Below are 144,179 nucleotides of genomic sequence, written 5' to 3'. Positions count from 1 at the left end.
ATGTGTCAAGGCAAATTGCTATGAAGAGAGTTCAAGCCAATTAATCAATGTCGCCTTTATTTTTAAGGGAAATAAATGTTGGTAAGTAAATATCTATTATAACTGCTTTGTAAACTGATCGAAATATAGCATATAGCCTATTATGTTCTATACGCATAATTTGCCTTGATTCTTCCCTACAAAAAGGTTTATAATAAACTAGCAATCTATCCATCGCGATTCGCCTGTGTTATTCCGTAAAAGAAAACTATGTAATGCAAACTTTTGGAGGGTATTTTTGTAAAGTAACAGTTTTCCAGCATTCACCATGTTTTAAAAGCATAGGTCTGTACTTTAAACTACGAAATATCTTGCTTTTCTGGAATATGATTTTCACTTTCTTAAACTGGTTTTAATTATCAGAGTAGTTCTAATCAAAGTAATTCAGTATTTAAAAACGTAGAGGTCTTCGTCTGCTACAAACTCGATATTCACAAAATACTTATTAATCCAAGCTGAAATTGGCGCGCTTTAAGTTTTAAGTGCTTTTGAAATACATGGTATGAGTCAACCAGAATGCTCCAAAAAGTGGTTTTGAGTCTTAATTGCTTTCAACTTTATTCAAGGGAATCTCCCGTTTTGCCGCCCGGGGTGGCCGTGCGGTTCTAGGCGCTTCAGTCTGGAACCGCGTGACCGCTACGGTCACAAGTTCAAATCCTGCCTCGGGCATGGATGACTGTGATGTCCTTAAGTTAGTTAGGTTTAAATAGTTCTAAGTTCTAGGGGACTGATGTCCACAGATGTTAAGTCCCATAGTGCTCAGAGCCATTTGAATCTCCCGTTTGACCCCCTTGTAACGTAAACCCTACCTACTAAGTCGTCCCCCCAATAAATTAGTACTGGAACTTTTCGTCTGGTGAGGGTGTTGTTGTTGTCGTTGTGGTGGTGGTAGTCTTCAGTCCTGAGACTGGTTTGACGCAGCTCTCTGTGCTACTCTACCTTGTGCAAGCCTCTTCATCTCCGAACAACTACTGCAAATTACATCCTTCTGAATTTGCTTAGGGTATTCATCTCTTGGTCTTCCTGTAAGTTTTTCGCTCTACGCTTCCCTCCAGTACTAAATTGGCGATCCCTTGATGCCTCAGAACGTGTCCTACCTACCGATCCCTTCTTCTTGTCAAGTTATGCCACAAATTCCTCTCTTCCTAATTCTATTCAGTACCTCCTTATTAGGTACATGATCTACCCATCTAATCTTGAGCATACTTCTGTAGCACCACATTTCGAAAGCTTCTATTCTCTTCCTGTCTAAACTGTTTATCGTCCATGTTTCACTTTCATACATGGCTACACTTCTTACAAATACTTTCAGTAAAGACGTCCTTACGCTTAAATCTATACTCTCAATGTTAACAACTTTCCTTGCTATAACCAGTCTACATTTTATATCCTTTTTACTCCGACCATTATCAGTTACTTTGCTCCCCAAATAACGAAACTCATTTACTACTTTAAGTGTCTCACTTCATAATCTAATTCCCCCAGCATCACCTGATTTAGTTCGACTACATTCCATTATCCTCGTTTTCCTTTCAAGACACTGTCCATTTCGTTCAACTGCTCTTATGTCCTTTGTTGTCTCTCACACAATTACAATGTCAGCGGCTAACCTCAAATTTTTTATTTCTTCACCTTGTACTTTAATTCCTAATCCAAATTTTTCTTTAGTTTCCTTTACTGCTTCCTCAATATACAGATTGAATAACATCAGGAATAGGCTACAACCCTGTCTCACTCCCTTCTCAACCACTGCTTCCCTTTCATGTAACTCGACTCTTATGACTGCCATCTGGTTTCTGTACCAACATTAAATAGCTTTTCGCTCCCCTTATTTTACCCCTGCCACCTTCAGAATTTGAAAGAGAGTATTCCAGTCAACATTGTCAAAAGTTTTCTCTAAGTCTACAAATGCTGGAAATGTAAGTTTGTCTTTCCTTAACCTATCTTCTAAAATAAGTCGTATTGTCAGTATTGCCTCGTGTGTTCCAACATTTCTATGGAATCCAATACTTCTTCCACGTTTCTCCTTTCCCTTCCTTGCTTAGGACGGGTTAAGCATCTAAATTCTTGATATTCGTGGAGTTGGTTTTCTTTTCTCCAAAGGTCTCTCTAATTTTCCTGTAGGCAGTATCTTTCTTACCCCTAGTGATACATGCTTCTACATCCTTATTTTTGTCCTCTAGCCATCCCTGCTTAACCATTTTGTCCTTCCTGTCGATCTCATTTTTGAGACGTTTGAATGCCTTCTCGCCTGCTTCATTTACTGCATTTTTATATTTTCTCCTTTCATCAATTAAATTCAATATCTCTTCTGTTACCAAGGATTTATACTAGTCTTCTTCTTTTTACCTACTTGATCCCCTGCTGTCTTCACTATTCGTTCCCTAATACTCTCTCTGAAACTCTCTACAACCTCTGGTTCTTTCAGTTTATCGAGGTCCTATCTCCTTAAATTCCTACTTTTTTAAGTTTCTTCACTTTCAATCTACAGTTCATAACCAATAAATTGTGATCAAAGTCAATCTCCAGTTTTAATCTACGGTTCATAACCAATAGATTATGGTCAGAATCCACACCTGCCCCTGGAAATGTCTTACAATTTAAAATCTGGTTCCTAAATCTCTGTCTTACCATTGCATAATCTATCTGAAACCTTCCAGTGGCTCCAGGCCTCTTCACCATATACAACCTAATTTCATTAGTCTTAAACCAAGTGTTAGCTATGATTAAGTTATGCTCTGTGAAAAATTCTACCAGGCGGCTTCCCCTTTCATTCCTTATCCCTAGTCCATATTCACCTACTAGGCTTACTTTTCCTTCTCTTCCTTTTCCTACAATCGCAATTCGGTCCCCCAGGACTACTAAATTTTCGTTACCGTTAACTATATGAATAATTTATTTTATTCCCATTATACATTTCTTCAATCCCTTCATCATCTGCGGAGCTAGTTGGAATATAAACTTGTACTACTGTGGTAGGCGTGGGCTACGTGTCTGTCTTGGCTACAACAATACGTTCACTATGCTGTCCGTGGTAGCTTATCCGCGTTCCTACTTTTTTATTCATTATAAAACCCACTCCTGCATTACCGTTATTTGATTTTGTATTTATAAAACTGTATTCACCTGACCAGAAGGCTTGTTGCTCCTGCCACCGAACTTCACTAATTCCTGCTATATCTAACTTTAACCTATCAATTTCCCCTTTTAAATTTTCTAACCTACCTGCCCGATTAAGGGATCTGACATTCCACACTCCTGTCCGCAAAACTCCAGTTTTGTTTCTCCCGATGACGACGTCCTACTGAGTAGTTCCTGCCCGGAGATCCGAATGGGGGACTATTTTACCTCCAGAATATTTTACCCAAGAGGATGGCATCATCATTTACCCATACGGTAAAGCTGCATGCCCTGGGGAAAAATTACGTCTGTAGTTTCCCCTTGCTTTCAGCCGTTCACAGTACGAGCACAGCAAGGCCGTTTTGGTTGATGTTACAAGGCTAGATCAGTCAATCATTCAGACTGTTGCCCCTGCAACTACCGAAAAGGCTGCTGCACCTCTTTAAAAACCACACGTTTGTCTGGCCTCTCAACCTGGTGAGGTTGCAAGCGTGTAATAATGTGAAGACGGAAAATGTAGAATGGTAATTTCAGCTCATCCATAGGTAAAGCATTTGGTGGGCCTAAATGTAACGGTAGGATAGCGAGGTAGTACAGTCACTTACAAAATACGTGTAGCGGTATAGCATAATGTGTAACCTAGTATAATATTAATCACATACATGTGGTTTCCTTATTAGCTCGGACTGTTTTGGATAGCGAAGATAGACAAAACAGAGCGGCAGGAATGGTCACAGGCTTGTTCGAATGGCGAAAGGGTAAAACAAATCCAGAATTATCTTAACTGATGAGTAGTAGTACAGGGGCGGGTGTCAGGACACTTTTGATATCAAATTGATATGCAAAGTAATTAAATTGATCAATTAATAACCCCCGCTCCCACCCGCCCCCGCCCCCGACCAAGCCCATCCCCGCCCCCACCCCCGTCACATGTCACATGTTTTCTCAGCTGCACGTGTGCTCCAGCCCCCTCCTCCCCCCTCCCCCCACCCCATCCCCCAACCTACCCTATTGGCTGGAATTACTAATTTTGAATTTTGGCGGGAATTTAGAATTTTTGTGGAAATTTCTATGTCCCAGGGCTGTACTGACATCCCACCCTAACCCCCACACGAGCATTGGCGGGAAATTAAAATTAGAGGTTCCCTTGCCAGGACTCGAACCCTGGTCCTCCTGGGTGGGAAACATAAATGCACCCCCCCCCCCCCCCCAACACATTTAAAGCACCAAAGGCGTTTGGCGTTACTGGGAAATTAAAAATGGCTGTGCCCTTTCCGGGATTCGAACCCTGATTCGACTGGTTGGAAAGCCCAAGTGCACCCCAAACCCATGGAAACTGTCTAGATGCGGGAGAGGAAGGTTAGGTTGGTGTACTTTATTTATTTTGGTTGGGAAACTGACGCAAAGATCGATCCTAATTACATAACTGATCACAAAGATCGGGCCTAATTACACAATTATATACATATTGCTACACAAGGATGGCATAAAATCGCAATACAACTTAAAAACTGACGATACCATACAAACGGTGTTATTCTGCTGGGAAAAATATCGCAATACCACTCGAAACTAGCGACAGACACACTCAAACTCTACTCTACACCTACAGGCTGAGGTGTAAGGTACTATTTTTATTCTTTTTGACAGGAAATACATTCAACTGACGAGGTGCTAGTGTTGGATAGAGAGGAGTTTAAAAAGTTCATTACCTGTAAGCATACACTATCTGTCATTTTTTGACGTCAGAGTTCGCTACAGATGTCTGCTCAAAAACAACCTACAGCCCAGGTAATAAAAACCAATACATGCTACGACAACTGATGGAAAAACGTGTCTCACAGTTCTAATTACTCTTAAAAATTGCTGTGAAAAAAACAGCACTCATAATGAACGAGTCATAATGCACCTCACGCATTGGGGAAAATTTTTGTCATGAAAGACTGAAGAGGAGGTGGTAGTTGAACGTGCGTTCTCCTCAATAGGCGTCCACAAACTTCGCCAAAATCGAGGCCCCCTTCCTCCCTCCCTCCATCCACCTACGGACGGGGACATGCTCCTTCAAACACCCAGCTGCTCTGCCGACCGCCTCGCGGCGCGGGTAGGTTGATGTCCGCCCTTTGCTGACACCTTCTGCGGTAACTGGCCAAACTCGGCTTTCCACCATCTGGCCACCATCTTAAGGCGGCGGTCCTAGAAAGCACAAAAGGAAAATTAAGTAGGATGCTCCAGATGGTTATTTACAAAGTCGCGCCCTTTGTTGTTTTTCTGACGACCCGCGTAAGGCGGCAGACTCCAACAGGCCCTCGCGATATGTGGCATGCCTTTGATGTGGCGCCCCTTAGCACAAAAGGGAAATTTACAGGCATAACCCCACCCATCCGGAGAACGGTCCAGATCAACACTGTTCTTTCCACCATCTGGCCGCCGCCTTAAGGCGACATTCCTATGTCAACACAGTAGCGTGTATAGTCAACTAAACAATAGGAGATCAAAGGACGGCCGCCTCAAGTGCAACTTGTTCGTCTAAAATATACCGACAGAGACTCCACACGCTGGCCCCCGCACAGAGTGCGGCTGTGCTGTGTCCAGCAACCACCACAACAGACACGCCACCCGTCCACCTCGCCCTCAGCAGCCCATCGTTCGGCGATGGAACGGTCCAGATCAACACTGTTCTTTCCACCATCTGGCCGCCGCCTTAAAGCGACACTCCTATGTCAACACAGTAGCGTGTATAGTCAACTAAACAATAGGAGATCATCAACGCATGTATAATCAAGCATCTATTTAAAAAAGCAGAACACAATTGCGACCATAATAAATGTCTTCTTTCCTCGAAAATAAGTAAAGTCCATTTTCTATTAGTTTTATGAGCAAATTCGGTATCGTTTTTACGTTCAACAGCAGTCGCATCTTATTATTTTCTTACGGCCAGCGAAGTGTACTGCCACCGATCACAAAAGATCAGCAGCGACATGCTAACCCTGCGTAATATCAGGAAAATAAAAACTTCGACTATTTTGATGCGAGAACTACCGATCACCGCAGATTGTCCTCGTTATTTCGAAATCATCATCAGAGTAAAGAAAAAGCGTGAATTTAAACTCCAAAGGAAAAAATCTATATTAAGTGATTTCTTCCAGCATGTTGAACAAATGACAAGACCTAACAGCGTCTCTCGCATTCAGTGTCTGCAAATAAACTCTCATGCACGTATGTACTACAAACATTTCAGACAATCTTTCACGCCATTGGTACATATGTCGGAAAAAAACACGTTCATTTAACGTTTGACAACAAGATCAGATGTTATATGATACTAGCGTTAACGAAACAAACCGTGAGAGCCTATCTTGCCCTGTGTAGGTAGGAGATTGATTTTCGTTAAAAATATCGCTGCAACGAAAAAAAAAGAGACACTTGTCAAGAATCATTCCGTGGTTCCCTAGCCATCTCTTCCACCCGCCAGACGGCACGTCATTGATATCAATTTGATAGGCTAATTCATTAAATTGATCATGAGAGTCACTTTGTATGGCGAGAAATCTTTTTATTTCAGCAGTCGGATTACACTCGCCAAGTAGGACAACTGGGAGTCCATGGAGGGAACAAGATGTTGTTTTTGAGGAACACTGTTGAGAAATGACACCCGAAGCTGACCACAGAGGGATTCTACAACCCACAAGATTTATTTCGCATAAGGAACGCGTTATTAAAAAAAAACACGATCATAATGCCTGTTGTTGTTGTTGTTGTTGTGGTCTTCAGTACAGAGACCGGTTTGATGCAGCTCTCCATGCTACTCTATCCTGTGCAAGCTTCTTCATCTCCCAGTACCTACTGCAACCTACATCCTTCTGAATCTGCCTAGTGTATTCATCTCTTGGTCTCCCTCTACGATTTTTGCCCTCCACACTGCCCTCCAATACTAAATTGGTGATCCCTTGATGCCTCAGAACATGTCCCACCAACCGATCCCTTCTTCTGGTCAAGTTGTGCCACAAACTTCTCTTCTCCCCAACCCTGTTCAACACTTCCTCATTAGTTATGTGATCTACCCATCTAATCTTCAGTATTCTTCTGTAGCACCACATATCGAAAGCTTCTATTCTCTTCTTGTCCAAACTATTTATCGTCCACGTTTCACTTCCATACATGGCTACACTCCATACAAATACTTTCAGAAATGACTTCCTGACACTTCAATCTATACTCGATGTTAACAAATTTCTCTTCTTCAGAAACGCTTTCCTTGCCATTTCCAGTCTACATTTTATATCCTCTCTACTTCGACCATCATCAGTTATTTTGCTCCCCAAATAGCAAAACTCCTTTAAAACTTTAAGTGTCTCATTTCCTAATGTAATTCCCTCAGCATCACCCGACTTAATTCGACTACATTCCATTATCCTCGTTTTGCTTTTGTTGATGGTCTTCTTATATCCTCCTTTCAAGACACTGTCCATTCCATTCAGCTGCTCTTTCGAGTCTTTTGCTGTCTTTGACAGAATTACAATGTCATCGGCGAACCTCAAAGTTTTTATTTCTTCTCCCTGGATTTTAATACCTACTCCGAATTTTTCTTTTGTTTCCTTTACCGCTTGCTCAATATACAGATTGAATAACATCGGGGAGAGGCTACAACACTGTCTTACTCCCTTCCCAACCACTGCTTCCCTTTCATGTCCCTCGACTCTTATAACTGCCATCTGGTTTCTGTACAAATTGTAAATAGCCTTTCGCTCCCTGTATTTTACCCCTGCCACCTTCAGAATTTGAAACAGAGTATTCCAGTCAACATTGTCAAAAGCTTTCTCTAAGTTTACAAATGCTAGGAACGTAGGTTTGCCTTTCCTTAATCTTTCCTCTAAGATAAGTCGTAAGGTCAGTATTGCCTCACGTGTTCCAGTATTTCTACGGAATCCAAACTGATCTTCCCCGAGGTCGGCTTCTACTAGTTTTTCCATTCGTCTGTAAAGAATTCGTGTTAGTATTTTGCAGCTGTGACTTATTAAACTGATAGTTCGGTAATTTTCACATCTGTCAACACCTGCTTTCTTTGGGATTGGAATTATTATATTCTTCTTGAAGTCTGAGGGTATTTCGCCTGTCTCATACATCTTGCTCACCAGATGGTAGAGTTTTGTCAGGACTGGCTCTCCCAAAGCTGTCAGTAGTTCTAATGGAATGTTGTCTACTCCTGGGGCCTTGTTTCGACTCAGGTCTTTCAGTGCTCTGTCAAACGCTTCACGCAACATCGTATCTCCCATTTCATCTTCATCTACATCCTCTTCCATTTCCATAATATTGTCCACAAGTACATCAATCTTGTATAGACCCTCTATATACTCCTTCCACCTTTCTGCTTTCCCTTCTTTGCTTAGAACTGGGTTTCCATCTGAGCTCTTGATGTTCATACAAGTGGTTCTCTTATCTCCAAAGGTCTCTTTAATTTTCCTGTAGGCAGTATCTATCTTTCCCCTAGTGAGATAACCCTCGACATCCTTACATTTGTCCTCTAGCCATCCCTGCTTAGCCATTTTGCATTTCCTGTCGATCTCATTTTTGAGACGTTTGTATTCCTTTTTGCCTGCTTCATTTACTGCATTTTTATATTTTCTCCTTTCATCAATTAAATTCAATATTTCTTCTGTTACCCAAGGATTTCTACTAGCCCTCGTCTTTTTACCTACTTGATCCTCTGCTGCCTTCCCTACTTCATCCCTCAGAGCTACCCATTCTTCTTCTACTGTATTTCATTCCCCCATTCCTGTCAATTGTTCCCTTATGCTCTCCCTGAAACTCTGTACAACCTCTGGTTTTTTCAGTTTGTCCAGGTCCCATCTCCTTAAATTCCCACCTTTTTGCAGTTTCTTCAGTTTTAATCTACAGGTCATAACCAATAGATTGTGGTCAGAGTCCTCATCTGCCCCTGGAAATGTCTTACAATTTAAAACCTGGTTCCTAAATCTCTGTCTTACCATTATATAATCTATCTGATACCTTTTAGTATCTCCAGGATTCTACAACCTTCTTTCATGGTTCTTAAACCAAATGTTAGCTATGACTAAGTTGTGCTCTGTGCAAAATTCTACTTGGCGGCTTCCTCTTTCATTTCTTTGCCCCAATCCATATTCACCTACTACGTTTCCTTCTCTCCCTTTTCCTACACTCGAATTCCAGTCACCCATGACTATTAAATTTTCGTCTCCCTTCACTACCTGAATAATTTCTTTTATTTCATCATACATTTCTTCAATTTCTTCGTCATCTGCAGAGCTAGTTGGCATATAAACTTGTACTACTATAGTAGGTGTGGGCTTCGTATCTATCTTGGCCACAATAATGCGTTCACTATGCTGTTTGTAGTAGCTTACCCGCATTCCTATATTCCTATTCATTATTAAACCTACTCCTGCATTACCCCTATTTGATTTTGTGTTTATAACCCTGTATTCACCTAACCAAAAGTTTTGTTCCTCCTGCCACCGAACTTCACTAATTCCCACTCCGATCCATAGAACGCCAGTTTTCTTTCTCCTGATAACGACATCCTCTTGAGTAGTCCCCGCCCGGAGATCCGAATGGGGGACTATTTTACCTCCGGAATATTTTACCCAAGAGGATGCCATCATCATTTAATCATACAGTAAAGTTGGATGCCCTCGGGAAAAATTACGGCCTTAGTTTCCCCTTGCTTTCAGCCGTTCGCAGTACTAACACAGCAAGGCCGTTTTGGTTATTGTTACAAGGCCAGATCAGTCAATCATCCAGACTGTTGCCCTTGCAACTACTGAAAAGGCTGCTGCCCCTCTTCAGGAACCACACGTTTGTCTGGCCTCTCAACAGATACCCCTCCGTTGTGGTTGTACCTACGGTACGGCTATCTGTATCGCTGAGGCACGCAAGCCACCCCACCAACGGCAAGGTCCATGGTTCAGAGGGGGGATCATAATGCCTATGTTACCATAACCCTAGTCCACCCCCGGTAGTTGAGTGGTCAGCGCGACGGAATATCAATCCTAAGGGCCTAGGTTCGATTCTCGGCTGGTTCGGAGATTTTCTCCCCTCAGGCACTGGGTGTTTTGTTGTTCTAATCATCATCATTTCATCCCCATCGACGCGCAAGTCACCGAAGTGGCGTCAAATCGAAAGACTTGGATCCGTCGAACGGTCTAACCGACGGGAGGCCCTCGTCGCAAGACATTTATTTACCATTACCCTGCATAAAAAGCGGTGTTGAGTCTACAGGTACACACGGTTGCTGATAGTGTTATGCTTTCAGGCAAAAATGCAATCCGCACTTTGGAATCAAGTCTATCCATTCAACGAAACTTTTGCATTGGATCCTGTAGAGACATCTTTTACATATTACAGCCACTGGTGAATCATATTTGTGCCGCTCTTGTATCTCGAAACGAGTCACCTTTTTTTTCGAACCTATCTGCTAAGAATCCCTTACACAAAGAAATCCAGTGCTGTTTTTAGACAGTCCCTCTGCATCTTCTAACTGCTCCTAACTCGCTGCCCCCCCCCCCCCCCTCCCTGCAGCTTAGTCCATGTGATAGTCCCAATTTAAGTCTGACCTGTACGGACGCTGGAGAGCGCTATATCTAAGACCTTCTGTATCCTGTGGGGAAACAGGACGAGCTGAGTTAATGCGCCAGGAGAGCGTTTTGATCACTCGGTGGAAATGGGAACATGGTGTCATAGCTCCGCCAACGTGTACAGTGTGTAAGGCCAGCGCCAAACGAAGCTTCCCCCTGCAACACGAGGTAGTATAAGAGATAGTATGAGCAGTTAAAGTGGTGCCCGCATCTCGTGGTCGTGCGGTAGCGTTCTTGCTTCCCACGCCCGGGTTCGCGGGTTCGATTCCCGGCGGGGTCAGTGATTTTCTCCGCCTCGTGATGGCTGGGTGTTGTGTGATGTCGTTAGGTTTAAGTAGTTCTAAGTTCAAGGGGACTGATGACCATTGCTGTTAAGTTCCATAGTGCTCAGATCCATTTGAACCATTTACAGTGGTGTTGCTTTTTGGGAAAATTCAGAAGACTACACATCAAAATGGTTCAAATGGCTCTAAGCACTATGGGAGTTAATACCTGAGGTCATCAATCCCGTAGAACTTAGAACTACTTAAACCTACCTAACATAAGGACATCACACACATCCATGCCCGAGGCAGGATTCGAATTGCGACCGTAGCGGTCGCGCGGTTCCTGACTGAAGCGCCTAGAACTGTTCGGCCTCACCGGCCGGCACTACACATCATACATGGCATGGAGGAAGGACAAAGATTTTGCGACACATCTCAAAACTACATACAGGTAGTCCGAAGGAAATTTGTGCCTCTCAGGATGCATTCTTGTCTATCACCCAGACATATGTGGCGATCCTATTAAATATACAGGTACTGGTTCATTGGAGCAGGTGGTTCGTGATCGAAGTCACTTCCACAGACCTGTGTAAAGTTTCATTAACTGTACTGTAGGATGAGCATATCCAATAGACTATCAATCACACAAGAGGATTCCTATGTTGCTCCTTCATAAGCAGTTAAATACATTGTTTTTTTTTTTCGCTTGCAACACATCAAATCAGTGTACACTGCCATACATTTTGTTTTTTCCTACCACGCCAGCTGCTGCTAAACCGACATTAACACATTTCAATCCTCTGGCTCACACAGAATACTGAACATCGCATGGCATAAACTATACAGCAACCACACCACAGGCTGGTAGAAATAAAACACAGACACAATGTTTCTCATTGACAAAAATATGGAACCAATGCAACATATGTAAACTGGAAGAGTTTGCGGTATTGTAGAGCGCTTCCAACAGCTATTCGAAGGTGATTGATTACCTGTACAGTTAATCTCATCTTCCCATCAAAAGGATAGCGGATGTCTCAGTGCTCCGTTTCGAAAAGCAATGTTCCTTCATTTTGCAGTCATGTACATGATTACTGTTCTGGTTACTGTTCCGGTGTTGACCATCACTGGAATGTGCTGTTCACAACTCGCATGAGGTAGCACAAATAAAGAGAGGTACTGTTATCTTATTGATGAAAAAAAATAAAAAAATACAAATCGAAACATGTGTAGGGTATCACAGCATATGAAAATAGGACGAGTCTGTAGCAATGACGACCGCTTCCAAACAACTGTATTAAGGTGATGACCTCTACATTTAATCCCATGTTCCACAGCGGCAAGTAGCAGATATCCAATGTTCTGTCAAGGTTTCCTCCGTCTCAACTGCAGTGGTATCAGTCTATTATTATGCAGTTGTCAACAGCTTACCCAGTGGATGGTCAGGACTGGAAAGATGTGATAGATATGGAACGATGTACTATAATACACACCGCAGTTGATAGTGAGATCATTTTCAGCAATTTTATCCAGAGGTCAGAGAAAGCAATATCCACCACATTCTGCAACCTGTGTAGAAACAGAGTGAGGTGAGTTAATGCTATAGGAGCGTGTTTTGACCACTCGGTGGATGGTTCAAATGGCTCTGAGCACTATGGGACTCAACTGCTGTGGTCATTAGTCCCCTAGAACTTAGAACTACTTAAACCTAACTAACCTAAGGACATCACACACATCCATGCCCGAGGCAGGATTCGAACCTGCGACCGTAGCAGTCGCACGGTTCCGGACTGCGCGCCCAGAACCGCGAGACCACCGCGGCCGGCCCACTCGGTGGAAGTGGGAACATGTTGTCGTAGCTCCGCCACCAGTATACTGTGTATAAGGACAACGTCAAATGAAGCCTGCTCCTGCAACACAACAAGAGTACGAACAGTTACGGTGGTGTTCCTTTCTGAGAAAATCAGGAAGACTCAACATTGAAGCAGATCCACCTCCCTCAGGATCCATTCACGTCTATCACCCAAACATTCTATCATCGTTATTCTGTACCATCCAGCAGAGAAAAGTTATGAACTATAAAAGCTCCATTAATTCCATCCGATAGATTTTTACCGCATCATTCTCTTCCAATATATCGAAAACGAATACCGTCTACATGCCAGCATCAAGCATATGAGGCGATCCTATTAAATATACAGGTACTTATCCATTGGAGCAGGTGGCCAGTGATCGATGTCGCTTGCATAGATTGGTGTAAAGTTTCATCACCTTTACTGTACGAGAACCTTCTCCCACATGTTATCAGTCGCAGGAGGGGGACCCTGTTTCGTTGTTTGATACACCGCTTTTTCTGCTGTAACACGCTTTGTACACTGCCACACATTTTTTTTCGCCACGACTTCGAAGTCTGTGTCAGGTTCTAAACTGACATCAACACGTTTGGTCCATTGACTCCCTACGGGAAACTAGACATCGCACGGTGTAAATCACATTATGTGGTAATCAACAGCTTACCTGGACTGTTGGGATGGAAAAGACACCGTCGGTGTACTGTAATAATAAGCAACATAGTTGATAGTGCGATCAATTTGAGCAATTTTATCGTTATCACAATACCGACCAGTGACACAGCAGCATGCTCACCAATTTCTGTATCATCGCTAAATAGCTCCTCCACTACTTTGCGAGTACCATCGTGAATGTAAGTAGATGATTGTCCAGTATGTTCATTCATTGTTAATTCTCGAACATATACACCAAAGTATACCAGAAAGTGACCTACATATCTCCGACACTTCGATAATAGTGCTTAATGTACAATATTTCTCAATGTGGATGGGAGTCACAGGGCATTCTAGCATTCTTAGGATAAAGTTAGAGACCGAAAGATCTCGTCGCATTGTCTTTGACCAACGCTCCCTGCAGCTGATCAGAAGTAGAGCAATGCATTCCACATTTCGTGTAGGAATAGTGCGAACTGAGGCTGTCCCGCACCCATCCAAGAGTACAAGATTTCTCCAGATGCTCGAATGTCGAGGAGGTTAGCACCCCTTATCGGTGTACAGTAGATATAAAACTGTTGTGATGATATAACAAACGGTTAAGAAGAAGAAACGGGTAGTTTTTATCCATGATGGCGCTCCAGTCGGATGGAGTTTGCTGCGTTTTACTTAAATCAAGTGCACTAGCAGTTCTAAAGTATTGCACTAGTGTCTGGTGTCATTACCAAAAAAGTATTGGTAAGGGAGAATATAAACACTTGCACTCCTAAGGTTACAATGTTCGGCACTTAAAACACGCTATATTGTTAGATCGTTGCAGTTTCTGAACTATTAGTCGTTTGAAATGCAACCCTGTTACTATCACGATGAAAGAAATATACCGGGTGATCAAAAAGTCAGAATAAATTTGAAAACTGCATAAACCACGGAATAATGTAGATAGAGAGGTACAAATTGACACACATGCTTGGAATGACATGGGGTTTTATTAGAACCAAAAAAATACAAAAGTTCAAAAAATGTCCGACAGATGGCGCTTCATCTGATCAGAATAGCAATAATTAGCATAAAAAAGTAAGACAAATCAAAGATGATGTTTTTACAGGAGATGCTCAATATGTCCACCATCATTCCTCAACAATAGCTGTAGTCGAGGAATAAAGTTGTGAACAGCACTGTAAAGCATGTCCGGAGTTATGGTGAGGCATTGGCGTCGGATTTTGTCTTTCAGCATCCCGAGAGATGTTGGTCGATCACGATACACTGGCAGAAGTAAAGCTGTGAGGACAGGACATGAATAGTGCTTCGGTAGCTCAGATGGTAGAGAACTTGCCTGCCAAAGGCAAAGGTCCCGAGTTCGAGTCTCGGTCCGGCACACAGTTTTAATCTTCCAGGAAGTTTCATATCAGCGCACACTCCGCTGCAGAGTGAAAATCTCATTCTGGAAGCATGGTTTCTGTTCGCAACACTTTGGAAAGACGAACAACACTGAACATTCACTTGAACACTGCACTAAAAAATTGGCAAATATGACATACCACAGCCGAGAGCGGGTGGGGGGAAACTGGACAGATGAGAGGAAAATCGAAGGGGGGGAGGGGAGAAAGGAGCCGATGGAGGATGAGGACCCATAAGAGGGGTGGGGGGTGCTGGGCAGATGCGACAGGGAGTGGGGAAGACAGAGGAGTGGAATACTAAAGGATTTGGGAGGGGGAAGAAGGGAGGTAGGGAGAGGTTTTTGTGGGGAGAAAACAGGACAGAAGAGGGGGGAATAGGGACCCCAGGGAAAGGTCATAGGGAAGGAGGGAGGGTGAGGATCAGAGTTGATAGGAGGGATAAATGGAGGGAGAGAGGGCATCATACGGGAGGGGGAGTTGATGGAAGCCACCTTGGGAAAGGAGATGAAGGGTGTAGATATGGAGGGTAGGGGGGACACAGTGAAGGCGTGGCAGGGGGTGGGAACGGAAGAGGAGAGGAGCAACCAGAGGGTGAGGGAGATCAAGGCCGCGGGAGGGATTTTCACTCTCATTACAGCTCCTTTTATACATGATTGTCATGTGCAGTCACTGACGTTTTGCTGTCCAGCGCCACCTGTCGGACATTTTGTGAACTTTGTTTTTTTACGGTTCCAGTAAAACCCTGTGTCATTCCAAGCATGTGTGTCAATTTTTACCTATCTATCTACATTATTCTTTGGTTTATTAAGTTTTCAAATTTATACTGACTTTTTGATCACCCCGTATTTCCAGCACATTATATATATTCTCCTTGCAAGTTTCTCTACGATAAACTATGGCGATAAACCTTAAAACGAAAAACCACTTCCTTAAAACATAGATTCCTTGTGACATACAATATAGCTTTCCAGGGATGTATAGCCCCCACTATTCACATCTGATCACGGTTCGGAAATTATACTATGCTCGCATCAGTCCTGTATACAATGATCGTTAGTAACAGGGAATGCCTCTTACAAAGAAAGGGACAAACGCATAGCAGCGGTGTTTGACACGTTAAATTACACATCATGCCACCACTAACTCCGTATACAGGACATCTGCCATGCAGATGTATATGTGGGGATTGTAGTGCCTCACAAACACCTGTCGCAAACTTAGAATCACAATAGTTATGAAACTGAAGACTAGATTACCCAAGATGCGGCAGAGAGATGGAGTGCCTTGCATAAACTTTCGTTCGTATAGAGGAATGTGTCTAAACAGGATGGAAGTCTTCTGATGACCGAGAGGTTTGCTGTTAATGATCGCACATAGACAGTGCTCTAAGTCATACACAGGCAATACAAATGTCATCTTTCGTGGAAAGAGGACATTTATTAAGATCGCAAATGTGTTTTGCTTTTCTAAATAGATGCTTGATTATAGATGCGTTGATGTCAAATACAATTGTTCTCCATCGCCGAATAGCGGGCTGCTGTGGGCGAGGGGGAGGGGTGGCGTGTCTGCTGTGGTGATCACCAGACACAGCCGCTCTCTGTCCAGGGGCTGGCGTGTGGGGCTCTGTCGCTATATTTTAGACAAACAAGCTGCATTTGAGGTGGCCGTCCTTTTATCTCCTATTGTTTAGTTGACTATACACGCTACTGTGTCGGCATAGGAGCGTCGCCTTAAGGTGGCGGCCAGATGGTGGAAGGCATTAGTGCTGATCTGCACCATTCTCTGGATGGGCGGGGTTATGCCTGTAAATTTCCTTTTTGTGCTAAGGGGCGCCACATGAAAGGCATTCCGCATATCGCGAAGGCTTGTTGGGGGTCTGCAGTCGTACGTGGGTCTCCATAAAAATAGCAAAAGTGCGTGACTTTTGAAATAGCCATCTGTATATGACTGAATTATAGCTTTTTGTTGTCAAATGTTTTTGAATGTGTTTTTTTTTTTTTCGACAAGTGTGCCAATGGCGTGAAAGATTGTCTGAAATGTTTGTAATACACACATGCATGAGAGTTTATATGCAGAAAATGAACGCGAGAGACGCTCACAGGTTGCGTAATTTGAGAACCAGGCTGGAAGAATTTCCTTAATACAGATTTTTTTTCTTTGGAGTTTAAATTCTCGCTTTTTCGTTACTCCGATGACGGTTTCAAATAACGAAGATATTCTGCGGTGATCGGTAGTTCTCACATCAGAATAGTCAAAAGTTTGTTTTCTTGATTTTACGCAAGGTGAGCATGTCTCTGCTGATCATTTGTGATTGGTGGCGGTACACTTCTCTGGACATCACAAAATAATGAGATGCAGTGGAACATAAAAACTATAGCTATTTTGCACATAAAACTAAAAGACAATGGACATTACCTAGGAAAGAGGACATTTATTATGGTCACGAATGTGATTCGCTGTTTCTAATAGATGCTTGATTATAGCTGCATTGACATGAAATACGATTGTCCTCCATCGCTGAACGGGAGGCTGCTGCGGTCGAGGGAGGCAGGGGGCGTGTCTGTTTTGGTGGTAGCCAGACACAGCCGCTCTCCACTCTCTATCCGGGGGACGCCGTGTGGGGCTTTGTTGCTACATTTTAGATGAACAAGTTGCACTTTAAGTGGCAGTCCTTTTATCTCCTATTGTTTAGTTGTCTATACGCACTAATGTGTTGGTATAGGACCGTCGCCTTAGGACGGCGGCCAGCTGGTGGAAAGCTGAGTGCTGATCTGGGCCGGCCGCTGTGGTCGAGCAGTTCTAGGCGCTTCAGTCCGGCGCCGCGCCGCTGCCACAGTCGCAGGTTCGAATCCTGCCTCGGGCATGGATGTGTGTGATGACAGTTTAGCTACATTTAAGTAGTTCTAAGTCTAGGGGACTGATGACCTCAGCTGTCAAGCCCCACAGTGCTTAGAGCCATATGAATCATTTTTTGCAGACCTGGACCGTCCTCCAGATGGCCTGCGTTATGCTACTTAATTTCCCTTTTGTGTTGTCTAGGACCGCCGCCTTAAGGTGGCGGCCACATGGTGGAAAGTCAAGTGCCGCCAGTGACTGCAGAGGGTGGCAGCGAAGGGCGGACAGCGGCCTGCCTGCGCCGCGAGGCGGTTGGCAGACCAGCTGGCCATTTGAAGGAGTATGTGTCCCCCCGCCCCCCTATAGATGGATGGAAGGAGGGAGGGGTGGAGGGAGGGAGGAAGGGGACCTTGATTTTCGGCAGTATGTGGACGCCTTTGGTGCTTCAATTGTGATAGGGGTGCGCACTTAGGCTTTCTGCCCAGGAGGACCAGGGTTTGAGTCCTGAAAACGAAACTGCCAATTTTAATTTCCCACCAATTCCCGGGTGGGGGCGGTTTGGGATGTCAGCACAGCCCTGGGACAAAGAAATTCCCACCAAAGTCGAAGTTCCCGCCAATAGTATAGGTTGGTGGGAGGGGGAGGGGGAGGAGGGGTCTGGGGCACACATGCAGTTGAGAAAACATGTGACATGTTGTGGGGGCTGGGGTGGGTGGGCGTGGTCGGTGACGGGGGCGAGGGTGATTAATTGTTAAATTTAATTAATTTTCATATCAATTTGATATCAAAAGTGTCCAGATACCCCCACTATACCACTACTATTCTGACATCTATACATATTATAAATTGAAGTCCCCCACTGTGTTTCTCTAATGATGATGATGATGATGATGATGATTGGTTTGTGAGGCATTCAACTGCACGGTCATCAGCGCCCATGGAAAGTCCCAAGTGTTACTTAGTCCAATCGAACCACTGTCACGAATAATTATGATGGTGATGAAATGATGAGGACAACACAAACACCCAGTCCCCGGGCAGAGAAAATCCCCAACCCGTCCGGGAATCGAACCCGGGACGCGTTTTTCTGTATCTGTGTGAAGGCTAATCTCAGGAACTACTGTTGGGACTTTGATACAGTTTTCTCTAATAAATAGTGATCCACGAGGAAGGTATGTGTACATTATTTATTATGGCTACGCAAGACAAGTCGTATGGCCGGAGATACAAACTGCTACCCGTGCGAAGTTGGAGTGGACCGCTAGTGCTGTACGCAAAGTGGTCAGAAACAGTCTGAAGAGCTTGCAAGAGTGTTGCAGGGAAGGTTGTGATGAGAAATAAGTGTTTAGAAAAAAATTTATACGTTACATCGTTTCAGAGTTAATTAGCCTTGAAGTTATCCAGTCAGGCCGTCGCGCACGCGAATTCAAACTACCAGCCAGATACAGTTTGTGTTGTTGTTCCCATAGTGTAGATGATAGCGCACGAGTCTGCTCAGCCTTTGGCTCCGGTTCGATGCATAATACAGCCCTGTGACGAATTTTTGTATCGCTCTCTTGTTCATGTATAGAAAACCAAACGAAGAAGACGTTTGGCGACACCGTCTCTGGCGGACTGCTTGTATTTGCGAGCGCATCTTTCTGACCGGCTAACTTCTTTGCTAGTTAACTCAGAATTCTTTCCTTAACAATACTCCTGGAAATTGAAATAAGAACACCGTGAATTCATTGTCCCAGGAAGGGGAAACTTTATTGACACATTCCTGGGGTCAGATACATCACATGATCACACTGACAGAACCACAGGCACATAGACACAGGCAACAGAGCATGCACAATGTCGGCACTAGTACAGTGTATATCCACCTTTCGCAGCAATGCAGGCTGCTATTCTCCCATGGAGACGTTCGTAGAGATGCTGGATGTAGTTCTGTGGAACGGCTTGCCATGCCATTTCCACCTGGCGCCTCAGTTGAACCAGCGTTCGTGCTGGACGTGCAGACCGCGTGAGACGACGCTTCATCCAGACCCAAACATGCTCAATGGGGGACAGATCCGGAGATCTTGCTGGCCAAGGTAGTTGACTTACAGCTTCTAGAGCACGTTGGGTGGCACGGGATACATGCGGACGTGCATTGTCCTGTTGGAACAGCAAGTTCCCTTACCGGTCTAGGAATGGTAGAACGATGGGTTCGATGACGGTTTGGATGTACCGAGCACTATTCAGTGTCGCCTCGACGATCACCAGAGGTGTACGGCCAGTGTAGGAGATCGCTCCCCACACCATGATGCCGGGTGTTGGCCCTGTGTGCCTCGGTCGTATGCAGTCCTGATTGTGGCGCTCACCTGCACGGCGCCAAACACGCATACGACCATCATTGGCACCAAGGCAGAAGCGACTCTCATCGCTGAAGACGACACGTCTCTATTCGTCCGTCCATTCACGCCTGTCGCGACACCACTGGAGACGGGCTGCACGATGTTGGGGCGTGAGCGAAAGACGGCCTAACGGTGTGCGGGACCGTAGCCCAGCTTCATGGAGACGATTGCGAATGGTCCTCGCCGATACACCAGGAGCCACAGTGTCCCTAATTTGCTGGGAAGTGGCGGTGCGGTTCCCTACGGCACTGCGTAGGATCCTACGGTCTTGGCGTGCATCCGTGCATCCGGTCCCAGGTCGACGGGCACGTGCACCTTCCGCCGACCACTGGCGACAACATCGATAAACTGTGGTGACCTCACGTCCCACGTGTTGAGCAATTCGGCGGTACGTCCACCCGGCCTCCCGCATGCCCACTATACGCCCACGCTCAAAGTCCGTCAGCTGCACATACGGTTCACGCCCACGCTGTCGCGGCATTCTACCAGTGTTAAAGACTGCGATGGAGCTCCGTATGCCACGGCAAACTGGCTGACACTGACGGCGGCGGTGCACAAATGCTGCGCAGCTAGCGCCATTCGACGGCCAACAGCGCGGTTCCTGGTGTGTCCGCTGTGCCGTGCGTGTGATCATTGCTTGTACAGCCCTCTCGCAGTGTCCGGAGCAAGTATGGTGGGTTTGACACACCGGTGTCAATGTGTTCTTTTTTCCATCTCCAGGAGTGTATTATCTCCCAGCACGACTTACCCTGTGACATCCTCTTACAAGCTTTCTAAACCGTTTCTCAACACAACAACTCAAGGCGAGAACTACGAATTTGCTTCCTCTTCCCACATCTGTTCCGTAGATACCGTGAATACAATGTTAAATCGGCAGCAGCTCGCTGAGAGACGTACAAGCTATAATTTCTCCAGCGCGTCGTCTGTCAATGATAGGGAAATTACATATCGCGGTATAAAACGTACTCTCAGCCACACATATTGCAGTGATTCGCAGAACATAGACGTGGAACTAACAAAGATATGTTAGAGTTTTTTGTGTTCTCGGCATCGCGATCATTAGAGACTTCAGTTGGAGGACGAAGAGGAAGTAGTCAGTCGCGACCTTTCCCAAAAGTACCACCAAGACGTTCATTTGAAGCGACTTAGGAAAATCACGTAAAACGTAAACCTGGATGGTCGCACAGCAAGATGAACCTCCTCACTGTGGAATCCAAATCGAGAGTTTTCACTATCGACTGCCTCACTACTCGGTCAAAATGCTGGTAAGTTTTCGCTGTGACGCACAGATCTGTCAACTGCCTCAATCTAGAGAAATGTAAATCTGTTCATTTCATAAAACATGTCTTGGCTGTCGATAAAAATATTATGGTTATATCAAAATATAAAATGTAGATATATATATAAAATGTAGACTGGCAATGGCAAGGAAAGCGTTTCTGAAGAAGAGAAATTTGTTAACATCGAATATAGATTTATGTATCAGGAAGTCGTTTCTGAAAGTATTTGTTTGGAGTGTAGCCATGTATGGAAGTGCAACATGGACGATTACTAGTTTGGACAAGAAGAGAATAGAAGCTTTCGAAATGTGGTGCTACAGAAGAATGCTGAAGATTAAATGGTTAGATCACATAACTAATGAGGAAGTATTGAATAGGATTGGGGAGAAGAGAAGTTTGTGGCACAACTTGACTAGAAGAAGGGATCGGTTGGTAGGACATGTTTTGAGGCATCAAGGGATCACAAATTTAGCATTGGAGGGCAGCGTGGAGGGTAAAAATCGTAGAGGGAGACCGAGAGATGAGTACACTAAGCAGATTCAGAAGGATTTAGGTTGCAGTAGGTACTGGGAGATGAAGCAGCTTGCACAGGATAGAGTAGCATGGAGAGCTGCATCAAACCAGTCTCAGGACTGAAGACAACAACAACAACAACATATCAAAACGATTATTAACAACGATTCAGTCATGGATAAACGTCGCGAGCTGCCCTTCATTGACAATTTACTGGAATACTACAGATGATCTGTGAAAAAAGTACTTGTAATAGAATTTTACAAACTTTTATTGGCGTAGTGCTCTAGCCGTCAATCGTGTGCGGGCAATAACTGTGGGAAAACGAGGGACAGAGAAATGGAGCACAAATGTACCCAGATTCGTTCAATCGGAAGGAAACTCTGATTCTGGAAAAAAACATGGCTTGGCAGACACTTAAAAAGATACCTAATATATATCAAAACTAGTTTTCGTGGAGGAATGGCTTAAATGGCTCTGAGCACTATGGGACTTAACAGCTATGGTCATCAGTCCCCTAGAACTTAGAACTACTTAAACCTATCTAACCTAAGGACAGCACACAACACCCAGTCATCACGAGGCAGAGAAAATCTCTGACCCCGCCGGGAACATGGAGGAATCTAGAGATTAATTAGCATCTCAGACATGTATTCTGTAGCGACTGAATATAAACCCTACTACAACAGGTCATACAGAAGGATATTTATTAGCAGTCATTCAGTCTAAGATCCTTTCACAAATCAAACGAAATGAAGTCTTAATAAATGGTAAAATGGAAAAGTGACTTCTTGCATACAAATTACAGTAATTTGGAAAATATAAATCAAGTAATACAAATCTGACGATATTAAATTGCACATTGTTATAATATCTCGATACATGAAACTTCCCTCCTCAACCATTCACTATATACAGAGACAGAATACTTGAAGCGCACCACTTCCATGTTTAATTACTAGAGTAATTAGCTTCTCAGTGCATCAGCAAAGTTGAGCAGTTCGTTTCTGTTTTTTTTCTGATACAGTTACACCTTCACTTCTATAACGAGGAATAATCTGCAGCCTCTGTGTACAGCGAGAGAGTGTCCTCGAATGGTTCAATTGGGTCTAAGAACTATGGGACTTAACATCTGAGATCATCAGTCCCCTACACTTAGAACTAGCTAACCTAAGGACATCACACACAGCCATGCCCGGGGCAGGATTCGAATCTGAAGCAGCGTGGTTCCAGGATGAAGCGCCTAGAAACGCTCGGCCACAGCAGCCGGCAGTGTCCTCGTCTTGGCATATAAACTTAATCCCGCCCGAACAGGTCATGAAGGCCCAATGGCACCGACCGGCCGCCCTGTCATCCTCAGCCCAGAGGCGCCAATGGATGCGGATACGGAAAGGCATGTGGTCAGCACACCGCTCTCCCAGCCGTATGTCAGTTTACGAGGCTGGAGCCGCTACTTCTCAATCAAGTAGCTCCTCAGTTTGCCTTACAAGGGTTGAGTGCACCCCGCTTGCCAAGAGCGCTTGGTAAACCGGATGTCATCTCGGCATATATCATACTTTTTTGAAGATATTGTCTGTAGGGAAGTTCTCTTTAACAACAGCAATGTGAAGCTGCGTTGTGAAAATATATGACATCAAATAGTCAGTAATAATAATGATGTACTTAATTCCATTCAAATTGTCATACAAGTTTTATGTCTCAATGTTTTCGGTTAATATTGCAAATATAGTAACAAATGGACCTGCCCTCTTTGAGAATGTCGAAGTTGAAACTGTAATCAATGACCATGAGGCAGTTGTAGTAATAGTGATTACCAAAGGAAAAAGGACAGCTAAAACAAGTAAACTAATTTACATGTTCACCGGATAGGTAAAAAGGTAGTAGCGCCTTATCTAAATAAGGAACTTGAAATACTTAGCCCTAGGCAGGAGTAAGAAGAGGAACTGTTGCTGAACTTCAGCAGAATACCTGACCAAGCATTGGCTGCATATACACAGCATCTGTGGAGAAACAGCGCATATTGCACAAATGTAAAACAAAGCATAGGCCTATAGATAGATACTTAATGAAAAGCGTTTGGCCGTGAAAAGGGGCTACTTGAAGCCTTCAACAACAGTAGTACAATTTGATTGGGAGACCTCTCACAAAACCCAAAGAAATTCTTGTCACATGTAAAGACTGTCAATGGCGCTAAAATTAGTGTGCACACACTCATGATAACACAGGAGCTGAAATTGAGGGCAGCGAGGCAACTGCAGTAATGCTGCACTCCGTTTTCGAATTTTCCTTTACAGAGGAAAATCCAGGAGTGGTGCCTCGGTTTAATTCCCTTGCCGCTGCAAAGATGAGTGCTACCATTAGCACTGAGAAGCTGCAAAAATGGCTAAATTTGAACATCATTCCAGGGCCCGATGGAATCCCCTGTCAGATCGTATGCACAATTTGAGGCGAGTTAGCTCCTCCTTTCCCTATAATATGACGGTACTGTAGATTCTTCGAACAAACAACTGTGCCCAGTAGTTGGAAGAAAACACAGGTCACATCCCTGCACAAGAAGGGTAGCAGAAGTGGCCTCCAAAATTACCGTCTAATACGTTTCACATCCATTTCTTTTAGAATCTTAGAACCCATTCCGAGAACAAACGCCTCAAGATATCTCGAAGATAATTACCCCTCCGTGCCAAGCAGCATGGATTCCGAAATAATTTTGTTTTTCTCATGACATCCTGAAAAACATGGAACAAGCATGTCAGGTAGGGGAAACACTTCTTGGCTTTTAAAATGCCTAAGACGAAATTAGTGACTGGACTGAGGATCTCCTAATAGAGAGAACGTAGCATCTCATCTTGTACGGAGAGTCATAGTCATATGTATCACTAACATAGGATATGCCCTGGGAAGTGTGTTGGGACCCCTTACTGTTCGTGTTGGATATTAACCACCTGGCAGACATCAACTGCAACCACAGATTCTTCGCAAATGATGCAGTTATCTATAATGAAATACTGTATGAAACTGAAATAAAACTGTACAACTATCAGTAAGCCCTTAATAAGATTCCCGAGTGAAGTAAGGACTGGCAAATTGCTTTATATGTTCGGAAATGTAAAATTCTGCATTTGCATTTGCACTTTACAATGAGATATAACTGTAATTAGTCAACTCGTACAAATACCTTGATGCAACAGTTTGTAGAGATTCGAAATGAAATGATCGCATAGGCACAGTGCTACATGAACCAGGTGGAAGAGTTCTGTTCGTTGGTAAAATGAACACTGTTGCGGAAGCAATGAAACACGCATCCCAAATTTAAAAGAACGCAAAAAATCTCAAAGACTGGAGACGTTTTAATGAAGCTCGAAATTTAGCGCGGATTTCAATTTAAGAAGCTTTTAAAAGTTTCCACAACAAAACTCAATCTCGAAACCTGGTAGAAAATCCAAAGTTATTCTGGTGATATGTAAAGTACACAAGCGGCAAGGCACAATCGATTCTTACACTGGGCGACAGCAATGGTAATGTTACAGATGACAGTGCAACTAAAGCGGAGTTACTAAACACAGTTTTCAGAAATTCCTTCATCAAAGTAAAGAAGTGAATATTCCAAAAATGAGAATCGAGAACAGCTGCCAACACGAGTAACTTAGTAGTAGATATCCTCAGTATAGCGAAGCAGCTTAAATCGCTTAATAAAGACAAGGCCTTCGGTCCAGACTGTATGCCAATTGTGTTTCTTTCAGAGTATGTTGACACAATAAAATCAAATGGTTCAGAGCACTATGGGACTCAACTGCTGTGGTCATCAGTCCCCTAGAACTTAGAACTACTTAAACCTAACTAACCTAAGGACATCACACACATCCATGCCCGAGGCAGGATTCGAACCTGCGACCATAGCAGTCGCACGGTTCTGGACTGCGTGCCTAGAACCGCGAGACCACCGCGGCCGGCTGTTGACACACTAGCTCCATACTTAGCAATCATATATAACCGCTCGCTTGACGGAAGATTCGTACCTAAAAGATTGAGAAGTTGCACAGGTCACACAAATACCCAAGAAAGAAATTAGGAGTAATCCGCTGAATTACAGACTCATCTCACAAACGTCGGTTTACAGTAGGGTTTTGGAACATACCCTATTGTGTTCCAATATTATGAACTTCTTTCACTGGGCGACAGCAATGGTAATGTTACAGATGACAGTGCAACTAAAGCGGAGTTACTAAACACAGTTTTCAGAAATTTCTTCACCAAAGTAAAGAAGTAAATACTCCAAAAATGCGAATCGAGAACAGCTGCCAACACGAGTAACTTAGTAGTGGATATCCTCAGTATAGGCAGTACAGTTTCAGAAAATATCGTTCTTGTGAAACTCAACTAGCTCTTTATTCACACCAAGTACTGAGTGCTGTCGATAAGGGATCTGAAACTGATTCCATATCTCGAGATTTCCAGAAGGCTTTCACCACCGTACCTCACAAGCGACTTCTAAACAGTTCGCGTGCTCATGGAGTGTCGTCTAGTTGTGCAACTGGATTCGTGATTTCTTGTCCGACAGATCATAGTTCGTAGTCATTGTTCGTAGTAACTGACAGAAAGTCATCGAGTAAAACAGAAGTGACATCTGTCGTTCCCCCACGAGGAGTTATACGCTTTCGCTGTACCTAACCTATATAAATGCTTTAGGAGACAATCTGAGCAGCCCTCTTAGATTGTTTACAGATGAGCTGTCATTTATCGTTTCGAAAAGTCATCAGACGAGTAAAACCAATTGCAAAATGATTCAGACAAAATGTTAGTATGGCGCGAAAAGTGGTAATTGGTTCTAAATAATCAAAAGTGTGAAGTCATGCACATGTGTACTAAAAGGAATCCGTTATATTTCGATTAGACGATAAATCACACAAATCCTAAGGGTGTGAATTCAGTTATATACTTCAGGATTGCAATTACTTAAGGATTACAGTTACGAATAACTTAAACTGGAACGACCACAAAGAATGTTGTGGCGGAAGCTAGTCGAAGAATGCGATTTATTGGCAGAACACTTGGAAGATGCAACAGGTCTGCTACAGAGACGGTCTACAATAAGCTCGTCCGTCCTCTTCTGGAGTATTGCTGAGCAATGTGGGATCCTCATCAGATGGGACTGACGGAGGATATCGGAAATGTGAAAAAAATTTCAGCTCGTTTTGTATTACAGCGAAAGAGGGGAGAGAGTGTCACGGATATGACAAGCGAGTTCGTGTGGCAACATTAAAACAAAGGCGTTTTTCTCTGTGACGAGATCTTTTCACAAAATTTCGATCATCAAGTTTTTCCTCCAAATGTGAAAACATTTTGTTACTCCCCATCTACATAGAGAGAAGTGATCACTGTAATAAAACGAGCGAACCCAGCATTGCTTCGCAATTGCTAAATATGTAGGGTATTGAGTATAAGTCCTGCTCTCCTTCTCCCCCCCCCCCCCCCATCTCTCTCTCTCTCTCTCTCTCTCTCTCTCTCTCTCTCTCTCTCTCTCTCTCTCACTCTCTCTCTCTCTCGAGTTCCTCCTCTCCACTCTCTCTGCTTATCTTCTCCTTTTCCCCACTCTCTCTGTCCATCAGTTTCTCCTCCCCCCCTCCCCCCCATCTTTCTGTCCATCTCTTCCTTCCCCTCTCTACAGGGTGTCCGAAAAGTCCCTGATTACATAAATTGATAACTCAGGCTAGAAGTAAGATACAAATATGAAACTGGTGTCTAATTGTTAACAAACTATCAAAGTTTTTTTCACACATCAGTAAACTTCCACATGAGTTATAGAGTGCACCAAGGCAGTCCAAACGTGAATGTTTGGTGCGCGCTAATGCACGATCGAATTATCGGGCCATTCTTCTTCGCTGAGGCTACCATCACATCTGCAGTGTATCTGGACATGTTGCAACTGTATGCTGTTACTCAGCTGCTTCAGTATCACCCTGTCTTGTTTCAGCAAGACGGTGCACTGTGTCAGTGGGGTTTGAACCTTTCCTGGGCGATGGATTGGTCGTGATGGGCCAACGGTTTGGCCTCCACGCTCTCCTGACATATCCCCATTGGACTTCTTTTTATGGGGTTATGTCAAGGACGAGGTCTACCGAACACGTGTACCAGATCTTGAAACCCTGTGGCAACGGATAACCACAGTCACTGAATCTATCCCTCCAGTGATGTTGGCTAATGTGTGGACGGAAATTGAATATTGCCTAGATGTGTTACATGCTACCAAGGGTGCTCGTGTGGAAGTTCACTGATGTGTGAAGAAAACTTGGATAGTTCGAAAACAATTAGACACCAGTTTCATATTTGTATCTTACTTCTGGCCTGAGTTATCAATTTATGTAATCAGGGAAAGACTTTTCGGACATCCTGTATATCCACCTGCCTTCTCTGTCCATTTCCTCTTCCCCTCTCTCGCTGATCTTGAGACAGCTGTGCGTATAATTTTTGTTTTAAATTATATATAAATACAAGGAAAAAGAATATATACGGGAGAAACAATTTGTCCAATGGTTTAGATACCCTGCTATCGTACCTAAAACTCGCTGCGAGAAAGAAAACGAAACTACACAGTTTCGCAGCACTGCATAACACAGCATTTTGTTTCTCAAAGTCAGTTTTAAGAGAAAACTTGTACATTGTTGTTTAAAAAAATTGTACCCTACGTCCGTCTGTATCTTTTTAAGAGTATCATATAAACATTTGAAGTAAGTCAGAAAAGAACTTTCCGAGATTTTTGCTAATAACTGTTCCCATCCGTCCATCTGTTTATTAGAATATCGGGTAAAATCTGAAGTAAATCTGTCAAGAAATTTTCGAAATTTTTGCTAACATTGTTTCCTCTTTATGTGTTATTATTCATATATTTATATGCCATATATATTAAAAAATTTGTAGCATATCTCCGTTCGAACGTTTATTGGAGCATCTTGTAAAATTTTAGTAAATCGGTCAAGAAGTTTTCGACATTCTTGGTAACAACGTTATGTTTGTATAGTAGTATAGCAATAGATAGAAATCAGAGCTCACGAGGAAAGATTTAAGCGTTCGTTTTTCCCGCGCGCTGTTCGAGAATGGTACAGTAGAGGAATGGCTTGAAGGTGGTTAGATGAAACCTCTCCCATGTACTTCATTTTGAACTGTAGAGAAGTCATGTAGATGTAGATTCAAGTTCGTTTCACTGAGGTGCGAGCGTCACGGCGATGCTAAGAAAACCTGAAATGGCATATGCTTGAAGTAGATGCCAACCATCCCGTGAAAGCCTGTTTACGAAATGTAAAGAAACAGCATATCGTAAAAGACCCCCCCCCCCCCCAAGACTAATTGAAACGCGTACACAGACGAAAAGAAATCAGTTTTCTCGCGCTCCGTTCGCGAATAGAAAGGCAAGAGGCCCTGACAAATGATGCACTGCTAGGTGCAGACGTAGGTTGTTCCAAATTTACGGTATTCATCACTGGTATTAAGACAAAGACGTACTCCCATCAAACGAATTCATAATGAGTAATAACTACGAAGCGCTCTGAGAAATTAAACTGTTTCGTATAGCTTTCAATTAACTAAATGCGGATACTTACAGTCTGTCGCGGTAGTGAGGTGGAAATTAAAAGTTGAAAATTCATGTGCGTGGGTAATTTCACATCTGCAGCCTACGAACAGAAATGATGGCTTTTTTCCTACTAGCATAAAACTCTGTAAACAGTTAAAGTATGTCATTGAAAACAGTTGATTTTGTTGTAGTGGTGGCTATAGCGTTAATGAGTTCCTGATTGTTGTATTAACCACAGAACTAAGTCTTTTGTAAGTGCTGTGTTACATTTAAATGACAATAAGAAAAAAGTTCTCAGCGATGAAATCTTAGCACCGTCCAGTATTAATTCATCCGACCATCCCATTTCTATCACGATTTTTGACCTATGAGACCATCGTTTCGCGGTAACTTGCCATGAAAACCTCAAAACCAGTTGAACAGCAACTGGGGCCAGAGGAAAGAATTCAGAGCGTTGCAATCGAGCAGCGTACACCATCTGGCGGCTGCAAGGAAACTAAACGCCCGCAGCTGTCACGAGAGGGCGACCGCTTCCAGATTGACAGCTATGCGCTGTCCGCTGCACCATGTCAGCTGTTCGGTTGAGAATGTTTCTTATCGTCGTTTAGAAGTAACACAGCAGTTACAAAAGACTTTGGTTCTGTGATTGATACAACACTCGGGAGCCCATTAACACCATAGTTACCATAGCCACCATCACAGCAGAATCAACTGTTTTTAACGTTTAAACTTTTGTTCTTCGTTAAATGTTATTTTTAGCACCTTGTTTTAAGTAAACCTGTCTGGTTACGAGCAGCTATACTGCAGCTATTGACACTCACGAATCCCCCGCAATCCGGTAATAAAATCAGACCTTATTACGAAATCATATACGCATTGTCAGTGCTAGCAGCAGGCCTAAGCCTTTTGATTTCTAATTGTGCGTCGTCAAACTTCTGTTGCATTGTTTTCTTCTCAGTGTAATTTCTAGTTATTTCGTAAATATTCTTACAAACTGTTTAATCAAGCGTTCGTATATTGCAACTTCGAGCTCACATTACGAAAGTAAAATACTGGTTATCCACCACGCTTAATTTTCGATTTACATAACGCTCCTTTACACTTCTCACACTATATCACACCTAGCAGGTAAAATGGAGCAATCAACGCGAATTTGTCGCCAATCTAACTTCAGCGACAGCTGCGCCTTCTTCATATCTTTTTCCATATACTTTGGAAAGTTAAATGTTGTTGGTGTTAAGATATTATATTTAACTTTCATGTTTCTTAATGCTGCGGATAACTTACTTCACATATTATTATCAATATTGCAAAAACCAGGACTAAAGCTAAATCTTGAAATTCTGTAAAATTCGTGTCGTGGTGTATATAAAGCTCTTTCCATTACATAACTCCATTTGTACAACTAAACAGGCGACACGTTATCTGTTACTGTGAAATAAATCAAATCTAGTCCTCACTGGCAAAGATTACAACAGTCGGTAAATAATGTTGCGTAAGTCAACTGTTGAGACTCTCTGACAATATCTCTGCTGCAGCAACTGACAGAGCCAGTTACCAACGTGGGGGTCATACAGAGCAGACGTGAAGGGCACAAGTCATGGCGACCTCTGCTAAAGCTGAAGATGAAGCAGTTACTAATTTTAGGACGTATTTGAGGATACCATCAGTGCAACCAAATATAAATTACGGTAAGAAAATATACTAGTATCGTGTCGTAAAAATCGATTTCTAATAATGCGAAATACCATGATTACGCTAAAGTAATAAATTATTACTAATCTTAATGAAATATAGTTGAAGTCCTACAGGTTCTGTTAGAATTCTGGACATTCATTGGATTCTGATATAACAATAGGAGAGTTTTCTGCTTGACGAATGTGCGCAGAGGATTTAGAGATCTGGACCAGGAGTGCGCCGAGGTTGGCAGCCTTGCAAGTGGGTAAGGGGGAACTTAAAACAGTAAAGGAAGTTGTGATTGTTCTGACCTTCGGGAGTCATACAACCGATCAGTGGCACCGGATCTATTAATTCTCGCCCCTGCTACACCACACGGCTCGTAAAGTCCTTGTTAAGATTTGACGTCCAAGCAAAGTCAACATGGATAATGCAGCGTTTGTGTGTGCTCGTATTGTGCGAAAGGACAGAGGGCCACGGCACTGTGTGCTGTTATGCATAAAACCTTAATATATCACAGGATTTGTTTCCACACTATTGGAAAAAATTAATTTTTCCTCCAGGTTTCGCCGCTGTATTACATGCTCTTGCTACCTACGCTGACTGTAATGTCTGTACATGTTTATAGCAGTGGTAGCGACTTCGTACCTTCCTCTATTCCCTAACCCTACATTCCCCGAAAACCATCGTGATAAAATCTGATTCAATACACTGGGCATGCAGCACCATGTAAATTCCAATAGTGGTACAAATATAGATAGTACAGACCTTGAAATGACCTATTTAAACTTTGACGAGAAAATTTAATCCGGTACCGGTAGTGACAGATATAATGCGATTTTGTCATATGATGACGTGATTGGAGACCGTGGCTGTTATTTGAAGACAAGTGTTGATGGTGTTGAGACAGCAACCAGCCACAAATCGTAATGGTTCGAAAACGGTAACGGTACGTTTTGAATGAAGGAACTTACAATAAATTTGTGGCTGGTTGCTGTCTCAACACTATCAAGATATTAATAAGCTTTCCACGACCTACACTTTAGCAACAAGCCAATAACTAAGTATTAAACACAGAAGAAGTCACAAAGTTTTTAATCCGACCTGTAGTTACTGAAATAGACATGAAATGCTACTCGTTTTTGTGAAAAAATAAGCCGGTCGATGTGGCCGAGAGGTTCTAGGGGCTTCAGTCTGGAACCGCACGACCACTACGGTCACAGGTTCGAATCCTGCCTTGGGCTGGATGTATGTGATGTTCTTAGGTTAGTTAGGTTTAAGTAGTTCTAAGTTATAGGGGGCCGATGACCTCAGATGTTAAGTCCCATAGTGCCCAGAGCCATTTGAACCATTTTTGAAAAAATAAGTGTCCTGTCATGTTCTCAAATATTCATAAGCTGTTATCCTTAACCGTATAATTTCACAGTAAGACAACTTTCGATTCAATAGTAGTTCTTAAGTCATTGCCGGTAAGTTACTTGACGCGATCGAGGAGTGTAGGAGGACAAAATCCTATACAAGCAAGTGCACTTTAGTTCTCACTAATCATGAACGTTTTCGCGGGACATAGGCGGTGAAATTATTGCATTTCTTTATGGATCTCCTGCTAACGAGACTGTACCAATAAAACTAGTTCGTTTAAAGTATTTCAGCCTAATACCAGGAGGGAAGGCGACGTGATTTTCGGGGAACACTTTTGAGAAAGTATAGGGAACTGGCATTTGAAGCTGACTGCAGAAATATTCTGTTGTCTCAAACATACATTTCGCTTAAGAATCACGAATACAAAGAAATCAGGGCTCGTGCAAAGGCATACAGATAGTTGTTTTTCCCTCACTCTGTCTGCAACTGGAACGGGAAAGGGAAGTGCTAGTAGTGGTACAACGTAGGCCGGCCGGAGTGGCCGTGCGGTTCTAGGCGCTACAGTCTGGAGCCGAGCGACCGCTACAGTCGCAGGTTCGAATCCTGCCTCGGGCATGGATGTGTGTGATGTCCTTAGGTTAGTTAGGTTTAATTAGTTCTAAGTTCTAGGTGACTGATGACCTCAGAAGTTAAGTCACATAGTGCTCAGAACCATTTGGTACAACGTACGCTCCGCCAGGCACCGTACAGTGGCTTGCGGAATGTGTATGCAGTTGTAGATGGTAGTTGTTTTAAATAAATGCTTTGCTAGAGCAGTATGGAAAGCTCAGTGGTCTCTGAAGTGAATCATGCAGAGTATCTCTCGGTGATGAGCGTGTTTAGTCGCAAAAACACGTTAAGTTCCCCGTATGTCACGTAACAAAGAGAACAATTATTGTGAGTTCTGCGGAGGTCAATACGTAATACAGGTACAATATAAAACTATAAAAGCTGTTCATCTGGTTATTCTACCTTCTCATTTAATCGTTTTTTATCACACTTCTCCCTGTAGAGCCGAAAACGAACAAGGGGACAGCTAAACAGTGACTGCTTTGTTCATTAACCGAAAAGATCGCAGTTCTGCGGTGTATCCCCTAAATAACATCATGCGAAAAGTTGCTGCTACTACTACAACAGCAGTTCCATCTCCCATGGTTGTTCAAGTGAGCTGGAGGTCACTACCTCACAATTATTGAGGTTGAACTGTCTCCTATCCTCTGCCACCTTCACCATCTTCACCAGGAGAGATCTGGAAAGTCGTCGATTCAAGGTGTGTTCTCATGTCAGTGCTTTTCTTGACAGGATCCTACTAGAGACAGTATATTCTTGCCATTCCTGCCACTTCAAGAGAGCTTACATAAATCCAGACCTATGGTACAATTTCGCATTAGGCAATGTAGAAACCAAAAAGAATTTGACGGTATGTATTTAAGCTACAATAGCTCTTTCAGGCTTAAATTTGGTTCTAGAAAAAAGTTATTAGCTGGCAATAGAAGTGTAGAAAGAGGCTCACTTCCAAGTGAAGTTTCTTGACACAAAGCCATTCTGACGTGTGTCAATGTTACTATGACTGCTTCTTCGTCACGTAAGTATCTCAATCTTCCATAAAGTAAATAATCCTGTAAAATATATTTTCATATTAATCTTAGCAATTCGGTTGTTACCAAGCTTGTTTCCTCCACTGAACGCGCTTTGCGTGACCGTAGACTGATTGCATATATGCAGGTGTCTTTCGTCACCATCTTAGACTTTTTCATTTTTTACAGCAAAAGCTAACAGAGCTGGGTTCAAATTGATCAGTATTGAAGGGCACACGAAACAAAGTATTCTATAAAATTTCACAGGATCTTCATGTATCCAGATCTAACTAGGCCTTTTTATTCAGAAACGAAAATTTCTGAGATGCAAAGAAAGTACAAAGCCCCGACTATTGGTCTACTTATTGCTCACAAGGTTCGGAGACGGTACCGGTATTATAGACGAAAGTAAGGAGGGTTTTATTAAATGAGATAGACCGTAGCACTAGAAGTAGTGGGAAAAAAGTGTTCAGCCTAGTAAGCAACATTAGACTGGTTGACCAAAGTAAGGAAGATATAAGAAGTAGGTTGCCAAAGGAGAAGCTAACTACCCTCAAAAAAAGATGCCTAACAGGACAAAACATTGACAAGAGTTGAGGAAGAAGTTTGAGTGGATACCTTTGAGCACAGCATTATATAGAAATAAAACATGAACTGTCGGAAAACAGCAAGTATTTGATATGTGGGGCTATAGAACAACATTAAAAATTAATCGGACAGGGAATAGTACGAAATGAAAAGATGAAAAATTTACTTCGGCATTCGGGAACAGTTATACTGACCCTGATAGGGGCCATAGAGATTGAGGATGGTTAGAAGGGCGGATAAGAATCAGAATGCGCAGAACAGCGTTCCAGAATGTTCTTGAACACTAAAAGGTTAAACGAGGCAGGCAGAAAGAAAATACAAAAAAATTGCTCTGAGCACTATGGGACTCAACATCTTAGGTCATAAGTCCCCTAGAACTTAGAACTACTTAAAGCTAACTAACTTAAGGACATCACACACACCCATGCCAGAGACAGGATTCGAACCTGCGACCGTAGCAGTCCCGCGGTTCCGGACTGCAGCGCCAGAACCGCCCGGCCACCGCGGCCGGCAAGAAAAGATAGCATCAAACAATTTAATACCGCAAACTGTCCTGAAAACAAAGCAGTGTTACTAGTGCTCTTTATGCTAATGTCAACAACCTTGAATCGCTCTCAGGTGGCAAGATGACACAGCACATGGAGTCCACAGACAGTTCTACGTTCAGGTAGTTGGAAAAGTGCACAGCCGAAGTTCAAAACTCAATAAGAGCCATAATTGGTATTGACTTATGGACTCGCTTTTAGGCTGCTTTTTCTTAGCAAACATTAAAATGTGCTGGCTTACAGCAAAATACACGTTAATGGCTCAAATTGCTCTGAGCACTATGGGACTTAACTTCTGAGGTCATCAGTCCCCTAGAACTTAGAACTACTCACACCTAACTAACCTAAGAACATCACACACATCCATGCCCGAGGCAGGATTCGAGCCTGCGACCGTAGCGGTCGCGCGGTTCCAGCTGTAGCGCCTAGAACCGCTCGGTCACCTCAATCGGCTTATAAGTTAATCCTCACAAGTGATGTATGTTAGCTTCTTAGTGGCTGGCGTTACAAAAATATTGTTAAAAATCGGACATTTAAACAATAGATTCTTAAAGTTGTAGCATTGAATCACTATTTATTTCAGCCACTGAAAATTACCGTTTGAGATCTTAACTAACACAAATTTTCTGCACAGGCATATTTTCTGAAATCAGACTGTTGCCAAGATAATTATGTTCTGACGTATAGCCATAATTATACTTCATCAGCAATAAATGTCATTTGAAAAACACACATGAATTGGTTATAGCTATAATATTGCAATAAATACACACATCAAAAAAGTAATGCATCACCTCGGTTCCGAGAGTTACGGAAACTGTACAGAAAATTTAAAGAGAGATCAACATAAACATCATTTCCGCTCTTTGTATTGCTCACGAAAACCACACATTGATTTTACATTTTGTACCACCGTACAGCGATATCATCAGAGGTGATGGTCTAGATTGTTGTACGCACCAGAACCTGTAATACCCATTAGCACGTCCTCTTGCATTGATGCATGCCTGTTTTCATCGTATCATACTATCCACAAGTTCTTCAAGGCACTGTTGGTCCAGATTGTCCCACTCCTCAACGGCGATTCGGCGTAGATACCTCAGAGTGGTTGGTGGGTCATGTCGTCCATAAACAGCCCTTTTTAGTCCATCCCAGGCATGTTCAATAGGGTTCATGCCTGAAGAAAATACTGGTCACTCTAGTCGACCGATGTCGTTATCCTGAAGGTCATTCACAAGATATGCACGATGGGGCACGAATCGTCGTCCATGAAGACGAATGCCTCTCCAATATGCTGCCGATATGGTTGCACTATCGGCCGGAGGATGGCATTCACATATCGTACAGCCATTACGGTACTTTCCATGACCGCCAGTGGCGTATGTCGGCCCCATATAATGCCACCCCAAAACAGCAGAGGCCAGCCATAGTGGCCGAGTGGTTCTAGGCGCTTCAGTCTGGAACCCCGCGACCGCTACGGTCGCAGGTTCGAATCCTGCCTCGGGCATGGATGTGTGTGATGTCCTTAGGTTAGTTAGGTTTAAGTAGTTCTAAGTTCTAGGGGACTGGTGACCTCAGATGTTAAGTCCCCATAGTGCTCAGAGCCATCTGAACCATTTTTTTGAAAACAGGGAACCTCCACCTTGCTGTACTCGCTCGACAGTGTGTCTAAGGCGTTCAGCCTGACCAGGTTGCCTCCAAACACGTCTTCGACGATTGTATGCTGAGGTAGTATGCGACACTCATCGGTGAAGATAACGTGATGCCAATCCTCAGCGGTCCATTCGGCACCTGTACCGCGGTGCATGGTGTCGTGGTTGCAAAGATGGACCTCGCCATGGACGTGGGGAGTGAAGTTGCGCATCATGCAGCCTATTGCGCACAATTTGAGTCGTAACACGACGCCCAGTGGCTGCACAAAGATCATTATTCAACACGATGGCGTTGCTGTCAGGATTCCTCTGAGCCATGATCCATAGGTAGCGGGCATCCACTGCAGTAGTAGCCCTTGGGCGGTCTGATCGAGGCATTTCATCGACAGTTTCTGTCTCTCTGTATCTCCTCCATATCCGAACAAGAACGCTTTGGTTCACTCCGAGACGGCTGGACACTTCCCTTGTTGAGAGCCCTTTGTGGCACAAAGTGACTGCGGACGCTATCGAACCGCGGTTTTGACCGTCTAGGCATGGATGAACTGCAGACAACACGAGCGGTGTACCTCCTTCCTGGTGGAATGACTGTAACTGATCGGCTGTCGGATCCTCTCCGTCTAATAGGCGCTGCTCATGCATGGTTGTTTACATCTTTGGGCGGGTTCAATGACATCTCTGAACAGTCAAAGGGATTGTGTCTGTGATACAATACCCACAGTCAACGTCTATCTTTAGAAGTTCTGGGAACTGGGGTGATGCAAAACTTGTGTGTAAATATTATAGCAAGTTGTCCCAATTTGTCCAGTCGAAGGGCAAATGATGGTGAGAAAGAATATCATTAAAGCATTTTGGTGCGTAAGATTCTTGGATTTAGCGCAGGATGTTTGCCTAATATCGTTTGTATCACACGCCTTCTCACAGGGTAGTACTGTTTGTAACATCACCCACCCCCTGGTGTCCTGCAAAGGGCTCAGAGCATGGGAGTCCAGCTTACCAATCCGTTGACAAGACTGCGGCTAAAACATAACTTTACTAAAGACGAAGACGAAGATGAGTATGCGTAGAAACGTCACAGTGCCGTAAAAAGTATCGCATATACGATATTCTAACCATGTGCACGTTACGATATGAACATCATAGGGTACAGTGTGAATCATAGTCGTCTCTTACGCACCGGGTGGAACAGCGTCTTGAATTTGCTGTATGGCGTACGGTCTGGGAAACTTTTATATCATAGGCACAAAGTTCTTTGGCAACAGTGGCGATAGCATTTTGTGGAGACGTTATTATTCTTAGACAGGTTAAAGTACAAATCGTATGTCCAAACTGGCCACTTTCGGGCTTAGACAATGCGTCGCGTTTCTTTCTTACCTATTATGGATAAGATTTAATCTAGCTCCAGTTGCTACAGACTTCTTAAATCCTGGTACTATGGAATGCTAAAAATTAAGTGGACATAGAGAATTACGAAACGAAGTGGTACTATACAATGTTGAGGTGGAAACAGCTCCGTCCGAAACAGCCTCGGAAGACCCAACGGCACCGACTGACCGCCATGTCATCATCAGACAGCTGTCACGGGACGCGGGTATGGAGGGGCATGTGGTCAGCACATCACTCTCCTAGCCGTTGTCAGTTGTGACTGGAGCCGCTGCTTCTCGTTTAAGTCGGTGGTGAGAAAATAAAGGTAATGGAAAACTATCCAAGGGAGGGTTAGTGCACCATCTGCTCCGGTGTTCAGGAAAAATTAAAAGTTCATTGGGAGTAGTAGCAATACGGGAAATTGGAAAATCAGAATACACACAATAGGGAACAGATGATGTAACAGCTAGCAGAAATGAAAAGGATGAGGAGAAACAACAAAATGGCTATAAACTGAGGGAAACCTGACGACTTAATAACAAAAAAATTCCTTGTAAGGTAACTGGACACACCGTAGGCCTTTGAAAGTTTGCAGCTTCACGAACATATAACATTTCTCTCATCGTGTATCAAAATTTATTACGCAGGACGGCAGCAAAATCTAGATTTGTTTATTCTGTGTTACATAAGAAAGCTCAGGTTAAAAATTATTCTCGAAAACGGATGCCGGACAGAGTTATTGGAAGAAGCTGAAAGAAGTGTAGTCCACCAGCACAGGAGGCAGCTTACAGAACCGTCGTTTGACCAATACCTGAATATTCTTCATCAGCCTGGGATCCGTTCAAAATAGGATTAGTAGAGGAAATAGACAAGACACAAAGAAGCACGTTTCGCTACATGCGCTACATGTCCATTTAGTAAGTACAGAAGTGTCACGGGATGCTCAGCCAACTCCAGTGGCAAACGCTGCAAAAGAGGCTTTCTGCACGATGGTATGCTTCACTGCTGAAGTTCAGAGCTTTCTAGAAGAGACAACCTATACCTTGTTAGCTCCGACGTACATCTTGCGAAAAGAACATCAAGGTAAAATTAGAGTGTCGAGCTGACAAGGAGGCTTACCAGCAAACGTTCTTTCCGCGAAGCATTCGCGGGCCGAACATGAATGAAAGGGGAAGTTTTTAAATGAAATCATTCCGCTTTAGGCTGTTAAAACATTTATTGCTATTGCAGTTTCAACACGTTGTCATTGTGCGATGTAGTAACCCACAAAATAACACAAAGCTGTAATATGCTGTGTAAGAGCAGTTGCATATGCGGTGGTGTTAATTGACCTGCTGTTCCATATACTATAAACATTAGGAAGCTGGTGAAACCGTTTCGTGTAACATAGGGTAGTAAATGGATCACAAAAGCGGCAAAGATGAATACTCCATATACCACGCCTGATACACAAAACTTTATATAATTAATTCACCAGCTTTCGAACGTGTATGGTATATGGAACAGCAGATAAATTCTTACCGCCACATCTGCAACTGCTCTTACACAGCATGATAAAGCTTTGTATTAGTTAGTGGGTTAAAACATCCAACAATCTTGAAAATGATCACGTGTCAAATTTGCTATCGCAGTAAATAACGTTTTAACAGCCTAAAGCGGAATGATTTTTATTTAAAAATTTCACGAAGGCTGTCGAGCCAACCGTGATCAAAAAGGAGGAAATGATAATGGTACACAAAGTACTTTCCGCCACAGACTGCAGCGTGGCTTGCGGAGCATAGCTGCTGATGGTACATTTAGTTTCTAAACGGACGCTACCTATTGCATTTTTTCGTACAAATTTCTCGTGAGTGTGCACTGATTTTCAGGCAGTTCACATGATATCTTCATTTCAGTTATCTACATGTGCGTCTACCTCTACATGAATAATCCGCTCGGTAGTAGATAGGGCTTGGCGGGCACTAGGAGTACTTTTACTCGTTAGTTGGCGCTCTCGCTTCAGTTCCACTCGCACGGATATCTCTTATCTTGTTGTTCCTGTCCTCTCACGAGGTATGTGAAGGGGGAGAGGAACCTTTATACGGTTTTGTGTAGGATAGTGCTGCAGTAACTTTTCTGAACAATGTTTCGCGAAATGAACGTAGTCTTTCTTCCAAATGTACTTGCGTAAGATCCCAGAGCATCACTGTAAGACTGATACTTTCTGAATAGGCTGGTTACAAATTTAGCAACATGCCTCTCTGAATGTCTATCCTGCCCTAATAGGGATCCAAACACTCAAGCGGTACTAAAGAATACACGGTACTAGAGTAATGTGCTTCACGACGATGGTGTTGACAAAAATTTGGCCTGGTGCAAGTCTTTCGATTTGACGTCACATCGGCAACTTGGGTGTTCCCAACCTACCTCATACTGGGAAATGGTGCCTACAGTTCAACAAGGAATGAGAGCCACGCGTCGTTCCTCGTGAATCGTCACATCACTGGGAAATGAAGTCCAGGTTAAAGACAGACTGAAATATTCCGTGATCCGACTAGGATTGGATTCTGCAAACTTCGGTTTCCAGGCGATTGCTTTACTACCAGAACACCAGGTCTGACAATCCATATTTACGACCTACTAGCTGCACTGGCATGCGTCGCAATGCCACGGAAAGAAAAAAAGAAGTGTTTTGTTTTACAATCTGTATATTGAAATGCTTTTGAATACACAGTTTGTTTGGCTTTTTCGTTTGGTGCGTACACAAACAAATCATACGGTTTCCCGACGCCTGAACGAGCCGCATAGTGTCTCGCACGTTTGACAGAAAATACTACAAATACCGGGTTCGTCTAGACAACGTAAAACTATTTTATCTGTGGTTAACCATTACATGCTACACGAGCATAAAATATAAAACATCTTTTGTTTGCGCAAAATCAACGATATTATAACAATAGTACTGTTATAAGTATTTTATTGAGGTCCCTTCACGTATGACGTGCTTGAATTGAGTACGCGGGTGGACTAATACAAAAATAGATTTATAAAACACGTTCGTATTAGAATGAAACGTTATCAAAATTTCAAATCAGTCGGTCACAAACTTTGTGATTTTCTATTAAGAACAAAAGAATAGAAACTGTAAATCTTCCTAATTCAAAATCTCGGAAAGTTCTTGATTGATTGATTTGAAATTTTTATACTATGTTGCATTTGAATACGCCCCTGGTTTTATACAATTTTTAAAGGCATTTTCGAAATGAGTTGCGAATAGTTTTAGTAGTAAAGCAGTAACAAAACGTCATGCATGACGCGGCAGATTCTCACACATCCCTGTTGTGACGCCAAATCTCCTGAACTATTTGCCCTACAGCGATGTACATTTGCCAGCACATTTAGTAATATATGTGGATAATGTATGCAAAATACGTCGCGAAGAGAGTTAGTAGTAACAAGTAATACATTAAAACGTCATGCCTGATTCGGCAGCTTTAGGGCATGTACAGGAAAATGTAGTAAGAGATAAACTCTTTCGCGTTCATCATTTTGTTGGGGGTGTCAGCGAGAAAAACTTCCGTAAAAGGTTTGAAATGATAAATTATGTAATGTTTGTTGCCATTCGAAAAGTGCTCTCATTCTCAAACAGTGGAAGCATAAACCGGAGTATTTTCGCACGGTGGCATCTCATTGTTTATAATGTAACATCTCCTGATCTGTGTGTCGTACTTTTTTCTGGGGGCGGGGCGACTAGGAACCTTCGCTCTTCACAGGTGTACGGGGAACAACTCACTGAGGTTTCATCGCCGTCAGATGAATGGTTTAGAAACGCTTAGAGGACAAATATACAAAGAAACATTCATTTTTATTTGTAGAGACTGAATTTTTCCTCGCAATAAGAAGCATTTTCTTACACTTAGCCTCATTTAAGGAATTTTGCCATTCATTATACACAGTGGGTAGTCTACTTACATTGATGTGAATTTCCCTACAGATACGCATGACGATACCTTTCAGCACATATCGGAGTCGTCAATCACTGCCTTAATGTGTGTTGATCACTTTGCGTGATGAGCTATTTGCTTTGAAAACTTTTCTTTCTGATAAAAATTTACCAACCAGGACGACTACAAGGTTTTATCAGTCAGTGAATCATTTATCCTTAGATTTTCCGCATGGAATTCATTCAACTATAGACACGTCCGCAGCTCGTGGTCTTGCAGTTCCGTTCTCGCTTCCCGCGCAAGGGGTCCCGGGTTCGATTCCCGCCGGGGTTAGGAATTTTCTCTGCCTCGAGATGACTGGGTGTTGTGTGGCTTTCATCATCGTTTCATCCTCATTCACTCGCAAGTCGCCGAACCGCCCGGCGAGGGGTCTCCCGACCACCAATGTCATACGCTCATTGCTTTTAACCACAGAGTCCGCCTGCTTAGCAGGGTGGTAACGTGCTTGCCTTCCATGCAGCGGGCCCGGGTTAGATTCCCGGCCGGGTTGGAGAGTTTCTCTGCTCGTGGACTGGGTGTTGTGTTGCCTTCCTCATCATTTCATCCTCATCGCCGGCAAGCAAGTCGCCTAATGTGGCGTCGATTGAAATAAGACTTGCACTTGGCGGCCGAACTTCCCCGGATGGGGCCTCCCGGCCAACAATGCCATACGCTCATTTCACTTAATTAACTACAGACATAGTCTATTACTCTAGTATGGTTGGTAATAGACCTCTGATGCATTCAAAAGCTTAAATTCCTGCTGCAGCTATGTGTTTTACATTGTAAATCGAATAAAGGAGGCCTAGGGTCTAACGTACCGTCGACGTCGTCGTTAGAGACGGACCACAAGCTCTGATTAATAGGTGTGCTTTCCTTCCCCGTACATAACTGGAGCTGCCGTTGACCGCAGTTTTTATTTATGAACTATACTTGCATTACTATTTTCCATCAGCTGAGTTAACCTGATGTACTATTCCTGAATGTGTCCGCAAACAGTTCCATTCCTACTGAGGAACAAGAGAACACCGGTGGTTCATTTGCGAGCACTGCAGTTTTACGCACAGGTCAGTCGTTTACAAAGCTTTACTCCTCATTGTTATAACAGCTAGGATATATTCATGAAGGGTTTCACTTTATGTAAAAAAAACTACATCCGACTCTCAATCCTGCCTGGCGTAATTTTTAAATCACCTAAAAAATTTTGTTCTTCAACAATCTTAGATTGTTATATTTAACGAAACTATATGTAATAAATATTCAACTGTAGCGACACTCGGTCGTAATTTTAATCAAAATATTTTTCTTCGCTTGGATAATTAATCATAAATAGGGTGCCAAACAAATGATTTTAAAATGTTTAAAGTCAGACTATCTAAAGAATATGTTAGAGAATTCCTTTTGTGTGCATGCAGTTCGCGTCTTTATTGTGGCATGCGCTTTATTTTAAGTGTGTTCGGATTTTCCCATAAGGAACCGTCATTGCGAGTCGTTTTCAGCTTAAAGGACATGATGTGATGTATTTGCCGCAGGTTTGCTTCTGACGACTGCTTTGCTTCAGTGGAGTCTGGTCACAGTGTCTTGCCCTACGCAGCTGGACGTCGATTTTAATTTATTAAAGTTAACGACGTTTCAATCTAACCGTTGTCCATCACTGCAAAGTGACTTGTGCCCAGCTGAATTCTTCAAAGATATAAGGGGCGATCAAAAAGATTCCGTTTGAGAACATTGCTACAGCATATATGCAACGTAGCGCGACTCCTACGCGGGTATATAAATCTACATCAATACTCCGCAAGCCACCTGACAGTGTGTGGCGGAGGGTACTTTGAGTACCTCTATCGGTTCTCCCTTCTATTCCAGTCTCGTATTGTTCATGGAAAGAAAGATTGTCGGTATGCCTCTGTGTGGGCTCTAATCTCTCTGATTTTATCCTCATAGTCTCTTCGCGAGATATGCGTAGGAGGGAGCAATATACTGCTTGACTCGTCGGTGAAGGTATGTTCTCGAAATTTCAACAAAAGCTCGTACCGAGCTACTGAGCGTCTCTCCTGCAGAGTCTTGCACTGGAGTTTATTTATCATCTCCGTAACGCTTTCGCGATTACTAAATGATCCTGTAACGAAGCGCGCTGCTCTCCGTTGGATCTTCTTTATCTCTTCTATCAACCCTATCTGGTACGGATCCCACACTGGTGAGCAATATTCAAGCAGTGGGCGAACAAGTGTACTGTAACCTACTTCCTTTTTTTCGGCTTGCATTTCCTTAGGATTCTTCCAATGAATCTGTCTGGCATCTGCTTTACCGACGATCAACTTTATATGATCATTCCATTTTAAATCACTCCTAATGCGTACTTCCAGATAATTTATGGAATTAACTGCTTCCAGTTGCTGACCTGCTATATTGTAGCTAAATGATAAAGGATCTTTCTTTCTATGTATTCGCAGCACATTACACTTGTCTACATTGAGATTCAATTGCCATTCCATGCACCATGCGTCAATTCATTGCAGATCCTCCTGCATTTCAGTAAAATTTTCCATTGTTACAACCTGTCGATACACTACAGCCTCAGTGAACTTCCGATGTTATCCACAAGGCCATTTATGTATATCGTGAATAGCAACGGTCCTACGACACTCCCTTGCGGCACACCCGAAATCTCTCTTACTTCGGAAGACTTCTCTCCATTGAGAAAGACATACCTGCGTTCTGTTTTCTAGTGACTCTTCAGTGCAATCACACAATTGGTCTGATAGTCCATTTGCTCTTACTTTGGTCATTAAACGACTGTGGGGAACTGTATCGAACGCCTTGCGGAAGTCAAGAAACACGGCATCTAAGCTGAGAACCCGCGTCTATGGCCCTGTGAGTCTCGTACACGGATAGCGCGAGCTGGGTTTCACACGATCGTCTTTTTCGAAACCCATGCTGATTCCTACGGAGTATATTTCTAGTCTCCAGAAAAGTCATTATACTCGAAGATAATGCGTGTTCCAAAATTCTACAACTGATCGACGTTAGAGATATAAGTCTATAGTTCTGCTTATCTGTTCGACGTCCCTTCTTGCAACGACACGTAGACAAGGGAGTAGTGTGTTTTTCCTACGTGCGTCCAGTAAATGCGGAAACGTGAACTCTGGCAAAGTTACCACCAAATGCCTCCAAAAAAAGAATAACGAGCTGTTATTCTTTTCTTGGCTGCTGAAGGATAAACACTGGTAGAAATCCATCGGAGAATGGGGCAGCATGTCTGTCGAAAACCATCATTTTGGAATGGTGCTACTGCTTCACGATAACGCACGTCGCCATATCGCAAATGTCGTAACTCAGATGTTACGCCAACTCAAGAGGAACACACTCGAGCACCTGACTTACAGTCCTGATCTCTCCCCAGAAGAATATCACGTCTTCGGTCCCTTAAAATGGCCTTGAAGGGTCGACGATTCCTGTTGGACGAGGACGTGCGGCAGGCAGTTACGGACTTCTTCACGCAGCAGGACACGGCGTTTTACCAAACGGGTATCTTCAGCTTGGTGGGACGATTGCCTCAATACTCACGGCGATTTTTCCTGACTGGCATGCGGATTCTGGACTGTACGGCCTTCGAACAGAAACATTTTGATCGCCCCTTATACACTACTGGCCATTAAAATTGCTACACAACGAAGATGACGTGCTACAGACGCGAAATTTAACCGACAGGAAGAAGATGCTGTGATATGAAAATGATTAGCTTTTCAGAGCATTCACACAAGGTTGGAGCCGGTGGCGAAACCTACAACGTGCTGACATGAGGAAAGTTTCCAACCGATTTCTCATACACAAACAGCAGTTGACCGTCGTTGCCTGGTGAAACGTTGTTGTGATGCCTCGTGTAAGGAGGAGAAATACGTACCATCACGTTTCCCACTTTGATAAAGGTCGGATTGTAGCCTATCGACTTTGCGGTTTATCGTATCGTGAGATTGCTGCTCGCGTTGGTCGAGATCCAATGACTGTTAGCAGAATATGGAATCGGTGGGTTCAGGAGGGTAATACGGAACGCCGTGCCGGATCCCAACGGCCTCGTATCACTAGCAGTCGAGATGACAGGCATCTTATCCGCATGGCTGTAACGGATCGTGCAGCCACGTCTCGATCCCTGAGTCAACAGATGGGGACGTTTGCAAGACAACAACAATCTGCACGAACAGTTCGACGACGTTTGCAGCAGCATGGACTATCAACTCGGAGACCATGGCTGCGGTTACCCTTGACGCTGCATCACAGACAGGAGCGCCTGCGATGGTGTACTCAACGACGAACCTGGGTGCACGAATGGCAAAACGTCATTTTTTTCGGATGAATCCAGGTTCTGTTTACAGCATCATAATGGTCGCATCCGTGTTTGGCGACATCGAGATGAACGCACATTGGAAGCGTGAAATCGTCATCGCCAAACTGGCGTATCACCCGGCGTGATGGTATGGGGTGCCATTGGTTACACGTCTCGGTCACCTCTTGTTCGCATTGACGGCACTTTGAACACTGGAAGTTACATTTCAGATGTGTTACGACCCGTGGCTCTATCCTTCATTCGATACCTGCGAAACCCTATATTTCGGCAGGATAATGCACGACCGCGTGTTGCAGGTCCTGTACGGGCCTTTCTGGATACAGAAAATGTTCGATTGCTGCCCTGGCCAGCACATTCTCCAGATCTCTCACCAATTGAAAACGTCTGGTCAATGGTGGCCGAGCAACTGGCTCGTCACAATACGCCAGTCACTACTCTTGATGAACTGTGATATTGTGTTGAAGCTGCATGGGCAGCTGTGTCTTTACACGCCATGCAAGCTCTGTTGGACACAATGCCCAGGCGTATCAAGGCCATTATTAAGGCCAGAGGTGGTTGTTCTGGGTACTGATTTCTCAGGATCTATGAACCCAAATTGCGTGAAAATATAATCACATGTCAGTTCTAGTATAATATATTTGTCCAATAAATACCCGTTTATGATCTGCATTTCTTCTTGGTGTAGCAATTTTAATGACCAGTAGTGTATATTCTTGTTCTTACGTTCAAAATAAATGTATAACGATACACGAAAACCAGTTGTGAAAACAGCAACACCAATGAGGACACATGAGATGAAACGAGCTTTATATGGCGGGTTTTAAATAGTCCGACGAGCTGCCACAGACCCTCTGTATATGGTGCCATCGAATCAGAGGCTGGATATGTTCCTGGTGGTTATTAGTCCACGCGATTTGCGCGAGATCACTGAGAATTAGAAATGATTGCCGTAGGAACATGCTGAAAAAGTTGCCGGTCAATCGTATTCCAGATATGTGCGAAGTGTGACTTTGCTACTTATCGTTTCCAGGAGTCAGTATAAAACCTTTTCAGTTTCAATATAAAGATAGATGCGAGATGGAATTGTGGTGTTTAGTCGTATTTGTCAGTAATAAACATTAATTTAAGTTACATCTTGGAAGTCGTTGTTCAGAAGTAAAGTGGTTACCTATTACATCATTCCGACGGACATTTAAGAGAGCCACAGTCCCCTACTCAGATACTCGGACACTAATCATCATTGGAACGATATGGAAATTGTGCATTTCTATCGCGGGGAAGGGTCTAGAGGAGATCTTTTACGAAATATCAACTGCGTACCTATTTCGATTACGTGGCTTAGGGGTATTCTCAGTGTAATGTCTTTGCCATGGATAAGTATGGAATACAAAGCAGAGAGAGAGCAAAAGAGAGAGAGAGCAGCCCAGCATCGGCACACACCCTTTTCTTTTCGTGTAGCGTCAAGGGTTCCACCGGGCTAAACATTCCCTTCCAATGGAAGCATGACTATCACAAATGATGCAGATGCACTTCTCCACAACGGGCTGCTGAGAGATACGAAATTCAGCCTCAGACAGTCGCGCAAGACGTGGGCAGTAACTTGGTAACATCATCTCTCCTCTCCTCTCCTCTCCTCTCCTCTCCTCTCCTTGCAATCAAATGTTGTGCTGTAAAGTTCTTTCGGAGGATTCGAGCAGGGCCCCTTCTGGTCCAGTGTAACCATATTAGAGCGTGTTAGCGTCCTCGGATACCTGCTTCAGTTTCGTTTTTCAGATCTGTATGTCTCCAAGCGAAAACATTATTTTAACGTATTTAAGGTGTTTAGATTTCTAGCAACGTATGGTGGTCATTTCGTGTTAATTTCTGCAAAGGCACTTCAAGTGGCGATAATAACTTAGCACTTTGTCAGTAATGTGCAGCTCTACATAATGACGTCTGCAGCGGCTGTTACCTCTCGAGATGTTTCCTCAAAAACCGGTGAGCCCATATTTCCATAACCGCGACCTGTATTTATATTTGCATTGTACTGCACGCAACTCTTGTCCTTTCTCAGTTAGTGGGTTGTTACACATTTGCAAATTGTTTCTCGAACGTCCTGTTCACGACATGTTTTATTGGACCTTCAGGTAGATAAATCTAATGACAGTAATTCTGATAATTAAAGGAGAGGTTTTGCTTGTAACATTATAGATGTCTAAAGGAGCAATGTGTCGAGCAGATGTAATTAGACAGCAGAAAGCGTAGCGAACCACTTTTCGAACCCGTATGACCGGAAGTGCTGATATGTTGAGTCTTGACCCAGATATTTTGTACCACCAGTACGAATAATTATCGTCCTGTGCTTACCATACACATACAAAGAAGGCATATGAGAGAAGTGATAGATACGAACACTAAGATAGGCTAATGTGAGATCTAAAAAGTCATATTCCAGAGAATTAAATTAGATATGGATGACTAATGAAGAAGCACACGTATTCTTGGCAACAAGGTCAGATAAATCGGTTATAGAACTGTTTTGTACCCATACTGTTTTAATTATTTAACATGGAAATACGCATTCCAGTGGTTGGCCTACACATAAATAGAGAGTAGAGAAGTTACAAATATGTAAATGCTAAGACAGAATGGTGCCATCTGGAGCATTAATGTTAATATGGCTGAATTGTGAGGAAGTATGTACACTCCAGGCAATCAGGACTGATAATAGGTTATAAAACTATGCACTGTATGCATATAGTTTTAATTATTTAACGTGGAATTCGATTGCACGAACAACGATACTGACAGTTGTTTTGTAGACTAAACGGTAGTTAGTGGTGTAGTGTTCGGCTGATATGTGCCCTCGATCAATTTCCAGTGGTTTCCTTGGAAGGAGGGGAGTATGTGGGGAAGGTGGGTGACCTTGAATTTAAATAGCACTATTGTATAATCTGTCACAAGAAGTCCTTATCTGTGACCTTGAGATAAGATAGTTATTTGGGCCAGAACGCCCACTGATATCCTATTACTTATCACTTACAGCGTTATATCACTGGAAGTGTGAGTTGCTTATCCACCTTGGCCCAGGGCTTCAGTTGGTACAGCTAACCTACTGTCCTCCATTCCAAGAATCTCCAACAATTTCTTAAGTTGGGAATATGGCTGACCAGAACTCTCAAAGTGATGAAATTAAAGGACTGCCCTTGAGACGTGCAGTTTTGAAAATGATTTTTTACGTTAATGAGTGATGGGGATTTTAGAAAACTGAAGGAAGCACTATAAAACACGGTGACATTAAATGGAGAAAACGTTAGGAGGCGCCTTTAGAGCTGATTAAAATTAACTTCGAGGACCTTTTTCAAATACATGACTTTTTTTCTCAAAAAACTTGCAGCTGTAGGTTTAGCAAAGGTTAAACTACATTGCATGAAAAAAAAACATTGACTTTGGCATGTACACATTAAACATTTCTAAATTGCAGACGTAAAAGTTCCGTCGATGGATTATGAGAGCGCTTTTGTCAGTAGGAAAGTTCCTTTATATAGCTCCTTCTTGTAGGTGAAAAATTGCGATCCATAAGAAGTAAAAAGCTGCTATTCCAATGCATTTGACACATGGAAGAGCTCTCTATATTCAGTCTTGCATGACAGCCACTAACAACATTACTGGGAACTGATAAACGAGGCAAATGGTAGAAGTTAGTAGAATTGACAGGGCTAAGATGTAACATCTACAGTGCTGGGAAACGGGCAGAACCGTTCTGACACGACAACTGAATACCTTCCAGGTTCTACAGCAGAATGTGGTAGGCAGCCTTCCAGCTTGCCTTGCCCCAAGTTACTGTGCCGTATTGGAAATGTGACATAACATTCCTTCCAACTTTAGATGATGTGGTCCACCGGATCGAGGACCGGCATTGCTTCTGCAAATCACTTGACATGATATTTTACATCTTTACATTTATGGTCATTTATCGTTCCAACTGCTTTATACTAATTAACTCCCCTTTACAAAGTTCGATGACTGGTGTCCGTAACGGCTATTTAGTTACTAAGGGTGAGTCACTTGGTTGGTATATGGCGTACAGGGAGTTCAAGAGGGTGGGCGGCCTTCCGCCAGTAGACTGTACAAACAAGACGCAAATGTAAGATGGTACTCGTGGTTGACGCCCATCAACATAATTTATGGTGGTAATTACTGCGATATTGTTGCACATGCCGGCCGTTGTGGCCGAGCGGTTCTAGGCGCTTCAGTCCGGAACTGCTGTGCTGCTACGGTTGCAGATTCGAATCCTGCCTCGGGCGTGGATGTGTGTGATATCCTTAGGTTGTATTGTATTGTATTGTATTGTATGTTAACCGGGGACCTAGAAACGACGGAGAGGCTCGGTCCCCGCCACAGCAGCAGTGGTCCACAACCCCACGACTACCGCAGTCCACTTAGCCCCTCCGCCACCTCACACCGAACCCTGGGTTATTGTGCGGTTCGGCCCGCGGTGGACCCCCCAGGGAACGTCTCACACCAGACGAGTGTAACCCCTATGTTTGCGTGGTAAAGTAATGGTGGTGTACGCGTACGTGGCGAACTTGTTTGGGCGGAATAAGGGGAACCAGCCCGCATTCGCCGAGGAAGATGGAAAACCGCCTAAAAACTATCCACAGACTGGCCGGTTCACCGGACCTCGACACAAATCCGCCGGGCGGATTCGTGCCGGGACCAGGCGCTCCTTCCCGCCCGGAAAGCTGTGCGTTAGACCGCACGGCCAACCGGGCGGGCTGTCCTTAGGTTAGTTAGGTTTAAGTAGTTTTCAGTCTAGGGGACTGATGACCTCAGATGTTAAGTCCCATAGTGCTCAGAGCCATTTGAACCATTTTTTGTTGTACATGCCTGCAGCGTCTACTCCGTGCTAATACAACACATTTTGACATTTAAGTAGGATGTGATGTGTGGTTCTATTCATAAAGGTCAGATTTTGGGAGGGTAGTATGTCCAAGGGTTTGCCAGGCAGGTAGGGTAACGGGTATCATATTTTCAAAAAAATGGTTCAAACAGCTCTGAGCACTATGGGACTAAACTTCTGAGGTCATCAGGGCCCCTAGAACTTACAACTACTTCAACCTAACTAACCTAAAGACATCACACACATCCATGTCAGACGCAGGATTCGAACCTGCGACCGTAGCGGTCGCGCGGTTCCAGACTGAAGCGCCTAGAACCGCTCGGCCAAAGCGGCCATCTCGTATGTTGAGAATCGTAGCCCTTTCATAGATGCTGGGTGCTGGCTCTGAAATGTCACACACCGTCAGTGGCGTAGGTTAGCGACACGCAAGTCACCGATATTACGTCAAAGTTATAAATATTCCTACCATTCAGCAAGCAACCTTACGTCGCCCATGCTCGCAACAATTCACAGTAACCACCACTGGACCGTATATATATATATATATATATATATATATATATATATATATATATATATATATATATATATATATATTATACCCAATGTGGATCCGCTTTCTGGAAATAGGATTGCGATGTTAGGCCGTCCTCTGGGCATCCTTTTTCTCATGATTCTGCTAGGAATAATTCTACTTCGTAAGCCCCTGTGGTTGTCTGGATTACTTCAGACAGACATTACACAACCATTCAACTATGTCTCTAAAATACTGCGCAGATTACAATATGTCCTTCCTATGAGTATGGACAATTGTTTGAAACAAACGTCGTTTCAGGTATACTGCGAAACAAAATAGATCTCTGGCTCACTGCACTATCAACACAAATAGATAATATTTCAATCAGAAAAAATACAACTGTTCCTAAATACTGGCTAAATCATCTGTCAGTCAGCAGTGACTCCCATTTATCTTACCAAAATGTTAACTTACAACAATAGTTAATTACGTTTGTGGATATTACACTTCCACACAGGTGCAACAATCTACTATTTCTACCACTTCTTGCTATAGTTTACTTTCCCCGCTTGAGTGGACGCCCATGGTTAACACCCTTTACATCTAAAAACAAACTACAGGTGACAATTGAGCCATGTCGTTTATTCATTATAAGTAACAATGCCCATACTAACCGGGCACAAACCAGGATATGTTCTTTTATAAATTCACTGGAAACACGCTCAAATCATCGCCTGAGCCTGTCATAAACTGCATTCGAAAACCAGAATTGGAAATCTGTTTGGAAACAAATTGACTCACTCTTGTATAATATTTAAAGGTAGAAAGGTTAGAGACGGTCTACCACAAGGGCTGTGTAGCGCCAAGCCCAGACATAGTGTACTTCAGGTCATCACTGCGGCGGTCCATGCCTTGTTGCATGTTGCGCCGACAAAGTTTCAGCTCTGGTAGTAGGCTGCAGAGTTCGGTGTGGTAACACAGTTCGTTACCTTGCCGGAACGGAGGTTAAGACATGGCAACTCTTCACTTTCCGGCTCCTACAGTGGAACGTGGTAGCCAGCCTTCCGGCTTGCCAGGACGGAAGTTACAGATGCTGATTTGGAAAGGCAGTGGCGTACAACTGGCGGAAAGCTAAACATTTGCTTAATACAGTACTTAGTCATATCTCTCAAAAGAGAAGTTAATCGTCATCGAAGTGCAAAAGTTGAGCTTCACTAGAGTGATCAAAACACAGCGAAATGGGACAACTCATCGCAAAGATCTGGACAGCGTTATCACTGTGGCTTTTGGTATTGGACTACTACAGTATGGGTACGCCTAAAATGATTCAAAATGTTCACATGTTGTCTTTGTCAAGGGAATATATTGTTCCATTCCACTGTTCAGCTAAAAAAAGTATTGTTTCATATGTTTAAGTATATTCTTTGTAGTATTGTCGGAAAATTTCGAAATATTTGGAGAACAAATATAAGGTAGCAAGACTATTGTAATAATGAGCCACACTGAAAGCATTTTGGCGCTAAATAATATAGACACACTCACACAGGTAGAGAAATTTAACTTTAACGCCGTCGACAGACAATGTATTGTGTCTAACTTTTTTCATCTTTTCGTTTCAGATGAGTGTGTCAAATTTCTTAAGCAACAAGCTGAGAGCATTGGTTTGGATTTCAAAGTGTATTCAGTAACTGCAGGCAAACCGATCGTCGTGCTAACATGGGAAGGAAAAAAACCATCAGCATCTTCTATCCTGTTGAATTCTCATATGGATGTAGTTCCGGTGTTTCCGGTAAGTTTTCTGTCATCGCTAATTATACAAATCTCTTGTTTTAATTTTCTTACAGTTATAGTTTAGGTTGGTTTCTCGTTCCAAAAGTTGTTACATAACCGTGGATCAAGTTTAAAAAGTTTATTGACCTCCAACCTAAAATACAAATTAAACGAAATTTTTGTTTCTGCTGCAGGTACGTTGTTCCACAACATCTTCGTTTTGTAATTGGTGTAATTTCTATATTTCTTTTTTTATAACTTGTCTTCCAATATTTCCAGGCCAGAAATGTAAATCATATCACCTGTGAGATTGTCCGACACAAAAAATTAGTATATGAAGTTTTCATGTAAATTAGCCATATCGAACAGATGTGAAGTAAGGAGGCCTGACCCCACACCAAGACCATGGGAACGACACCCTAGCTGCCTGGCAAGTCATTTGAATGTGGTGTCACCACTTAAGGCATGTGCTGTATGTGGCGTTTGTATAAACCCTTTCCCAGATAAGTAGAATGACCTTACAAACATTCCTCTGCGGCATGCCTGTAGCACATTTGAGAGAGCCGCCTCAGTTTGCTTTATCATTCTTAGTCTCCAGTTTTTTCCTCGGAGGGTTGTTGCATGGATAGCGAGTGGCAAGCTATGTACTTGCCGAAACTTCCTGGAAGATTAAAATTGTGTGTCGAACTGAGACTCGAATTCGGGACTTTTGCCTTTCGTGGGCAAGTGCTCTACCAACTGAGCTACCCAAGCACGACACACGACTCGTCCTCACAGGTTTACTTCCGCCAATACCTCGTGTCCTACAACCTACGTATGTACGTGCCATTATAACCATTTTTGTTGCACTACTGGTACGAACGTCCTGATAATGGAGTCTCTAAAATGTTTCCCGTTAATGCTGATACGGTTAAAAACCACAATGAATTCCTTCACAACAATGAATACTGTGCGCGGATACCGAATTTATTATGAAATTACACTACACGAGACATTCAGGACGACATGTCGGCGCCTATCTCCGTTGAGAACTTCGCTTGATTAATTTAATATTTCCTTCAACAAGTTCTCGTTTTTTTTACCTCAAAAGACTGATTTTATATAATCACTATTATCGGACTGCTTTAGAACATCTGATTCACTTACCAATTTATATAGCCGAAAAGTTAACAATGTTTTCTATAGCTTCTCGTAATGCAGTATTTATTCTGACACCCTCGTATGTTTTATTTATGATTGTCTTGAATCGCTGAAGGAACACAGCATGGGAGAGTCATGTTCGCGGCCAACATGCTTGGATGTTACGAGGCTTTTATCGACTGTGTGCATTTTATCAACTAGATTTTTAACAAAATGTGTATACATGGGGAATGCGTTTTATACTATGACTTCATGTAATTTAACATGTCAATTTTGTAACCAGTTCATAAGGTACTTGAAATTTTGTACATTTTATACACACATCAAAAATTGTTCTGCATCACCCAGGTTCCCAGATCTCTGGAAGCTAGACGTTAACTGTGGATCAGAGATTCCAGTAAACCCGCCCTAAGATGTAAACAACCATGCATGAGCAGCGCCTATTAGTTCCAGTCGCTCCACCAGGAAGGAGGTCAACGGCTTGTGTTGTCTGTAGTTCATCCATGCCTAGACGGTCATTACCGTGGTTCGATCACGTCCGCATTGTTACTTTGTACTAGGAAGGGCTTTCAACAAGGGAAGAGTCCAGGCGTCTCGGAGTGAATCAAAGCGATGTTCTTCAGATATGGAGTAGATACAGAGAGACAGGAACTGTCGATGACATGCCGCTCAGGCCGCCGAAGGGTTACTACTTCAGTGGATGACCGCTACCTACGGATTATGGCTCGGAGGAACCCTGGCAGCAACGCTTTTTGTGTAACCACAGGACGTCGTGTTACGACTCAAACTGTGCGCAATAGGCTGCATGATGCGTAACTTCACTTCCGACGTCCATAGCGAGGTCCATCTTTGCAACCACGATACCATGCAGCTCGGTACAGATGAGCCCAACAACATGCCGAATGGACCGCCCAGGCAGGATTGGCATCACGTTCTCTTCACCTATGAGTTTCGCATATGCCTTCAACCAGACAATCGTGGGCTACGTGTTTGGAGGCAACCCGTGCATGCTGAACGCCTTAGATACACTGTCCACAAAGTGCAGCAAGGTGGAAGTTCCCTGCTGTTTTGGGGTGGCATTATGTGCGGCCGACGTACGGTGCTGGTGGTCATGGAAGGCGCCGTAACGTTTGTACGATACGTGAATGCCATCCTCCGATCGATAGTGCAACCATATCGCCAGCATATTGGACAGGCATCATTTGCCCAGCATGTTGTCCAGACATCAACCCTTTCGAACATGCCTAGGATAGATTGAAAAGGGCTGTTTAAGGACGACGTGAGCCACCGACCACTCTGAGGGATCTACGCCGAGTTACCGTTGAGGAGTGGGACAATCTGGACCAACAGTACCTTGATGAACTTGTGGGTAGTATGGTGGTAAAACATGTAATGTGTCGTTTTCATGAGCAGTAATAAGGACGGAAATGATGTTTATGTTGATCTCTATTCCAATTTTCTGTACAGCTTCCGGAACTCTCGGAACCGAGGTGATGCAAAACTTTTTTTGATGTGTGTATAATCCGTGAAATTAATTGCAGTCTACCTCCACCCACCCCCCTCCACTTGTTATCTTTGTTTTCCCCTAATCTCGGATGATGTCAGCATAAGACTCGTGAAACAGGTCATCTCATGTTTCTATCAAGGAGTTTAGTGCACCGGCTAAGAATGGCGACTGCCATGTTGGCGGTATGGCACTAAGTCCTGCCTGTGTACTTTTTAAATTTTATCGTACGCTGCATCATTGAATTGTATGTCATGCAAAATTAATAAAACAGTCATTTCCGTCGTAGTAATTCCATTAATAACTCAGTCGTTATAGCACACCTTCTTGAAACGTTTTTCGTTAGTGGTTCGTGTTAAAATTCCAGGACGGTTTGCATGAAGGGCAACAGAGCGGGGCGTAGAACATCGTCGACGTACCTCTGTGCTATAAGGGTGCCGCAGATGTCAACGAAATTGCACCGCAGACTTTCGCTCCTGGTTGTCGGGCCGTAAGGCGGGCGACAACCAGGTTCGTATCCCACCACTATCCGGAGCATCTCGCTGCTCATCGGGGCTCAGTTCGAAGCGAAACTCATACATGAAGACAATTGTATCCCGTCAATGAGAATCCAGGCCGAATGTGTGTGACGCCACTGCAGACGGGTGTTAGTGTACAGAGATTAATGGTAGTCGACGCAAGCCCCGCCGTGAGCTCAGCCCCTTCCCTGTGAGCCGTCTATAAATAGTCCTTGTGAGCGCCGAAGCATCAGTTGCACGTCGGTCGTTGATAATGATGAATCTGAGGCTCTGAGCGCCACTCTGACGATTTTTCGGTTCTCACGTTCCTTTGTGTCTCTAGGTAGACCGCTTCCTTCTTGACGCTGTGTTCAGCCATGGTTCACCCATTCCTGCCAACATCGTCGAACAGTGGCATCGTTTCTATTCAAATGTCGAGCGATTCACCTATTATTCCAACTGGCTTCTTCGAGCCCAACTACACACCCTCTCCCAAATGCTGACTCCTGTGTATATTGTTCACGCGCTTCTCTGCGAGGCTTAGTCATTGTCCAACTGAAGACATGGAATGAAAATCGAACAGACTTTGCCGTGGAATCGACATGTCCCCTGTTTATTAACCTTGTCCGCTGCGCGGTAATATTGCGCTGCAGCGTCACACCTTCATCCATCGACCGCCGAAGTTTACAATTTTGCATTTTCTTTCGGTACCTGTAAGATTGTCTATTAGTGACCAATTTGCACAACTCCTTCGCGGTACGTCGTTTTCTTTCTTTCTTAGTGTATATTACATTGCAGAAATTAGTTTTTGTCCTGTTCTTTCTCATAGTGTAAACCAAGGTATATACAGTGCTGGAATAATCTGTGCAGTTTTGCGTATGGAAGGTTATGTTCGAAATGGTGTCGAATTGTTACGCTATATTAATTTCATAACAGTATGGAAGTAAACCATTTTCCAAGTCCCTTTTTTCACATGGTGTGTTATTTCTTACCACTGGTAGAGATATTGACAAGTAATTCGTAAAGTAGTAACAAATGTTTTGGTATGACAGATTCGGGCTTTTCACTATCACTCATCAATCATCGGTGCCCGGGCTGCCTTTGATGGAGGCAATGTATGTGTGAGGCCTGAGTCCTGTAGAAAAGGAAGCTGGCAGTAGCTGTTACCGGTCGCGGTCCTCATTGCCGCGTTGAGAGTGCCTTTGCAAGGAGGACAGTATCTTGCCGGCTGTTGTGGCCGAGCGGTTCTAGGCACTTCAATCTGGAACCGCGTGACCGCTACGGTCACAGGTTCGAATCCTACCTCGGGCATGGATGTGTGTGATGTCCTTAGGTTAGTTAGGTTTAAGTACTTCTAAGTCTAGGGAACTGATGACCTCGGATGTTAAGTCCCATACTGCTCAGAGCCATTTAACAGTATCTTCCTTTGGAGTAGTTGACAGCAACACATATCGCTGCACGCTCTGTATTGTTGCCTGGGGTAATTACAATCCAGACTGGGATTGCTTGTGCTGTATCAAACTCATCCATTTTTTACAAATCAAATGGCTCTGAGCACTATGGGACTTAACATCTCAGGTCATCAGACCCCTAGAACTTAGAACTACTTAAACCTAACTAACCTACGGACATCACACACATCCATGCACGAGGCAGGATTCGAACCTACGACCGTCGCGCGGTTCCAGACTGAAGCGCCTAGGACCGCTCGGCTACTCTGGCCGGCCATTTTTTACATTTAAAGCATCTAATTTGCAGGCTACTTTTGTACTTCATTTTTTTATGTTTGCTGTGCCATGTGTGCTCTATGCTTTGACAAAGTTTAATCGTCTTTGATAATTGCCATCGAGTGAACTGCGGCATTGTTAGGACACAACTCATATTCGGAAGGGCGGTTTTTCAAATCCCGTCCGGCGATCCAGATGTAGGTTTTTCGCGATTTTCGTAAATTGCTTAAAATGAATACCCGGATCGTTTTGTTGCAAAGGCGAGGCCGAATTCCTTCGCCATTCTTCCCCGATTGGAGCTTGTGTTCAGTCTCATGATCTTCCTGCCTACGATAAACTTCTTTCTGAATATCATCATTTTTCTCCCTAACTTATGCAGAACCCACACAGCACTATTTAGGAAATAAGTGTGATTCACACCCCCACAATCCTTACTGTACTAGTGAAATTGTTAGACTCCTGAGTCACAAGCAAAGCGAATACAAAGATTTTTTGGTATCTGTCTCCGTTCAGAGTTATTTTCTTTGTCACTCAGAAATATCCAGTCTCCTACAGCACATAAATGGTAGAGGTCATCGGCCCCTAAGCCTACACACTACTTAATCTAACTTTAACCAACTTACACTATGAACAACACACGCACCCGTGCCCGAGGGAGGACTCGAATCTCCGACGGGGGGAGCCGCACGGACCGTGACAAGGCGCCCCAGCCCGCGCGGCTTAATCCAGAAGATTATTATACAATTATCATGTTATTGCTAAACGTCTATCCTCCTTTAAGGTTGTTAGATGCATTACAATGAGGAATAAAAATGTCATTACGAAGCTGTGTAAAGTGGAGTGAACAGCAAATATTTTCACTTGGGTTGGCACCGCAACCGCATCATATTAATGAAATATTGTCACTGTACGTCTGTTTACTGCATGATACTCAATTTATTCCATTATCTATTTCAGATTGCAGTGGAATAAATTCAATTCCTTACCACCTCAGTCACCTGCAAAAAATGTTATTTCATATGAACGACAAATAAATCGCAAGGAAGTAGAATAAATCATTTCCGTGTGTTTGAAGAATTCTGGGAGTTCTTTCATCTGTAATTGAGAACACATACCAAGGCATCGCTGGCATTTTACTACACCTTGAATATATCGCGTCACATCGTAGGTGAAATGGCGGAGGCCATCGAAATGTGTAGCTGCAGGAGCACGACCTATTCTGTCAGGTAGTAAGATGAAGTGCTACGGTGTTACTGAAGCGAAACATGCATGGAAAACAACAAACAAGGTATGTTTCGAGATGGGATGTGTGATATATGATGATGTTTAAGATCAGAGTCTGAGTGAACCGGTTCTTCTGGCTCCGCCATGGAAAAAATGCTCGTATCGGAGCACACGGTAGTAAGAGTATGTAAACGGAGCATAAAAGGACGGGGATCACCCTAGCGAACATAGGGGCTGCGAATGGAAAATTCCACTGAGCTAAGCAACTTTGTCAAAGGACAGATTATTATTACGCAAAGCCTATGAACTAGTATCTCGAAAACGGCGTAGCTGGTCGAATATTCTCGTGCTACTGTCGTGGGCTTCTACGGAAAGGGGTAGGATACTGAAACTACCACTACGCGCTGAATGGTTCACAGAACATGGTGTTAGGAAACTTGTCTTCTCTGTAAAGCAGGATAAACAGTGATCTGTGGTATCTCTGCCGAAAGAGCACAATGCTGGTGCACGCACAAGTGTTTCGGAGCACACTGTTCATTACGTGTTCACATGTTGATCCAGTGACATCGTCAGCTAAGATTGCATTGGGCACGGGGCCATTGGGATTTGTGCGTAAACATCAAATGCCACATACTCCCACAAACCTACCAACAAACTGTCGGACCCCTGATGTACAGAATCGTTGATATATTTCGTTCCAAAGAGGGGCAAAAAGCTATTAAGCAGGGAACACACTGTTGTGTCTCATCAGTGTATATACAAAAGGAACCAACGGATTTGCTCCATTAGCCTAAGCTGGGGGAAGTGTGTAATATTCAAACTTTGACACTACACTGTAGGATTGGTACAGTAAGAAGATCCTTCTGTTGGGTATACAATTAGTCCCTATACGGCAAGTCGTAAAAGAGAGAGTGAGAGGAAGAGAGGGAGATATATACGTGCGTATCATACACCCTGCCTCTCGAAAAATATCTCTCTCCTTCATCTGTTACCACAGATGACGTGTGACTGATCTCGTTTGTACTAAGATTGTAGTACACGCGAGGCACCAATTTGCTTCCACCGCTCAGAGTGGAATGCGTAAGTTCTAATAAATGTTCACCAACCTGCAATCTTCTACAGTTGTCGTCCCCTGCGCAGAAAACATCTCGTAGGCCGTTAATCCGTTATCTTGAAGCTGTAAGAAACTCTTAACAAGGAACTGTTATTTTAGAAATAATTAAATTCCCAATGAGTTTGTTTATACGGGATGCCACTCGCTTTTTATTGACAGAACACGAGAAACTGCACAATTATATTCCACTTTAGAACCACAAATAATTTCAGTTCTTCAACAAACTGATGAACTACGTATTTCCGTAATTACAGCTGTCAAATATACAAACTACACATAGCAAATTAAGTCTCAACAGCAGACGACATGTTTGACCTCCAACACTGCCGAACAAGCTCTGTTTTTACAAACCGTGGATTACTAACAAAATCTTAACTGACTCTGGCGCTGCAGACATGTCTGTCTCAGAACTGCCGAAGCAGCTATCATCTTATAGCCGAACCACTTCGACCGCCATCCAAGTTAGGCGCGATCCGAAGATCACCGAAGTGCTTCGTCTGCCTTTTCGTTTAGCATTTTTATATTGTTCTGATGGTTATTAATACTTGTAAAATAATGGAATGATAGCACTCTGTGGAGAGATGCCTTAATTTGAAATTATAGTAAATACGCTGTTTAGTTTGTCTGGTATTAAAAACAGACGATGATCATTTTGGCGCGCAACATCCGAATGCAGCAACCAATCAAGGAGAAGGACCACAATATAGGCGGTCTTTCTCACGATGCTCGTACCAACAAACCATCAGTCATCGGTACCTCACACCACAGTACGTCACCTTGCCACAGCTGCCTTCTCAACTGCTCTAAGAACAGCTTCTTGTACCTGAATATGACAGCTGTAAAGCCATAAATACTACACATCCCCCTTCTTCTGAGATTTTCAAAAATTGGGATGGTCTCGCAGACAACAGTCAAGTTTGGAAATAAACAAATTTTTACTCAAATTGTATAATTTTTTCAGTTACATCTCAGGAGCCATACAATTCCACTATACTTGTAATTTGTTATTGTTTTTCAGAATGAGACTATATATTTTTTTATTTTCAGATTATTGATCAACTTATATAATCATAGACTTAGTTATTTTGTGATTAGAAAAAGTAATTGTTACCCTCAATAATCATTAATCTTTAGTAACATTTTCTATACTAATTACATTATCTTTTCAACAGTTAAGGCCTTTAAACTAGCATTATTCTACACCTTTATGTTGCTGATAGTATAGTCTCTTTCTTTTTTAACTTAGTCTATCGTTTCTTCTAGAATACTATATAGAAGTCCGCTGTCTCCTGGGCAATTTTCAATGAATCATAAATTTTACATTGCTGTTAAGCTACTATCGGCGCATTTCCGTCCATCGAATTCAACAAAATATTTCTCGTGAAAAATTTACATTGTTATTCACCTTTAGCACATTGCCAGTCTTTAAAGTGAGCAACTATAAGTTATACTGCTACACGGTTGCTTTCGGCGTATTGCCGTCCTTCCAATTTGATGAAACAGTCTTTACACTTTACACTTCTTCACTATTACGTCGGCACCATGCCATTCTGCAGTTATTTATATGAATGCGTCATGAAGACTTCCACTTTACAGGGTTATAAACAAAATAAGCACAACACCTATACATTTCACAAACACATGGAGACGGAAGAACTTTACACTCACACCTTTTACCAGAACATACTCAAGCAGACCGCAACAGCAACCCATTTTGATGATACGGTTGTCCGTGATGGGGTCTAGCGTTGTGAAACTCCAGACTTTTCAAAGTGGTACTGAATTCAACAACTGTCAGTCTACTCTTCCATCTCCAATCCCACATAGATCTCCAGTACAATTCCATGAAACAATAAAAAATGGCTTAAATGAGTTTCCTAATAATTTTAAACAAATTATAAATAAACTTGTTTTCATGCATTATTACAATATAAATACATAATGTTTTGTTTAGATTTAGTGTGTTTATAAACAAAGCCAATGTTTACGGCGTACTACGACAGTGATTCACCCATGTTTTTGTTTTGGTCACAGCTGTAGCTACATACAGCTGGGGCGTTGCCCTTCGCATTCTTTGAGCTCTGTGCTTGCTCACACCATCTGTTACTTCGGTAATGACTCCGTTCCCTAATGAGTCACGCCGTTAGCCGGAGTCACCTCCAATGCTCTTTGCTTTTTAAATGTTATTTACGGAGGCTCACAATTGCGATTCATAGACCCATCGAGGAAACGTTTCAGGATCTTGCTTCAAACATAATGCACACACATTCATTTACCAAATCGTTGCTTTCATTCCACAGAATAAGGTATCATACCTTCTACATCTGTGTATCATGGTTGCTACAAAAAGCACTAGTGGGATTCAATTCATGTAATGTCAATGTATCTACTGACTTTCACATACGGACGTTGTGTGACTTTGTAATAGTAGGGGCTAATTATCTTATTCTTAATTTAACCTTTACTCCGCATTCTTTTCATATTTAAAACCAGTGTGTGTTTTTACTCTCTGTACTTCATATTACATGGCCTTTTGTTTAAACCTTATTCTCTACGTTCGTATCTTATATGAGATTTCCATGTCGGTGTTGTGTCAAATGTCGACAATATACCTACTCCCTTGTACTTCTTAAAATAGTTGGCAGGAACCACTTCACCTATAAATACTACTCAATGGCCGACTTACAGGTCACCTTTTGCCTTTTCTCCCTCACTCATCAAAGATTGGCCGACTTTCATGTCACCCAATAATCATACTTCTCCTTTCTCTAACTATGTAAATAATTGGCCGACTTTTCTGTAGCCAAAAAACAATACTTCTCCTTTCTCTCTCTACGTGAATAATTGGCTGACTTTCGTCGTCTAATAACGATAACTCTCCATATACCACATACCTCTTTGCCAGGACTATTCCTCGCGTATCAGTGGATCATAATTCATTGCGGCAGAAACCACTTCGTCGTTTCAATTCATACTAAAGAGTAACGATATGTCTATTTTAACACATTCTGAACATCATCTCCAGACAGCGTTTAGTTATATCCATTATTTTTGTCACCAGAGTTTCTGCTATTGTACAGTGTCATATTCACTTACCTGGTTTAGCTTCATCCTCTTCTTCTACAGCTTTATTTCATCTGTGTTATATATAATAGCCTCGTCTTGACTCTCTATTCTTCAAGTATTTTTAAACATTAAGTTTTCTTTATCGTTGTTGTAAATATTGAAAGATTGTTTCACCACATAATTTATATTACGTTTTTGTTATGTGCATTAATATGGTACTGGTGTCGTGTTGTAACTATATACTGTGTTCTCTTGTTGGTGTATCTGTAATCCTATACTTCCGATTTGTGGCCTGTTCACATATGTGCCAACTAGTTTGTTTTTTCACCCATGCTATGCAGATATTTATTCTGCTGGGTTGATTTTTACTGTCATAGCTTGTTTCTTTGTTGTCGCATTCAGTACGAGAAAATTTGTTCATGTTAACCTTGATAGTTAAGAACGTTAAAGAAGACACATAATAGTTCTGAATGAAAGAAGGGGAAGAACTAACAGCAGGAAAATAAAATGAAGCACGTTGTCAGTGAACTCGGGCACCTGGTATTAATCAGTTACCTAGAAATAAAAAGAACGTTATTGCCCCCTGAAGTTAGTATTCATAATATTTTTTTCATTTCGCTGCCTGAGATTTAATCTAATAATTGTTGTGGCGGTATTTCCGTGGTAGAATGAGGCACTTAATTCACAACTTTCTCAAATTCAAACACGTAATCTATCCCCATATGATGCTCTGTAGAACCAAACTGATAGTTTTCTCTCCCATAGACAAATGCAGTATACACTTGACCATTTTTTGCTAGTGACCTCTGACAGACGCTGGTTGTCAAGTCCATGTTTATTGATATCTTGAAGCCATTGAACTTCGGTACGTGAACTTCTAGTACCTTACTCCTATCCATTTGTGGTATAATGACTTTTTCACTATCAGACCTTCTGTCCACAAATACTTCACCTCTTGCTGTGTTTTGTGTGCTATAAGAGCAGTCTTGATGAAGAGTTCTTGAACAAATTCTTTATATGTTTTACTTGTGTTGCTGGTCCTTGTTCCCCATGATTTTGCTTCTCCTCATAACCTCTTGTAGCTCAGGAAATACTTTGTGTTCTACTTCTCTCAGTTTACTCTGAATCGCATGTGTTGCCCTTACAAGAGGATTCTACATGTGAAATGTTACAACTAAGTATTTCCTGGTCATATTTCATACTCTGCAAATTACTCGTAATACCTTTGCTTCGCTCTGATCTTACATTACTAATGTCATTAATTGTTGTTTGTGTTATCCAATTTGGATTCTGCAAATCCTCGTTTAGCTTTTCGACTACATGGTCAATCTTTTGATGTATTATTAACTTACAGACTTCTTCTTTGCCCCATTCTTTTGTTTCACAGTCTCTATTCTTGCTACATCTGCTTTAGCTCCAAGATTTGTATCATTTTGTTCGAAAGCATCAACCTTTGCGATAATCTGAGCTATTCCTACCTTGGCTTCTTGAAATCCCTTACCTGTTTTCTCTAGTGTTTTTCTTAATTCCTCTTTGCTTTCTTTGTGATTACTTAATTCTTTCTCTATTTAACGGTGCTGTACAATGACTTAATGTAAATAACTCAGTGATTGGTTCATTAGGTATGTCAACGTCAGTCATTTTATCTGGCATTGTCATTCCAATGAATCGTTTCGTTTTGACTGGGTACTAGAAATCCTGAGTTTACATTATCATTGTTTGCCACTAAAACAACATTTCCACTGCCCTCATTATTAGTTAACTCTAAATTTTCAGTAAAATCATTCATGACTACTTTAGAATTCTCAATGTGATTATTGAATATGGTGTTTTTCTGTTTCGGATTCATCACCAAAGTTTGAATTTACATTTTTACTTTGGTTATTTCTGACTACATTCGATATATCACTAAACCATATCTGACTTCACTACCTTTTATTTGTATCTGTCCCACCAGCTCGTCACCACTACTGCGAGATTGAACTACTACTCTACTTCTCAGAGCGTATCTTATTTCCCTTTCCCCAGACACCCCAATAGTAATGTTACAATTACAAATCTTAGACTGCTATATGCAAGCCCAACACTTACTCTATATTTCTTCCTCGACGTACTGCAGCTGATTCTCGTAGGTGTGGGCTGCACCGCCGGTTGAAACTCCGCTGGCATGGTATGCGGAAGCTGACACCAAACGTGCCCTGTAACTGTGTAGGCCGCTGCTTGCATCTTGCTCTACAAGTTGCACCGTCTCGTAGCATGAAGAACCGTGAAGTGATGGTTAATAACGCAATCTCATGGACCGCGCACACAACGTTAAATTTCATTCTCATTCCACTTCCGTACTTCCCATTCCTGATTTATACCGATACTACAATCACGGTAGCAAAATATTTGATTTTCCAGCATCAGATATTATAGTGGAACTAAAGCTCAAAAACAGTTCAAAAGTAGCCCAAAGCCTATTTATCACGGTTTTCACGAAGTTCACTGGTCCTTCACAGTTCACACTTATCACAGTCATTACACAGTTCGCTGTTCGATTACACTTCACAGTTCTCACTAGTAAAATGTAGCCTCGTAATTCCAAAGCAATAGGACTTCAACGATTATGCCAGGTACGGCAAATGAAAAAAGAGAGAGTGAGGGAGGGAGGGAGGGAGAGAGAGAGAGAGAGAGAGAGAGAGAGAGAGAGAGAGAGAGACATGTACGTGCGTGTCAGAAACCCTTCTACTAGAAAAATATCTCTCCTTCGTGCCTCCTCTGTGCCACCACAGTTGACGTGTCACTGATCTCGTTTGTACTAAGATTGTAGTACACGCGAGATGCCTATTTGCTTCCACCGCTCTGAGTGGAATGCATAAGCTCTACTAAATGTTCACCAACCTGCAATCTTGTACAGTTGTCGTCCCCTGCGCAGAAAACAGCACGTAGGTCGGTAATCCGTTATCTTGAAGCTGTAAGAAACTCTTAGCGAGGAACTGTTATTTTAGAAATAATTAAATTTCCAATCAGTTTGTTTATACGGGATGCCACTCGCTTTTTATTGGCAGAACACGAGAAACTGCACAATTCGATTCCACTTTAGAGTACCAAATAATTTCTATTCTTCAACAAACTGATGAACTACGTATTTCCGTAATGACAGCTCTCACATTTCCAAACTAGACACTGCAAATTAAGTTTCAAGTGATACCGCAGCAGACGACATGTCTGTCCTCCGACACTGCCGAACCAGCCCTCATCTTACAGCCGAACCACTTCGCCCGCGATCCGAAGATCACCGAAGTGCTTCGTCTGTCTTTTCGTTTAGCATTTTTATATTGTTGTGATGGTTATTAATACTTTATAATAATAGAATGATTTCACATTGTTGAGAGATGCTTTAATATGGAATGTACGTAAATATGCTATTTAGTTTGTCTAATATTAACAACAGAAGTTTATCATTTTGGCGCGCAACGTCCTAATGCGGCAACCAATCGCGGAGAAGGACCGCAATTTAGGCGGTTGCAACAATGGAAAATTGTACTGAAATGCAGGAGGATCTGCAGCGAATTGACGCATGGTGCACGGAATGGCAATTGAATCTCAATGTAGACAAGTGTAATGTGATGCGAATACATAGAAAGATAGGTCCCTTATCATTTAGCTACAAAATAGCAGGTCAGCAACTGGAAGCAGTTAATTCCATAAGTTATCTGGGAGTACGCATTAGGAGTGATTTAAAATGGAATGATCATATAAAGTTGATCGTCGGTAAAGCAGATGCCAGACTGAGATTCATTGGAAGAATCCTAAGGAAATGCAATCCGACAACAAAGGAAGTAGGTTACAGTACGCTTGTTCGCCCAATGCTTGAATACTGCTCAGCAGTGTGGGATCCGCATCAGGTAGGGTTGATAAAGGAAATAGAGAAGCTCCAACGGAGAGCAGCGCGCTTCGTTACAGGATCATTTAGTAATTGCGAAAGCGTTACGGAGATGATAGATAAACTCCAATGGAAGACTCTGCAGGAGAGACGCTCAGTAGCTCGGTACGGGCTTTTGTTAAAGTTTCGAGAACATACCTTCACCGAAGAGTCAAGCAGTATATTGCTCCCTCCTACGTATATCTCGCGAATAGACCATGAGGATAAAATCAGAGAGATTATAGCCCACACAGAAGCATACCGACAATCCTTCTTTCCACGTACAATACGAGACTGGAATAGAAGGGAGAACCGATAGAGGTACTCAGGGTACCCTCCGCCACACACCGTCAGGTGGCTTGCGGAGTATGGATGTAGATGTAGATGTAGATGTAGGTCTTTCTCACGATACCCGTACCGAACAAACCATCTGTCATCGGTACCTCACACCACAGTACGTCGCCTTACCACAGATGCCTTTTAAACTGCTCTAAGAAGAGCTTCTTACAGCTGAATATGACGGCTGTAAAACCAGAAATATTACACCTAGCACAAGGGCCTTCCAAACACTTGAGCCTACCATTCTATATCCAATAGAACCCGAGGTATGAGCGCCGGAAAAATCCCGTTTTTATGCTCTGTGTTCTGGAACATATTAGGCAGCGTACGCTGTCGCATGCGTACCGATATACGGGCCATAAAAATGGTGCTAAGCACTATGGGACTTAACTTCTGAGGTCATCAGTCCCCTAGAACTTAGAACTTCTTAAACCTAACTAACCTAAGGACATCACACACATCCATGTCCGAGGCAGGATTCCAACCTGCGACCGTAGCGGTCGCGCGGTTCCAGACTGTAGCGCCTAGAACCGCTCGGCCGCACCGGCCGGCACGGGCCATAAGGTCAGCGCATGAAATATTTGAGTAGTAAGGCGTTATCACACAGACAATTACAGCTCCACTCACAAATAAACAAGGAAAGGGCGTGAGTAATAACAGGGTGCATTCTCACCATGGCTCGCACAGTATACACTGATGGAAAAAATCGCAACACCAAGGAGTAGTTTTGCGACATAAACGAAATTTTTTAGGAGTGTTTCTAGATCTGAAAGATGAAGTCTCTTAAAATTTCGCGCCAGTTGCACAAGTGGCGCTAGTAGCGCCACTGTGAGGTTGCAAATCGGGTTTGCTTTAAATAAACGCTGTAACGATCGTGAGCGTTAGTTATTTTGGACGTGGTGGGTTGATAGTCAATAATGCCTAAAAGGCGACAAAGACGCCAGTATCAACACATCGAGTTTGAACGATGTCCTGTAATAGGGCTACGAGATACTGGATATTCGTTCTGGATGCTGAAGGACGTGGCAGGAATATAGCCACTGCACATGACTGCTGGCAGCGGTGGTCACGAGAATGCACGGTGGCAGGAAGACCAGGCTCTACGGCCATGTGGCACTGCCAAGAGAGAAGATTATCGCGTTCGGCTTATGGATCTGGCGCATCTTACTGCAGTAGCAGTCGGAACAGCAGTTGGCACCACAGTGACGCAGCGAACTGTCACAAACCGGTTACTAGGAGAACAGCTCCGAGCCAGGCGCCTTGTAGCGTGCGCTCTACTGACCACAAACCTCCACCATTTCTGACTTCAATGGTGTCAAGCAAGAGCTCACTGGAGGGCAGGTTGGAGGTCTGTTGTGTTTTCAGATGAAATCTGGTTCTACCTCGGTGCCAGTTAAGGCCGTGTGCTGGTTAGGACAAGGACAGTTGAGGCCCTGTGACCTATCTGCCTGCGCACTAGACACACTGGACCTTCATCTCGAAGTATGGTCTGTGGTGCGATTTCATATGACAGCATGAGCACTCACGTGGTTATCCCACCCTGACTGCAAAATTTTACGCCAATCTGGTGATTCGACCTGTTGTGCTGCTATCTTGAACAGCATTCCAGGAGGTGTTTATCCAACACAATAACGCTCTCCCAAACACAGCTGTTGTAGCCCAAGATGCTCTACAGAGTGTCGATATGTTGCCTTGACCTGCTCGATCACCAGACCTGTATGTATGGGACATCATAGGACGATCGCTCCAGCGTCATCCACAACCAGCATTAATCGTCCCTGTGTTGAAGGAGCATGTGCAACAGGCATGAAACTCCATCCTACAAACTGACATCAGACACCAGTAAAACAAAATGCATGAATGTTTGCATACTTGCGTTCAACATTCTGGCGGTTACAACGGTTATTAATGTACCAGCATTTCACATTTGCAATGGCATATCTAACGCTTACTTTAACCTGTATCTTGCAATTTTATTCACTAACATGTTACCTAGACGAATGTACTCCCAGAATTTTATAATTTTTTTGTGTTGAAATTTTTATTCTCTCAGTGCACATAGGCTCTGTGCAAATGGCATGCTTGAGTAACCTTGATCTGTTGCCTTGTGCCGTGTCCTACGTTTTCTACATACAGAAATTTCCTGGCTCACCTAATCCACAGGTTGGGTTCGATGACTACCCACTACCTAGCAATTACCGGAGACTGCAGACTACACTGAGAGAAAATCGCGTGTCGTACCAACAGCAGATACAGATTTGCACATAAATTAAAGGGTTCTTAGTGAGCAAACTGGTGATGCATATCACTGGACTCAAATTTGAGAGCAATAGGGCACAAGTCGTTATCTGACCATCTAGATTTAGGTTTTCTCTAGATGCCATCAGTTTATTAACGTCAACACAAAAATCGTGTCAGAGCTAATGCTCCATCTGTTATTGCTTAGTCATCTATTATGTATTGAGCTCTAAACTTCCCTCTTTTAAACTTTCCTTTAAGGAACGCTTGGATTAGACATTTCATGCTCCTAGAAAGCGGCTACCTGAAGACAGGAAGAGGTAGGTAGCGAATTTGAGGAGAGTACGTAAGTACACTACTGGCCATTAAAATTGCTACACCAAGAAGAAATGCAGATCATAAACGGGTAATCATTGGACAAATATATTATACTGACATGTGATTACAATTTCACGCAATTTGGGTACATAGATCCTGAGAAATCAGTACCCAGAACAACCACCTGTGGCCTTAATAACGGCCTTGATACGCCTGGGCATTGAGTCCAACAGAGCTTGGATGGCGTGTAAAGACACAGCTGTGCATGCACCTTCAACACGATATCACAGTTCATCAAGAGTAGTGACTGGCGTATTGTGACGAGCCAGTTGCTCGGCCACCATTGACCAGACGTTTTCAATTGGTGAGAGATCTGGTGAATGTGCTGGCCAGGGCAGCAGTCGAGCATTTTCTGTATCCACAAAGGCCTGTACAGGACGTGCAGCATGCGATCGTGCATTGTCCTCCTGAAATGTAGGGTTTCGCAGGGATCGAATGAAGGGTAGAGCCACGGGTCGTAACACATCTGAAATGTGACGTCCACTGTTCAAAGTGCCGTCACCGAGATGTGTAACCAATGGCACCCCATACCATCACGCCGGGTGATAAGCCCGTATGGCGATGACGAATACACGCTTCCAATGAGTGTTCACCGCGATGTCGCCAAACACGGATGCTACCATCATGATGCTGTAAACACAACCTGGATTCATCCGAAAAAATGACGTTTTGCCATTCGTGCACCCAGGTTCTGAGTACACCATCGCAGGCGCTCCTGTCTGTGATGCAGCGTCAAGGGTAACCGCATCCATGGTCTCGGAGCTGATAGTCCATGCTGCTGCAAACGTCGTCGAACTGTTCGTGCAAATGGTTGCTGTCTTGCAAACGTCCCCATCTGTTGACTCAGGGATCGAGACGTGGCTGCACGATCCGTTACAGCCATGCGGATAAGATGCCTGTCATCTCGACTGCTAGTGATACGAGGCCGTCGGGATCCAGCACGGCGTTCCGTATTACACTCATGTACCCACCGATTCCATATTCTGCTAACAGTAATTGGCTCTCGACCAACGCGAGCAGCAGTGTCGCGATACGATAAACCGCAATCGCGATAGGCTACAATCCGACCTTTATCAAAGTGGGAAACGTGATGGTACGCATTTCTCCTTCTTACACGAGGCATCACAACCACGTTTCACCAGGCAAAGCCTGTCAACTGCTGTTTGTGTATGAGAAATCGGTTGGAAACTTTCCACATGTCAGCACGTTGTAGGTGTTGCCACCGGCGCCAACCATGTGTGAATGCTCTGAAAAGTTGATCATTTGCATATCACAGCATCTTCTTCCTGTCGGTTAATTTTCGCGTCTGTAGCACGTCATCTTCGTGGTGTAGCAATTTTAATGGCCAGTAGTGTAGTAATATAGATAGCTCAGTGTCTGCCTGTGCCACTTGCCTCAAGTTGTATCATCTCACGCCATTACGCTCGTACTCACTTTCATAATGTACCACAAAATAAAAACAACGAAATATACTAACTGTTTCTTCACCACAATAACTTGGGTACGCATCAGATTGTTAAAAGACGGTAGAGTATCAGTACACGTCGGGCCATAATATTTGTTATTGTGTTTACTTTGTAATGTACATCTGTAGTTAAATTCAGTGTTGAAATTAGAACTTGTTGAGACAGCCATTATGAAGAACATATCTTGAGCAAAATAGGACGGCACTGCGGTTTTGCAGAAATCAGCACGCAGCTTCGGAACTACTGTAGTGGCCGTTGCCAGGACAATGTTACTTTCAAGATTTCGGCTGCGTCTGCTGAAGACGTTGCTTCCAAATAAGACTATATTGATACCTCGCTGGAACCGTTTCTAAGCAGGTTCTCAGGGGATTCGGTAAGTTGAATGGTAGTAGCCAAAGGTCGGCTGTCACTAGTGTTCGAATCTATAATCTGGTCTATACTTCCTGTTTTTTTTAAAAAAATATTGTGGATGCTTATTTTGTTTCTTTAATTGATACAGAAATTATCAGGGTGAAGAAGTAGATTATAAACGGAACAATATTTAGTAACAAGGATAACAGTGGAAAGCCGGCCGCGGTGGTCTCGCGGTTCTAGGCGCGCAGTCCGGAACCGTGCGACTGCTACGGTCGCAGGTTCGAATCCTGCCTCGGGCATGGATGTGTGTGATGTCCTTAGGTTAGTTAGGTTTAAGTAGTTCTAAGTTCTAGGGGACTGATGACCACAGCAGTTGAGTCCTATAGTGCTCAGAGCCATTTGAACAGTGGAAATTGCCGCAAGTAATAAACTTGGCAGAGCACAATCTTCAGCAATAATCACGAGTGTTAAGTTAGATTTAGACATGAATTTTTCGTACCTGAACTTGCTCAGTTCAATTACCAGGGTGGGATGCGAATAAAAGTTAGTGTGGGGAACCAATTGTTATTACTGAGTGGTGTCGCACATTTCGTTGAACACAGATCTCGCGCAGACCACGAAGTGCGACGTCTCTAACGACTTATTTCAGCTTTCTGTGGAAGCGCTGCCTTGTTTTGACTCCAAAAATTCCCCGCTTATGATAGAAACGTCTCCTGCGAGACTGACTGAGGTACTGCAGCATTTGAGACACTGCACTCATCTTCGGCAGGCGTGTTCCCAATTTAGTTGTTCCGTGCTTTTCAGTTACCACATTACGATGATGCTGGGACTGTTTATTTGTAAAAGTCACCAGAGATTTCTTGTAGCAGTCTTCAATTAGACCTCGTCGTTTGACGGATGGTTGCTTTGAAAGGGCGCCACCGACTTCCTTCCACATCCTTCCCTAAGTCCGACAGGACAGATGACCTCACTGTTTGGTGCCCTTACCCGAATCAGTCACTCAACCATCCAACAACCTAATGGTTAATAGAGACTGTGGGACAATTAGCTATTTCCTTCTGATTTTTCCTGCGGAAGACTACTGTCAGTAATCTAATTAATCGTTTCCCCTACATATTCCGCACCAATGCAGAAGACAGAGCAGTGACGTCGGTTGCAGTTCGAGATGCGTGTCCAAATAATGTGTTCAATCAGCAGACGAGGAACTAATCAGTTCCCTGGGCCTTGCAGGAAAAGGAAAGCAAACGATAAGTTAAGGAACTTAAGTGGCGTTATTGCCACAACGTCATCCCAGTACAGGCAACGCCGTTCTCCAGCTATATGGAATTCGTGTTCCACAAATTATCATCCGACTGGCAATGTAAGGTATTCACTCAGTTTGATCAGAACGTTTCCAGGTTCAGCCTCAGCCACGAGAACAAAATCTGTAGTTCGTACGTGGTCGAATCCAGGAATAGGACATGTTCTGAGGCATCAAGGGATCACCAAATTAGTATTGGAGGGCAGCGTGGAGGGTAAAAATCGTAGAGGGAGACCAAGAGATGAATTTTATGAAACTATTCAGATCTTTTTTCAAACTGTACAGAGAATTATTTTATGCTTGAACTAGACATTTCTTATGTTTCGATTTAGCATTAATTCATAGCTCTAGTGCTTCATAAGGTTCTGAAGTACAATACGAGGACTGAATAGTTTTCATTTCAAGCGATATGTGTACACTAGATTTTGTGATTCAGGTAAAGCATTCATATTATGAGCATTGGAAAATATCCACGTACGGTCACTTACAGAATACACTGCATCTGAGTCCAGTGACTCGATACGATGCACGTACCTTATTGTAGATAGATTTTGCAGCAAGAAGATTCCAGACGTAGCACTGGACATGCTCTGGGTGATATCAGGCTGTGTATTCGATGGTATAAACTGCTGGCATAAGATATCAATGCCATAGAAAGTATTTAGGGAGTTCGAATTCGGTAAGATTCCAGGAGCCCGTAACTTAATGTTTCGTCAGAAGTTTCACAGAAGTTATGTTGTGCCAGAGTAAATTTTCAACTTTGTTATTGAGAAATGGAATCGTCAGGGATACACTAAACCCATTCATCACTGTGGCAGGTCTAACAAGGTAACTAATCGTGACCAATGAACTCTATACAAGCTGTGCAAACGGTGAAACATCCTAGCAAACTATTTCGGAGTTCAGCTAATAAGACCCATGTATCTGTTTAAGAAGCACTGGAATAATATTTAAAGAATGTCACCCTACACTATGTGATCAAAAGTATACGGACACCCCAAAAACATGCGTTTTTATTATTAGTTGCATTGTGCTGCCACCTACTGCCAGGTACTCCATATCAGCGACTTCAGCAGTCATTAGACATCGTCAGAGACCAGAACGGGGCGTTTCGCGGAACTCACGGACTTCGAGCATGGTCAGGTGAATGGGGTGTCACTTGTCATACGTCTGCACGCGAGCTGTTCCACACTCCGAAACATCCCTAGGTCCACTGTTCCCGATGTGGTAGTAAAGTGGAAACGTCAAGGGACACGTCCAGCACAAAAGCGTACAGGCTGACTTCGTCTGTTGACATACAGAGACCGCCGACAGTTGAAGAGGGTCGTAATATGTAATAGGCAGACACCTATCCAGACAATCACACAGGAATTCCAAACTGCAAGTGCTATGACAGTTAGACGTGTGGTGAGAAAACTTGGATTTCACGGCCGAGGGCCTACTCATAAGCCACACATCACGCCGGTAAACGCCAAACGACGCCTCGCTTGATGTAAGGAGCGTAAACATTGGACGATTGAACAGTAGCAAAAAGTTGTGTGGAGTGACGAATTACGGTAGAAAATGTGGCAATCCGATGGCAGGGTGTAGGTATGGTGAATGCCCAGTAAACTTCATCTGCCAGCGTGTGTAGTGCCAACAGTAAAATTCGGAGGCGGTAGTGTTATGGTGAGGTCCTGTTTTTCATGGAGGGGGCTTGCACCTCTTGTTTTGGGTGGCTATATCACAGCACAGGCCTACATTGTTAATTTAGCACCTTCTTGCTTCCCACTGTTGAGGAGCAGTTCGGGGATGATGATTGCATCTTTCAACACGATCGAGCACCTGTTCATAATGCACGGACTGTGGCGGAGCGGTTACACGACAATAGCATCCTTGTAATGGACTGGGCTGCACATAGTCCTGAGCCGAACCCCATAGAACAACTTTAGGATGTTTTGGAACGCCGGCTCTGTGCCAGGGCTCACCGACATCGATACGTCGCCTCAGTGCAGCACTCCGTGATAAATGGGCTGCCATTCCCCAAGAAACCTTCCAGCACCTGACTAAACCTATGCCTGCGAGAGTGGAAGCTGTCATCATGGCTAAGGATGGGCCAACACCATACTGAATTCCAGTATTACCGATGGAGAGCGCTACGAACCTGCAAGTCATTTTCAGCCAGGTGTCCGGATACTTTTGATCACATAGTGTATATAAGTGCCTGCACTCAGACATGTGGGCAGCTGGTAGATGCTTGCAGAACGGTATTTAGCTGAGTAAGTTGTGGTGGCATAAAGTTACAGCAGGAATTCGGAACTGTTTCTTCAGAACAGATTCATACAGTTTTGATCGATGACAAACCGAAGGCAAGTAGTCAAGAAAACATTTGACACAATAACATACTTGTATGTAACATCACCTTCAAAACGAACCTTTTGCGTATCAGCATGATACTCCCGCTTTACACAATAAGTTAGGACAAAAAGGTGCCATCAAGTGGATTTGATGTACAAAGCCCTAACCTGAAAGACGCTGGACGTCTTGAAGATGTCCAATCAGTACACTGGTTTCGCACCAAATACATTCGCCCAGTAGCCCGACTAGAACGAGTCACTACGTCTTTTGACGAGAGGAAATTAATTACTTCTCAGTATATCATAAATTAGTGGACAATTACATTAATAATAGCGACAGGAGATCATTCACATTGTCACATTGAAAGGTCTTTGTTGGATTCCTTTCACGTTAATTTCTTAAATCTGTTGTCATTTACGGCATAAATTCCACTTCTAAATTTACTGTGGTGTTTCTGACTCTATCTGGGAGGAAACTGAGCAGTGGAACGTGTTACTTTTACACATAATCAAGAACGATCTGTCACAGTACTACACTTTAAAACACAGTTTATATGTAATTCATGTCACACAGTCTCATACGGTACCTACTTCTGCTTTATTTTATGTACTGTTTGTGATAAGATACTGTCGTCCCCCGTCCCTTCTGTGTGAAAGAATGAATGAGCAAATGTATTTCTAGTTGCATGCTTGATGGTAGCAGACAAAATTGTCTGCTAGAGAACAGTAGGACCAACGCCGGAACAGGTAGCTACGGTTTCTAAAAGCAAAGAGATTTCTATTCTTGGTATGGTCCTGTCCGTCCCTTGTCATGTTGTTATAGGCAGCTGCCTCTCTGGTCACTTCCGTTTTGTATCTGTGAAGCGGTAGGGGCCCACTGCAGTCTGTCTGCGGCGAGCGTCTGAAGTGGTAAGATCTCCAGCTAAGCGCGTGTCTGCTAAGTCCGTAGGACAATGAATTTCATAAGTTCAGCCTAACTGAAAACTTAATCACCTTTATTTCAGTTCAGATCTAAAATATCTTATGTTATCTTAAATTGCAACGCAGTGTAATTAGAGTGTGAAGTTCAGAATATATTCCGGTAGTTGCTTTGTCACTACTTTGTGAGTAAAGAGGCACCACGTGTTGATGATCCGTAACTCTAAGATCATCAATCTTAAATGCGAATGTGTGAGAGATTATAACATCTCGTCTTGACAATATTTTTCAATATAGCAACTTTTCTTTATGTTCAACCCACGAGGGGTGTACTTTGTGAGACCAGTACCACGTGCTTAAACAATTGTTTGACCCATCAGGTTAATAGTAAGACGATAGTAACCAGTTCGAGGTTTATCTTTTGTAAATTGCATTTCGATGTAATTTATTTTAATTATCAAAATTATTGTGAAGTTACACTCTTTGTGTAAGCCAAGTTGACCACTTGAAGCATGTGGTGTAATCATCAAAGTAACCCTGAGCTATTCTTTTCGGGAAGATTTCACACAGACTTAGTATGAATTTAGTATACTAGTGTGTGGTAATTTCATGACGGACGGGATTGCGCTACGAACGTAACTTCTTTGGGTGAAAATTGAATTGGTTGATTGTTGTTAATTTCCTCTTGCATATGTTTCAACGTTCTTCGTGTGCTATTTTATGAATGCAATGTTGTATGCAGTCTCCCAATCTTGGCTTCATATTTGATGTGTTCCGTAAGATTACAAACTCACATTTTCACAATCCTAAATAAGGCAGCAGTTTAGTTATGAAACAAGTGTAATATGCTGAAATTTTAACGGAACAATGATCGATGTTAAAATAAATGTCCAAATATAAACTGATTTATTTCTTTTTATTTAAATTCTCTTTATATATAATCACCGGTTGTCGTAAGATGACTATTAAAAGACTGTTATTAATGTTAATCTGGTTCGGAATTTGGTAAGCTAGAATGGATACCTGGTGAAACAGTTGCTCAGTAATGCAAGGTTAACTTCCCCAGATAGCTCACAGCTTTTAACCCACGTTTATCGTCTTGAATATCAGCACCGCTTTCAGAACAACTTAATGCATCTACATTACAACATGACTGATGACCTTGGAACGAACAGTTACGGGCATGCCGAAACTTCTTGAGACAGTGTATTTGGAAGACTCTCTTCATCAGTCTAACACAAATTTGCAACTAGGTGAATTACACAGGCTCCATAGACTCAATAATGAAATAGCGATCATCATTAAGCAGCTCACTTTAGTTGAAATCCTATTCAGTAGAGAATCAAAGTGAAGTTACTGATGTTCTAACCACAATGGCTAACTGTCTGACATATCGCACTGCCTTGCAGGAAGATTCCACCCTCATACAAGTGGTAAGCATCGAAGGGCTGGTGATGAAATCAGTAGTGTGTACCTTCCACGTGGATGAAAAGTGCCAGAGGACATCACAGGAATATTGGACATTACTTACACAGGGCGTGGACAAAGTATGGAATCATCACAAGTACAAATTACCATGCCTAGTAGTGTCAGAAAACCGTCGGCATCTAAAACAGCTTCCAATCGTCTCATGATAGATAAATACAGGTCCTGTATGGTTTTCAAGAAAATCTGATACCATTCTTCTTGGAGAATAGTGGCAAGTTCAGGTAACAATGATGGAGATGGATAGCGGTCACACACCCTTCTCTAGGAAGTACACAAAAAACCTTTATAATAATGAGATCTGGTGACTGGCGACCAAGGGAAATGCGACAGTTCATCCTCGCGCTCACAAAGCCAGTCCTGTGTAAACAAGGACCCTGTCGCCTTGGAATGCAGCATCACTACTGGGGAACAACCATTGTTCCATGGGATGGACCTGATCAGCCAAAATTGTTGCATAATCCTTGGCAGTGTTGCGACCTTACAGAGCAACCAAGATTGGCATCCCAAATCATCACCGAAAGCTGGCTATGTGTCTTAGGACATAAACTCTGCCAGAAGTTGGAAAAAGAGTGAAGCAAGACTTACCCGACCAAATGACGTTCTTCCATTGCTGCATAGTCCAGGTTCTCCTGTTACGAGCACTTGCATCAGTGATGAGTGATTTTTGAATTTCAGCTCGCCCTGCGTTCCCAGCTTTTGGAACTCCCTTAGCGTCACTTTTTTGCTGACAGTGTTCGCGAGTGCGACATTCAGTTCTGCAGTGGCTTTTGCATCTGTCGCTCTCTTATTTTTCGTCACCATCTTCTTCAATGACTGTCCGCCACGATCATTCAACACACCCTTTTCCGTGTTATGACTTAGCGCATGATGTATTTTCCTTTTCCCTGTTGTTGTTGTTGTTTTTGTTGTGGTCTTCAGTCCTGAGACTGGTTTGATGCAACTCTCCATGCTACTCTATCCTGTGCAAGCTTCTTCATCTCCCAGTACCTACTGCAACCTACATCCTTCTGAATCTGCTTAGTGTAGTCATCTCTTGGTCTCCCTCTACGATTTTTACGCTCCACGCTGCCCTCCAATACTAATTTGGTGATCCCTTGATGCCTCAGAACATGTCCTACCAACCGAGCCCTTCTTCTGGTCAAGTTGTGCCACACACTTCTCTTCTCCCCAATCCGATTCAATACTTCCCTAATCTTCAGCATTCTTCTGTAGCACCACATTTCGAAAGCTTCTATTCTATTCTTGTCCAAACTATTTATCGTCCATGATTCACTTCCATACATGGCTACACTCCATACAAATACTTTCAGAAACGACTTCCTGATACATAAATCTATACTCGATGTTGTTAACAAATTTCTCTTCTTCAGAAACGCTTTCCTTGCCATTGCCAGCCTACATTTTATATCCTCTCTGCTTCGACCATCATCAGTTATTTTGATCCCCAAATAGCAAAACTCCTTTACTACTTTAAATGTCTCATTTCCTAATATAATTCCCTCAGCATCACCCGACTTAATTCGACTACATTCCATTATCCTCGTTTTGCTTTTGTTGATGGTCTTCTTATATCCTCCTTTCAAGACACTATCCATTCCGTTCAACTGCTCTTCCAAGTCCTTTGCTGTCTCTGACAGAATTACGATGTCATCGGCGAACCTCAAGTTTTTTATTTCTATGCGATGTGAATCTTAGATATAATGCCTCATGAAACACCAAGCCCTTCAGCTACCTTGGTTACGGAAGTACCCCATACGAGCATCAACGATTTGCCCAGGTTCGGATTCACTTAGTCCGACATAATGCACTGACAGTTACACAGAACACTGTTCTTACTGCGACTGCCACTTGAGACGCATTAGAGACATTGCGCAGGTACTGTCCATGGTCAAATAAAACAGCGCAACTTGTAAGACTGTCTAGCATCTGCATTTATGTTCAAGCATACATTTCTCGCAGTGTTTCCCCTATATTTGTCCAGTCCCTGTACAATATGAACATCGTAATGTTACTCAACTGCTTATAGCCGGTTTACATCTTCTTCATCCCCGGGTTCCCGAGTTCGATTCCCGGCGGGGTCAGGGATTTTCTCGGCCTCGTGGTGACTGGGTGTTATGTGCTGTCCTTAGGTTAGTTAGGTTTAAGTAGTTCCAAGTTCTAGGGGACTGATGACCAGAGATGTTAAGTCCCATAGTGCTCAGAGCCATTTGAAACATCTTCTTCATCGTTCTGTTCATGCATACGAAACAAATTTTCTTCATTTTTGGCTGACTGCATTTCAGTGCACAACGCGTGGTGCATAATCTGCAGCAAATCTGACTGCTTCCTAGGCAAAGTGTTATTTGGTTACTTCTTCTGAAGAATTGGCTCAAATGGCTCTGAGCACTATGGGACTTAACTTCCGAGGTCATCAGTCCCCTAGAACTTAGAACTACTTAAACGTAACTAACCTAAGGACATCACACACATCCATGCCCGAGGCAGGATTCGAACCTGCGACCGTAGCGGTCGCGCGGTAACCAGACTGTAGCGCCTAGAACCGTTCGGCCACCCCGGCTGGCTAGGAATGAAATGTTGTACTACACTCCCCCTTGGAGTGACGTAAAATTACTAGAGGTTGTCTCTTGGTTCTAGATTGGTCAAGCTGGAACTGAAATAGGGGAGGCCTTTTGTGGGGTTTCATGTCAAACCAAATGTTTTACTCCCAACGATTGTCAACAAAAACCAGGGGTGCATTTATTGTTGTTCTGTCCACACTTTCACGAGGGATAATTTGAAGGCAGTCTAGCACTAGCAGACGCCGCTACAGTTAACGGCTTTTAATGGGGAACCAGAGGTTGCTTACTAACAAAACGAGATGACTCTGTTTTTTTTTTTCATCAGAATGTGGCGCTGTGTGTGTTCGTATTACCGGATTGTGATAGAAGTGCGGACACGAAACGTGGCAGTCCGCCGAGAGCGTAAACAGACAGGAAGTTGCTTCCCCGGAGGGGTGTGGAGCGCTGCGGGGGAACCAGCCCCACATCCCAGGGGGCCAACGTCCTTGTTCTCTGCTCCCACGAAAGTAGAACTGACGAGTTACAGGAGCCGCCAATACCCACTGATGTTAAGTTAGTACTCGAATGTCATGGCCTGGAGTTGAAAGAGAGTATTCCAGTCAACATTGTCAAAAGCTTTCTCTAAGTCTACAAATGCTAGAAACGTAGGTTTGCCTTTCCGTAATCTTTCTTCTAAGATAAGTCTTAAGGTCAGTATTGCCTCACGTGTTCCAGTATTTCTACGGAATCCAAACTGATCTTCCCCGAGGTCGGCTTCTACTAGTTTTTCCATTCGTCTGTAAAGAATTCGAGTTAGTATTTTGCAGCTGTGGCTTATTAAACTGATTGTTCGGTAATTTTCACATCTGTCAACACCTGCTTTCTTTGGGATTGGAATTATTATATTCTTCTTGAAGTCTGAGGGTATTTCGCCTGTTTCATACATCTTGCTCACCAGATGGTAGAGTTTTGTCAGGACTGGCTCTCCCAAGGGTGTTAGTAGTTCCAATGGAATGTTGTCTACTCCGGGGGCTTTGTTTCGACTCAGGTATTTTAGTGCTCTGTCAAACTCTTCACGCAGTATCGTATCTCCCATTTCATCTTCATCTACATCCTCTTCCACTTCCATAATATTGTCCTGAAGTACATCGCCCTTGTATAGACCCTCTATATACTCCTTCCACCTTTCTGCTTTCCCTTCTTTGGTTAGAACTGGGTTTCCATCTGAGCTCTTGAGATTCATACAAGTGGTTCCCTTTTCTCCAAAGGTCTCTTTAATTTTCCTGTAGCCAGTATCTATCTTACCCCTTGTGAGATAAGCCTCTACATCCTTACATTTGTCCTCTAGCCATCCCTGCTTGGCCATTTTGCACTTCCTGACGATCTCATTTTTGAGACGTTTGTATTCCTTTTTGCCTGCTTCATTTACCACATTTTTATATTTTCTCCTTTCATAAATTAAATTCAATATTTCTTCTGTTACCCAAGAAATTCTACTAGCCCTCCTATTTTTACCTACTTGATCCTCTACTGCCTTCATTACTTCATCCCCCAAAGCTACCCATTCTTCTTCTACTGTATTTCTTTCCCCCATTTCTGTCAATTGTTCCCTTATGCTCTCCCTGAAACTCTGTACAACCTCTGGTTCTTTCAGTTTATCCAGGTCCCATCTCCTTAAATTCCCACCTTTTTGCAGTTTCTTCAGTTTTAATCTACAGTTCATGACCAATAGATTGTGGTCAGAGTCCACATCTGCCCCTGGAAATGTCTTACAATTTAAAACCTGGTTCCTAAATCTCTGTCTTACCATTATATAATCTATCTGATACCTTTTAGTATCTCCAGGATTCTTCCATGTATACAACCTCCTTTCATGATTCTGAAACCAAGTGTTAGCTATGATTAAGTTGTGCTCTGTGCAAAATTCTATCAGGCGGCTTCCTCTTTCGTTTCTTAGCCCCAATCCATATTCACCTACTACGTTTCCTTCTCTCCCTTTTCCTACACTCGAATTCCAGTCACCCATGACTATTAAATTTTCGTCTTCCTTCACTATCTGAATAATTTGTTTTATTTCATCATACATTTCTTCAATTTCTTCGTCATCTGCAGAGCTAGTTGGCATATAAACTTGCACTACTGTAGTAGGTGTGGGCTTCGTATCTATCTTGGCCACAATAATGCGTTCACTATGCTGTTTGTAGTAGCTTACCCGCATTCCTATTTTCCTATTCATTATTAAACCTACTCCTGCATTACCCCTATTTGATTTTGTGTTTATAACCCTGTAGTCACCTGACCAGAAGTCTTGTTCCTCCTGCCACCGAACTTCACTAATTCCCACTATATCTAACTTTATCCTATCCATTTCCCTTTTTAAATTTTCTAACCTATCTGCTCGATTAAGGGATCTGACATTCCACGCTCCGATCCGTAGAACGCGTTTTCTTTCTCATGATAACGACATCCTCTTGAGTAGTCCCCGCCTGGAGATCCGAATGGGGGACTATTTTACCTCCGGAATATTTTACCCAAGAGGACGCCATCATCATTTAATCATACAGTAAAGCTGCATGCCCTCGGGAAAAATTACGGCCGTAGTTTCCCCCTTGCTTTCAGCCGTTCGCAGTACCAGCACAGCAAGGCCGTTTTGGTTATTGTTACAAGGCCAGATCAGTCAATCATCCAGACTGTTGCCCTTGCAACTACTGAAAAGGCTGCTGCCCCTCTTCAGGAACCACACGTTTGTCTGGCCTCTCAACAGATACCCCTCCGTTGTGGTTGTACCTACGGTACGGCTATCTGTATCGCTGAGGCACGCAAGCCTCCCCACCAACGACAAGGTCCATGGTTCATGGGGAGGGGGGGGGGGGGAAGACTACCATAGCACCACTTACCACTTAATTATGGATTTCTGAACGACCGGATAGATGACGTGATGTTGACACGCTCTGTTTCTTTAATAGACTTCTTAGTCACTGGTGTCCTAAACATCGATCCCCATATACCAAATACCTAAGATTCCATAACTGAAATACTAGATATGTTACGCACACAATCTTAGTTGTACTTATGCACACCACCAAATCTTTCTCCTTCATGACAGCCTTACGCAAAGCAACTCTGCATTCAAGAAGAGATGAAAGCTTTATCTGATATAGGTGTAGCTTCCCTTCCGGTGACACGGGAGCAAAGGTCCACTATTTTCTCAGGGCTGGCCGGCCATAGTGGCCGTGCGGTTCTAGGCGCTACAGTCTGGAGCCGAGCGACCGCTACGGTCGCAGGTTCGAATCCTGCCTCGGGCATGGATGTGTGTGATGTCCTTAGGTTAGTTAGGTTTAATTAGTTCTAAGTTCTAGGTGACTGATGACCTCAGAAGTTAAGTCGCGTAGTGCTCAGAGCCATTGGAACCATTTTCTCAGGGCTGGCGGGAGGGAAAGCGACACTTTGTGAGCGGCTCAGTGGTTGAGGTGTGCCAGGAACGTTGGTGCTTCCTCTAACAGTCAATTATTGAGACATAAGACACTTAAAACAAAGTAATACAGCGTGTTTTAACTCCCTCAATTCCCCGCGGCTGCGGAGCGGCGGAGTCATAGCGTACAGATTCCAGTGACGGCTCGTGTTGCAACGGCGCGTCGGCGGGGTAATCTACCCTTTAGTACAGTGCACGTGACACTGCGGTGACGGCGCGGTCTTCTCCTTGTGAACTCGTTCGTTGCGTTATTAACAAGCGGCTACAGCGTGGCGCGGAGTGCTCCGTCCCGGATCGAACCAGCGACCCTCAAGTTTGGCGTCTTCTGGCGGAGTTCATCAACCTTTAGGTTCACCGGTGACCCATTTTGTGAGGCCCCAGTCCCTTCGTCCTCACGAGCCGCCTGGGTAAGTACCACACGAACTTCTTTCTGGTAACATCTGGAATGGCATCTTCTGCGTTGCCCTATTATTGCGACATCATCTGTGGAGCAGCGTAGCGGCTAAGTTGTTGGAGCGAAGTATGACATCCGCTGAGTGACCGTTCGTCCGTCCGTGCAAGCGACATTTCTTCGTGTCTTCTTTCTCCCCTCGAAGGACCTCTTCACAGGACCCCCCCCCCCCCCCCCACGCCACGTTGTCGGAGGCATTTATTCGGTGTTTTTGCCAATGTCGCGAAGTTTCTAGGGCGGCGACTGACTCTTCGGTCGTTGATCTATGCTCCTCACATTGGGCGAGAACGTGACCAATGGCGACACATGTGCAGGCTTTCCTTGTTAGACTGGTGCCGCTTCCGAATATTGTGGCTGAACGTGTCAGTCTTTACGATGTTCACTTAACCTATAATTAGTCTTTACGTACTTTTCTGCTTTGAACATCCATAAATAACACAAGTATTATACACCCAACACATCCCAGAGGTTTTAGTTCCGTCGAACAGTGAACCACTATCTGTTTCATTGTCAACACTATCCATGGTTTTCTCATGTCTATCAGTTAACTTCTTTCTATCGCATCTGGTAGCCTTACAATATTAATTTTCGCTCTTCCTTTGACAAATTAAGCTTTCCACATTTGATTCCTTCAGTACTCCTACCATATATTTGTTCATGTCATTACCCACACGCGACATACAATTTGCTTAGCATACTCTCACCAATAATTACATTTAAATTCAATATATTCATAACTATATAAATTATAATATAATAATAATAATAATAATAATAATAATAATAATAATAATAATAATAATAATAATAATAATAATAATAATAATAATAATAAATGCCTGAAGTGATAATTTTGCAACATGAAGTCACCCAAGTAATTAATTCTACTCACAATTGGAAAGCCCCTGGAAAAGATAAAATAGCAAATTTCTGGCTAAAGAAGTTCACCTCAACACATTCACATCTAACTAAATTATTTAACAGTTACATTGCAGACCCATACACATTCCCTGATACACTTACACATGGAATAACTTATGTGAAACCTAAAGATCAAGCAGACACAGCAAAACCAGCTAAATATCGCCCCATAACATGCCTACCAACAATATACAAAATATTAACTTCAGTCATTACACAGAAATTAATGACACATACAACGCAGAACAAAATTATAAATGAAGAACAAAAAGGCTGCTGCAAAGGAGCACGAGGATGTGAAGAGCAGCTGATAATAGATGCAGAGGTGACATATCAAGCTAAAACTACACAAAGGTCGCTACACTACGCATACATGATTACCGAAAAGCTTTTGATAGTGTACCCCACTCAAGGTTACTACAAATATTGGAAATATACAAAGTAGACCCTACATTGATACAGTTCCTAAACAAAGTAATGAAAAATTGGAAAACCACACTTAATAAAGAAAAAAATTCAAATAATATCACATCACAGCCAATACAGATTAAGCGTGGAATATGCCAAGGAGACTCATTAAGTCCTTTCTGGTTCTGCCTTGCTCTGAATCCACTACCCAACATGCTAAATAATACAAATTATGGATACAATATTACTGGAACATACCCACACAAAATCACACATTTGCTATACATGGATGATCTAAAACTACTGGCAGCAACAAATCAACAACTCAACCAATTAATAAAGATAACAAAAGTATTCAGCAATGATATAAATATGGCTTTTGGAACAGACAAATGTAAGAAAAATAGCATAGTCAAGGGAAAACACACTAAACAAGAAGATTACATAGTGGATAACCACAACGACTGCATAGAAGCGATAGAAAAAACAGATGCCTATAAATATCTAGGATACAGACAAAAAATAGGAATAGATAATACAATTATTAAAGAAGAACTAAAAGAAAAATATAGACAAAGACTAACAAAAATACTGAAAACAGAATTGACAGCAAGAAATAAGACAAAAGCTATAAATACTTATGCTATACCAAATTGACCAATTCATTTGGAGTAGTGAAATGGAGTAACACAGACCTAGAAGCACTCAATACACTTACACGATCACAATGCCACAAATATAGAATACATCACATACATTCAGCAACAGAAAGATTCAAATTAAGCGGAAAGGAAGGAAGAAGGGGATTTATCGACGTAAAAAACCTACATTATGGACAGGTAGACAATTTAAGAAAATTCTTTATAGAAGGAGCAGAAACTAGCAAAATACACAAAGCAATCACTCATATAAATACATCGGCTACACCATTGCACTTTCATAACCACTTCTACAACCCTTTAAATCACATAATATCAACAGATAAAAAGAAAGTAAATTGGAAAAAGAAAACACTACATGGCAAGCACCCGTATCATCTAACACAGCCACACATCGATCAAGACGCATCCAACACATGGCTAAAAAAAAGTAATATATACAGTGAGACGGAAGGATTCATGATTGCAATACAGGATCAAACAATGAACACGAGATATTACAGCAAGCATATTATTAAAGATCCCACTACCACAACAGATAAATGCAGACTTTGCAAACAACAAATAGAAACAGTAGATCACATCACAAGCGGATGTACAATACTAGCAAATACAGAATACCCCAGAAGACATGACAATGTAGCAAGAATAATACATCAATAGCTTGCCTTACAACGTAAACTTATAAAACAACACGCTCCCACATACAAGTATGCACCACAAAATGTACTGGAGAATGATGACTACAAATTATACTGGAACAGAACCATTATAACAGATAAAACAACACCACATAACAAACCTGACATCATACTCACCAATAAAAAGAAATTAACACAACTAATCGAAATATCCATACCCAATACAACAAATATACAAAAGAAAACAGGAGAAAAAATTGAAAAAGACATCCAACTGGCTGAGGAAGTCAAGGACATGTGGCATCAGGATAAAGTTGACATTGTACCAATTATACTATCAACTACAGGAGTCATACCACACAATATCCACCAGTACATCAATGCAATACAGCTACATCCAAACTTATATATACAACTACAGAAATCCGTAATTGATACATGTTCAATGACCCGAATGTTCCTAAATGCAATATAACATATACCGTACAGTTAAAAGGAAGTCACGCTTGATCAAGGTCCGCGTCACTTTCCATTTTTGACCAGACATAACGTCTGAGAAAAGAAAGAATAATAATAATAAGTTAGATGTAAGACAGGGCCTAATCTTGCCCGGTGATAGATGCAACAAAAAAAGAAACCGTAATCTGGGAAATTTCCGCTTCTAAGCTCTGAAGAAGGGCAATATATCCGTAATACCTTACTTAAATCGTGGGTAGGAGGAGTTGCGTGGTATTGGAGAAAACTGTAGATCTTGCACGTGCATCTATAGAGATCGTTATGTTGAAGCTGATATATTTTCTTGTGCATTATTGCAAGAGGATACAGAAGTAATAATTCTATAGTTTTTCCTTGGCTGTCTCAGTCAAAACCGATTTATTGACAAGCACCGTACTCTCGGCCTTGGCCACGTTATCAGTCAAGACCTGCGATACACACGGAAATTCCTTAACACCGTGAATCGAACAGATTGTATAGAAAATATGATACTGTCTGTATGTGAATTTCGTGTATTTGCGGTTTGTTCAAATTCCTGACAGATATAGTCTTTATTGTACATCAGTATGAACTTTGAGTTTGTTTTTTAATCTGCGTTGTGCGCATGTACCTGTCTATCCATCTAAACTGTACGCAACGTAATTAGGAGTTTGACAGCAGTTAATAATATTCGGAAGCCCTCCGTCACTCTGAGTGCCATAGATTATGCACTTGGACAGTAGCATAGCCAGCCACAGGACTCGTTGCTTAAAAAAAAAAAAAAAAAAAAAAAATTTCTTCCCAGCTAAATGTAAACTCAGCTGCACTTGATAACTGTGAAGTGGGTGACATGACGAGGGTTAATTAGCAGATGTGGAACTCTTTTTGTGTACAGCATCTTGTCATCTGACAGACATGCTACTGGAGACAGTTCCTCTGGAATCCTTTGCAGCCTCCTTGGTACACGAGTTATATCTACTAACAAATCTTCCTATGAATCTTAGTCTAGCACCTGCTTTCGCAACAACTACGTGTACCCAGCTTCAGCCACTGTAGGCCGTGAATATAAATATTTCACTGTTGTCTCTTCGCATTAGGTGGAGTCAAATAGTATCAAACTTCTCCCGTATTCACGGGCAGTACATGACATCTGCGTATGAGCCCTGTGCCAAGATTTGCAATAAAGACTGATTACCTACTAATCTTCCTGTATTTCGGGAAAAATTTTCTTTCTACCCTGCCTGCAGTGTCGTCTTTTAGGTCTCTCCTACCAATGTTAACCAGTAAACCTGTTGCGTATATGGTTTTGGTAACAATTCTATCACAATTCAAGATATTGAAGCCGTTATTTTAGTGCCTAGCTGTGTCCCCATTGATTGTTCCCTCATTGAGAAAGATGCATTGGGGTCTGTCTGCTAGCAACTGCTCACTCCATGTATATCATCTACTATTTCAGTTACTAAGCGACAATCTAGATCTGCATCACCTGTAAACCTGAGCACTGCCACTTGTTGTTCCCTTTTGGACTCGGCGAGTACGACGACCTGAGTTTTGAAAGATTGTAATACGTGAGATTATAGTTTTTCGTCCTAAAGGAAAAAAGTTTTCGATAATGTTACAGTAATTCGATGTAAGAGACATAGTAATGTAATTTTACGGTCTGTCGGGGCCTTGCTGTTATGACAATAGTGCTTGTATATGGGAGCAGGAGGGTTGAAAGTAGACCATTCTGATTTAATATTTTTTGTGGTTTCCGTAAGTCAGTTGACATGTTTTCCCGGAAACATATCGTTCCTATTCTTTTATCCTTCCTGTCCGATCTGTACTCCTGCTCCGTCCCTAACTTTCTGCCCTCGAGACCTCAAGCTTTTTGCTAAAGTCTGAAACCAGTAGTCAGAGAAAACTCCTGAGATGCTCAGAGAGTCAACAATGTGTGTTATTACACATTGCAACGTAGAATCCATTCATTGTGTACTAAATATATATAGCAAAATTAAGTGCATAAGCTTCCATGATCAGTGGTAATTTCAGTAAAATCCTTCTGCGTATTATGCTACATAATTTTTTGTAACACTGAAAGCGACTATAAAGACTTTTCGGCTATATTTGCTATGATCGACTTCGCGCTGAAATGCTGAAAATACTGTTGAAACTTATTTTTTTCAGTTGGTATTAGTGCTACAAAAATCTCGCAACTAATACCCAAAAGAAATTTTACTCAAATATATAAATTATTTGCCTAGCTACGGGTGATGTCGGATAGCGTTCGTGAATAACTTTGAACCTGAAAAGAGAAGGGACGAATCTGTTCCAAGAAGTGCCTATTTGTTGTGGTTGCGTTTTTTTAAATATTTGAAATACTGTCAAGACACAATAAATGTTTAATTTTAAAATTTTCCTTCTTCTACAGGATAAATGGAAACATGATCCCTTTGGGGCAGAAAAGGATAAGGATGGAAACATTTATGCTCGAGGCTCACAAGATATGAAGTGTGTGGGAATACAGTATCTGGAAGCAATTCGCAGACTGAAGAAAAAAAATGTCAGACTTCTGAGAACTATACACGTGTCATTTGTTCCAGGTAAGGCAATAGTGTGCGCTCTCTCTATCTGTGATTCATGGTTGTAATTTCCTTGTAGAATTCTATGAGCAGACATCCTTCAACTTCATTTTCAAAGTTTTCAGTATAGTCAGACATAGAAGAAAACAATAAAACAAATATTTGTCAATGCCGCACATTTTTAGAATAGAGACTTGACCGTGTATCTGTTGATTTCTTTCTAACGATAAGTTGTTTTCCAGATGAAGAAATAGGAGGCATCGAAGGCATGAAGAAATTTGTAACTACTCTAGATTTTCTCTCACTCAATGTTGGGTTTGCTATGGATGAGGGCATGGCAAGCCCAAATGAGGAATACGTTTTGTTTTACGGAGAGAGAAGCATATGGCGTAAGTAAGGCTTTTTAATGTCAGCGTAAAATAATCTTCGAAATAATTAATAGAAAAACCACATATTAATTTACTTTGATGCTTAATGGTATAAGAGCAACTCTGTTGCTTAATTTAAACGTTATGTTGTACTTGTGATTTGAAATACGTTAAATTTCTTACGAAATGTGGAATAGAAAAATATAACGTCTAAAACCAGTTAAGTCCAGAGACAGGCGTTACGGAGAAAAATAATTTACCATGTAGTAAAGTGTCCCTTATGCTCACTCAAATATGACATTACCTGTATTTCATCGTCATCCCTCTGCTTCTTCGTCTGCTGACCACTTTATATCTCTACTTCTTCATCCTATTTCAGTGATAAAAGTGATATGTAGCTCTTTTCTATAGGAATCAGAACATAGAGGACAATTTTTGCACCATTTTAATGGCTCAGACAGGCAGAACAACCATAACAGGGTGGTTGTAATTAAACTTTCCCTATTTGAGTCAGTGTAGATGGAAAACTACATTAAAGGGGACAAAGGTCATGGGATACCTCCTAACATCGTGTCGGACCTCCTTTTTTCCCCCGGCTTAGTGCAGCAAAAAATGTTCAGATGTGTGTGAATTCCTAAAGGACCAAACTGCTTAGGTCATCGGTCCCTAGACTTACACACTACTTAAACTATCTTATGCTAAGAAAAACACACACACACACACACACACACACACACACACACACACACACACACACATATATATATATATATATATATATATATCTGCCCGAGGGAGGACTCGAACTTACGGCGGGAGGGGCCGCGCAGTCCGTCACATGACACCTCAAACCGCGCGGCCACTCCGCGCGACGTAGTGCAGCAACTCGACGTGTAATGGACTCAACAAGTTGTTGGAAGTCCCTGCAGAAATATTGAGCCATGCTGTCTATGTGGCCGTCTATAACTGCGAAAGAGTTGCCGATGAAGGATTTTGCGCACGAACTGACCTCTCGATTATGTCCCGTAAATGTTAGATGGTATTCACGTCAGGCGATCTGGGTGATCATTCGTTCGAATTGTCCAGAATGCCCTTCAAACCATTTGCGAGCAATTGTGGCCGGTGAGATGACACATTGTCATCCATAAAAATGTCATCGTTTTTTGGGGAAGATGCAGTCCATTAACGGCTGCAAATGATCTCCAAGTAGCCGAACATAGCCATTTCCAGTCAATGATCAGTTAAGTTTGATCAGAAGACCCAGTGCATTTCATGTAACCACAGCCCACAGCAGCCCACGAAGAGCGAAAAACCCTACCTATGTGTATCCCAATGAGCGCTAATTTCCCGAGCGATTCTAGGCACTACAGTCTGGAACCGCGCGATCGCTACGGTCGCTGGTTCGAATCTTGCATCGGGCATGGATGTGTGTGATGTCCTTAGGTTAGTTAGGTTTAAGTAGTTCTAAGTTCTAGGGGACTGATGACGTCAGAAGTAAAGTCCCATAGTGCTCAGAGCCACTTGAAGCTAATTTCCCGTATCTTATCTTCGTCGTCCTTATGCGAAATGTGCGTTGGTGGCAACAGAATCCTTCTGTGGTAGCCTCAAAAGCCAATTCTCATTAGTGTTCCTCGAAAAGAACATCGTCTTCCTCCAGGGATTCCCATTCGCGTTCTCGAGTCATCCGCCCACTAATTTGGCGGGAGGCAATAGGAGCGCCTCTATAGGACTGTATTTTGTGGGAAACCTAGGTCTCCAGTGTCGTACAAGTTTGGAATGTGGTGGTCAGTATGCTGGTATTCTGTTATTGCTAACTATGTCAGCCTTTCCAGGATATTACGAAAGCACATCTCAGAACGTTTCGTTCGTAGGAGGGATGAGAGGAAACATATTGTCCAACATCCTGGTATATACCCCAACGACATTTAAGATCAGAAGACCCAGTGCATTTAATGTAACCACAGCCCACAGTATTAGGGAGCCACCATCAGCTTGCACAGTGCTTCAAATGGCTCTAACCACTATGGGACTTCACATCTGAGATCATCAGTCCCCTAGACTTAGAACTACTTAAACGTAACTAACCTAAGGACATCACACACATCCATGGCCGAGGCAGGATTCGAACCTGCGACCGTAGCAGCAGCGCGGTTCCGGACTGAAGCGCCCAGAACCGCTTGGTCACAGCGGCCGGCTGCACAGTGATTGATGACAACTTGCGGCCACGACTTCGTGGCATCTGCGCCACACTCGAGCCCTTCCACCAACTCTTACCAACTGAAATCGAGACTCATTTCACCAGGCCACGGTTTTTCAGTCGTCTAGAGTCAAACCGAGAGAGAGTCACGAGCCAAGGAGAGGCACTTCAGGCTATGTCGTGCTACTGGCACGTCTGTTGCCATGCTCATCGACGTCAAATTTTGCCGCACTGTCCTAACGGATACGTTCGTTGTACGTCCCACATTGATTTCTGCGGTTTTCACGCAACTCTGTCGTTAAGTGAAGGCCGACCGTCACCGCGTTGCCTATGGTGAGAGGAGATATCTGAAATTTGGTATCCTCGGCACACTCTTAATATTGTGGATCACGGGATACTGAATTCCTTAAAGGTTTCCGAAATGGAACGTTCCATGCGTCTACCTCCAGCTACCATTCCGTGTTCAGCGTATGTTAATTCCTGTAGTGCGGCCATAATCACGTCGCCATGTAGCATCTGCGTACAAATGACAGTTCCGCAAATGCACTGCCCTTTTATACTTTGTGTACGCGATATTACCGCCTCATGCATGTGTGCCTATGCGTAGTGCCCCCAGTCCATTATTGTCATTGCTCGCAGCCTCGCCTGATTCTTGCAAGAACAAGCACCACACATTTAAATTATGCGCCTTGACGGCAAATAATACCTTCAGTGAGGATGCACTCTCCTTTCGACCTCTTGCGGTAACCAGGTGGGGCTACGAGCGATGAGAATAATGGACAGGATGCCCTAAGTGTATAGTTTACGACAAATGGGAATTTGTGTTGGACGGGAAGCGTCCTTGGATAGCCAGTGTTTTAAAGGCGACTGCTCGAGATAGGTGGGAAATCCGGGTTCGAGTCTCTGGACAGTAAAAATTTTAACTTGTCGCCACTGCATTTCTTTCAACGCCCGGTAGCAGCTTATGATGGAATTTCTCTTTCGTCAACAGATTTTAAAATGAGATGTGATTAAAAAGTGTGAAGAATTAACAGGAGTTTAATTTTCATATTTTCTAAACGAGTCGGGTTACGAAATTCTTAAATACTGTGGAGCAGAAATATATCTATTGCAGTTTGATTCATGATAACAGAAGTAAATGTTGTGTTAACAGAAAATAATATATAAAGTATTAATTAAAGTATTTTTCAGATCTGCATATACATTGCCCTGGTTCCCCTGGACACGGTTCCCTTATACTACCGGACACTGCAGGAGAGAAAGTCAGGTACATTATAGACAAATTTATGGATCTAAGACAGAAGGAAAAGGAAAAGTTGCAGAAAAACCCACAGCTCAAATTAGGGGATGTTACCACAATAAATCTTACACAGCTTCAGGTATGACGCTCCATGATAATGTATAACATAGTTTTTGAAATAGTCTCCGTTAAATTAATGATAAATTATAAGCAGCATCATCGTGATAGTGCTAAGAAGTTGAACGTATGTTATAAGATACTCGCCTAACGATAAAGTGTTTGCGGAATCGAACAGAAATATTGGATCTAGCAAGCTTGAATATGAACTCGACTGTGAACTTACCGAAAGTTGAGAGCCTAACTGGTGTAAGGATATTAAAATGAAATATGATGTTTCAACTTGCCGCCAGATCTTGACACAGCGGTCAGTCTACATCTACATCTATACTCTGCAAATCACATTTAAGTGCCTGGCAGAGGATTCGTCGAACCACCTTCACAATTCTCTATTGTTCCAATCTCGTGTACCGCGCGGAAAGAGCGAACACCTATATCTTTTCGTACGAGCTCTGATTTCCCTTATTTTATCATGGTGATTGTTTCTCCCTATGTCGGCGTCAACAAAATATTTTCGCATTCGGAGGAGAAAGTTGATGATTGGAAATTCGTGAAAAGATTCCTCCGCAACGATAAACGCCTTTGTTTTAATGATGTCCACCCCAAATCCCATATCATTTCAGTGACACTCTCTCCCTTATTTCGCGATAATACAAAACGTGCTGCCCTTCTTTGAACTTTTTCGATGTACTCCGTCAATTCTATCTGGTAAGAATCCCACACCGCGCAGCAGTACTCTACTGGAGAACGGACAAGCGTGGTGTAGGCAGTCTCCTTAGTAGTCTTAGTCTTACAAAATATGGTGCTGGTGAGAAGATTCGACCACGTCAAGAGTGCCATCAGCGAAGAGAGAACAACCATTATGCTATTACTGAAAAGTTTGTCAGCAACGGGAAAGTTTGTCAAGAAAGCTAGGCGAGTATTTTTGTTTGATAGAATTAAAATGTAACTGATAAGCAAAACGTAAAAACATAGTTCAAATTTGATAAACATAGAAAAGTTGTTACCAGAGCTCGCAGAGATCATGAATTGTGTACAGGATAAATACATGCCAACCAAGGTAATAAAAAACGGCGAAGACCCATCTTCGTTTAGTGGTGCCACTCGCAGAGTGTTGCGAGAACAAAGATTGCTGCTATCTTGTTACAAAAGGAAATTAAGTGAAATTGATGAAAAAACTTAAGAGCAACTTGCACGCCTCATACGGGGCTATGCTTCAAGCCTGCAATAAAGAAGGAAGGGAGGAATGCTACGGTCGCAGGTTCGAATCCTGCCTCGGGCATGGATGTGTGTGATGTCCTTAGGTTAGTTAGGTTTAAGTAGTTCTAAGTTCTAGGGGACTAATGACCACAGCAGTTGAGTCCCATAGTGCTCAGAGCCATTTGAACCATTTTTGAAGGGAGGAAGTAAGTTCAGGGTTTAACGACCTGTCGATTTAGATGTCATCAGAGACGGAACACATGCTCGGAAAGTTTCAAGGATGGGGAAGGAAATTAGCTGCGTCGTTTCAAAGGAACCATCCGGCGTTTGTCTGGGCCGATTTAGGGAAATCAGGGAAAGCTTATACATGGACTGCCGGACACTGATTTCAATCGTCGCCCTCCCGAATGAATCAAGTGTGCTAACCACAGCGCCACTACGCTCGATAAACCTGCAACGATCTCAGCTGACAGATCTCATTGCAGTGGTCTTCCTCTGGGTCTTAAAAAATGGTTCAAATGGCTCTGAGCACTATTGGACTTAACATCTGTGGTCATCAGTCCCCTAGAACTTAGAACTACTTCAACCTAACGAACCTAAGTGCATCACACACATCCATGCCCGAGGCAGGATTCGAACCTGCGACCGTAGCAGTCGCGCGGTTCCGGACTGAGCGCCTTAACCGCGAGAACACCGCGGCCGGCCTCTGGGTCTTACAGATTACGGCAAACGTCGATGAGAGCTATCTTTTGCAATATGATACGGGTGAACATCCAGAAAACGTTTACGTTGACTGACCGCGGGAGCCTACTCACTGAATTAGTTTGGTGAGAAGGGGAAGACAATAAAGCCGAAAGATTAATGTTTAAAAATATGTCCTGGTAAGGGCATCCTACTACTGTATCGCCATATGAACTTCACACTAATTCTCAAATACGTGGTACCGTAATAGAATAAGAATTTCTGGAACTGAAAAATCGAAACTTCTCAGAGCGTAATTATTCGGCGGAATATGTATCTTCCTAGTTAAAATTTGTCAACGGTCTCTCGCAAAGAGAACAGTTTCACGTATATTGAAATGGGAGAAACTTACCATCAGTGACAAAAGAATAAATGAAACGGTGTGAAGACTCAGAGTACTACGAGGGAGTTGCCTGCCCGGTTAGCCGTGCGTTACGCACGGCTTTTCGGTTTGGGAAGGAGCGCCTGGTCCCCGGCACGAATCCGCCCGGCGGACTTGTGCCGAGGTGTAAGCTGGCCAGTCTGTGGATGGTTTTTAGGCGGTTTTCCAGCTGCCTCGGCGAATGCGGGCTGGTTCTCCTTATTCCGCCTCAGCTACACTGTCGGCGATTGCTCCGCAAACAACCTCTCCAAGCACGCGTACACCACCATTACTCTACCATGCAAACATAGGGGTTTCACTCGTCTGGTGTGAGACGTTCCCTGGGGGGTCCACCGGGGGCAGAACCGCACAGTAACCCTGAAAGGGTGAATCGGTGTGGGGCGGCGGAGGGGTGAAGTGGACTGCGGTAGTCGTCGTGGGGTTGTGGACCACTGCGGCTGCGGCGGGGACTGAACCTCTCCGTCTTTTCTAGGCTCCCGGTTAACATACAGTACAATATAATACAATACTAGGGGGTTTCAAGAAGTACGTTATACGTTATTATGGCGCCCAAAGCAGCTTTTATTGAATGCACTATTTCACTACGGCTGGACACATTTTATTTGATCCATATACCGCCTGAACTTCACGGTGAATAAGTGAGCAATTTAGACGGCTTGACAACAGGAATCGTACTTTCCCGCGTACTTCCACTTTGGAGCACTTTAGTTGCTGCGTCATTTCGATCGCACACGGTGGTGCACCTGTTACACTACCACAGCAAACTGTGCCTGTAGGAAACCCTGAACATATACTCTCTTCTGACAATGCGCCACTCTTGTTGCGCAATAGTCTTAGCGCTGAACGTGGGTAACTTACTTCCGAAAGTACGTAAGCATACCCATAACATACGCATTTTACAGGATCCTGAAATATGTTCTTTGATCACAGGAGCATTCATAGAAGAAAATAAGCTCCTCTCCAACAATTAGCACAGTATTAGGAAACATCGCACAGGTAAAAGAAATCGCTTTTTCCGCATCGGGTGTCTTGCAAATAATAAACAGACTCACTCATTCCAACTTCTTCCTTTATTTCCAGGTGCTAGATACTGTGCACGATTAAAGCGCTGAACTAGCATTCGGGACAAATAGAGTTCAAATCCCCGCCTCGCCATCCCCATTTCCCCTGATAAGCCAGAACATTATGACGACCGACCTACCACCGATGTAAACCCGTCCAGGTGATAGCAGCGTCACCTGGCGAGGAGCTGTCAGTCAGACGCACACACGGTGCATGTGGTATCAGTGAGCATGCTGTCCGTGTGCAGAATGGGAAATGCGCGCGCTCTACCTGAGTTTGACCGAGGGAAGATTGTGATGATCCAGACTTGTCGAGTGTTCGAAGAGTGCTGTGGCGTCTTCAAGACGCCGCGAAACCGAGATGAAATCGCGTCCAGACGTTGTGGCGTTAGGAGGCCACCCCTCATTACAGAAGTCGGACGTCGTAGACTGGGCAGAATGGTGAAACAGGACAGGCGGCGAACTGTGGCGTAACTAACATCAGACTTAAATGCTGGGCAGAGTTGAAGTGTCTCTGAACACAAAATGCACCGAACACTCCTAACGACGGGCATCCGCAACCGACGGCCCTTGCATATGCCAGTGTTAACACTACGACGTCGGCAACTACGACTGAAATGGACACGTGACAATCGGTACTGGACATTGGTGCAGTGGCAGAGAATTGTTCTAGGGGACTGATGACCAAAGATGTTAAGTCCCATAGTGCTCAGAGCCATTTGAACCATTCGAAGTTAATCATTTTTAAAATGACTTTAGCAGAAGATACAAAATCACCTGCATATATAATCCTCCGTTCCATCTATTCCTTCTGCTATGTAATGTTTTCAGTATTTGCAATAATTCAGTATATAAAACGTGAATTGAAATATATTTTGATGACCATCTTGTATCAGAATGCCCCTCAAAGTCAACTTTAAATTTGGTAAAACTTGCCAACGTTCAATCGATCTGGAAAAAAGAAATATTTTGCAGTGTGCTGTGTTAAACAAGACGCATGAACTCCAACTAAAATTCGTGAGTGAGCACTACACGGTAAAAATCTGGCAGTTCATTCAGTTACAGGGCCAGTTCGGACATTTTTCCACAGAAGCTATTTCACGTTACAAACTTTTAGGACTTGTAGAGGGGAGTGAGAAGAGGACCGTACGAGCTTACCCTCACTGATTTGATTCGTATTAACAGGGTGTGTACAGCAGGACTAGGACTTGAAAGTGTGTAAACAGGCAAATGCAACTCTCAGCCGTTTTCGGGAAAATCGTGTTTGAATATTTCATGAGTGCTCATATACTTTGTATGATTGTTGGCATTCAAGGAGTCCTCAGCCAAGCGAGTAAGAGCTTGGTTTCATAGCAGCGCGGTCTCTGGATCGAAAGTCGCTGCCGGTGCTTCATTTTCTTCGTTCCCACGTAATCTTCAGTAACAGATTTTTTTTCATAATCTTTATCCTGAGAAATTAGGAAAAATTTGTGGTAAGTAGTTTGGAAATAAAAGACGATTCACAAGAACTTTCAGTCAAATCAGCACAGTCATTTTATTTACATTATTGATGCTACATTTGTGAAAACCTCGGAGCACTGCACGAACCAGGATGATACCGACCGTAGAAATATGGAAAATAATACTTGACCTGCTACATACAGCACATGTAATGCACGCCGAATTTTCGCAAGTGAGTGGTTCTTTCACTGTGTCTATTGCGAAACAAAACTAATTTACATTCATAAACGGTTCTCGGTCATCATAAATATCACAGACATCTGTTAGAATTACGTGGGAATGAAAGAAAAAAAAAAAAAGAAAACGAGGTACTGGCAGCGAGAATCGATCCAGAGATCACGCGCTCAAGAAATCATACGGTTACTCGCTGGTTTTCCTCTTTTTTTAAAAAAATAAAAATCTCGTTTTGTTCGTTTTTCGTCCGTTGCATCTGCTCGGGGCAGACGTCGTAAGACACCCGTTTAAGTTAGTCGTTGATCGATTAACTCAGTTTTTTTTGTTTTTTTTTGTTTTTTTTTATTACAGAGGGCAGCTAACCCTGTGACCGAAGATGCTTATTTTTAAATCTCATTTTGTTCGTTTTTGTTCGTTGTGTGTGCTCAAGGCGGACGTCGTAAGACATCCGTTTAAGTTCGTTGATGATCGATTAACTCAGTTTTTATTACAGAGGGCACGTAACCTTTTTCTTTTCTTTTTAATCCCATTTGCTCTACATAGTTCGTTGAATTTGTTCATGGCGGACGTCCGATGACACCCGTTCAGGTTATTCGTTGATACGCTCACTCAGTTTTGTTTGTTACAGAGGGTGTTAAACCCTCGGGCCGAACACGCTGAGCTACCGTGCCGGTTAATCCGACCGAACACGCTGAGCTACCGTGCCGGCGCGCTGAGCTACCATGCCGGCTCGGCTGTGGACTCCTTGAACAGTAGCAACCATACAAAGCACACAATCACGTCTAAAATTTTCAGACTCGATTCTCTCGAAAACATTTGTTGAAGTTCTAGTCGTGCTCTACACACCGTTTCAGTATCCGTCAAATAGGCGAGAACATTGAACAGCCTCCTTGCGAGCCTTCGCGGCCCCTTTAACCTGCACCATCGCTGCTCGGCCCGCTGCTTGCTACGGCCTACGCCAGGCACTGGTATCAAACTGGCTTGTGCTTCATGCTGTGACCATCGCTGTATGTACTGACACTACAGCCGTGATGGCTACTTCAAAGTCATTCTAGCAATGTTAGTCTGGTCTGGAACGGACCCATGCACCTGAGCAATATTCTACGATGAATCACGCAATATTTGTAAGCAGTCTCCTTTTCCCTAGTATTCTACCAAAAACTGAAGTCTGTCGCCTGCTTACCCATGACTTGACCCTATGTGATCGTCCAATTTTATATCCCTTCAAAGTGTTAAGCCCAGGTATTTGTGTGACTGGACCAATTCCAGCAGTGACTCATTGAGACTACAGTCACAGGATAATACGTTTTTTGTTTTCTGAACTGCACGATTTTACATTTCTTAACATTTAAAGCAAGCGACCAATCTTTGCACCACTTTGAAATATTATAAAGATATAACTGAATATTTGTACAGCTTCTTTCAGGCAGTACTTCATTATAGATGATTGCATCATCTGCGAAAAGTCTGAGTTTACTATTAAGATTGTCCGCAAGTTCATTAATATACAACATGAACAGCAAAAGTCCCAACACCCTTCTCTGCGGCACTCATGAAGTTACTTCTACTTCTGTCGATGACCCTCCATGTGAGATAACATGATGTGCCCTCTCCACAGAAATCCTCAAGATCGTGCTTTCGATAATACGCGTAAATGTGGCACTGAGTCAAATGCTTTTCGGAAATCGAGAAATACGGCATCCACCTGACATCCATGGCTTTCAGTAAGTCATGTGAGAAAAGTGTGAGTAGGCTGTCACATGATCGATGTTTTCGGAATCCATGCTGGTTGACACGGAAGTGGTTATTTTTTCAAGGTACATCGTTACGTTTGAACTCAGAATATTGTCGCAGGAGAAACTGAGTAGCACAGTCGCCATAGTGTAGTGGTTATGAGACTAGACTGTTGAATGGAGGGTTGTGAGTTCAAAATTGAAATTACCTGAAAGTTTTTAATTTATATATTCGGTTCGAGTATATTCTATAAGTATCCACAAATGGCAAAATTCATTGTACTGGAATGTTCTGTAGCTGTATATACAGGGTGTAAAAGGTATAAGGCGCCAAAATTATACAGATGGTACATCTCGGTGCGCTTGACAAAAAAAGTCTAATGACATTTTCTTGTATCATGTACTTTATTTTTGTATTATTAAAACCTAATGTTCGTAGGATAGATAGTATACGCATTTCTGTTTACGTAGTCAACCGACAGTACACGGCACACCGAGCTTATTGCCTACAATGACGGGGCGGCCAGAGAAAGGCAACGAGCCGACCAGAGGATTGAAATCATTAGACGTGTACAACGACGTGGTGTGATAACAAGGTGGTAACGAAAAAAGGAATGTAAACGGTTTTTGGGTTGTTAAGAATGTGTAATTCGCTTTACGTGAATTGAATACAACCAGCCTGTTTCTCAACAAGTCGATAACGAAGGTCGTAGTAGTAAAGACAAGCTAATATCAAACACAATGTATTTCCATTAGTACAAATTCAATCAATCGCCAAGTAGATAGTTGTGCATTAACTACAATCAACTGTTTCACCTTTTTACGGCAATGCCATAACGAATACTAGATTCACATTATTTTCCTTCTGTACAACAACATCGTAAGGAAAAGAAAACCCATTACTTCGTTTCCTCTTACACCAATACAACAATAAATGTTCGAAATGACCACCATTCGCTTCTACACGTGCTTAATTACGGCGAACCCAGTTTCGTCGCACTCGTTCACACTCATGCACATTGGCCTTTATGGTATTGGCAGCATCTAAAATCTTCTGCGTCAATTCGTCCACATTATTTACTGGCTCAGTATAAACAAGTTCCTTCATATGGCCCCAAAAGTAAAAATCCAGTGGATTTAAATCAGGGCTGCGTGCTGGCCATCGACGTGGACCCGTACGCCCGATCCATCGTCCTGGAAATCGACTATCCAAAAATCTGCGTACTCTGTGACCAATGTGGGTGCAGCACCATCGTGGAGGAGCCACATGTTACGTCGTATGCCTAACGGAATGTCTTCTAACAACGTTGGTAACAATGTTTCCTCTAGAAACGTTCGGTAATAGTTACCAGTCAAACGTGCAGGTAAAACATAGGGCCCAATAATGTAATTATCGAGCATACCCGCCCACACATTTACGGAAAATCGTCGCTGAAAATGTGTTGCCACTACATGGCGAGGATTGTGTAAACTCCACGTGTGCATGTTATGGAAATTAGTTATTCCGTCGCGAGTGAAACACGCTTCATCTGTGACGAGTATTTTGTTGACAAAATCATGCTGCGCACTGTGTAACAAAAACCACTCTGAGAATTCACGTCGTGGAGGGAAATCTCGTTCTTCCAATGCTTGTACGCGTTGAATGTGGTAAGGCCGCAGACGCTCCTCTTGCAAAGTGCGATGAACGACAGTGTGCGATATACCCTCGTGGCGGGCGATGCTTCTAGTACTCTGAGAAGGATCCTCCTGGATGCGGTCCAGAATTCTTTTCTCAACTTCCAATGTACGATCGGCGCGTTGTGGGCCTCTGCCTTCTGCGCGGGACAGTAAAGAGCCAGTATCTCTCAATCTAAGGAAATTAAATACGTACTCGTCAGTTGTATTCTGTCATGATGCGACAAAAACGGAAAGCATATCAGAACAGAAGATGCGTGTCGCATACGGACGAAAATTTACAAAGGTGCAGATAACTACTGTTCTTTATTAAGATGTAAACGCATAATAATCGCATACAAGTAGCGCATTACAATGACACAAACCTTTGGTGCACAGCAGCAAATGTCTTCCGTGTAGGAAGTCGTCGTTGTGGGAAGCGTTCTCGATAAATTCGTACAGCTGCCTTCACAACACCTTTTGCCTCGCCATAAATTAAAAGCATATCGCATAGTTCAGCTATAGTAAATCTCCTTTCCATCCTAACAGTTAACAGAGTTGCAATAACATCTGCACAGGCTACTCGCCTACTGTCGTCGCTCGGTGTATTACAATGACGCAGCCACTCAGGCCGCAGTTGCCTATGTGTTTACGATTTATGCTCGCGATGTCAATACGCGCAGCGGGCAATAACAGGAACCGATTGCTTACGTACGTGCACGGCCAAACATCTACTTTTCGAAAAACATTATCCTGAGACGAACTGTTTTTTTTTTTCTGGGACAACCGTAGGAAATACGCAAACATGTTACTAGAATTTTTTGCCAAGCATTACGAGATGTGCCATCTGTATAATTTTGCGCCTTATACCGTTTACACCCTGTATACTGTATGTGTTCTGGACGGAGGCAGTTCGCTCCGCGCTCTTGTATGTGCAAGTGCTGAATAAACCTTCGTTAAGTGAAGTTAGTATTCGTCATTCATCTACTTAAACCTTCTTCTACGTGACATTATCCAGGTGGAGACGCTGGGTATTGGAACTTGTGACACCGCAGATTATCGACGACACAGTGGCTCCCATCAGGCCACGACAGAGCCGCCGTATACGTGGCGACAAACCCGAGTTTAAGCCATATTCAACAGATCGCAATGTATTGAAGAGGACGTTACGATGACAGCAACTGTGTGCCATCACATGAGACATCCTTCCTGGTTCTCTGGTGACGATGGCCAAGATCCAAACAAGTGGCTGAAGGTATAAGAGCGTATAGCCAAATTTAACAAATGGGATGACACCGTGTCTTTGGCTAACGTATTTTTCTATTTGGAGGGCACTGCAAAGCAATGGTATGAGAGCAATGAGGAGAGAAGTTCAAAAGCTGGGATATATTCCAGGTGGAACTGCGCAAGTATTTCGGCGACACACAACGACAAAAGTGCATGGCTAAAGATAAATTAAAGTGCAGAGCACAGCGTCCAGGAGAAACGACAGCGTCCTACATTCTAAACGTCTTGTAGCTGTGTGAAATACCGGACCCTAGAATGGAGGAGGAAGATAAGGTTGTACATCTCATGAAGGGTGTTGCTGAGGACGTGTACCAAGCCCTACTCCTGAAGGAGATTTCGACAGCAGACGACTTCATAAAATGGTGCCAGTATATCGAGACAATACATCAAAAAAGAATTTCACGCAAGAAGTTTGAACGGCTTCCAAACGTCGTATCGATGTCTATAATGGAGGAAGAAACGGATTTCACAAGTGTCCTTCGTCAGATTGTGAGAGAGGAAGTTCATAAAAAATGGTTCAAATGGCTCTGAGTACTATGGGACTTAAACTGCTGCGGTAATCAGTCCCCCAGAACTTAGAACTACTTAAACCTAACTAACCTAAGGACATCACACACATCCATGCCCGAGGCAGGATTCGAACCTGCGACCATAGCGGTCGCGCGGTTCCAGACTGTAGCTCCTAGAACCGCTCGGCCACCTCGGCCGGCTGAAGTTCAGAAGGCACTTGGATTGCACGGCGGGCAAAAATCCGAGACGCTTCGAGAGCTCATGATGGGAGGAAGTGGAACAGACATTGAACCCAAACTCTTGTCCTTCATTTCCCTTTAAAATGATGGAAAAGTCTACAATGCCACATGAGGAACCTGTTGCGGCAACAAGGAAGACTGACGTCTGCAGGACCCAGGGTAACGAACCAGTACGTTTCCACTGCGAATGACCGGGTCATGTGGTGCGCTATTGTCGAGAAAGGCGGCGGATATTTAATGATGACCACGCCAGAAGACAGGAGACCGATTTTAGCCGACTACGAAGATGAATAAGAAGATGTGTGTGCAGGACGACGCAGGTCACCATCGCCGCAAGCTAGCCGCTGGAGAGGACGCTCCCAAACACTTCAATCTAGGTTTCCATCGCCGTTTAGAAGCTCCAGCCTATCACCTAGCCGCCGCAACCTGGAAAACTAAAAGGTGTGACATTCCTTGGAGATGAGGCCACCGAAGAGGAAAAATCCTCCGTCGTCGATCGCTACAAAAATGGTAGGAAACAACGTCGATGTCCTCATGGATGACCGACCAGTCCAAGCTCTTGTGGACTCTGGAGCATCATATTCAGTCATTTGGGAGAATTCCCTTCGCCAGTTGCAGAAAACCGTATTCGTCGACAGCAAAACATCTCTGGTGAAGGGGGCTAATGGGAAATATGTAAAATCTACAGGAAGATGTATCATTCATGTGGGTATAAGTGGCCATACACAGCCCTTAGAATTCATCGTCTTACAAGAGTGTAGTCATGACGTCATTCTCGGATGGGACTTTTTGAAAGCTTCTCAGGCAATTATAGATTGTGGTCGCTCGAAGATTAAGCTAGACGAGGTGAGATCCTGTGGACAGGAAGATGCGCATCAGAGTGTGTGGAGACTGTGTGCTGGATGAAGTGATCATTCCTGTAGTCAGCGCTAGAAAGGAAACTGTCGTGTCTCATGCCATGCATCAACCCATGGATTTTGTAGTGGAATGTAAGAGAAGCATACCACTGAAGAATAACTTGGTCATCCCAGCCTCTGTCGTCTCGTTTAAGAACGGATTCGGTGAGTTGTGGATAGTTATCTGTCGCCGAGAACCGCATATCCTTCCAAGACGCATGTGCATAGCAAACGCTAAGCCTTTATTGAATAACAGCTGAGCGTCATAGAAACCTTCTATGCCGAATCTGTGGGCGAAATTAGCGCTACCTCTACGAGACAAGATCTTCTAGCTCGACTATCACCAGATCTCTCTGAGGAACAACAGAAGCTACTTGCCGTTCTTCAAGAGTTCGCTGAATGTTTCAAATTAGACAAATCGACGGTGAAGCACCGGATTAGCACTGGTGACCAACAACCAATAAGCCAGAGAGCATACCATGTGTCAGCAACGGAACGTCGAATAATTCGGGACGAGGTAGAGAAAATGATTCAGCCTTCGCAGAGCCCTTGGTCGTCACCAGTGGTCCTCGTCAGGGAGAAGGATCGCAGTTGGCGCTTTTGTGTTGATTAAGGAAGCTTAATAAGATAACTAAAAAGGGCGTTTACCTTCTTCCACGAATTGACGCTACACTGGATTGTCTGGTTTTCTCAACCATGGGCATGTACTCGGGATACTAGCAGATCGAAGTAGATGAGGCCGATCCTGAGAAAACTGCATTCATCACCCCTGAGGGTCTGTGTGAGTTTAAGGCAATGACGTTTGGTTTGTGTAATGCACCAGCAACTTTTGAACGGATGATGGATAATCTTCTAAGGCTGCTGAAGTGGACGATGTGTCTTTGTTATTTAGATGACATTATAGTGTTCTCAGAGACATTTGATGAACACATAAAAAGATTTGTCTCCAACAAAGTGGACTAAAACTTAATCCGACAAAGTGTCTCTTTGGAGCAAAAGACGAAAGTGTGAGGCCAGACCCAGAAAAGGTGAGATCTATAACGGAATTTCCTATTCCTAAAAGTATTAGAGATGTGAGAAGCTTCCTCGAATTATGTTCTAATTACCGTCTTTTTATCAAAGGCTTTTGTACCAAAGCCAGGCCACTCCAAGAGTTGTTAAAAACCCATGCTAAATTTATCTAGGTTGGTGCTCAACAAGACTCTTTCGATTTGCTGTGAAAGCTCTGACGACTGACCCTGTAATTGGCCTGTATGATGAGAGAGCATCTACAGAACTACACACAGATGGCAGCGGGTATAGGATCGGTGCTGTTCTGGTACAAATTTAGGATGGAAAAGAGAAGCTTATAGCCTATGCTTCTAGGACACTTACAAAAGCCGAGAAAAACTACTCAGCTACAGAAAGAGAATGTCTTGCTGTGATCTGGGCCATGTGCAAATTTCGACAATATCTCTATGAAAGGCCATTCACAGATCATCATTCACTTTGTTGGCTGACAGGTCTTAAGGATCCAACAGGACGACTCGCCAGGTGGGCACTACGTCTTCAAGAGTATGACATTACCGTAGTGTACAGAAGTGGAAGAAAACACCAAGATGCCCACTGTTTCTCAAGAAACCCTGTACAAGACCAAGACTTGATGAAGATAGTGACTCGTTGCACTGCAGGATCTCTCTGCTGAGCAGGAGGAGAACGCCAAGATCTGAAATTATGCTTTCCTTAAATTGGTCAGAGGATGTGAAAGGACAATTTAAGGTAGTTAATAGATTACTTTGCAAGTAAACTTTTGATCCGTTTGGAAAGAGGTGGCTACCAGTGGTTCCTAAACGCATGCACTTAGATGTTCTACAGAAATTCCATGAAACACCTGAGGCCGGACATTTAGGATTCATTAAGACATACGATAGAAACCGCAAGAGGTATTTCTGGCCAGGTTTACTTAGGAGTGTCCGTCACTAATGTGTCCCACTTTAGAGACTGCCAGAGGAGAAAGGCAGTTCCTCAGAAACCACCTGGCCGACTCATACCAATTCCACTAGCCGAAACGCCTTTCCAGCGTGTTGGGAGTGACCTCCTCGTACGATTTCAAACGTCTGCTAGTGGCAGTAGAAGGATTATTGTTTGCACTGATTGTATGACACGCTATACCTTAACAAAAGCCGTGAAAACAGCCGAAGCATCCAAGGTAGCCAAATTCATCGTAGAAGACATTTTATTAATACACGGTGGCCCAAGGTCGTTAATTACGGTCGAGGGAAAGTTTTTCAATCGAATCTTGTGACAGAGATAAACTGTCGGTGCAACATTACTCATCACATGACGACTGCCTACCATCCGCAAACTAAATGGCTTACTGAGGGCTTACTGAACGCGTTAATAAGACTTTGACCAACATGCTATCAATATTCGTCAGTGTTGAGCAGAGCAACTGGGATGAGGTGCTATCTTTCGTGACGTCTGCCAACAACATTGCAAAACAAGACATCACAGGATTTACGCCATTTTTCCTGGTGCATGGCCGTGAGGCGACGACGACGATGGACACTGTGTTTCCGTTACATCCTGATGACGTGGTCGACGACTACATCGGCCAAGCGTTCACCAGAGCTGAGGAAGCATGGCAATTAACTCGACTCCGGACGCTGCAGGCTCAAGAAAACGATCGCCGAAGGTAGCCACCGCCCTGTTTTCTACCAGCCTGGTGACGTCGCCTGGATCTTCGGAAGGTTGGTCCCTCTGAGAATCTCCTCGGGCGCTACTTTGGATCTTATAAGGTTGTAAGACAGTTGGTTTTGATGTTACTTATGAAGTTGAAGATTTCGACCCCGACACAAGATGACGAAAGATCAGAGATACGGTCCACGCCCTTCGAATGAAGCCCTATAAGGATCCAGAAACTCAGGGTAAATTCGAAGCTCCAGCGACAGGCAACAAGCGGAAAGGTGACGAAGAACGTAGCGGCAAGGGAAGTTCTAAGAAGATCACTGCCAGGGCGAACATTAGTCATCGGGAGTCAGAATATGCAGGACCGATGACTCATGCCCAGACTAAGAGGACACAACACCGACACGCTGTTCTTTTGAGGAGGAAGCAATGTCGCAGAAATAGCTGAGTAGCACCATGGTGGTTATGATACTAAACTTTTGCACGGAGTGTCGTGAGTTCAAAACTCACCTGAGCTGAAAAATTTTAATTTCTATATTCGCTTTGAGGACATTCTAGAAGTATCCACAAATGTCAAGAATCATTGTACTGGAATGTTTTGTAGCTGTATACAGGGTGTTACAAAAAGGTACTGCCAAACTTTCAGGAAATATTCCTCACACACAAATAAAGACATGTGTCCGGAAACGCTTAATTTCCATGTTAGAGCTAATTTTAGTTTCGTTCTTCCACCTACGCTCAATGGAGCACGTTATCATGATTCCATACGGGATACTCTACCTGTGCTGCTAGAACATGTGCCTTTACAAGTACGACACAACACGTGGTTCATGCACGATGGAGCTCCTGCACATTTCAGTCGAATTGTTCGTACGCTTCTCAACAAAAGATTCGGTGACCGATGAGTTGGTAGAGGCGGACCAATTCCATGGCCTCCACGCTGTCCTGTCCTCAATCCTCTTGACTTTCATTTATGGGGGCATTTGAAAGCTCTTGTCTATGCAACCCCGGTACGAATGTAGAGACTCTTCGTGCTCGTATTGTGGACGGCTGTGATACAATACGCCATTCTCCAGGGCTGCATCAGCGCATCAGGGATTCCATGCGACGGAGGTTGGATGCATGTATCCTCGCTAATGGAGGACATTTAGAACATTTCCTGTAACAAAGTGTTTGAAGTTACGCTAGTACGTTCTGTTGCTGTGTGTTTCCATTCAATGATTAATGTGGTTTGAAGAGAAGTAATAAAACGAGCTGTAACATGGAAAGTAAGCTTTTCCGGACACATGTCCACATAACATATTTTCTTTCTTTGTGTGTGAGGAATGTTTCCTGAAAGTTTGGCCGTACCTTTTTGTAACACCCTGTATATACCGTGTGTGTTCTGGCCCGAGGCAGTTCGTTCCGCGCTCTTGTATGTGCAAGTGCTGAATAAACCTTCGTTAAGTGAAGTTAGTGTTCGTCATTGATCTAATTACACCTTCTTCTACGTGACAATATTAATATCTTATATTTTGGGGAAAACATGGCAGACAGTTCAGCTCAAGTTGTAGCATTCTTAGGTCAAAGCGGACGACACAGGTGTATGCTTAATGCTGCCATCATCACTAAAGAGGTGACTAAATGCCATCTGTGTTGGAACGACGCTTGATTCCGAACAATATAAAGTGAAATGTGTAAGTATGAAACATGGTCACTTGTCAACTGTGACACTTTTCAGAACACGTAAGGAAATCCATCTGAATGCAGCACATCTGTAAACAAACATGTCAGTAAAACAGACAAATAATGTTCTTAAGAGGGTGGTACTGTTGATTTATTATTATATTTACTTAAAATGTGTAATAAGAATTATTTGTGTTTAGTCCGGACCCGAAGCGTTGCCTTTCTTATGTGTTTTAAGCAGCTTCACTACACCGAGGATATCTACTTCTAAGTTAGTCATGTTGGCAGATGTTCTTGATTCGAATTCTGGAATATTTACCTCATCTTCTTTTGTGAAGGAATTTCGGAAAACAGTGTAACTCTGCTATGACAATGGTGACGTTATTAACAACAGTGCCACTAAAGCAAAGTGAAAGTATGGATTGCGTCTTGCCGCTAGTCTACATACGACCAGAATCTATTTGGGTTTTCTGACAGAATTCGAGACAGTTTGGTTGTGGAAACTATTAAAGCATCTCGCATTGAGTTTGCGCTAAATTTCGAGCTTCTGTAAAACTTCGTCAGTGTTAGGATTTTACATTCATTTCAACTTTTTTCGTTGCTTCTGCAATAATGTTATGGCCTGTTTACCATCTGTTATTTCCATATCTTATAACGGGATAATATAACCATCTCTTATTTCGGAATACCTCTCAGTTGCCGTTGATACAATTTCTTTGAATTTAAACGCCATCTAGTCGACGCTTACATAATCGGATTGGAAGGACTGGAGACTGTCTAGTAGGAAACTGTTAAGCGAATTTTTATCTGCTTCTTTTTTTTAAAAAAGAATGTATTTACGTTTATTTTTGCGGGGTTTGGCTGTTACGGTATTCAGTCTAACTACAACTACCTAGTGGTCACTAATATCTGTATCTGTCATGATGCCCCCTATTTCGTCAGCATTATTTGTTGCTAAGAGATCAGAGATGTTTTCGAAACTATTTACACTTCGATGAGGCTCCTGAACTAGTTGTTCAAATAAATTTTCCGTGAAGGCATTCAGTAAGATTTCGCACGACGATTTATGCCTACCATCGACTTTATACCTGTATTCTCTCCAACATATTGAGGATAGATTGAAATCACCATCAGCTATAATGGTATGAGTGATGTACCTATTTGAAATGACACTTAAATTTGCTTTGAGCTGTTCAGCACGTGTATCATCCAATACGGGTCGAGGAGGAGGGGGTCGGCAAAAGAAACCAATTATTCATTTGTTCTGGTTGTAAAGTATAAGCTCTGCCCAAGATAAATCACAGGAACTGTCTGCTTAAGTTTCACTACCAGATAAACTGCTTCTGACAGCAATAAACATTCTATCACCGACGGTATTTAATCTGTCATTTCTGAACAGTGTTGTTGCATCCTTTGTAAAAATTTCAATTGAACTATTTCCGACTTCAACCAGCTTTGAGTGGCTATAACAATTTGAGATTCAGTGCTCTCTCTAAGCACTTGAAGCTCTGGTTCTTTTCCAACACATCTACGACAGTTTACGACTGCAATACTGATTGTGTACCGTCTTTGTGTTCGTCCTGCACTGTTCGAAATTAAAGTCCTTCCTGCACTTTCCTGAGACTCTCTAACCTAAAAAGCCGCTCAGTCCCCTCCACCTAGACCCCACTTCCCGTGCAGACTCTTCCTGCATATAGTGGACTTCTGTCCTGTTTAGTGGAAGCCAGAAACCGCCCATCCTATGGCACAAGTCAAGGAATCTGCAACCTACACGGTCACTGAACCGCCTGAGCCTCTTATTCAGACTCTGCACTCGGCTCTGTTCCAAAGGACCACAAGACTTTACTTCTTCAGCTTGCCACCAGAAACCAGAGAGGATCTCTTCCAATCCAAAGGGACACACATTGTTAGTGCTAACATTAGCCACCATCTGCAGTTGACTGCACTCTATGCTCTTTATGGCATCTGGAAGCAACCATTCCACATCTGTAATTGCTCCTTCCAGTATGTGCACAGAGTGCCCATTGGATTCCTTCCCCTCCTTCGCAGCCATATCCCAAAGAGGACCCATTATGAGTCTAACATTGGAGCTCCTAACTGCAAGTAATCTCAATCCCCATCAGTGGTAAGACCTTACAGGCCGAGAGGATTCCTCTGGAACAGGGTGAGCAACTTCATCCGGCTCACGGATTCTGTCCGCCGCAGACAGCGCCCAAAACCAGTCCGTCAGACGAACCAGGAAGGCCCTCCGATTGGCCCCTCGGAAAATCTTTCTCTGCCGGCCACAACTTGGAATGATCTACCACTCGACCATGGATAAGGGATCAACATCAAAGCCTGAGGCAGCCACTTTAGTCCTTTGGATCGCCCCACCTGGCCCCCCACCATCAAGCCCATTGGCAGCAGCCTCAAGCTCCGTGACCAAAGCCAACACTGCCTGGAGCTGTGAGCAAAGTGTTACTAACTCAGTTCACATCTGAACACAGCAATCACAGTTCCTGTCCATACTAAAGATGGCACGATAAATACACACACACACACACACACACACAAAACATAGGAATTGAAGTTAAAGCTGACGAAATGTAAAGTAAGTTGCTTTTTATGAGAGTTTGTGTCAAGTCACAGTACATCCATATCTACATCTACATCTACATAGATACTCAGCAAGCCACCGTAAGGGTGTGGCGGATGGGATGGTACCCTGGATCACTACTTGTCATTTCCCGTCCTGTTCCACTTGCAGACAAGGCGAAGGAAAAACGACTGTATGTATGAGCCCTAATTTCTTGTAACTTATCTTTGTGGTCCTTTCGCTCGATGTAAGTCGGCAGCAGTAAAATCATTCGGCAGTCAGCTTCAAATGCCAGTTCTCTAAATTCCCTTCCCTCCAGGGATTCCTATTTGAATTCCCGAAGCATTTCTGTATCACTTAAGTTTTGTTTGAAAATCTGATGGGCTGCTGCTACTATGAGAGTTATCACTCGACTGGTGGATCTAACTACCACAAGTGGCTCTTGAAACACAAATCACAGATGTGATGCAAAGAGCAGTTCTATGAACTATACAGTCAATGAAGTGTGGAACTGTGTCTGATAAATACACAAACATGTATGAAATATAGGGACTGATGCTAAATAACACTAACAAAATTTGAAATAAACTGCTTGCTACGAGAAGCTATGTCAACTCGCACTGCTCTGATTAGCAGCAGCTGCTGCTGCCACTGCTGTTATGAAAGTTCTTGCTCAACTAGGGGCTGTAACCACTACAAGTGGCTCCTGAAACACAAAACAAAAGTCTGGTGCAATGCAAACAGTGGTTCTGTGCACACTAATGTGTAATGTTGCTAATAATATCAAATAATGTGAGCAGAACTACAATCTGACTTCTATACAAATTCAGTACAGTAATGCAATCATTGTAAATAAGTGTTGTAAAATGATTTTTCTGTTTGGTGATGTATGGCTACAATAACATAACAATTATCATATGCACCTGAGTGTATTGAACATTTACATGTTATTACAAGAAGTTTATTACATTTTAAATGAAAATATGTTAAATTCTTTTACTTATTCCACATCCATTATGACCATTTCACATGGTATAAGTGGAAGGTGCACAGCATATTTGTTTTTTTTTGTAAATATTTATTGTGTATTCTTGTTTTTGTGATGCAGTCTGGATCCTGGAAAATCTTATTATGGATCTGTTGGAATGAGAAGTACATCTAATCTAATCAAAGTGATGTTGAAAAGGAACTCTTTACTAATTAGAGGAAAACTGCTTTAGAATATACTCTTACTTCTCCTTTCAAGCTCAACTTTTATACATATATATGTTGATATACTATCTTAAAAAGTGTGTGTTCTTCCCCTTTCACTATTTATGAACACTGTGAGCAACTGTACCATTGTTATTTGACAATTTAATGTTTCTCTGAACAATTATCTCCAAACCAATTTCATTAATAATATTAAATAATTTATCACCTATGCTCATTAGCTTTTCCACTAGATCAACATTATCAGCACACTCATAAATAAACAGGGAAATTAAAAAGATTCTCATTTTAAACTAGGCTTCATCATCTAAACTACACAGTGTATCGAAATGGAAATTTATTTTGCTTGAAATGAGTTTTTGGGCTTTTATCTCTTACCTTTATCTTAAGCCTCTAACAGTTTGAAGGCTTGAGTTAATGTTTTCCAGATCCAGTTTTATACTGTCACCTGTGGGAATTAATGTGAATTAGTTCTAGAACAGTTGTTTTTGTCTTGTTTTTTAAAAAACATTTCTCACTTTTATCATTGTAAACAATGCTCTAGTATGCATTCTACGTTTCTTTTGCTTGGAAACATTCAGCCCAATGGGTCAGTCATCTGAAACATCTGAAGTGGACCTTATGGGACATAGAACAGGTAGCTGAAATACATAAAAGCACTGATGTAAATTTTTTGGAGATTTATATTGATGATTAAGCAGTATTATGACTGGGCAGTCACAAGGAACTACATTAAACAAATAATCAGCACTCTGCAGAAAAGCATATCAGTAACCTACATTTGGAGTGTTACCTAATTTTGTGAAGTATCATGCTGGTCTTTACAGCAAAAGTAAGATACAGCAGTTAATGCCTGCATGAGGCTAATACAATGTTTTTGACATAGTTTGACTTTATCCTGCTGTTTGTTACAAACTAAAGTGATTTGTGATCTGTTTCATGCTTTATCTGATAGTACCTACAGGTAAGCACATCACATAAAATATCTGTTATTTCCTTTATTCTTGTGTATATATATTTTAATGTATAAGCATTCAATTCACTGTGTTAAACATATATCAAGGGATGTGGGTCTTAACAAATACTAAATTTCTACATAACATTTATTCAGAGTAATATATTGCTCGTGTAATTTGTAATTTATACATAATAACAGCATAATGAATAATATAAAACTATACTGATGTTTGTGAAAAATTATATCTCTAGTAAAAAGATCGCTTTAACATTGTCACATTCAATTAAAGCTGACTTTAATATCTATGTGGGATAGTGTGCTTCTACATGGTTAATATCGAAGTTCACAATGTAGGATTAGTAGTTACTGGAGGATAATGATGGACTAGTTACCAAATAGTCAAATCAATACACATTAAATGGGAGATATGTCAGGGAAGTAAGCAAGCCACAGAAGCAGTGGCACTTATCACTCTTGAAAGAAAGCCTGCTTATTGCTTGCCAGATTTTCATGTGCATTATTGTGCAAGCTGGATCACAATCGGGACATTTAGTGAAGTTTCAGAATTTTCTTTACAATTGGTCTTATCAGAGTGTACAGCGATTAAAGTTTTGTACAGTTCACATACATGAACACAAGGTCTTTCCAGTTATGAAAAAGTTTTTATAATGATTGATTTATGGCTCCTTCATTTGAGCAGGAGTAATTACATTTTAGTAAAATTTTTAGCACTGTCCTATAAATATAACTGTTCTGAATGAATTGTGTGTGACAGTTTCTTGAAAATTATTATGCTTGAAAATTTGTAACTACTACAATACATATAATGTCATTTCTGTGTGCAACTTTGAGAGGCAGTTCTACAGGAGCAGTAGATCCAAGCCTTGTAGCTCATGTTTGCAGTTTGCGTCTGGTGATTTGATACCAGGAACTTAGTAGTTGGAAGGGATTAGGGGGAAATGGCAGGGAGTGATTAGTTTCTGGATGTCAGTGGGCTAGTGGCTTTAGTAGAATAAATCATTGGAGAGACTACCAGTATAGATTGTGAGAAATCTGGTACAAGAGCAAATATGTTTACCATAAATACATTGGTTGCAAAAAAAGGTATGTGTTTTTTGCAGTCAGACTGAATCAGCCCATTCAAAGGAAATGTCACAGTCTGAAATGTGTCACCCGTATATACTCATGATAAATGTTTCTAAAAAGGTTACTGTGGTGTGAAATGCAGATCAAACACAGTGATAAAGTTGAGGTTTTGAATAGTTTTGTAGAAGCTCAGAAACTTTTTATTTGGTATAATAAAAATTCACATTCAGATTTAATGGGTGCAATAAACAAATGCTGACAAAGAATTTGTGTAACACTGTAAAAACTTGTAAATCTGAAGAGTTTAAATCAGTAAGAAGTATATTTGGTCTAGTTTAAATTTAAGTTATTACAGCAAATGGAAAAGGTGCTAACTAGATGATTGTGATAAAATGAATGTACAGAATATTAAAGAATAAATTCTTAAGACAGTGTTATGCACTAAGTTTCTTGTAAAACTTGTTATGGTGTATCCCATTTTTACCTAATGTGTTTGTGTGACAGGGAGGAGTTCAGTCAAATGTTGTCCCACCTGAGTTGACAGTAGTGTTTGATGTAAGATTGGCTCTCGATGTTGCACATACAGAGTTTGAAGAAATGGTTAACAAGTGGTGTAGAGAGGCAGGAGAAGGAATATATGTGGAGTATGAACAAAAATGTCCACTAGTTGATGCAACAAAACTGGACAATACAAATCCATGGTGGTTGGCATTCAAAGCTGAATGTGACAAAATGTGAGTATGTGACATGATAATAAGTCAGTATCAATTTTATTAACAAAATGTTCTAGAGAAAATGTTTAGAAACACAGTCATAATATTTGAAAATTATAGAAGTGTTCTTATTTTATTAACAAGCAACATCTGCATATTTAAAACTGAAGTTCTCCATTTATTGCATGTATATTTACTTATTAATCTGGAAATTCAGCATGGAATTATTATTGATATCAAGTGCATTTATTTTTGTAATATTGCAAAGAGACTGTAATATGCAAACTAGAACAAATTTTTGGAAAAAAAATCTCTGTTTAGATATCACAAACAAGTTTTTGATTGTATTTCACTTGCGTATAGATAATATGAAACAGTTCTCATAGGTAAAAGTGTAACTTTGAATTTAGAAAGGAGCAGCACATGTATTGATTTCTTTATCTAGCCATAGATTAGTTCACTTTTTTAAAAAAATTGCGTGTATAATCTACATATCATACATCTAACTTGGCTAGTCTTGGAAAGGGGTATGTTTGGCAAACTAAGGGTTCCTGCATAAGGGACTGCCCAGTATTGCCACCCTTCTGCTGCCATAAACCTTGGGATACTTGGGCGACCACCTGTTGGTCATGATGGTGGAATGTTTTATGCCACAAAGGTATGCTTTACCCTAGGGCTAATTATCTGGATTGTGAGGATAATGTAAATTTCTGTAACAAAACCTAAGTTAAAGGTGAGGTGTGTTCTGATGAGGATGGAGGGTGTGTATGGGGTGTGGGGGGTGGGGGGGGGAGGGGCTGTTTAGGAAAATCAGTCGTTGTTTGGTAACTTCTGGGGTTGGCCCTGTTTGATGCACATCAGTTCCATTAGGCTTAGATATGCATAGCTATGTATAAATTCAGTGTCTTCATTAATTTGCTGTGAATATCAAATACAAAACAATACCAGCAGTTCAGATTGTATTTTGGACTGTAACAGAGCCTTAAAATTCAGAAGTAAAGTTTAAAACTAATTATGTTGTTGTGCTATGCTGATGAAGAGTTTGGAATCTGAGAAGTTTAATTAGTAGTAAGTAACCTAGTCAGGATCAGATATATAGATGTAATAAAATCTCGAATATAAATGTCTGCAGATATCTGGAGACAGCAGCAACAAGCAACTGCATTTTTAGTAGACAAATTGATATTGTCATATGACGACAGAACAAGTGTTAAAAACAGTTGCACCACCCACACAAAATACAGAAGAAATTTAAGCACTAGTGAATCAGACTTTTAAAGAGAATGCTATCAATATAAAACAGAACCTCTATAACAGAAATCATTCTACAGTTATCAGATTTACTGGCAGTAACAAAGATAAAAGTGACATAAATACTGCAACATAAGGATATTTTATACAATGTAACATAGTGAATGATAAGTATGCACAGTATTGTTAGAATGCTGATCAATAATATATTTACTACATAAGTAGTGTAGTTGAGTTACTAGTGCTGTAATTTTGGTAAATGAAGCACAAATTTCTTTTAGTAGGTATTTGTAACAGTTCTTAGGAGTCTTAAAAGAAACAGATTAAAGTACTTCCTACTAAAATTTTCTGAATGATCTCATACATACCAGGATAACAGCCAACAATATCAGACTTTGGCTGTTATTATTATAGTAGGAGAGTTCAGTTTTTTTGGTGAGTGGTCTCCTTAATTCCCACAATATTTACACTCTACCACAACTTTCCTACTATAGCAATAACAGCTCAAATTTGTGGAATTGTTAACTATAAAATTTTAGCGAAGGAGCAAGGATTGTAGGGAGCAGCAAAGAAGAGGTTCTAATAAGTCGGAAATTAAAAAGGACACAGAAAATAAAAACCTAAAATAAAAAATACCATGAAAAATCACTTTTATCAGATCCAAAATACAGTAAAATGTGTGTTCCTCAGTGTATTGTTATGACCAGTGTTGTTGTTTGTAAAAATCAGTGATTTTTCAGAAAACATTAAAAGGAAAATATTTATTTGCTGGTGATATTAACATTTCACTCACATTTAGAAGATGTGAATGCATGTTGGTTTGAAAAAATATTTTATGAATTTGTATATAAAATTGTAAGCTCTATTGTCGTGTGCATTTGGATTTCAAAATATTTTTTTTTCTCTCTGTATTAAGGGATCTACTTGAATTTACCCTTCTGATTGTCATCCTTATGATCAATCCGGCATCAAAGTATTGATATTTAGAGTTAAATAAACATTACCATTAAATTTAATTGAGTGCTCTTTAGTTCTTATCTTTAGCATAATTTTCATTTACTGTGTGGTTCTATTTATTTCAGGAACCTCAAATTGGTGCCACAAATATTTCCTGCAGCCACAGACAGCCGATATATTAGAGGGGTAAATAAGTAAAATTCTGTTATGCATTGACTGCTTATTATTCAGGATAAAATTTTACATTAATCAGATATACTCTTAAACAGAATGTTACCAAATACTTCACAAGTACTCAAGTGTACTCTATTAATGAGAGTGTTTTGTTTTGCTGGGTTGATAATTTGTCTCAAAAAATTAAGTTTCTGGAAGGAGAGGATGTTTAGAATTATGTCTAACCAAAATTGGTGCAAGAGATGTTGCCCAACAGTAATCTGAAAGTTCACGAAGCTACAAGAATTTGACTTGACAAGAATTATCTATTTTATTTTTCAGTCTGTTTTCAGTTATTGTTCCTAACTATACCTGTCTGGAAGAGAAACTGGCACATACCTTTACAGGCAATACACCATTTACTGTTCCAGCTGCTCATGTTTTATTAGTTGAACTGTTTTGTGCCACTGTAAGTGTTCAAATCACAAGACTCTGAATTAAACAGATTATATTTTTTAAAGCAAAACAGAACAATCAAAGATATACCAGTTAAAATCAGTTTGATCAGGGAAGTTAATAGCTAGGACAAGAGGTGAAAATTTAAATAAGTGTTGGCATGACAGCATACTCAGAGCTGTGTAAGTGTACAAGGAAGAAAATAAAAACAGATATAAAAAGATAAAACAAATATGCCATAAAATTAGCACTAGAGAAGAAAAGGATCTGGAAAAAAGTTAAAGCTTTTGACTGGTAAAAAAATAATAGAAATTATTACTGATAAAGGGTACATAACTTTCCTAAATTGCTCTGTGCAAACACAGGAATGATTCCTTCAAAATGGCAAGGCTAATTGCCTTCCTCATCCTTAACATAACAGTCAGAACCTGTGCTCCACTTCTAATGACCTCATTGTTGATGGCACATTAAACCCTAGTTTTCCTTCCTTCTTTTCTTCCTTCCATCAGTTTACTCCCTTTTATCTACAAAGTTTTGACTAAAGTCTTGATAAATTGCATCAATGCTATTGTGGAAATATACAAACTGTAGAACAAGTTGGATGCCACACTGAGTATAATGTAACTGATTATATACTGATTTGATTGCTCACATTCAGTTGGCCCCTCCATGAACAGTGGAAGTTGACTGAATTTGTGCTGCTCCAGAATGTGTACTATCACTGCCAACATATGCTACGTACCAGTATTGTGTGCCATAACATGGAGCCATTGTGAATATACTGTTGATTTGGGGTGCTGTTGCACATAGTGATTTTTAATATTATTTGCAAAAATGAGTGAAGAGGTTGTGCCTGCTCCAGCTAGTGACTCATTATCAACTTTCATGTCAATTCTGCAGTGCATTAACCTGTTACACATTAATTCCTTTTATAGGCTGTAAAATGGGTGCTCAGGGAGAAGGTGGCAGGGTTTGTTGTAGCAGCTAATGTTATGATCCGATCCCAAGCTTCTGCTCCCAGCATCCTCAGGGCCCAATTAAAAGTGTGCAATCGCCCTGCATGAGGTAGTTAGTTGAACCAATGAATATGAAATATCACTATTCATAGCCTTTATAGACGTTGATAAAGTTTTTGGTTCTGTCAGCCACACAGCAATTGTGTGTGCTCTGGCTGAACAGAATGTAGATATGAAGTACACAAACATTGTATGTAACATCTGTGCTATCATTTGAAGAGGAGTAAAGTAGGGTGATCCTATATCCCCAAAACTATATATAGCTGCCCTTGAGAAAGCTATGACACAAAGTTTTTGGAACAAAAGGGGAATGAAAATGAATGGGAAAAGATTCACTGACTTAAGATTTGCAGACGATACAGTAGTCCTAGCCAACAATACAATGAAACTGCAATCATCTATAAAGGATTTATCAGATAGTTGTGAAAAAGTGGGCCTTAAGATAAATCTATCTAAATCAAATACTATGCACAACAAGTGGGTAACTACAAGACAAATAATAACAAACCAGAACTATTTAAAAATTAATGTTTATCTGAACTGTTAATTGATGGCCAAGGAGAGATGTAAGAAACAAAATTGTTTCCATATGTAATATGCAATTTAAAAAAGGTTGTTTTTGAACAGTGTGTTCTTCCTATACTAACATAAAGCTATGAAATTATAATTTAAATGAGTTTTTGAAAAGTGAACTATGAACAGATGAGAGAGCTAGGGAAAGAAAACTCCTAGATCCCACTAACAAGATTTGGAAAAGAAATAAGATCAAGACATAAGATCAATAACAGGAGTTCTCACAACTTTATGATAAATCCGTTATAGAGGAGTGTAGTTGTATTGTGATACTGGTTAGGACTACTGTATCATCCACAAATCTAGTGACTTTTTTCCCAATTTATTGTAATTCCTTTGACTTTTCAAATAACTTTGGTCATAGCTTTCTCAAGGACAGCTAGGACAGCTATAGTTTTGGTGATGCAAGGTCTCCCGGACACGACATATCACATAAAGAAATGATGGAAGATGGGCAAAAGCAGAACTAGAGTGGAACCCCAGAGAGAAAAAGATCACAAGGCAGGCCACCTGACCATTGGAATGACAAACTGAAGAAATTCACAGTGGGCACACAGTGGACAGTAGGAGAAAGAGGCTTGGAAACACCAAAAATGGCTGAAGTACCTGAGCAATAAATAAATAGCTTCAGTTTTATCACTGCCTGTAGTGTGTCCAGAGATTATGATTCTGTATGAGACTGTTTTAAAATATCCAGATAAAACCATTCAAATCTGGAATATTGGTACATTATGTAAAGACAAATAATATATCATGCAAATGTGTAGAAAGATGTAAATAAGAAGAAATTATTTTATAATTTTGCAAGCAATGTTACTGAAGATTTTGTTTATCTTGAACCATTTTGCTTCAATAATTTTAGCATTTTGGAAGTCAGAAAAATGTTTGTCTGAAATTCTTTAATGCAAACTTGTCTTTCCAAACTCCACTATCTGAAGACCATACAACTGAAGGAAGTCATGGTTCCTCTGTTAGTAATGAAGTTAACTGTAGAAGACAACAACAGATCATCAGTTGTTGTATTATGGGTAGTACTTGCCTTTATTTACATGGATGTTATGAGAAGTCATGTGGTTCCGCTGCTTTGAAAGATATCGATTGGTTTTCTTGAAGGCACCAAAAAATGTCTGTTGTCACGGTATTACCATGACAGCAGTAGTCATTCTAGTAGACAGAGTAAAACAGCAGCTCATTATACATTCAGTTGGTGCATGCAGTGCAATTTTGCAAACTATTGCTGTCCTTCCTTTATCTGAAAGTGAGAAGCTGCCCTGTTGGTAAATAAACATGTTGCTTGAGCAAAGTATGTTCTAGTTTCTGTGAAAATTGCAATTCACTACCATTAAAGAGAACTTCTTTTGCATTTGAAACAATGAGAAAAAACACCAGCAGGAACATTCATGTACCAGTGCCAGAATATATATGATCTGCATATGTTATTTAATAGAAGGTTTCCCATTTAGAAAAAGTCATCTAAGGCTGCTAGTTTGTAAAATGTCATGTGGGCTTAGTAGACAGCTGAGACTGCTACCTTTTATTGTTCACATGTTAGTCTTTGTTTTTTATCTTGAGTGGTAGTTTGTTTTACCATGTAATCATGTTTTGAATATTTGCTCACATTTCTGTTTCATGCTTAATTTGTAAATTACTGACGATGACAACTCACTCTTTAGAGAGCACTCTCATATGTATGTAACACCAAATATTACAGAAGACATGTCTATTAAATTAATAAGAGAAGCTCCAGAATCTTTCTGACAAGCAACATGAATAGTAAAACATTTTGCAGTTGGCAGAATGCAAACTTTGGCTTATAGTTTCATACCCCAAAATCTACGCTAACTACACCATAATGATGATATTGTAATTGTGACTTTCTTGTGTGCCACAGATCACCTGAAAGCTTTAAACACTGATAAGTCATTACCTGATATTTAATTATGATAAACTATACTCATACAAATGACTTTTTGGGAAATCCTAAATGTACTGATGTTTTCAAACATCATTTATTCATAGGACATAAGTTGTAATATAAAACACACCAAACACAGGCTTCACAAAAGTCAATATAGTTTCTCCCAGGTTCTTCACCCAAAGTATATTTTTGAAAGAAGCGGAGCCAGTGCCCCTCGTAACATATCTGTAAATAAAGGCACATTTTGTTTTTATGTTCTTATTGGCATCGATGTCTTAGCAACTGCAGGGTTAATTTCTTCATGATTATTCTTGTTTATACAATAAAGGGTGGGATCACTTCTGTAAGAGTAGTGCTATAGAATTTCATTCTAGTCCTACTGAAAGTGGTGGATTAGTTCTTCTCATTGGCCACAATAAATGGTCAGATCACAGTAAATCTATTTAAGTTAGAGGTCCTGTATAAGAACTGGTCATTGAATGTATACATACTTCTTTCCATAAATGAACCCTGGAATGTGCCATCTGATGTAACTCAGGTGACTACTTCAGATGAATTCCAAACTAAGCTGCCAGTTGATCAGAGTCAATTACTAAGTCAGTTAAACTGAGAGAAATCATTTGCCTGTATTGCTGTTATTTATGAGAAAATTTTCTGTTTGTACTTCTGATATTAATCATATTTGATAAATGTAAAACTGAAACTTGGCTATGATTGTTACTTATTTTAATAATCACATTGATTTTAATATAACTTTTCAGATTGGCTTACCAGCTTTGGGATTTTCTCCAATGAATCACACGCCAGTACTTCTGCATGATCATGATGAATACCTCAATGAGAGCATTTTTCTGAAAGGTATTGAGATATACGAGAACATAATACCTGCTCTGGCAAATCTGTCAGATCCTCAGTAATGTATTTATGTAACTTACTGGGATATTTAAGAAGACATTTACACCAATGATTTCACTAAAGAAAGTGTTAATATGTGAAAACTGATATATATCTCCTCCTCTATGCTGTTAAGTAATCATGTAGTCAAGACTTAATATTAATTACTGAGGTAATTTTTAAAGCAAGGATTCAATTGAAAAATAATAAAATGTAAGCAATTTGTGTGAGGGAGAGTAGTATCATTTTCTCCTGAGAAAATTCATCCTTGTCTGTTTAAAATGAAAATAAGCATTGTTACTCATTGTTATTTGTTACATTGTTCCCTCTTCAGTGTGTCAACATTTCTAAAATGTGTTCATTGTTAGGTCTGTCTTGGTAACATAACTCCCAAACAATTGTGACTTCATGGACATGAAATTTTTGTTTTGCTTCATCCTTAAAAACAGATGACCTTCTTTCTGTTTCCTCACTGCATTAATATTGGTCTTAAAGACACAGTGGGATACACAAAATAGTTAACTACTTAAGTTTTGGGACAGGATTTGTCTTGATCAAAATATGTGTATATACATATGTTAGTTGTGTAAATTGTCTAAAGAGCAACTTATGTCACATGCATCATTAGGCCATTTTAAAAATAAAATTGCTTCCACATGGTCACAAAACAGAAACAGCTAAAAGTTAAGCAGCTACTTCTAATGTTTGGCATTCTGCATGTACAAAATACGTGACAATGATATGGTAGCTAATGAAGTTACTTTCAAGAAAGAAAAGATGATTTCCTGAATGTGTGCAATTTGTGAAAGTAATAGTTTGCTTAAATAGTAGCCTTAACAATATTGTTGCATGGTAGAAGATACACATCATTGTTTTTAGAAATTTTTATTTTACTTTTGTATTTTAACCTCAAATACTGAAACCTATGTAGAGTGTAATTTGCTGAAACTCACAGTGTTTGCTCTAATTAAAAATGTAACAATAACCAGTAATTATATTTATACAAAGTTTCAAATTAAGTATGTATAAGAATTATTCACAATGTACTTGCGTGAAAATGATATCATAAATAAACTAATAAATATCTTGTTACATAAGAAACTTATTATGCAGCACAATGTGGTGCTTTAAAAACAGAAACACAAGAGGGGGACAAATATTATGACATTAGGAATATCCTTGAAATTACTTCACTTACTAAACCTATTTGTTAAGTATGTCAGAATGTAACAGTAAGTCACAAATGAAAAAAAATTGGTGCAGAAAAAATTGAAAGGAACAATATTAATGAAGAATGTAGTGAACAGGTTCACAAGTGACATAGCTTTCTGTATTGAGAATCTGTAAACAATTGAGATGTCTTTTTTTCTTCATTATTCCAGATCATGTAAAGTAAGGGAGAAATCTTTTCTAGTGATGGAAGCTCGGCTGTTACAAAAATGCAAGAACCCATAAAATTCATGACTTTTGCCATCTTTGGTTATGTAAGCTGTTTACACATGACCATCACTGCAGGAACAGTACTACTAGTGTCATAATCTGGAAAGTCACACTTAGACAATTTCAATACATGTTACTATCCACAAACACAGGACATCAACCTGTCAAATGTACTAAAGGTGAAAAATCTGTATTGACAGGGTAAAGATTGGGATAGTGGTGGGGTCCTTGTATGATGAGTGTTCACAGCAGATGAAATAGTTTAATACAGGTAGAATCATCTCTGACAGTCTAATGTCAACAATAAAAAATGTCCACCATCAGATTTATTTAAGTAGAGAGAAAAGTATAGTTTCATTGAATCATTGTAACAGTCACACTATTGAGAGAGGGGATACTCATTGACCATGGGAAGAAGTTTAAAAGAGTGCATATAGATAACAAATTTTATTCTTTCATAGCATTCCTTAAAAAAAACTATGAATTCAGTTTTCCTTTTGCGACAGGTTAGAGACAATGAGTGGAAAGCAAGAGAGGGGGGTAACATGCCGGATTGCTGCATCTACTGCCAAGGTAAGAGCACTTTACATACTGTGGGGAACTACCTAGAATCAAAACTTAAAGGTGCACTACAAGCAAAACTGTAGTCCTTGGCACTGTCATCATAATTTCTGGAATTTAATTTTTTTGTGCAAAATCAGTCTGATTCTGTTTAGTATGAAACTACTCCTTGGCACAATAGATGAAGACACATTTGATGGATCTAAATCTTTGGCAACTAAATTGAATGATTCTTCCAAACTATGAGAGAAGCTGCAGACAAAAAAATGACCTAAATGGAAGTTACAAGTATTATGTGCTCCATCAGCAGGCATCGGTTTTTAACTACCTCTTAATTCTTAATGAGACCACAAAAATATTCATGTCACTGAAATGGAGGAACTTCTCTGGTGTTGGTGGTATTTCAGCAGAGGTAATGAAAGCAAATCTTATGCTGATTTCATAGTGCAACCATGCCCCCACCCCTTCCCCACGACATGTTGCTACCGATTTTAATCGGGCAATGAGTTAATATTTGTTTACTGAAAAAATGAAATATGCAGTAGCAATAACCAATTATAATTGAAGATAAGCAATAGATATTACATTATAGATCAATCTCTCATATTCAGATGTTCTGAAAAAAAATGTTGAAAAGGTAGCATAGAACCAGTTTGGTGGTAAAACGCTATGAGGAACTTCTCTATATAGAATTCTCAACAGAGGAAGCAATATATGATCTCGCAAACTCGGTTCTGATAGAACTAAACAAGAAACAGTTTTTAGAGGAAACTATGGCATTGAAGGTATCCCCATTGTATGGATGAAGCCAACAACAGAAACAAAGGGTCGCTGTAAAAAGTAGTACTACAGGAATAAAGCTAAATCCAGAGAGGGAATCAATAAATATTGTCCCACAAGTTGTGGTCCTAAACTCACTCCTGCTCTTGACCTACATAAATGATTTGTCAAAGACATTGGGTGAATCTTCAAAGACTGTGATGTTTACTGATGACAGAAATGTGCTGAAAGAGGTGACACACAAGTCCGTATGAGGCTTAGTTAGGGGCATAGAATAGACTTAAAACCGGGTTGCAGCAAGTAGAGATCAATAGGTACACACTAACCGAAACAGTTTGTGATAGTCCTAGGTATAACACACTGATATGGCAGGATCATGTTGATGAGTTCTGCCTGATTTGCATTTGGAAATCTCGCTCACTGTGTTAACATCAAGACAGGATTAGTAGTGTACTTTGCACACTTTGATATGTCTCTGGTACATCAGTCCAGTGAATGTGAAAGCCCACCAGAACTCATGGATCTCAATGTCAGCTGCTAGATTGTACTACCATAACGCGCGAGGGCTGCAGTCTCTGAGGCAGAGCTGGCTGTGGAGACACGCAAGCGTGTCATGCAGCCAATCAGTACCCTTTATATCCATCAGTGCAGCTGCTCAGTCAGTCTGTGGTGCTTTCACAGTGTTATTGTGTTGATCTCACTACAAATCGTTGTTTTAGTTGTGGATTCACCACATCTTAGGCATTTTGATCATGGTTTACTCATTGTACTTATTATTCCACTGTGCCAAATCTGTTCTCTCTTTCTCTTGTTGTTGGCCACCTGTTTATTCCCTGACGCCTCGCTGTTGACAATCTTGGACAGTCTCTGCGATTCTAGACTTATGCCTGATCTGGTTTGATTCGTCACAAATGGCAGTGAAGTAAAAGTTATCAACGACCCATGGACGCAAAACTCATAAAACAGCAGTGGTTGCAGTGGCAGTTTGAGCAACACTGCAGCAAACTGACTTGCTCTGTCAGGATATTCAGCTTTTGTCAGATAGCCTACAGATTCAGGGCTCTCATTCCATGGACGCTGTGGTCACTCTCCACGCAGAGAGCTGCCCATTCTTGCTTCCTCCATTTAATGACGCCAGGAGGGATTGGGCCAAGTATTTACAACTGCTGAAATAGCACTTTGTCACTTTTCGTCTTTTGTGTGATGATCTCCAACATTCACTCTTTCTTGGGCTTCCCCAATGACGTTTTTCTTACTACGGAAGTTGGCTCCACACTCAAATCCTGTCACATTCATGTTCAAGGAGATGTGTTCATAGGTGCCAAATTATTATTTTTACAATTATATGTGGTCGTATCATGCCTTGATTTCCATTAATACCACAAGTAACCGGGTCACTCGTAACACTTGTGAGTGATGGATATGCATGGATTGAGTTGAGATGTGATTTCACTTGTATGAAACCAGCTTCCAAAACTTCATATGGTGATTCCTTGGTCATAGACGCAGTGGTCCAATCAGCTCCAGACCCGGTATCACACTCTGCAGACCTCAAACTAGACGGTCCATACTTGGACGCTTGCCTCTTGGGATATCTTCCCATCCACAATCTTCCAGAGACTCTTGGAACAGTTAACCATGTACATCCTTGTTTATACTAACTTATTGACTTGGCACAAGCACTACACTACAGGACAACCTGGACACCTTTTTTTTACCTGTGGTCTTGTTGCAATTGATACAACCAGAGGTGGCACCTGGTGATAGCTGGTAATACATCGCAAGAATTCTGCGGATGCTGACAGTGGTCACACATGTCAACACTGCAGTCAGTGATGCATGTCCGCTAGGTCCAGCCTCCTCCACTGCTGACAAGAGCAACCTCTGCAGACTGGGTAAAGGACAGCTCTGTGGCTGTTGAATTCAGTTTGTCATGAGCTGGGCATCTGAGTGCACTGCATCTTGCCTCGTGACTGTGTCTTTTTGTGTTGATGAAATTTTGCTGTGAACCTTGGACTCTGATTTTGGATTGTACATCAGGATTGATGCAAGTTAAGTAAAGGTAGATTTACTGACTATTGGTAGAATTTAATTTTTTGCCCCTGGCCAGAACTCTGACAGTGACAGTCTGCTGCTCCACTACATCTGGCCACCTATCTACCTTTGTTGATATCCCATGAAAGGATACCACAGTACCCCTTTTGCCATGTTGCATGACGCAGGGCTCCAGTGACACACAATTGCCAGTTTTTTTTCCAGGACCATGTGGAATACCTCAGCAACTTGCACAAACAAAGAAGGGATCCAGCCCATTGACTAAAACTTTTCTGTGATTGACTCATCACCCCTCCCCCCAAAGTTTACAGGATGTGCAGGCTTTTTGGGAAAAGGTGATTTAGTATTCTAAATTTTTTCCACAAGCAGTCCACATTATGTATGTGTTCAGCTGGATGTGCATTCATTTCATGTGGATGGCTGACTGAGCATTCTCCCACACAGCTGAAGCATCTGCTGCACTTGGCACCCTGCCTTACACCCTTTCCTCCACCACATCCACTGGTTTTGGCCACTGATGCTTCTCCCTATGGCATTGTTGCAGTTGTTGGTTCGTTGGATGGTTAGTTAGTTGATTTGGGATAAGAGGACCAAACATCAAGGTCATTGGTCCCATTGGATTAGAGAAGGATGCAGAAGGAAGTCAGCCATGCCCTTTCAAAGGAACCATACCAGCATTCGCCTGCAGTGATTTAGGGAAATCACAGAAAACCTAAATCAGGATGGCTAGGCATGGGTTTGAACTATCATCCTCCCAAATGAGAGTCCAGTGTGCTAACCTGTGTGCCACCTCGTTCAGTACTTGTGCAGAGCTGGAGCATAAGAATGATCACAATACAAAACAACAATTTGTATACATCGAAGACAGTAACACCCTCTCAAAATAACTCCTAACAAATCGAAGAAGAAGCTTTGGCAAACATTTGTGCCATTAATAAGTTCCCCATTTATGTGTATGGACCAAGTTTACCGTCATTAGAGATCAAAAACCACTGGTAGCATTATTTGGGCCCCACTCTCTACTTCTGGACTGATTTGCACAACAGCTGTGATATTGGAGTCGTTTCGTCAGATCATATGATGATATCATTAAATTCAAGCCCATGGCACAACACACAAATGTGGATGGTCTCTCTTGTTTCCCCTTGGGGACCAAACTGTCATTTGACCAATAGGAAATGTCACGTTTCGACAATGACGTGGGGCCACAGCACATCTTGGATGGGTTTGCCATTACAGCTACTCAAATCACTGCAGACGTGCTCTGAGCCTGTCTTAAAGCACGTCCTGCACAATGTGCTCCAAGGGTAGCTTATATATTTTTCGAAATCCACCGACCCAGAACTCCGGGCCTGGGTTCACTTCACCTACCGTTTATCGGTCGTCTCTGATGTTCTCCTGCTTAATGCATAGATGGATACTCACTGTTTTGTCATCATGTCTACATTGGAGAAAGGTGACCTACAGTTTGACGTGGTATGTGAACCACGTGCCATTGCTGGCGACGATTTACATCGTTGAGAGGTGGAGGCTAGATTAAAGGCAGACCGAAAATTTCGATTCCATTACTTCTCAGTCCCCAGCACACACTTTACCACAAGCTAACCAGATCCACCTAAGAGAAAAAATTAAGATCGCAGTAGTCTATCTTGAGCGATAGTGCCATCTGTGCATTCAGATATGTTGATAAAATCTTCAACCAAGTCAGAAGAAAGAAGTGCGGTTTCTTTGTTAGCAGAATACTTAGGAATACAGGGAACTGAAGTAACAGGTGAAACAGGTAAATGCTAGTATGTGACACGCACTGTGGTGCTATATGCCCCATCATTCTTGAGCCATGAGATCGAGTGTTGGAGTGGTGGGGCAAGGGGGGGGGGGGGGGGGGGGGAGGGGGGAGTGGAAGTAGCAAACCGCAGTTGGTGACATTCACGACCCAGCCGTGACGTTTCTCCTTATGCCATTTGGATGCATCGCAGAGGGTACGTCCCATTCTACCAGTTATTAGGGTTTTTCTCCGTTTCATTCACGTATGGACTGTGGGAAGAATGAGTGTTTATATGCCTCTTTGTGCGCTGTACTTAATCTACTCTTCTTTTCACGATCCGTATGAGAGCGATAGATAGGGGCTTGTAATACAGTCCTAGAGTCATTATTTGAAGCTAGTTCATGAAATTTTGTAAGAAGGTTTCTCGAGATAGTTTATATCTATCTTCAAGAGGTTGCCAGTTCAGTACTTTTAGCAAGTCCGTGATACTCTACCACTGGTCAAACAAATCTCTGACCATTTGTCTGCCCTTCTCTGTAGATATTCAATGTCTCCTGTTAGTCGTGTTTGAAACGGACCCCATGCACCTGAGCAATATTCTACGATGGACTACGCAATATTTGTAAGCAGTCTCCTTTGTAGGCTGAGTCTATTTCCCTAGTATTCTACCAAAAAGCTGAAGTCTGCCGCCTGCTTACCCACGACTTGAGCCTATGTGATCGTTCAATTCTATATCCCTTCAAAGTGGTAAACCCAGGTATTTGTGTGACTTGACTAATTCCAGCTGTGACTCATTGATACTATAGTCACAGGATACTACGTTTTTTCGTTTTCTGAAGTGTACGATTTTAAATTTCTTAACATTTAAAGCAAGCGGTCAATCTTTGCACCACTTTGAAATATTATCAAGATATGATTGAATATTTGTACAGCTTCTTTCATTATAGATGATTGCATCATCTGCGAAAAGCCTGAGTTTGCTATTAAGATTGTCCGCAAGTTCATTAATATACAACATGAACAGCAAAGGTCCCAACACCCTTCTCTGGGGCACTCATGAAGTTACTTCTACTTCTGTCGATGACCCTCCATGTGAGATAACATGATGTGCCCTCTCCACGGAAATCCTCAAGATCGTGCTTTCGATAATACGCGTAGATGTGGCACTGAGTCAAATGCTTTTCGGAAATCGAGAAATACGGCATCCACTTGACTTTCTTGATCCATGGCTTTCAACAAGTCATGTGAGAAAAGTGCGAGTTGGCTTTCGCATGATCGATGTTTTCGGAATCCATGCTGGTTGACACGAAAGAGGTTTTTTTTTTTTTTTCAAGGTACATCGCACCGTTTGAACTCAGAATATGTTCTAAGATTCTGAGTTCAGAATATGTTCTAAGATTCTACAAGAAATGTTTGTTTTGAATGCAGTCAGAGAGAGTCCCTTCAGTCAACCATAGTGCCAGTAGTGCTAGTGTTTGTTTTCAATACAGTCAAAAGACAGGAAGTGCTATTTTCTTTGTTTTCTACAAGAAGTGGCTAGCAATCACAGTTTAGTTAATAGTCAGCCGCCTTTAGTGAATTAGCAGTCTAGTTAAAAGTTGATTAAGTCTCTTCAGTAAATTGATTCCTTAGGATGGATAGGATGTGTGACTGCTATGTATGGACGCAGGAGGAGCTGGCCACTCTTCGCGAACAGCTGAGCGTGTTGATGGCCGCGGTCAGCCGTCTTCAGGCTGCTGTCTCGGAGTGTAGCGGCAGAGGGGAGTCTGGTGCGTCGCAAGGTACACCACAGGTGTTACATGCTTCACCCACTGTCCCTGCTGTCGAGACATCTTTGCGGTTACTGCGCGCGGTTGGGCCACCCTCTCCCCAAGGGGAGTGGCGGGATCAGCGGTGTTCGTGGCGCACGAGGCGGAGGGTAAATCTGGAGGCTGGCCGTGTGGCATCGCCCGATCTGCCTGTGAGTGGACATGTGGCTGCTCCTTCAGCAAGGTCCGACCAGGCACACGGGGTGAGGGGTTTATTAGTTATTGGGAGCTCCAACGTTAGGCGGGTGATGGAGCCCCTTAGGGAAATAGCGAAAAGATCCGGGAAGAAGGCCAGTGTTCACTCTGTCTGCTTGCTGGGGGGTCTCATCCGAGACGTGGAGGAGGCCCTACCGGCGGCGATAGTGAGCACTGGGTGCACCCGACTTCAAATTGTTGCTCATGTGGGCACCAATGACTCCTGCCGTCTGGGTTCAGAGGTCATCCTCAGTTCGTACAGGCGGTTGGCGGAATTGGTGAAGGCGGAAAGTCTCGCTCGCGGGGTGGAATCAGAGCTAACTATTTGTAGTATCGTTCCCAGAACCGATCGCGGTCCTCTGGTTTGGAGCCGAGTGGAAGGCTTAAACCAGAGGCTCAGACGATTCTGCGGAGATCTGAGATGCAAATTTCTCGACCTCCGCTATCGGGTGGAGAAATTTAGGGTTCCCCTGAATAGGTCAGGCGTGCACTACACGCAGGAAGCGACTACAAGGGTAGCGGAGTACGTGTGGAGTGCACATGGGTTTTTTTTTTAGGTTAGAGAATTCCATCCCCAGGCCCGACAAGACGCCTCCTGAGACGCGGCAAGGTAGGAGTAGGCAAAATGCAACAGGGAATAACAATATTAATGTGCTAATAGTAAACTGCAGGAGCGTCTATAGAAAGGTCCCAGAACTGCTCTCATTAACAAACGGTCACAACGCCCATATAGTACTAGGGACAGAAAGTTGGCTGAAACCAGACCTAAACAGTAATGAAATCCTAAACTCAGATTGGAATGTATACCGCAGAGACAGGCTGGACAGTGAAGGGGGAGGCGTGTTTATAGCGATTAGAAGTGCTAAAGCATCGAAGGAAATTGACGGAGATCCGAAATGTGAAATGATTTGGGTGAAGGTCACGGTTAAAGCAGGCTCAGACATGGCAATTGGATGTCTTTATAGGCCCACTGGGTCAGCAGCTGTTGTGGCTGAGCAGCTGAAGGATAATTTGGAAAATATTTCGAGTAGATTTCCCCACCATGTTATAGTTCTGGGTGGAGATTTTAATTTGCCGGATATAGACTGGGAGACTCAAACGTTTATAACGGGTGGCAGGGACAAAGAATCCAGTGAAATTTTTTTAAGTGCTTTATCTGAAAACTACCTTGAGCAGTTAAACAGAGAACTGACTCGTGGCGATAACATATTAGACTTTCTGGTGACAAACAGACTCGAACTATTTGAAACAGTTAACGCAGAGCAGGGAATCAGCGATCATAAAGCGGTTACGGCATCGATGATTTCAGCCGTAAATAGAAATATTAAAAAAGATAGGCAGATTTTTCTGTTTAGCAAATGTGACAAAAAGCAGATTACAGAGTACCTGACAGCTCAACACAAAAGTTTTGTCTCAAGTACAGATAGTGTTGAGGATCAGTGGACAAAGCTCAAAACCATAGTACAATATGCGTTAGATGAGTATGTGCCAAGCAAGATCGTAAGAGATGGAAATGAGCCACCGTGGTACAACAACCGAGTTAGAAAACTGCTGCGGAAGCAAAGGGAACTTCACAGCAAACATAAACATAGCCAAAGCTTTGCAGACAAACAAAAATTATGCGAAGCGAAAGGTAGTGTACGGAGGGCTAAGCGAGAGGCGTTCAATGAATTTCAAAGTAAAATTCTATGTACTGACTTACCAGAAAATCCTGAGAAATTCTGGTCTTATGTCAAAGCGGTAGGTGGATCAAAACAAAATGTCCAGACACTCTGTGACCAAAATGGTACTGAAACAGAGGATGACAGACTAAAGGCCGAAATACTAAATGTCTTTTTCCAAAGCTGCTTCACAGAGGAAGACTGCACTGTAGTTCCTACTCTAGTTTGTCGCACAGATGACAAAATGGTAGATATCGAAATAGACGACAGATGGATAGAGAAACAATTAAAATCGCTCAAAAGAGGAAAGGCCGCTGGACCTGATGGGATACCAGTTCGATTTTACACAGAGTACGCGAAGGAACTTGCCCCCTTTCTTGCAGCGGTGTACCGTAGGTCTCTAGAAGAGCGTAGCATTCCAAAGGATTGGAAAAGGGCACAGGTCATCCCCGTTTTCAAGAAGGAACGTCGAACAGATGTGCAGAACTATAGACCTATATCTCTAACGTCGGTCAGTTGTACAATTTTGGAACACGTAGTATGTTCGAGTATAATGACTTTCCTGGAGACTAGAAATCTACTCTGTAGGAATCAGCATGGGTTTCGAAAAAGACGGTCGTGTGAAACCCAGCTTGCGCTATTCGTCCACGAGACGCAGAGGGCCATAGACACGGGTTCACAGGTAGATGCCGTGTCTCTTGACTTCCGCAAGGCGTTCGATACAGTTCCCCACAGTCGTTTAATGAACAAAGTAAGAGCATATGGACTATCAGACTAATTGTGTGATTGGATTGAGGAGTTCCTAGATAACAGAACGCAGCATGTCATTCTCAATGGAGAGAAGTCTTCCGAAGTAAGAGTGACTCCAGGTGTGCCGCAGGGGAGTGTGGTAGGATCGTTGCTGTTCACAATATACATAAATGACCTGGTGGATGACATCGGAAGTTCACTGAGGCTTTTTGCAGATGGTGCTGTGGTGTATCGAGAGGTTGTAACAATGGAAAATTGTGCTGAAATGGAGGAGGATCTGCAGCGAATTGAAGCATGGTGCAGGGAATGGCAATTGAATCTCAATATAGACAAGTGTAATGTGCTGCGAATATATAGAAAGATAGATCCCTTATCATATAGCTACAAAACAGCAGGTCAGCAACTGGAAGCAGTTTATTCCATAAATTATCAGGGAGTACGCATTAGGAGTGATTTAAAATGGAATGATCATATAAAGTTGATCCTCGGTAAAACAGATGTCAGACTGAGATTCATTGCAAGGATCCTAAGGAAATGCAAGCCGAAAAAAAAAGGAAGTAGGTTACAGTACACTTGTTCGCCCACTGCTTAAATATTGCTCACCAGTGTGGGATCCGTACCAGATAGGGTTGATAGAAGAGATAGAGAAGATCCAACGGAGAGCAGCGCGCTTCGTTACAGGATCATTTAGTAATCGCGAAAGCGTTACGGAGATGATAGATAAACTCCAGTGCAAGACTCTGCAGGAGAGACGCTCAGTAGTGAAGCTCCCTCCTACGTATATCTCGCGAAGAGACCATGAGGATAAAATCAGAGAGATTAGAGCCCACACAAAAGCATACAGACAATCCTTCTTTCCACGAACAATACGAGACTGGAATAGAAGGGAGAACCGTCAGAGGTACTCAGGGTACCCTCAGCCACACACCGTCAGGGGGCTTGCGGAGTGTAGATGTAGATGTAGATGTAGACGACAAGGATATTAGACGGTAATTTTGCGGATCGCTTCTGCTATCCTTCTTCTAGACAGGTGTAGTGCGCATTGTTTCAACTACTGAGCCCGGTTTTTGTTCAAAGGATCTGTGATAGATTGTAGTTAGAAGATGGGCTAACTTGGCCGCGAGTGCAATATAGGATCTGATAGGGGATTCCATTGGTCTCTGGAGCTTTGTTCAGTTTTAACGATGTCATCTATTTCTCATCAGTGACACTAGGACTTATTTCACCCATATTTTCAGTGGTACGAGAATTAAACTGTGGCAATACTCCAGGGTTTTCTTTTGTAAAGAAACTTTCGAAAATGGAGTGCAGCATTACTACAGTTGCTTTTCTACCGTCAATTTCATTTCCTGTCTCGCCCATAAGTGATTGGACACTAACTTCGGTACCAATAAATAACCTTAACATATGACCAGAGTTCTTTGGGTTTTGCAAAGTTCTTTCGACATTATTCTGCTATGGTACTTACTGAAGGCTTCATCCACCGCTAACTTCACAGCGAAACATATATCATCCAGTACCTTTCTCTCTAACTATTGCCCTGAGCTTTGTTTTACACCTGTTAGCCGCTAACTCTGTTGCTTTAAAAGTTTCATTATAGTGATTGTACCCCATGGAGGTTGAGGTTGCCTCCCATGATGAACGGTATTACTGGGCACATATATATCCAATGTATGGTGAGATATTCTTTTCAACTTGAGACATAGTTCGTTTACATGCTCCTGTCCTGAGCAAAAAGTTTCAAGTTTCTCACAGAGACACGATACTACAGCTTCTTTATTTCTATTTTACTGAACATATTAATCTTTCTACTTGTTTCAGTTGCCCTTTGTACTTTGGTAATTACTGTTGCTACAACGGTCTCATGTGCACTGATACAAGTTTCAGTCAGTGAAGTCAGGTCTATTTGTTGCCATTAGATCTCATATTTTTATGTCATGAGTGGATTCTGAACTCTGTTCTAGGTAGCTTTCAGTGAAGGCATTTCGTAAAGTTTCACAGGCAGTTTATCAAGACCGCTGTAATTATCCTAATTGATTATTCACTGATTAAGGCACTTATGATGATTACAGTATGATTTGGGAATCTACATCCAAGCGAACTAAACATTTTGGTCACATCTGGAGGTGAGTCTGGTGGTTGGTAGACTTGATCCAGTTATAATGATATGCACCCGGATACTGAGTCTTGGACAAACAATCTTGCATGTAACTTCGGTTCCTATCTCGGTGAATCCAAGTTTGTTTACTGCACAAAAACATCTCCATTTATCAGTAACCTATCCTTTCGATTCTAACTTATGATGATTACAGTATGATTTGGGAATCTACATCCAAGCGAACTAAACTTTTTGGTCACATCTGGAGGTGAGTCTGGTGGTTGGTAGACTTGATCCAGTTATAATGATATGCACCCGGATACTGAGTCTTGGACAAACAATCTTGCATGTAACTTCGGTTCCTATCTCGGTGAATCCAAGTTTGTTTACTGCACAAAAACATCTCCATTTACCAGTAGCCTATCCTTTCGATTCTAACTTATGATGATTACAGTATGATTTGAGAATCTACATCCAAGCGAACTAAACTTTTTGGTCACATCTGGAGGTGAGTCTGGTGGTTGGTAGACTTGATCCAGTTATAATGATATGCACCCGGATACTGAGTCTTGGACAGACAATCTTGCATGTAACTTCGGTTCCTATCTCGGTGAATCCAAGTTTGTTTACTGCACAAAAACATCTCCATTTACCAGTAGCCTATCCTTTCGATTCTAACTTATATTTTCCCCAAAAATTTCACTGCTGTCATCTTCAGGGTTTTATCACGTTTCTGTACCTAGTATTAAGTGAGCTTCACTGCTTTTTAGGAACGCTTCAAATTCTGGAACATTGTTGCGATTGATTTGGCAGCTAACCTCTAGCATTTTGATACTCTCGACTGTGATGGGTACTTCTTTGGATCTTACACTGATACTTGTGGGTCTCCTACAGCTGTTAAAATAAAAAAGAGGTATTTGACTGAATATTTTGTGTTGGATATGACATCCTGCCTAAATTTTTAGTTAGGAGATTTTAAGATGTACCCAGTGTGGCAGCCTCATCTAGTTTTTTATTCAATGATCAACAACATCAAATTTATATTTCAGTATTTATAGTGTCAGTGTTTTTGTGTTTTATCAGTATATCTTAAGGCAAAGGCTATATCTAGGATTAAAGTATAATCAGCTGGAGGTGTATCCATTCCAGCACTGGCTGTAAACAATATGGGAAACCACAGACGGAAAGTCAGACAGGGAATGAAAACTCACTTCTTTGGAATGTCTTTACCAGTACAACCTCTGTTAATGATGTATTAAAGAGACTGGAAAAAAGTAAGAGAGAGAGAGAGAGAGAGAGAGAGAGCGATTTTAAACCATATTTTGTACTATAAATATTTATAATTTAAATATTTTAGCTACATTCATTTCAGAAAGTCTTAGCTGAAAGCAATAATGACCGCTTTCTATATTTGTCAACATCATTATCTTCTTTTCCATTCTTAACAAATATACAAAATGCGGAAATCTTCTTAAATAAAGTACATTGCATGATAATTAGCAATTATTTAACGAGCACCATATTTTAATTTGTGACTTATACAAAGCTCTTAAATTTCTGTTACACTAGACGCATTTATTCGGATAAAAACACAAAACAGAGTAAATTATGTAACTGATAATAAAAACTGTCATTGAAATGTAGTGCTAAATGTTAGGTGATATTTAAAAACCACAGTCGGAATTAATTAAAATGTTGTGGCAGTTTTGTCTGGTGATGGAAAAACTTCAACTGAACTATATAATTAGAGATGTACTCACTTTTTGGCGAACTTTGTGACAGGAAATGATGGTTGCTTCAATATGTTCAACTCTGGGTTTGTTTATGAAAAAATTTTTCTGTTGCTTATCCTTTTACAGTCACAAATTTCCACCAACCATTTCTAATGGATCAAACCAAAGTATTTAAAACTTTTAGCAAAAACATAATTTTTTATATTTAGTTTGTTTTTAGAAAAAAATCTCTGTTTCTGGATCTTCCTAATTCGTCTCTTATTTTATCTCTGTCTTCGCGGATGCTAAATATACTAGTATATCACTACAATTAATTTCGCAAACAATCGAATCTACGAAAATGAAGTCACAAATACCGATAGAAAAGTTCCGTGTTGGTTGAGATCAGTTCCATTACACAACATTTTGGTGACACCAATGAAATAGGAAAAAATTACCATCATGACAAAGTAAGAGAATTCAGAGCTCACACAGAAAACTTTAGGAGTACATTTTTACCTCGTGCTATTCGTGAGTGGAACGGTCGAGAGACTCCATGAAGCCTCGTCCCACCTGCAGAGCAATCATGTACGTATTGATAACTGTTTTGAAGACCCGGCAACAAATTACGGAGTAGAGTTGCGTATAAAACTGAGATTTCTGTTCTTACGGTGGGTCGGATGACACACCACCCTAGATGTTTTTATGAGTTTCTCAATGGAGAAATGCTTCGCCAAGATAGCTGTTTAATCAACTGCGCATTCCTACTTCCTTTCGTGGGCGCCCCTTGATGTCTAGAAAATTCATTAAATGTAAGTGAGAATATCAGAACAGTTTATTGTGTTTTGTTTCCATAATTCGGACACTTTGATAAAATTACGCAGAGCTGAGTCACACTTTCACAGCAATGAAGATCAAAGGTGCCTTCTCAGAACTGTTTCAGTTTGAAGCGTGTTTTGTGACTTGGATGTGCATCAGAGAGTGCCGAGTAGAACTGTGAGGGACAGGAAAAACCCACCGTGGTTCAACAACGAAGTTAGGAAACTACTGCGAAAGCAAAGAGAGCTTCACTGCAAGTTTAAACGCAGCCAAAACCTCTCAGACAAACAGAAGCTAAACGATGTCACAGTTGGCGTAACGAGGGCTATGCATGAAGCCTTCAGTGAATTCGAAAGTAAAATTCTATGTACCTACTTGACAGAAAATCCTAGGAAGTTCTGGTCTTACGTTAAATCAGAAAGTGGCTCGAAACAGCATATCCAGACACTCCGGGACGATGATGGCATTGAAACAGAGGATGACACGCGTAAAGCTGAAATACTAAACACCTTTTTCCAAAGGTATTTCACAGAGGAAGACCGCACTGCAGTTCCTTCTCTAAATCCTCGCACAAACGAAAAAAAGCTGACATTTAAATAAGTGTCCAAGGAATAGAAAAGCAACTGGAATCACTCAACAGAGGAAAGTCCACTGGACCAGACGGGATACCAATTTGATTCTACACAGAGTACGCGAAAGAACTTGCCCCCCCCCCCCCCCCCCCCCGCTTCTAACAGCCTTGTACCGCAAGTCTCTACAGGAACGGAAGATTCCAAATGATTGGAAAATAGCACAGGTACTCCCAGACTTCAAGAAGGGTCGTCGAGCAGATGCGCAAAACTATGTATATTTCTGACATCGATCTGTTGTAGAATTTTAGAACATGTTTTTTGCTCGCGTATCATGTAATTTCTGGAAACCCAGAATCTACTCTGTAGGAATCAACATTGACTCCGGAAACAGCGATCGTGTGAGACCCAACTCGCTTATTTGTTCATAAGACCCAGAAAATATTAGATACAGGCTACCAGGTAGACGCTATTTTCCTTGACTTCCGGAAGGCGTTAGATACAGTTCCGCACTGTCGCAAGATAAAGTAAGAGCCTACGGAATATCAGACCAGCTGTGTGGCTGGATTGAAGAGTTTTTAGCAAACAGAACACAGCATGTTGTTCTCAATGGAGAGACGTCTACAGACGTTAAAGTAACCTCTGGCGTGCAACAGGGAAGTGTTATGGGACCATTGCTATTCACAATATACACTCCTGGAAATGGAAAAAAGAACACATTGACACCGGTGTGTCAGACCCACCATACTTGCTCCGGACACTGCGAGAGGGCTGTACAAGCAATGATCACACGCACGGCATAGCGGACACACCAGGAACCGCGGTGTTGGCCGTCGAATGGCGCTAGCTGCGCAGCATTTGTGCACCGCCGCCGTCAGTGTCAGCCAGTTTGCCGTGGCATACGGAGCTCCATCGCAGTCTTTAACACTGGTAGCATGCCGCGACAGCGTGGACGTGAACCGTATGTGCAGTTGACGGACTTTGAGCGAGGGCGTATAGTGGGCATGCGGGAGGCCGGGTGGACGTACCGCCGAATTGCTCAACACGTGGGGCGTGAGGTCTCCACAGTACATCGATGTTGTCGCCAGTGGTCGGCGGAAGGTGCACGTGCCCGTCGACCTGGGACCGGACCGCAGCGACGCAGGGATGCACGCCAATACCGTAGGATCCTACGCAGCGCCGTAGGGGACCGCACCGCCACTTCCCAGCAAATTAGGGACAATGTTGCTCCTGGGGTATCGGCGAGGACCATTCGCAACCGTCTCGATGAAGCTGGGCTACGGTCCCGCACACCGTTAGGCCGTCTTCCGCTCACGCCCCAACATCGTGCAGCCCGCCTCCAGTGGTGTCGCGACAGGCGTGAATGGAGGGACGAATGGAGACGTGTCGTCTTCAGCGATGAGAGTCGCTTCTGCCTTGGTGCCAATGATGGTCGTATGCGTGTTTGGCGCCGTGCAGGTGAGCGCCACAATCAGGACTGCATACGACCGAGGCACACAGGGCCAACACCCGGCATCATGGTGTGGGGAGCGATCTCCTACACTGGCCGTACACCTCTGGTGATGGTCGAGGGGACACTGAATAGTGCACGGTACATCCAAACCGTCATCGAACCCATCGTTCTACCATTCCTAGACCGGCAAGGGAACTTGATGTTCCAACAGGACAATGCACGTCCGCATGTATCCCGTGCCACCCAACGTGCTCTAGAAGGTGTAAGTCAACTACCCTGGCCAGCAAGATCTCCGGATCTGTCCCCCATTGAGCATGTTTGGGACTGGATTAAGCGTCGTCTCACGCGGTCTGCACGTCCAGCACGAACGCTGGTCCAACTGAGGCGCCAGGTGGAAATGGCGTGGCAAGCCGTTCCACAGGACTACATCCAGCATCTCTACGATCGTCTCCATGGGAGAATAGCAGCCTGCATTGCTGCGAAAGGTGGATATACACTGTACTAGTGCCGACATTGTGCATGCTCTGTTGCCTGTGTCTATGTGCCTGTGGTTCTGTCAGTTTGATCATGTGATGCATCTGACCCCAGGAATATGCCAATAAAGTTTCCCCTTCCTGGGACAATGAATTCACGGTGTTCTTATTTCAATTTCCAGGAGTGTATATAAATGACCTAGTAGATAGCGTCGGAAGTTCCATGCGGCTTTTCGCGGATGATGCTGTAGTATACAAAGAAGTTGAAGCAGTAGAAAATTGCAGCGAAATGCAGGAAGATCTGCAGCAGATAGGCACTTGGTGCAGGGAGTGGCAACTGGCCCTTAACATAGACAAATGTAATGTATTGCGAATACATAGAAAGAAGGATCCTTTATTGTATGATTATATGATAGCGGAACAAACACTGGTAGCAGTTACTTCTGTAAAGTACCTGGGAGTATGCGTGCGGAACGATTTGAAGTGGAATGATCATATAAAATTAATTGTTGGTAAGGCGGGTACCAGGTTGAGATTCATTGGGAGAGTCCTTAGGAAATGTAGTCCATCAACAAAGGAGGTGGCTTACAAAACACTCGTTCGACCGATACTTGAGTATTGCTCATCAGTGTGGGATCCGTACCAGATCGGGTTGACGGAGGAGATAGAGAAGATCCAAAGAAGAGCGGCGCGTTTCGTCACAGGGTTATTCGGTAACCGTGATAGCGTTACGGAGATGTTTAACAAACTCCAGTGGCAGACTCTGCAAGAGAGGCGCTCTACATCGCGGTGTAGCTTGCTGTCCAGGTTTCGAGAGGGTGCGTTTCTGGATGAGGTATCGAATATATTGCTTCACCCTACTTATACCTCCCGAGGAGATCACGAATGTAAAATTAGAGAGATTCGAGCGCGCACGGAGGCTTTCCGGCAGTCGTTCTTCCCGTGAACCATACGCGACTGGAACCGGAAAGGGAGGTAATGACAGTGGCACGTAAAGTGCCCTCCGGCACACACCGTTGGGTGGCTTGCGAAGTATAAATGTAGATGTAGATGTAGCGCCGAAAGACTAAACATGACAGTCGAGATGATCTCATAGATTTTCCGTACGACTCAGGACCAAGGACTTAATGGTCTCAATTTCTTTTGAAGGTATCCGCTGTATTTATGAGGACAATGTTAGACGATTCTAGCACTAAACTGTTGCCTACATTAAGGCTGCAATCACACTGGCAGCTTGACCGCGCGGCTGGACTTTACACACAGGGCGATTCAGCCGCAACTATACGTCAAGGAGTGGGGCAGCTGCTGCTCTATGTTTGTGCTTGGTGTTTGAATGCTCATCACATGCGTTTCCTACTTCCTTTCGTCTTATATCCGACACATATATTTCGTTGTAAAACTTTTCAGTTTCGAAATGGGTTCAAGAAACAATTATTATAGTAATGAAATAAAAAAAAACTTAACGCTTGGATGGAATTTTGTAAAAAATAATTGTGCCTAATTTTGAACATAAAACAGTAATAGGAAAAAAGAAATCTGATGTATACTTTTGTGTATTGACCAAGGAACAACTCTTTCAGTGTCGATAAAGTAATCAGCGAATTCATTTCGTGTAGTCATGGCGTGGTGCCGTGCATGTCATCTAAACCAAATTTTTCTAAGGCATCATACAATTTTTAGTATTCATCTCTGGCAAACAAAGCTATGCAGGACGCAACATACGCTAATTATCAAAGCAGAGAAG

The 144,179-nt window shown here is 42.3% G+C and overlaps 1 protein-coding gene across 1 annotated transcript; it reads left to right on the top strand.

Annotated features, from left to right (window-relative positions):
• The first annotated feature begins 31,020 nt into the window (after positions 1–31,020).
• LOC126298104 (aminoacylase-1A-like) lies at positions 31,021–125,293 on the top strand. The gene is made up of 8 exons (XM_049989426.1): positions 31,021–31,200; positions 53,634–53,803; positions 90,754–90,925; positions 91,147–91,293; positions 94,661–94,848; positions 116,870–117,099; positions 119,412–119,472; positions 124,164–125,293. The coding sequence occupies exons 1-8, from the start codon at positions 31,110–31,112 to the stop codon at positions 124,317–124,319; spliced, it is 1,215 nt and encodes a 404-aa protein (XP_049845383.1). The 5' UTR covers positions 31,021–31,109; the 3' UTR covers positions 124,320–125,293.
• Positions 125,294–144,179: the final 18,886 nt, after the last annotated feature.

The sequence above is a fragment of the Schistocerca gregaria genome, chromosome X, assembly GCF_023897955.1.
Source record: "Schistocerca gregaria isolate iqSchGreg1 chromosome X, iqSchGreg1.2, whole genome shotgun sequence".
NCBI classification, from domain to species: Eukaryota; Metazoa; Arthropoda; class Insecta; order Orthoptera; family Acrididae; genus Schistocerca; species Schistocerca gregaria.
The sequence above is the reverse complement of the archived record's forward strand: the minus strand, read 5'-3'. Positions and strand labels throughout refer to the sequence as shown.

Bases quoted from the DNA above. Each gene is read 5' to 3' on its own strand.
- LOC126298104 (XM_049989426.1), top strand. From the start codon at position 31,110: ATGGCGACCTCTGCTAAAGCTGAAGATGAAGCAGTTACTAATTTTAGG. The intron at 117,100-119,411 runs GTGAGTATGTGA...TATTTATTTCAG, and splicing joins AAAGCTGAATGTGACAAAAT to GAACCTCAAATTGGTGCCAC. The intron at 119,473-124,163 runs GTAAATAAGTAA...ATAACTTTTCAG, and splicing joins ACAGCCGATATATTAGAGGG to ATTGGCTTACCAGCTTTGGG.